This window comes from Leucoraja erinacea, chromosome 3 (genome assembly GCF_028641065.1).
Source record: "Leucoraja erinacea ecotype New England chromosome 3, Leri_hhj_1, whole genome shotgun sequence".
Classification (NCBI taxonomy): domain Eukaryota; kingdom Metazoa; phylum Chordata; class Chondrichthyes; order Rajiformes; family Rajidae; genus Leucoraja; species Leucoraja erinaceus.
The window spans coordinates 60,162,684-60,306,862 of record NC_073379.1 but is presented as its reverse complement, the minus strand read 5'-3'; positions in this window follow the sequence as shown (position 1 = coordinate 60,306,862).

The window sequence follows — 144,179 nt, the reverse complement described above, 5'->3', positions numbered from 1 at the left end:
ACAAAGTGGAGAAAAGGCCCAATCTAAAACAATGCTTATCCGTTCCCTCCACAGATGTTACCTGATCCATTGAGTTACACAAACAGCACTGTGTTTAACTCAACATACATCTGCAGTTCCTTGTGACTCCAGTATACGCACTAACTCACTGCAAGCATCCTGCTTTCCACCTAACAAATAAACAATCTACAAAATTTTTGTGTCATCTAGAGCAGAGAGAATTTTTTGGTATTTTCTAATGTGGCACAGTGGTATGGTAGTAGAGTTGCAGCCTTGCTGTGCCAGAGACTCGGGTTCGATCCTGACTATGGGTGTGTACATTCTCCTTGTGACCATTTGGGTTTTCTCTGAGTGCTCTAGTTCCTTCCCACACTCTAAAGACGCACAGGTTTGTAGGTTAATTGGCATTGGTAAAATTATAAATTATCCCCAGTGTGTAGGATAGTGCTGGTGTGTGGGGATTGCTGGTCGGTGTGGACTCGTGTGGATTGAAGGGCCTGTTTCGGCGGAAATCAGGTCTAAAGCTATTAGCAGATAACTGCAGTTTTACATATTTGAAGGACGTTCATCAGAGGTTAGATTATTTGTGGTGCCTGAAATTCTAGCCTGAAGGAATGGATACCAATTGATTCAGCTAACTCCAAAGTGCGTATGTTCGTGCAAAGCTGTGAACCTCTCCGATGCCAGGCTATAAGTGATGGGTGGCCAACAGAAGGAAATACAGGGAAAGCATAGGTAGCTCAGAAGTTGGGAAATAAATGTTCTGTTTGTGGGAAAATGGGTGTAGATTGTGGATAGGCATTGATTAAGAGGACTTGGCAATCCATGGAGTGGTTGAGATGGTCCATGCAGGAGTAGATTCAGAGTCCCAGTTCAACACAGTAATACCATACAATATTTATTCTGTGGAAGGGAATATCTACCAGAAATATCAATGCAAAAGGTAATCATTGACATTTCAGCTTGATTCGAGAACAACATGTAATATTGGCCCAAATCAGGCTGGAAACAATACTTTAAAACAGGGAATTCATGTGCTATCAACGCATATGACACTATTTATTTGTCACATTTATTTGTCACATGTGCCAGTTGGCACAGTGAAATGTGTGATCACCATACAACCATATAATAAAAATAAATAACTCAACATAAAAAATCCCCACCCAGCAGAATCAAAAGTTTCCCTCTGTGAGGGAAGGCACCAAAGTCAGTCATCTTCCTCTAATGTTCCTGATGTTCACCTATGGTCAGGGCCTCCCGAGCCCTCCGCTGTCGCCGCTCCGGGCGGCCCGATGTTCAGGCCCGCTCGCTGGAGTGATGGAAGTCCGACGTCGGGACTGGAGGACCTCCTCAGTGGATTGGACATCCGAGTCGGGCACCTCCTACCAGAGTCCGCGGCTCCCAAAGTCCGCAGGCCGAGCTGGGTGGAGATGCAAGGCTAGCGGCCCTCGGCAAAGGGATCCCAGGACTCCGTGATGTTGGTCAGTGCTGCCCACGCTGGAAGCTCCCCCAAACCACAGCTCAGCGATGTTGGAGCAGCGCCCAATGCTCCGGAGCTCAAAACGGCGAACCAGATAGGCATAGCCCGCTCCGCGGTGAATCCAGCGCTGCGCCGCCGCTGTTGAAGCTCCCCAGCAGGAAAGGCCACACCAATCCAGGTGGTAGGCCACGAGGAGAGGGGCGAGGACGCGGCTCAGAGAATAGTTGCGTCCCCGAAAGGAAGTCACTGGGAAACAGTTTCCCTCTTGCCCTACCCCCTTCCCCCACATAGAAAAGTTAAAGATTCCCCAAAACAAACTTTAAAACTGACTAAAAATAATAAAAGATTGAAAAACAAACGGACTGTAGGCAGAGGCTGCCTTCAATGTGGCGCCCCAAGTGGACACTACACTAGTCAACTGGGAGATTCCCAGATATGATGATTCCTCAGGATTCCTAGTGATATGATGTACGTTCCATTGCAGTAGATAGAGTAGTGCAGTCCAACAGGTGGTATACAGAAGAGAAACTCATATCAGGATCTGGAGGTAACCAAACAATCACAACAGGCACACGTGCTTCAGTGGTTCCAGCATCTGACAATCATGGATGCAGAGAGGAGGAAGATCACATGTGATTAGTACCAGAAGCCAGATGTGGCTCAACACAGACCAGAATTCAGAGGAGCATCCAGGATTGTGGGTAGAACCGGATACTCCACTAATCCAAGCTTCTAGACAACTTTTTGCTAAAAGAAAGCTCTATGACTAGATTTTGCATGTTTTCTCTATTTTATTCTTTTTTTCATTACTGTAGAAGCGATGTAACATATATTCAAGAGGCCAGGCAGCACGTGACCGCTTTAATGGAGATACAAAATTAATGTTTCACATCAAGGACTTTGTCCTTGGAAAGAGTAAAAATGTGTTGTTTGTGAGGTGCAGAGAAGGGGAGCGAGGGATAGATTCAGCAAAGGGAATATCGGTCAAAGGATTAAACCATAGTAGCCTGGAGATAAACTGTATGGGAGGTTATCCAATTAGTGGGTTAATGGGACAGTTAGAGAGAGAGAGAGAGAATCTGAACAATATAAAATGTATGAAATATGCATGGTTGGTGGATGAGAACACAATGAAAGGAATGTAAAAGTTGCAAAATACAAATCTGTGGAACACAATAGCAGGTCAGGTTATGACATATGATGAAAGAATGGGTGACTGACATATGATGAAAGAATGGGTCAACTGGGTTTGTGTTCACTGGAATTTAGAAGGGTGAGAGGGGGTTGAAATATATCAAACTTTTAAAGGATTGGACAGGCTAGCTGCAGGAAAAATGTTCCCGATGTTGAAGGAGTCCAGAACTAGGGGTCACAGTTTAAGAATAAGGAGTAGGCCATTTAGGACTTTGATGAAGAAAAACATTTTCACCCAGATAGTTGTGAATCTGTGGAATTCTCTGGCACAGAATGCAGTGGAGGCCAATTCACTGGATGTTTTCAAGAGAGAGTTAGATCTAGCTCTTAGGGCTAAAGGAATCAAGGGATTTGGGGGAAAAGCGACAAAGAGGTACTGATTTTAGATAATCAGCCATGATCATATTAAATGGCCATGCTGGCTCAAAGGGCCAAATGGCCTACTCCTGCACCTATCTTTCTTTGTTTTCTATGTCTTCTGTGCTCATAGAGAGAAGCCAAATCTATATTATAGGTGAACTGGCCAGTTGATGCAGGAATAACACTCTACCTGTTGTAGAATTTAAGTCCAAAAGGCTGCAAGGTGCCCAGATGGAAGACAAGGTGCTGTTTCAGAAGCTCACAACAGTGCAAAAGGCCTTTGGTCAGAGTGGGAGTGAAATGGAGAACTAAAGTGACAGGAAATCTGGGATTACTCCTGCATAATGATAGTAGTGCTCCCAATCTGTAATTGGTGTCTTCATTGCAGAGGAGACTATATTTTGAACACCAAATACAGTACCCTAAATTGGAAGAAGTGCAAGTGATTCCTTAGATGGTGGGAAGGGAAGAGGCAAAAAGACATGATCTTTAAGGTGAGGGGAAAGATTTAATAGGAACCTGAGAGATAACATTTTTACACAAATGGTGGTGGGTGTATGGTGGCAGCTGCCGGAGGAGGTAACAACATTTTAGAAACATTTATACTGGTACATGCATAGGACAGGTTTAGAGGAATATGGGCAAAACGCAGACAGTCACGGTGGCACAGCGACAGAGTTACTGCTTTACAGCAAATGCAGCACCGGAGACCTGGGTTCGATCCCGACTACGGGTGCTGTCTGTATGGAGTTTGTAGGTTCTCACCGTGATCTGCGTTGGTTTTCTCCAAGATCTTTGGTTTCCTCCCACACTCCAAAGACGTACAGGTTTGTAGGTTAATTGGCTTGATTAATTGGCTTGATAAAAATGTAAAATTGTCCAAGTTGGCGATATGCAGAGTACTGCCCTGTCGACTACAAAATTCAGAAGACTCAGAAGGTAATGTAGATGGGACATGTTGGGCAGTGTGGGCAAGTTGGGCCAATGGGCCTGATTCTACACTGTATGACTATAAATGAGCCACATTTTGTTTAGTTGCATGAGGAGGTGGTGTGAGAAGGGGAGTCATTGGTGGAGACAGACTTGCAGAGTAGGGAATTGGGAAGGGTCCCATTCCATTGAAATGCTGAAAGGGGAGGGGAGGTAAAGATGTGTCTGGTGATGGAATCTTCTGGAAGCTGGCCGTGACTATCAATGCAAAGGCTACTAGGATGGAGAGTGACCACCAGGAACTCTCTGTCCTTCCCCACCCATTCCCCACCCCATCTTTGCTGCTTAACCTATTGAGTGTCCAAAGGTGAATTGTGCAATATCATCCCTCTTTTAAGAATTGACCAGCTGCCCCTATATACCGACTAAACAATTTGGGAAAAGCTTCCAGTAAGTCTGTCACTGTAGAGGAACTGCCAGCTTGCCACTGTGCAGTAAGTGCATGGTGCTCTATGTACTTAATAAAATAATATTTGTTAATAAAGCACTCTGCTGGTTTAACTTACCAGCTATCTTCCAATATCCTAGAAACTGATAACAAAATTGGGATTGTGTTTTATCACAGAGATTAACTGATGCAATGACCATTGGATATTTAAAAATGGAAATCAGACTACAGATTGGAAGCAGGTATATATGGACAGGGCAATAGGATTTTGAATTACTAAAGCTACATAGCCAAATTAGTGAATGGCATTCCACACTACATTGCTTCTACAGCTTGTATTGGGACTTGTTAGTAAAAAATATATCTGATCTTATGAACAAATATAGAAAGCAAAGTTAGATTCAGAAATAATTGCATTAATCTGTAAGGCTGTGTCAGGACAAGACAAAACGGACATCAAATTTACATTTGAGGCTAAAACATTATTTTCTCCACAGCATCGGACACAAACAATTAGCGTGAGTAGTGAACGTGAACACCTGAGGGAAGTATGAGGAAAAATTTTAAATGGAAAAAAATCTAGCAGTCTTTCTGATAGATGAGCTCGGCTGAATCAAATGGCTTTCCTCATCCTCATTTGTCTCGTGATGATGTGATTGTCGATGTAAGAAAAGATGAGGAGAAGAAATCATTAAATTATTGTGCAACAATGGTAAGAAAGTTCTGTTTGAATTATTCAATATAATTTGTTTTATGGCTGTGCGGAATCAACTTTCAACAATCAATTAATTGAAATTTGATTCCCGTCGCGTCACGTTTCTTGTCATGTGCATAAGTATGGTGAAATACAGGTGCAATTACAAACAAGAGAAAATAAAGAGTAAAGAATTCTGTCCTTCGCAAGCCCATGCTAAATCTCAGGTTCAATACAAAACTTAAACAAGTGACTAATTAACAACTATTGCATGTACCAGATTCATTGTTAAGAGTTGAATCTCACCCCTCCTGGTTCTGCATTGATCATATTGGACTGGCAATCTGATCATGAGTTGAAATCTCATTGGAGAAAACTGTGCAGTTCAATCCAATAAAACATGATAATATCTGGCTTAGTACAAGGTTAAAAAAATCAGTATTTCGTGGAATTGAACCTGTTGTGTCTACATTACAGCCTCAAATTAGATGCTGTGTGCTTGGCATACCGTGCAAGTGAGCTAACGATCATCTCGTAATTAAAATCATTGTTTGGGGGAAGGTCAAGCAAGAATGGGCAATACATAAGGCCTTGTCAACCTCTCCCATGTTGTGAGAGCAAATTAAAAGAATCATGCTTCCATAATATAATGCTCTCTGAACCAATGACGTATCTCACTAAATCATATCTAATAATAATTTCAATGAAAAAAAGACTAGAAAAACGATGATGCATTTTCTTAAAAGTACCTTTATGTTAAGGATTTTTTTCAGGTGTAAAGGCAGGATTATCCTATACTGGGGTTCAAGTGACATGCTCTGTGAGTTGAATAGGGACAATTTATGAATTCTGAAGCCCTTAACTCAGTATTTGTTTTCCAAAATAGTTAAATACTCCAATGCTTACCGGCACAACAGGTCAACAGAGGATGCAATCTTACTGGCTCTCCACTCTTCACTGGACCACGTGGGCAATAAAAATACACATGTCAGACTGTTGCTTATAGATTACAACAGAGTTCAATACTATCATCCCTCCAAGCTAATTATCAAGCTTATGGATCTGTGTCTCTGTGCATCCCTCTGCAACTGGTTCCTCGATTTCCTCATCAAACACCGTCTGTATGAATTGGCAGCGATATTTCTTCCCCGATAACCATCAACACGGGAGCACCTCAATGCTGCATGCTCAGCCCCCTGCTCTACTTACTCTATACTCATGACAGTGCAGCTGGACACAATGCAAACTCAATTTAAAATTTTGCCAATGACACCACCGTTGTTGGATGAATTCCAGATGATGATGAGGTAGAGTATAGAAGGGAGATTGATTGACTGACTGACCAAATAGTGCCAGCACAACAACCTGACTTAGTGTCAGTAAAAGCAAGGAACTGATTGTGGACTTTGGAAGAGGAAGGACGTGGACCCACAAACCTGTCTGTATTAACAGGATGATGGTGAAAAGAGTTAAAAGCTTCAAATTCCTGGGTGTGCATATCTCATACGATCTCATACGATCTTCCCTGGACCCAGCACACCGATGCAATTATAAAGAGAAGCCCATCAATGCCTCCACTTCCTGAGAAGATTGCAGAGATTTGGTATGTCAGAGAGGACTCTCTTGAATTTCTACAGATTAGAAGGATGAGGGGGAATCTTATTTCTTGAGCCTGAAGAAGGGTCTTGACCAGAAACGTCACCCATTCCTTCTCTCCAGAGATGCTGTCTGTCCAACTGAGTTATTCCAGCATTTTGTGTCTATCTCCACTAGAGAGCATATTGATTTGTTGCATCACGTACTGGTTCAGCAACTTGAATACCCAGGAATGAAGAAGACTGCCGAAAGTGGTGACCATTACATCACGGTTATTGACCTCCCCACCATCTAAAGGATGTACAAGTGTTGCTTCCTCAAAGAGGCAGCCAGCATCATCAGAGTCCCACGCCATCCTGGCCACACAATCATTTCATTCCTGCCATCGGGAAGAAGATATAGGAGCCTGAAAACTCTAACGTTCAGGTTCAGGAACAACTTCTTCCCTACAGCTATCTTGCAATTTAACACTACAACCTCCAAATAAGCTCTGAACTACATAGACTTGGCAAAGGATTGGTTTATTATTTTTGCACTATTATTGTTTGTGTGCGTGTCTATATATACTGTACTTTTTTTTCTTTTTTTATGTTTACATGTTCTGTTGTGCTGCTGCAAATAAGAATTTCATTGTTATGTCTGGAACAGATGACATTAAAACCCTCTTGACTCTTCATCGTATCCGTAGAATTGATTTCTGGATGTTGTTGGCTATAGAGACAGTATGCCTTCCAAAATGTATTCTTTATTGATGTCAGTGAACAAAAATCTACAGTTTTGAATTGAATTGAATATTGAATTGAATTGAATTGAATATTTATTACGTCATTTGAACCTCAGTGAGGCTCAAACAAAACTCTGTTTCCACAGCCATACAAACAAAGACAATTCCTACAAGACACACACACAATTCAATTTACACTCCATCATAGTGAATCTCCTCCTCACTGTGATGGAAGGCAACATCTTTTCACTCCCCTGCACCATTTTTCTCCCAATGTTGAAGTCCCAGGCGGGCAATGGTAAGTTCCACGGCCATTTTAGGCCGCGCCGGGCGATGTATGGCCCCGCTCCCGGCCCAAAAGTCACGAAGTTGGAGCCCCCGGCAGGCTTTTGAATGTCCGCGGCCATTAAAGCCACGCCGGGAGATGTACGGCCCCACTCCAGGTCGTTTCAAACCCGCGACACGGGCTGGAGAAGTCGCGTTGCGGAAGTTCCGGAAAGCGATCTCTCACCCGGACCCGTGAGCTCCTGATGTCCCAGTCCACCGGACCTGCGGTTGCAGCTGGAGCTTCCGACCTCCGGAGTCGGGCCGCAGGAGCGAGCCACCACCGCTCCCCACGCTCTGAGGCCGGCCAGCCCCACGATGGTGAGTAGTCGCAGCTCCGCAGGCTCCGCGACTGGAGCCCCCAGGTCGTTCCGGCTGGAGGCCGCTCCACTGTGCTAAGCCCCAACGACAACGGAGACCTGGCAGGAAAAAAGTCGGGTCTCCCGTGCAGGAAAGAGATTTTTTAAAGTCCCCCCCCCGCCCCCCACATGTACACAGTTAAAAACTGTATTAAAAAACACAAACAACTACATTTAATTAGACAAAAAATTAAAAAAAGACAGACAGGCTGAAGGGGCCGCTGCAACAGTGAGTCGCACTGCCACGTATTTGCGTAATTAATTGAAGTTAAAATATCAATTGGTGATCACCAAATATTGGAACTCAAACCTATGAGAATGTCACCTTCATGTGCATTACATTAGAGCCCATACAAATCTCCGAGTCACATTACAACCTAAGTTCAAATTTCTTCCACTTGATGTCACTATTTGAATTTATTGATTCCAATAAATAAATTAGAAACTGCAAGATTTTTATATTTCAACTTTTGTTTTGAACTTAAATCATTAAAATGCATGGAAACTAAGTGGGTTCAGTTTTAATACTTCTAACCTCCTCACCAATTTCCCTCCATTGGATCTGACAACCACTAAATTAATGTTAGCTATTTATCAATGAACAAGTGAAGGATGAGCAATGGACAAAAGGTACAAGTGAAGGATGAGTAATAGGTACCTTGGACAAAACACAAATACGTTTTACTAACTATGGCATAGTGGGGGCACATCTTGGATTATAGCTCATAATAATCAGAGTCATACATCACAGAAACAGGCCCTCTGGCCTAACTCATTCATGTTGAGCAAAAGGCCCATTTATGCTAATCACTTTTTTCTGAAATCCTTTAATGTAGCAAATATAACTTTACCAGCTAATTTGGAGGTATTTGAACTCGTATTTCTGGATTATTAATGCAGGCCATAAGATTACTAGACCATTAACATAATTTTCACCACCATTGGCAATGGTAGAGTTGCTACCTTACAGCGCTTGCAGCGCCGGAGACTTGGGCTCGATCCTGACTATGGATGCTGTTTGCATGTAGTTTGTACATTCTCCCCGCGACCACATGGATTTTCTCCAAGATCTTCGGTTTCCTCCCACACTCCAAAGACATATAGGTTTATAGATTATTGGCTTGGTGTATGTGTAAATTGTCCCTAGAGTGTGCAGTACAGTGTTAATGTGTGGGGATTGCTGGTTGGTGTGGACTTGGTGGGCCAAAAAGCCTGTTTCCGCGTTGTATCTCTAATCTAAACTGAACTAAAATTACCTCCCTCTAACCATCTCACCATATCCTGACAGTTTGTCTGTTCTGTGGTCCCTCTGCTCATTCTCCAAGTCATTCGGTACAAATGTAAGCAAATGCTTACTGATGGCCAGACTGCAGGGGTGCATATTGAGAGATGCACTGAAGCTTGGTGCAGCCAAAGCTAAGGCTTTGTGGGCAAGGACCGCTGTCTCGGGTCCTTCCGCTGCTGGACATTGGGGGCAGGGTGAGGTGGAGACGCCCCTCAAATAAGGGAAGGGATATCACCCAAGGGGGCCACATGAGGTGCAAGGGTGTCTGGTAAAACATGTAAACACCACGTTACTACACAATTCCATCCAATTCATGTTATTATAATTTGTTTTCTGATTTGCCTTTTTCTCAACTGGAAGAATTTGTACCTTGAGTTTAATTGCACTGATCAGATTAATAACTAAAAACCAACCTCCAAGCTGAGATAGCTCCAACTCTACACGACAGAAGACCTGCTTATACTCATATGATCATAAGACATAGAAGCAGATTTAGGCCATTTGGCCTATCGGGTCTGGTCCGCCATTTGATCATGGCTGAACTATTTTTCCCTCCCATTCCCCTGCCTCCTTCCCATAATCTTTGATGCCCTTACGGATCAAGTACCTGTCAATCCCTGCTTTAAAAATACCCAATAATTAGTCCTCCATCACCATCTGTGGCAATTAATTCCACAGATTCACCATGCTCTGGCTAAAGAAATTCCTCCTCTTCTCCATTTTACAGGTATGTCCTTTTATTCTGAGGCTGTGTTCTCTGATCTTACGTCCCATTCGTAGCTTGCACATGTCCAATACTTTTCTGTTAAACGGTGAACATTCGTATGAAATGTCACACGTCACACTTCAAAGTGTTATTACTCATAGACATTGAAGGCTCTAAGAGGGACGAGAGCAGCAGCAGAGGGAACCCCCACTAGACACAAGCATCTCTCCATGTCACAGACTATTTTACTTCAAAATATTTAGCTGTTCCTTCTCGGCTGAATCAAAATCTTAAATCACTGCCAAAGGTCAATGTAGAACTGCTTTGATTATGTTTCAATGCAGCAGCTCAATGGCATCTTCCGATGTGGAATTACAAATGGGAAATTAGGCCTGGTCTTTTCAGCAATGTCAACATGAATGAATAAATTATAAATTGATTAGTATGCACTTATAAATGCCAGTGAGGTTGATGGATGCAAGTCTAATTGGCAGTTACGTATTACAACAAACTGAATACCTGAGTATCTGTTAACAATGTCCTAGGAGATGGTAATATTTTAACTGTTAAACAAATTAACATGTAAGACTAAACTTCAAAAGTGGCTACTTCATTGATTAACAACTGATCAGTTACGTATATTCTAAATAAGGATCCTATCTTTTCGCATTTGAAGTGGTTGAACATTTTACACTTTCAGCAATCTTGAAACTTTTCAAACTTTTCAAACATTTTTCAGCAAATAATGTGCACATGAATCTTGATCCCAGCCAGTGTTTATTATATTCAGATGGCAAAATTGCACAAGCACCTTGAAAATGGCTTGCATCTGTTATTATGTGTCCCAGTTTGGACATTGCATGTAAGAAGTTTTTTTTTATTTTTTTTTTATTTATTAGGAGTACAATAAGTTACAGTAATACACACCACATACATCTTATTTGTTGTACCCCTTCATTTTTTGAGCTTTAAGAAAGATAGAAATAAAGGAAGTAAGGAAATTGAGAAAGAGTCGTGATAGTGCGAGAAAGTGTTGGGGAAAAAAAAGCCCATTAGAAAGAGAGTTAGAGAAGAAAGTTAAGAAAGTTAAGACCCTAGAAAAGAGAGAAAGAAATAGAAACAGTTGCTCTATTATAAAAAACTATGCAAAAAGGGATATACCAACCGTGTTTTTCATCCCCCGTTACCAGATCCTGGCACCATTTATTTTTTAAATTACTGTTGCACCTTATACTTGTAGTAAGTCCATAAATGCAGACCACGTCTTTTGGAAACATGTAAGAAGTTAAACATCAAACGACACTCTCTGTGGAATCACAATGCTTAGCTAATATGAAACTATTTGAACTACATATTTACATGGATGTCCAATTTCCATCCAATTCATGTTGATTCAATACTAAATTCAGCCCCATGCAATCCTGAATTACTACAGTTCATACTCACTAGTACAAATGTGAATGTTAGAAATATCTCAATCTGTTAATCACTATTGTATTTGCCTATGCCTAATGTTTGCAAATCTAAGTACAAAGAATAGAGGTGGAACCAATTATTTGCTCTGATCAATAGGTAATTACAATTAGAGTAGGTTATGTTTACAGTCAATAAGTAGTCAATAAGCAGAATAATAGTTCTATCTCAAATGTTTCCGCCTAGAAAAATAAATAAGAATAATTAAAATGAAATAAATATGTGAATAAAGATGCCGTGTAAAATTTAGTCTTCATTTCATTTGAGTGGATGACAAAGTCACTGGCAAAGACAGGGCATTGAATCCTTACTCAGGATCTGTAGCGAAATCCCTGGGTTGTTAATGGGTTATCTGTAAGTATTTTAGGGAGAACAGTCACGACAAGATGGTAATCTCAAAAACACTTCTCATCCAGTGCAACTGGCACTGTCAATTACAAATTACACTGTCACTAAGTGTAACTAATGCTCACCACGGCTCTTAGCTCTCAAGTGCTAGATGCATCCTTACTCATTGTCATGTCAGAAAAAAATTACCGTTGAACAGCGGCTAGACAGGAACTAATGGGAGTTAAAATGCTGGTATCTACACAGTATTAGCTTTCAATGGTGGCTCACATCAAAGGCTGAAAAACACAGCTTTAAGTGTTTCATGAATCATTTGGTTTTACCGGCTTGCACGGGTTCACCATGGTGATCTTTCCATTATTTAAAGGTTAAAGACTGCTCTTTTCAAATCATAAGAGCATACAATTAGAGAAAATATGGATTCATAAAAAGCCTGTACATTCTTTGTGAAACATGAAAGCTTCGAAAAAAATAGGAACAAAGCAATTTTCGAAAAAATTTTATGGGGTGAAATTTAACCTTGAAATTAGGTTTGGAATTAAGAGCCTTGGATTTATGCTTATGGGGTGAAAGTAGTAAGTAGATAAGTTGGTAAAGAAGTTACAGTAAATAGGCATTGAGTATAAAGAGTCATGAGGTTTAAGGATCTTAATAGGATTGATTAGAGAGGTAACATGCAGTTCTGTTACATAATTTTGAAGGATGCTACCTGATAATTGCCAAGGGTTTAATAATAATAATAATAACTTTATTTGTTAAGCAGTTAAAGTAAGCTGACCAAAGTAGATACAGTTGGAAAAAGAACAGGCATACAACAGAACATACAACTAACACGAGGCGCCATAAATTACATACAAAAATCCAAACAATAAATTGTGTATAAGTACAAACAACGCAGCAAAACCAAGCATGAGGTTATAACAATTCGACACCTCACTGGTCTACAAGGACTTTGGATTAGAGATGTCCGGAGTGATTAAAAAACAGCTAGAGAAGAGTATTGCAATTCATTCCACAATCTGCAGCCGACACAGCAAAGGCACGGTCCCCTCTGTTTCCGCTTAGTCTTTTATCAGGAGCATGATCTCTGACCTGATATGGAGGTTTGAAGAGGGTGAAGAAGCTCAGATAGGTAGGACGGGGCAAGAGAGGGATTTGTTTACTAGTGGAATGATCATGCCCAGATGTCAAGAGAAACAGCTTATTAGCTACGATGGGGAGCGGTTTGACAGGCTTGGATTGTTTTATTTGGAGCAAATAAGGTCAAATAAGGAGACCTGATAGAAGTACTGTATATAAAATTATGAGACATAGATAAGGTAGACAGTCCAAGGATGGAAAATAAAATTCTAGCGAACATAACTAAGGCGAGAGTAATAAAGTTAAAAGGAGACATGCAGACAAAGAGCCTAGATCACACAGGGGGGGGAGCAAGTTTTTCCACTCACTGATCATGTTTACTAGAATGATGAGTGGATTAAATCACGCTTGACAGGCTTGGATTTGGAAGAGCAAATAAGGAAGCAGATACCTGATAATAGTGGCTATCAGAGATAGATTTGATAGTCCCAAGGTATCTAGCGACGAATAATGTAAGGAGAAGAGAATAAAAAATGGATCATGTGCAGGCAAACTCGGAAGAATTGATCTTGACAGTGGAATCATGTTTGGCAGGTATATGAATATGTAGAACCGTTGGATCATGTTTCTATGATCTTTTCAGTATACACCAACTGCCAATCCAACTGTGAATGTGAATGTCTTGTGGACACACAAAGAAGTACAGGTTTATAGGTTCATTGGCTTGGTAAATGTAAAAATTGTCCCTAGTGGGTGTAGGATGTGTTAATATGTGGGGATTGCTGGTCGGCATGGACCCGATGGGCTGAAGGGCCTGGTTCCACGCTGTATTTCTAAACTAAATTAAACTAAACGCCAAGGTACCAATATGCAGCTACTTCCAATTATTTAAAGTTAGTCTGCATCTTCTATAGGTAGCAATGTTACAAAATTTTGAGATTTTAAAAATCAAGTCTGCAATTTATCCCATCAGATCAAACATAAAAAGAAGTTTAATTTGACACCTAATTCACTTTCATATCTCAAGTATTTAAAAAGTTATGGCCATTTTCATACTCGGAAATTAGCATCGTATTCCCTATTGATTTTCTATGGACATAACAAAAAAGCTGTGATCGTGGACTGTCAAATAGCCCATAACTTTCTTAAAAATTAAGAGAACTGAATGAAATTTTCAGTTATCATAGATTGAAGCATTCTGAAACAAATATAAAACAATCTTACTTGGATGACCTGAAATTAAAGCATATAATTAGTTAGTTACCCAATTGTAGCTAATTTCAGACTTCAATTACTAGATCTAAACATCTATCCATTTCTTAATAAATGATTAACATTTTTAAATAGCCTAAGTGTCCAAATAATATTCACAAATAATTCACAATAAAACATGATTTTTAAATCTCATTTACATTAATTTATAGGCCAAATGGAAGGAATTTAGTGTTCAATTGCTGTAAATTAAAGTCAATTTAAATCGGCTTTCTAGTGGGATCCTGTGAACGCGCTGTTTTAGAACGTTCACATTGCGCTAGATTTGTGCCCTCAAATGCCCAGAAAAATACTGCGGGATATAATGGGGGCCCAAATTAGCTACTCGCAATAGTAAACTTTGTATAAAGGGATCTTAAGAAGCCCTTTTTAACGCAAAAAATAAACAGCCTACCTTCCGTTTTCCACTGTATGAGATCCGACCTGTTGTCGGCGGTCGGAGGTTTAGAGGTTGATTTTTAACCTACTATAACAAGTAAAGAAAGCCCTTAAAACTAAAAATAGCTCCAGCTACGGAATCTTCCAGCGATTTTTCGTTAATAATTAACTAGGCTGAAAAACCTCGATTTGAACAGCCTAGGGAAAATCACGTTTTAAACCCGCCCCCCTCTCAACGGCACCAAAATCGCGCCCATGGGCTGGGACAGATTTTCAGCGACGCTACAGGTAGGCTTTGCAACATACCTACTATAGGTGGGATATACTGTGTTTACAACTGGTATTGGCAATAATCCTAAAAAAAACTGACCTATGAAACAGATGTTCTGAGGATTTTGGGCATTGCAGTGAGCGATAGGGGTGGCATGGTGGCACATCTGTAGAGTTGGTGGCTGACATTGCCTTAAAATTATTCAAACGTATTGTGGTTCCACCACCCATTGAAGAGAAGAATGCTTAAGATTCATTATCCACTCAGAAAATATATTAGTATTCTCCTCTCATGTCGATGAGCCTTTGCTTTTAAACATAGATCCCTTACCCTAGATTTTCCATAAGATGGGACATCTTCTCTGTATCCATCTATTAAAAATCCCTCAGGATCTTAATGTTTCAATCAAATTACCTTTGACTCTACTAAACTCCACCAGGTACCGTCAGTCTGTCTGATCTGTCCAATCCCTCTTCATTTATTCCAGATGGGAAATGGCACTTAATGTGTTCAATGACCTACGTCACTTGTGTGAGGTTATTGGACTTCTCGTAGCACCATACCCAAGTTTTTTTAAAATTCTGATGTGTTTCGAATATAAAGAAGCCCTGTGGAATCCTACCAGTAACAAGCTCAAGTAACAAATATAACTTTCAATCAATATCTTTTGCTTTCTCCCGCTGAGCTAATTTTAGATCTAACCTGCCACTCTCTCTTGGGTCCCATTGGCTCTTAATATTTTGACCAACCTGCCATTTCGGATTTTGTTAGGTTCCATGTAGCAAATAAGGTCAAATAAGGTTGTTGCAGTAGGGGATTTCAACTTTCCCAATAAAGACTGGGAAAATCACATCGTGAAGGGTTTAGATAGGGTGCAATTCCTCAAAAGTGTTCAGTAGACTTTTCTTAAACAGTATGACAATGAAACCTTTCTTAAACAGACTTTTCTTAAACATAAAGACAGCTTTTTTCCATGAGTAGTAGCTCTACTCAATAACCAAAAATCTGCAGCCTCCTTTTGCTCTGATATTTTATTTAATTTGCATGTTTAATCAATAATGTTTTATTATTAATGTTTAATGTTTTATGTGTTATTCCTAACAGTCACTGTATGTCATGTTGTCATTTGCGGGTGGAGCACCAAGGCAAATTCCTTGCATGTGAATACTTGGCCAATAAACTTATTCATTCATTCATTCATGTAGAGGCCCCCACACATGAGAGGGCAACGCCGGATCTAGTATTGGGAAATTGGGAAGAGCAAGTTAATGAAGTGTGTGTGGAGGAGCCTTTTGGGACAAATGACCACAGTTCGATTAGGTTTAAGATAGTTATGGATCGGGACGGAGAGGGTCCACGTGTTAAAATGATTAACTGGGGTAAGACCAACTTTGAGGGTATGAGAGAAGGTCTCGCTCAAGTTGACTGGAGCAAGTTATTTGAGGGGAAAGGAACATCGGCCAAGTGGGATGTTTTTAAAGGTGTACTGAAGAAAGTTCAGGATGTGTACGTCCCCATTAGGGTGAAAGGCAAAGCAGCCAAACGTAAGGAAGCTTGGCTGACGAGGGAAATTGAGACATTAGTCAAAAACAAGAAGGATGCATGGGACAGGTATAGATAGCTGGGATCAATTGCATCCCAGGAGGAATTTCAGGAACTAAGGAGCAAATTAAAAAAGGAGATCAGAAGGGCAATAACAGGCCAGGAGATAACTCTGGTGGATAACATAAAAGACAATCCCAAAAGATTTTATAAATACATTAGGAGGAAAGGGGTCATGAGAGGGAGAGAGTGGAAACCTCTCGGGAATAAAAGCGGTCACCTCTGTGTGGAGCCACAGGAGGTGGGCAAGGTCCTAAATGAGTATTTCTCCTCTGTATTTACCGCACTTTATCAGTTTATTTGTTTATGTGTGTATATTTATTTTGTCGTATATGGACACACTGACCTGTTTTGTAGTAAATAACTACTATGTTCTGTGTGCTAAGCAAAGCAAGAATTTCATTGTCCTATCAGGGACACATGACAATAAACTCACTTGAACCTGAAAGAGTAGGACAGAGAAAATTGGAGCAGTCACTGGAAGTGGCATGAGAGCAGTCAGGGTTACTGTCGAGGAAGTACTGAAGGTACTGTCGTGGTTGAAGGTAGACAAATCTCCGGGGCCTGATCAGATATATCCGAGGAAATTGCAGGAAACTAGAGAAGAAATTGCGGGAGCCCTGGTTGAAATTTTTGAGTCGTCCTTAAATACAGCAGAGGTGCCTGAGGATTGGAGGGTGGCAAATATTGTGCCTCTTTTCAAGTAGGGCTGTAGGGAAAATGCTGGGAACTATAGGCCGGTAAACTTAACATCCATTGTTGGTAAGTTACTGGAGAGTATTCTGAGGGATAGGATATACAGGCATTTGGCTGGGCAAGGGCTGAGTAGGCAGTCAGCATGGTTTTGTATGTGGGAGGTCGTATCTCACAAACCTGATAGATTTTTTTGAAGACGTGAGCAAAAAGGTTGATGAAGGCAGAGCTGTAGATGTTGTGCACATGTACATGTAAGGCGTTCGACAAGTTGCCGCATGGTAGGCTGCTCTGGAAGGTTAAATCTCATGGGATCCAATGAGAGATAGCTGAAGATTCAAGAGATTCAAGATTCAAGAGAGTTTATTGTCATGTGTCCCTGATAGGACAATGAAATTATTGCTTTGCTTCAGCACAACAGAACATAGTAGGCATGACTATAGAACAGATCAGTGTGTCCATATACCATTATATAAATATATACACACATGAATAAATAAACTGATAAAGTGCAAATAACAGATAATGGGCTATTAATAGGTATGTTACAAAACCTACCTGAAGCGTGTCTGAGAATCTGCCCCACCCCTTGTACGCGATTTTGGCGCTGTTTAGAGGGGGCGGGTTTAAAACGCGATTTTTACTAAGCTGTTGCAATCGAAAATGTTCAGCCTAGTAAATCATTAACGGAAAATCGCTGAAAGACCCCGTCGCAAAAGGTATTATTAATTTTTATGGCCTTGTATAATATTTATAGTAGTTTAAAAACCACTCTCTAAACCCACGACCTCTCGCAGCCCCAAGGTTTTATAAAGGAAACAATTAAAGGTATGTACCTTATTTTTACATTAAAAGGGGCTTCTTAAGAACCCTGCAAATAAAGTTTTCTATAGCGAATAGTTCATTTTGGGCTCTTTATATCCCGCAGTATTTTTCTGGTCATTTGAGGGCACAAATCCACTGCAATGTGAACGTTCTAAACCAGCGCGTTCAGAGGATCCCACTAGAAAGCCGATTTAAATTGACTTTAATTTACAGCAATTCTGTGTGTGCAAGTATATTGTCCTATTGACAATAAACTCACTTGAACCTGAAAGAGTAGGACAGAGTGGGAGGCAGTCACTGGAAGTGGCATGAGAGCAGTCAGGGGTTATCCGAGGAAGAGCTGAACTAAATTCCTTCCATTTGGCCTATAAATTAATGTAAATGAGATTTAAAAATCATGTTTCATTGTGAATTATTTGTGAATATTATTTGGACTCTTAGGCTATTTAAAAATGTTAATCATTTATTAAGAAATGGATAGATGTTTAGATCTAGTAATTGAAGTTTGAAATTAGCTACAATTGGGTAACTAACTAATTATATGCTTTAATTTCAGGTCATCCAAGCAAGATTATTTTATATTTGTTTCAGAATGGTTCAATCTATGATAACTGAAAATTTCATTCAGTTCTCTTAATTTTTAAGAAAGTTATGGGCTTTTTACTGTCCATCACAGCTTTTTTGTTATGTCCATAGAAAATCAATAGGGAACAAGATGCTAATTTCATGTAAGGAGTATGAAAATGGCCATAACCTTTTTATTACTTGAGATATGAAAGTGAATTAGGTGTCAAATTAAACTTATTGTTATGCTTTATCTGATGGGATAAATTGCAGACTTGATTTTTTAAATCTCAAAATTTTGTAACATTGCTACTATTAATGTTCAAAGTTTTGTCCGATCCAAGTTTAATAGCCTGATGGCTGTGGGGAAGTAGCTATTCCTGATCCTGATCGTTGCAGTCTTCAGGCTCCTGTACCTTCTACCTGAAGGTAGCGGGGAGATGAGTGTGTGGCCAGGATGGTGAGGGTCCTTGATGCAAATTGCAAGCATAGGGTGATGGTGGAAGGTTGCGTCTCAGAATGGAGGTCTGTGACTAGTGGTGTTCCAAGGGTTCGGTGCTGGGCCCATTACGGTTGGTCATCTACATCAAAGAATTGGATGGGAATATACAGGGCAAGATTAGCAAGTTTGCTGATGATACAAAAATTAGTCATTTTTCAGACAGTGAAGATGGTTGTGAACGATTGCACCAGCTTCCGGATCGATTGGCCAGGTGGGTGGAGAACTGGTTGATGGAATTTAATCCAGAGAAGTGTGAGGTATTGCATTTTGGGACGTCAAACAAGGGCAGGACCTGCACAGTAAATGAAAGGTCTCTGGGTGGCATTGTAGAGCAGAGGGATCTATGAGTACAAATGCATGGTTCCATGAAGGTCGAGTCACAGGTAGATAAGGTGGTCAAAAAGGCTTTTGGAACTTTGGCCTTCATCAGTCAGAGTATTGAGTTTTGAAGTTGGGAAGTCATGTTGCAGGTGTATAAGACATTGGTGAGACTGCATTTAGAATATTGTGTTCAGTTCTGGGTACCATGTTAGAGAAAAGATATTATCAAGCTTGAAAGGGTTCAGAAAAGATTTACGAGTGTGTTGCCAGGACTAGAGGGTGTGAGCTGAAGTGAGAGGTTGGGTAGGCTGGGTCTCTATTCCATGGAGTGTTGGAGGATGAGTGGAGATCTTATAGAGGTGTACAAAATCATGAGAGGAATCGGGTAGGGGAATACCCACAGTATGGGGAATTGAGGACCAGAGGACGTAGGTTCAAGGTGAAGGGGAAAGATGTAATAGGGAATCCGAGGGGTAACTGTTTCATGCAGATGGTGGTGGGTGTATGGAACAAGCTGGCAGTGGAGGTAGTTGAAGCTGGGATTATCCCATCGTTTAAGAAACAGTTGGACAGATACATGGATAGGATAGGTTTGGAGGGATGTGGACCTAGCGCAGGCAAGTGGGACTAGGATAGCTGGGACATTGTTTGCCGATGTGGTCAAGTTGGGCCGAACAGCCTGTTTCTGCACTGTATTACTCTATGACTCAATTTCTCCCTGATTAATCTGTGCCTTTTTATTTGAAGATTTATACAGTTCCTCAGAATGGATATGCCCACCATTCAAGTGGACCAAACTATAATTTCCTAATTTATCCTTTCCTTTCATTTTAAATAATGGAGTTAACAGTACAACAATCCTCTCACATCACTCCTGGTCACAGAAGATTGAAAAATTCTTGACACAACCTTTTCTATTTCCTACTTTATTTCTATTAAGTAGTAAGGCTGGTAAGTAACCTATTTTCAACGATGCTAAATCTTTAAGTACTTCATCTTTCACTGTACTTATCCAATTTGTTGTTTCACTTCCTGTTGAACCATAATGCGGACATCACCACTCTCATTTGTGAGAACACCTACAACATATGCAAGGCATTCATCTAGCCAGCATCCTCCACCTCCTTGCTTATACACCATTTTTCTCATTTTGTATTTATAAGACTCTTTTCTATTTTCTTTACTTGACATGCTTGAATTTTCTTCCAAGTTCATCACCAAACTCGCAGGACATGGAGTCATCACTCATCTCTCCAGCATTTTTGTGTACCTTCGATCTTCCAGCATCTGCAGTTCCTTCTTGAACACTCATCTCTGCAACTGGATCCATATAACCATATAACAATTACAGCACGGAAACAGGCCATCTCAACCCTTCTAGTCCGTGCCGAACACATAATCTCCCCTAGTCCCATATACCTGCACTCAGACCATAACCCTCCATTCCCTTCCCATCCATATAAATATCCAATTTACTTGACTTCCTGGTCAACAGACCCCAATCACAGGGGACAAACCATCCTCTACAATAATCCTCAACACTGGGGTTCCACAATGATGTGTTCTCAGCACTCTTCTTTACTCCTTGCACACCCATGTACAAATCCAACTCAATTTACAAATTTGCAGACTACACCACCATTATGGATCGGATATCAAATAAAGATGAGATGGAGTACAGGAAGGAGATTGAGAACGTTGTGTCCTGGTGTCAAGACAATGACCTTTCTCTCAATGTCAGCAAGACAGAGATGGTGGTCGACTTCAGGAAGCGAAGTGGTACACATACCCCAGTTTGCATTGATGGCGCCAATTAGAGATGATTGAAAACTTCAAATTCCTAGTAGTAAACATCACCAACAACTTCTCCTGGACTGCCTTATTGAAGCAACAACCAAGAAAGCAGATCAACTTCTCTACTTCCTTTGAAGTCTTAGGAAGTTTGGCATTTCCCCAACAACCTTCACATAGATGCACCGTTGAAAGCATTTTATCAGGATGCATCACAGCTTGGTTTGGCCATGGCAACAGCTCCATCCAAGATCGCAAGAAATGTCAGCAAATAGTGGACGCTGCCCAGACCATTGCACAAACCAACCTCCCTTCCATTAACTCCATTAACACCTCACAGTCTCAGCAAGGCCAGCCGCATAATCAAGGATGAGTCCCACCCTTGTCACCCCCTTCTCCACTCTCCCATTGGCAAAAGGCTCAGAAGTGTGAAAACGCACACTTCTAGATTCATGGACAGTTTCTTCCCTGCTGTTATCAAGCAACAGAACCATCCTACCGCAACTAGAGAGCAATCATGAACTACTATCTACCTCGTAGGTGACCCTTGGACTATCTTTGATTGGACTTCACTGGCACTTTATCTTGCACTAAACATTATTCCCTTATCATATATCTGTACGCTGTGAATGGCTAGATTATAATCATGTATGATCTTTCCGCTGGCAGGTTAGAACGTAACAAAAGCCTTACACTGTGCCTCGATACACGTGACAATAAACTAAATTAAATTTTATCTGCAAATTTTACCTTTTCATTCCCTCTCTTTGTGCTTCTTATTTCCCTTCTAATTGCAACTCTATTTTCTATCCTGTTCTTGGCTCTAAGCTCTTAGTGTTTCACATCAACTTTTTATTTTGGGCTCTCTGGATATGTTTATCTCTCTCTCTTTAATACGGGACTCTCAGTGACATTTGGCAGGGGATTGTAAACTAGTGGAGAGTGGATTGCACTCTGTAAGACCGATACAATGGTTCATTGACAAAATAAATTATTAACAGAATTTATGGACTGATCAAATATTGTCATGTGTCAAAACCATAGTTCCTCCATCCATGCCACAAATGAACTTGTAAAGCTGTTTCCCCTTTATTGCTGTTCCATGCCTTGACCCAGTAGTAATGACATTTCTGTATCACATTCAAGCTACATTTCTGGACTTGAGCACATTATTCATGGTTGACTAAGAAACTGCTATTGTATCATATGCCTCACAATTCATTAACTGGAACATACCATCATGAAACATTCCTTTCACCCTGCTGATCTGCAAAGATTCTGCATCAAGCTGTGTGACCTTCTTTGATTCACTAAAGAACAGCTCAGTGAAATTTCAGTGAAATCTCACGATGGATGATTCATTAAGCTTGAGTCCAAGTGACTGGAGCTGAATTAAATATTGGAAATTTGTTAAAAGAAAATTATGCAATCAATAATATAACTACCTCATCTAATTTTGATACAAGGTCACATTTTATGCAAGAAAAAAAGTACTAATTCCCATAATCCAAAGCTGACTCAGGGTTTATTTCTATGATAAGTAGTTCTCTAAACCACCACCTCACCTCCCCCACACCCCCCCCCCCCCCTCCCCCCCCCCTCCCCCCCCCCCCCCCCACTAATTCCAGTCAGTGCATTCTGTAAATTTTTAAATACTTAATATGAACATTAGCAAGGCATGTAGGAAGGGATAAGGAAAAAGAAGAAATGAAACTTCAAATTCACTTGCATTCTGACCTTGAATTGATAAACTGTGGCAGCAACCAGGGTGACATGGTGGCGCAGCGGTAGAGTTCCTGCCTTGTATGCCAGAGACCCGGGTTCGATCCTGACTACATCTGTACAGAGGGTGGCACAGTGGCGCAGCAGTAGAGGCGTGTAGGATAGTGTTAGTGTGGGAGGAAAGCTGGTCGGCACAGACTAGGTCGGCCACTTGGGTTGTTGCACGCTGTATCTTAAACTAAACTAAACTGGCAGCAACTGGCATTTGGGTTCTGTGGTGGCATTGCATTGGAAAGATTTCCTGCAATGTATGCCGTTGGAGATGACAGGTTCGATTTTGGACATGTAATCTGTACTAGAGGGTGGCACATTCATTATATAGAATCGCAAATTAGACTGTCCAGTTGTAGGACATTAAACCCATTCGAGCCATAGTCATGGAGTGACAGCATTGTGCCCTTGGGCTGTACAGAGTCTTATATGTTCTACATTTGATCCTACCCTATTTTGGTTTCCCACCAAACTTCCGGGAATTTTCCACCCACCTACAGTATGGTGAAATTCCACACTCCAAAAGTCAAGGAACCAACTTAGTGCCATAGGTCAGATTAAGTACAGGTTTGCCAAGGCTAACCTGCATATATTTTTGAGATTGAGGAATAAATTTAAGCTATCCATAGGTTGAGGTGTAGGATAGGTGGTAGTGTGGGAGCAGCTCTCTAATTATGGTCTGAAGAAGGGCCTCGACCCGCAACGTCACCCATTCCTTCTCTCCAGAGATGCTGCCTGTCCCGCTGAGTTACTCCAGCATTTTGTGTCTATCTTCAGCACTATTAACTAATTATTTAGTCCCACTAATTAACCTTATGCTTTCCCCGAAGCCTTGAAATTGTTCCCCCACCCAACATTAAATATTTATCTATTTCCTTATTTTGGCAACGGCCCCCAACTGCGACAAGAACTCGAGTAATCCGGAGTGGTGGCGCTGTTGATGGCTGTGGCAGCCTGCAGTCCTAATGTCCAACTTTTTTTTTGTTTTTTTTTGTCTTGAGGCTGGTCGAATTCGGAGCTTTGGCGGAGTTTGGGCGCTCCGGTGAGGTCGGCCCGGCGCGGGGCTGAGACGGTGCTCCGGTGGCAGCGGCATGACTCAGGGCTGAGACGGTGCTCCGGTCAGGTCAGCCCGGCGCGGGGCTGAGATGGTGCTCCGGTGAGGGTGGCCCGGCGCAGGGCTGAGACGGTGCTCCGGTCAGGTCGGCCCGGCGCGGGGCTGAGACGGTGCTCCGGTCAGGTCGGCCCGGCGCGGGGCTGAGACGGTGCTCCGGTGAGGGTGGCCCGGCGCGGGGCTGAGACGGTGCTCCGCTGGCTGAGGCGGCGTTCCGGCGGCGGCGACCTGAATCCGGGGCTCGGCCACGGGCCAGGGGACAACATCGTCGGGTGCTCGCAGGTCACAGACTGGTGCCTGTTTTCCGGAGCTCCCACAGCAACAGCTGCGTCCGCTGGACTGGAGGGCGGCAGCTTCGACCACCCCGGGCCGTGGAGCTTGAACCGGCCCGTTTGCGGAGCTCGGTTGAGCCGCGGGACTGACTACCATCGCCCGGTGGGGTAACAACATATCGCCTCAACGCAGAGGGAGAATGAGGAGGGAAGAGACAGTAACTTTAAGACTTTTGCCTCCATCACAGTGAGGAGGTGCCTGGTGAACTAACTGTGGTGGATGTTAATTTGTGTTTATTGTGTGTTTTGTTGTTTATTATTATATGTATGGCTGCAGGCAACGACATCTCGACTGAAAGGTCTGAATGACAAATAAAGGATCTAATCTAATCTAATCTAAAAAGTCCCTTCTTCATGCAAGGATTTGAGTGAATTTCTACTTCGTCTTCACTCTTATCATCACTTTTATACTTGCAAGTGAGCAACTGCAAGGAGGAGCAGTGCAGGAGATTTAAAAACCAGCTTGCGGAGTGACTGTTCCTAGTGAAGAATAAAAAGACAGCAGGTAGCAGTGGAACTGCCATTTATGTGCAACTGTTTGGTGAAAGGCTGCGTTCTGAAGTGCAAGTGCTGTGCTTTAAGGCTGAATGCTGATTTGGCTCAAAAGGCCAACTGCTGCGTTTGAGTTTGAATTTAGTTTATCGAGTTTACCAAGGTACAGTGAAATGCTTTTGTTTGCGTGCTAACCAGTCGGCGGAAAGACAATGCATGATTACAATCAAGCCATCCAATTGAGGGGAAATGTTTGAGGCTTTGGCTTGAAAAGCTTCAGCAAGGAAGCCGAGCGGAGGTAAAAGGTAAGATAAGGTCCATAGACAGGTTCTGACTGACCTGTGTGTTACCTACCTGGTGTGTTACCTGCCTGGTGCCAGGGTCCAGGACATCTCTGAGCAGCTGCAGAAATTTCAAGTGGGAGGGTGAGCAGCCACAAGTGGCATAACTGACAGGCAGGAAAAGGGTTCAGGTCCTTCATAGTGAATACAGGGAGTCAGGTAAAGAGTTAACTGGCAAGACCTTAGATTTACCACCCTCATAAATTTCCTCCTCATCTATTTAAAGGTACATCCTTTTACTCTTGAGGACTCTCCCACTAGTGGAATAAAGTTACAATAAGAATGCTTCCAAGAGAGTGGAAATTTCTATTTCCTTAACCAATCTCAACACACATGAAATAGTTACAATTGCTACCATTGATGTGTTTAGGGGAAGTTTGAAAATAAATTGAGGCGCAATTATTCGAAGGAAATGCTGACGAAGAAAGAGATAGTGCAAGAAGTGTGTGGAGAGAAAGATTGAGAAAAATTAGAAAAAAGAGCAAAAGAGAATTATAAAGAGAAAAAATTAAGAAAAAGTGAAAAGTGATGACTTTCAGAGTACCTTAAAATCAATTAAGATTTTTTGAAATATAGTCAATGTTATAACACAGAAAATGTGGCAGCTCATTTTTTCACAAACAGAAAGGTGAAATTGATTGGGGTGGATGAGGTAATGGGAATTTGCTCATGTACAGCCTGTTGACATTTATCAATTGGGTTAAATGACCTGCTCCTACAGTGCAAAATCTGAGCAAGTCCATATAGTGGGCATCGTTTTCATTGTATTCTTGAACCAACAGCACCACCTCAGACAAAGAAAACTCAAGAAGTCTCAATGCTTGACTAGATTGAATAGGCAGGATGCAGGAGACATGTCAAGTTTTTGATACTTTATTTTCTTTGCCATTTTCTTCTTTGGAAGTGAGCTTTGAAAACACACTATGTGCATACATGTGCATGTTTTGAAGAAAACCATTGTATCATCCCTATTCTACTAGAATTATCACATACAAATGCTGGCACAAAAAAAAAAACGTAAGACATAGATGAGTGTACAACACAAAATTCATTCAGATTCAATTCATTTGCTAGGAGGTAGTGATGGTAAAATGTAATTTGAGCGTGCAAAGATGAAATCAGATACGTCAATGCTACTGTTGAATAAAGATAACTACAGATGCATGGGGGAGGAGCTGGCTACAGTTGATTGGAAAGGGACACCAGCAGGAATGACGGTGGAGCAGTAATGGCAGGAGTTTCTGGGAATAATTTAGAAGATGCGGGATCTTTTCATCCCAAAGATGAAAAAAGATTTTAAGGTGCGAATGAGGTGACTGTGGCTGACAATAGAAGTTAAAGACAGCATAAAACTAAAAGAGAAGGCATATAATATTGGAAAGATTAGTGGGAAGATCTGAAAGCTCTTAAAAACCAACAGTAGGTAATAATGGGGAAGAAAGAAATGACAAATGAATTGAGTATGTTTTTTACGTCAGTCTTCAGAGCGGAAAACACCAGCAATGTGTCTGATATTCTAAAAGTCAGGTGGCATAAGTTAGTGTAGTTGCTACTACTGAGGAGAAGGTGCTTGGAAAGCTGAAAGATCTGAAGGTGGATGTCACCTGGACCAGATGGACTAAACCCCAGGATTCTGAAAGAGGCGGCTTTAGAGATTGTGGATGCATTTGTGATGGTCTTTCAAGAATCACTAAGTCAGGGGTGTTCCCAGAGGACTGGAAAAATGCAAATGTTACTCCGCTGTTCAAGAAGGGAGCAAAGCAAAAGAAGGGAAAATATAGGCCGGTTAGTCTGACATCAGTGGTTGGTAAGATTTTAGAGTCCATTGTAAAGGATGAGATTTCTGAGTGCTTTGAAGCACATGCGAAAATAGGTCGAAGTCAACATGGTTTTGTGAAGAGGAGATCTTGCCTGACAAATCTGTTGGAATTCTTTGTGGAAGGAAATAGCAGGATGGACAAAGGGGCTTCAGTTGATATTGTTTACCTGGATTTTCAGAAGGCCTTTGATAAGATATTGCACATGAAGCTGCTAAAAAAAAAGATGAGAGCCCATGGTATTAGAGGGAAGACACCAGCATGGATAGCAGGTTGCTGAATGACAGAAGGCAAAGAGTGGCGATAAAGGGTTTTTTTTCTGTTTGGCTGCCAGTGACGTGATGTACCGCAGGGGTCAGTGTGAATCAATTGTGAGTCCGTTCACGGTGAGAATCAATGATTTAGATGAGGGGATTGAAGGATTTGTGGCAACGTTTTCGGATGATATGTAGATAGGTGGATGGGGTAGGTATTGCAGAGGAAGCAAGGATTCTGTTGAAGACTTGGACAGGTTGGGAGAGTGGGGTGAGAAGTAGCAGATAAAGTGGTAAAGTGTGCAGTCATGCACTTTGGTGGTAGGAATGAAGGTGTGGACTATTTTCTAAATGGGGAGAGGATTCAGAAATCGGAGGTCCAAAGGGAATAGGGAGGTCTGGTGCAGAATTCCCAAAAGGCCGAATGGCCTAATTCTGCTCCTACAACTAACAAACTCCAATGAACTAACAAACGTATGATTTCAATGAAAATAGTACCCTTTGGAAAGGGAACCAACCTTAAATTAGCAAATAATTTTAATATCAATTTTTATAGCCTAGTTAGCAATTGAGCAGCTTTTAACATAGAAACATAGAAAATAGCTGCAGGAGTAGGCCATTCGGCCCTTCGAGCCTGCACCGCCATTCAATATGATCATGGTTGATCATCCAACTCAGTATCGTGTATCTGCCTTCCCTCCATACCCCCTGATCCCTTTAGCCACAAGGGCCACATCTAACTCCCTGGTAAATATAGCCAATGAACTGGCCTCAACTACCTTCTGTGGTAGAGAGTTCCAGAGATTCACCACTCTCTGTGTGAAAAATGTTTTTCTCATCTTGGTCCTAAAGGGCTTCCCTTTATCCTTAAACTGTGACCCCTTGTACTGGACTTCCTCAACATCGAGAACAATCTTCCTGCATCTAGCCTGTCCAACCCCTTAAGAATTTTGTACGTTGCTATAAGATCCCCCCCTCAATCTTCTAAATTCTAGCGAGTACAAGCCGAGTCTATCCAGTCTCTCTTCATATGAAAGTCCTGACATCCCAGGAATCAGTCTGGTGAACCATCTCTGTACTCCCTCTATGGCAAGAATGTCTTTCCTCAGATTTGGAAACCAAATCTGTACGCAATACTCCAGGTGTGGTCTCACCAAGACCCTGTACAACTGCAGTAGAACCTACTTGCTCCTATACTCAAATCCTTTTGCTACAAACTTCAGATAATTTGTTGGTTCTGCTGAGTGCATTTTTGTTCAGGCTGGATTGCAAAGCTAACTATTTATCATGTGAAATTTCTGCAACAGAAAATGCATAGATAAGGGGAATAGGAGGAAGAAAAGATAATGCTGACGGTAATATTGAAGGGAAATATGACTGGTTGATTTCAAGGGGTGTCTGATGTGCCTTAGAGATGTCAAAGGAGAATAATGGTGGCAGATTGCTTAAATGAACAGAGGGACCATGCCTAACCGTCTCATATCCACAGCTGGAAAATCACCTACTTATTAAACCCTATGAGTCTCATTTGTTGCTGTTGAAAATGGATGCAAACAGTCTTATTTACTGTAGATAGAACAATATTTGCTGTGATACTCTAGAACAGATTGATGGGTCACTTCTAGCCTGTCTATGTTAAACTGGGATATGCTCAGTTCCCTTTTGTAAAAAATCAATCTCGCCTACTTGCACATGATCCATATCATCCATTCCTGCATATCCACATGCTTATCCAAAAGTCTCTTAAATGCCACTATCATATCTGCCTCCACCACTATCTCTGGCAGTATATTCCAAGCAACCACTACTCTCCGTGTTAAAAACCTGCCCCGCACATCTCCTTTACACTTTGCCATTTTCACCTGAAAGTTATACACTCTAGTCTTTGACATTTTCACTGTGGAAGGAAGGTTCTGATTGTTTATCCTAACAATGCCTCTCATAATTTTATATACATCTATCACACCTTCCCACAGCCTCCAATACTCCATAGAAAACAATCTAGGTTTGTCCAACTTGTCCAACCTCCTATTTTAACATTTGAAATTACTGAAATAAGATTACCAATAAGTGTAGAAGTATCTCAATGGAGATTTCTATATCCTCCTTCCACCCACCCAGTACATTAATATATATGAATGATTTGGTTGTAAATGTAAATGGATTGCTTCATAAATTTGCAGGCGACACCAAGATTTCTGGGGCTGTGAACTGTGGGGAATGTTGTCAATGAATACAGTGGGATTTAGATGAGCTACAGTAATGGGTGGAGAAATGACATATGCAATTTAATCCGAGCAAGTGTGAGGTGTTGCACTTTTGGAAGTCGAATGCAAGTGGAAAATATACAAATAATCATAGACCTTTAGCAACATTGATATACAGAGGGATCTTGAGATCCAAGCTCATAAGTACATGAAAGTGTCAATACAAGTAGATAGGAATGGTAATATATGGTATGCTTGCCTTCGTTGCTTGGACCGTGGAATATAAGAGTCAGAATGTCATGATGCAGCTTTTCAAGTTCAAGTTCAAGTGAGTTTATTGTTCAGGACTTGTTAAGCAGCACTTTGAGTATCACATGCACTTCTGGTGCCCCCCACCCCCTTCTATTTAAGGAAGGATGTGGAAGCTTTGGAAAGGGTGCATAGGAAGGTTAATCAGAATGATGCTTGGATTATGGGGAATTGGCTACAGGGAGAGGTTAGACGGACTTGGATTGTTTTTTCTGGAATTGCAGAAGTTGAGAGCTAGACAGTCAGCAGCTTTTTGGCCGGATATAAATATCATATATTGGAGGGAAGAGCTTTAATGTGAGATGGACAAAGTTTAAAGGAGATGTACATGGTAAGTGTATTTACACAGAGGATGGTGAATGCCTGGAATGAGCTACCAGAGTGGTAATGGCAGATACTATTATGGCTTTTAAGATACTTTTGGATAGGCACATGGATATACATAGAATGGAAGGATATAATTATGTGCAGGCAAGTAAGTGTTGGGCTTGGCATCTTGTTCGCCATGAACATTATATGAATTGTGCCTGTACATGTGCTGTACTGCTCTATACTGTTATACAGTCCCTACCACCAAACCCAACCCAAAATGAATAAAATCCTTCATAAACATGAACGCAAGATTAAGGACTTATAATGGGCAATTTCAAGTGGTGTTAACATCTTGATCTTGGCACTATACATCTTGGCACTATACATCTATACACAAAGGTTTAGGGGCAACATGAGGGGGAATTTCTTTATAGTTATTGATCACACCATATAAGCATATAATAATTACTAGGTATGTTACAAAACCTACCTGAATCGTGGCTGAGAATCTGTCCCAGCCCCGTGTGTGCGATTTTGGCGCTGTTTAGAGGGGGCGGGTTTAAAACGCGATTTTTACTAGGCTGTTGCAATCGAAAATGTTCAGCCTAGTAAATCATTAACGGAAAATCGCTGAAAGACCCCGTCGCAAAAGGTATTATTAGTTTTTCTGGCCTTGTATAATAGTTATAGTAGTTTAAAAACCACTCTCTAAACCTGCGACCTCTCGCAGCCCCAGGGTTTTATAAAGCAAACAATTAAAGGTATGTACCTTATTTTTACATTAAAAGGGGCTTTTTAAGAACCCTGTTTATAAAGTTTTTTATAGTGAGTAGCTCATTTTGGGCTCTTTATAGCCCGCAGTATTTTTCTGGGCATTTGGGGGCACAAACCCAGCACAATGTGAACGTTCTAAACCAGCGCATTCACAGGAACCCACTAGAAAGCTGATTTAAATTGACTTTAATTTACAGCAATTGAACACTAAATTCCTTCCATTTGGCCTATAAATTGATGTAAATGAGATTTAAAAATCATGTTTTATTGTGAATTATTTGTGAATATTATTTGGACACTTAGGGTATTTAAAAATGTTAATCATTTATTAAGAAATGGATAGATGTTTAGATCTAGTAATTGGTTTGAAATTAGCTACAATTGGGTAACTAACTAATTATATGCTTTAATTTCAGGTCCTCCAAGTAAGATTATTTTATATTTGTTTCAGAATGGTTCAATCTATGATAACTGAACATTTCATTCAGTTCTCTTAATTTTTAAGAAGGTTATGGGCTTTTGACTGTCCTCGATCACAACTTTTTTGTTATGTCCATAGAAAATCAATAGGGAACAAGATGCTAATTTCCGAGTATGAAAACGGCCGTAACTTTTTATTACTTGAGATATGAAAGTGAATTAGGTGTCAAATTAAACTTATTGTTATGCTTTATCTGATGGGATAAATTGCAGACTTGATTTTTTAAATCTCAAAATTTTGTAACATTGCTACAATTACGGCACGGAAACAGGCCATCTTGGCCCTTCTAGTCCGTGCCGAACACTTACTCCCACCTAGTCCTGTCTACCTGCACTCAGACCATAACCCTCCATTCCTTTCCCGTCCATATACCTATCCAATTTATTTTTAAATGATAAAAACGAACATGTCTTCACCACTTCCGCTGGAAGCTCGTTCCACACAGCTACTACTCTCTGAGTAAAGAAGTTCCCCCTCATGTTGCCCCTAACCTTTTGTCCCTTAATTCTCAAATCAAATTCTTAATTCACAAAGCTTGAAGTGCAAAAAAATCGAAGATGCAAGCTGTCATCACCATGGAGAAAGACTCACGGTTTACAAATATTAGGAGCAAAGTATTATCCATGTTTTATGTATGTAGCTTTGTTATAGAAAGGAATACATGAAAAGAGGGAGTGAAAGTTTCATTACAATAAGGGATTATCATTTTTCTTCTGAGACACAGTTTGGGATAAACTCGCAAAATTACTTTGAAATAGTCACTGTTTCTACAAATTTGATGATGTTTTAAATAGATACAAGAATATTTATGCCTGACTGTAAACTGCAAACATGTAATACCATAAAATGATTTATTATTTTCAGTTGTACTTAATGTGTGAACTACAGCAGTAAAATCAATTTCCTCAAAATTCATGCTAATCGTGGTTTAATCACAAAATGCAAGATAATCTCTGAACAACCAGAGTAGATGGCTCACATAGCTTGCTTATTAGACAAAAGCAAAATACTATAGATTCTAGAAATCTGAAAAGGAACTGAAAATACTGGAATTACTCAGCAGGTCACACAGTATCCACGGAGAGAGAAACCGTTAATGTTTCAGATCAATAACTTCAGACACAAATTTATTTTGATACATATATTTGTTCATTGAGATTGCTTTGTGCCTTTACCCTAGTTATGCTCTTATTTTCCAAGTCATTTGCAAGCTTTGCCACCATTTAGAATGGAGATGAGGAAACACTTTTTCACACAGAAAGTTGTGAGTCTGTGGAATTCTCTGTTGCAGAGGGTGGTGGAGGCTGGTTCTCTGGATACTTTCAAGAGAGAGCTTGATAGGGCTCTTAAAGATAGCGGAGTCAGGGGATAGGGGGAGATGGCAGGAACGGGGTACTGATTGTGGATGATCAGCCATGATCACAATGAATGACGGTGCTGGCTCGAAGGGCCAAATGGACTACTCCTGCACCTATTGTCTATTGTCATTGGTGACTTTGGATTTTCCTTGATCGGACTTTGCTCCCTACCTCAATTGTATTCATGTATTGTCTTACCGCTGACTGGATAGCACGCAACAAAAGCTTTTCACTGTACCTCGGTACACATGACAATAAACTAAACTGTAAATGTAAACTGTAACCGCTTCACATTTTCTGCCCAAATGTAATATCCCATGCATCTATCTTGAAATGTGCTCACCAATTATAAGCCTTGCTTGTTTATTAATATGATTTGTTGCTGTGACTCAGGGGTGTTGCTTATTCCCATTGATCGGGAATTGTCCAGAAGTTAAGATACTGTGAATATGATTTAAAGTTTAAATTGTGAAGATTAATTATTAATAGCAGCTCTCCGCACACTGATGCCAATATGATCTTGCTTTTAACTCAGCGCCATCTTGACGTCACACTCTCAGGGCCATCTTGATGTCACCCTGTCACTTCTTGCCACGAACTGGAAATTACGCACTCAGCGCCAGCATGCCACTAACCGGAAATGACGTCATCGGCGCCATCTTGCAACTAAGCGAAAATCACAGAATGAGCGCCAATTTTGAAATTAAACACAGTCCTGATCTAATAAAATATTTATTCACGCTTTATCCATCCGAAAACGGTTGCAAGCAAGCCCTTTAAAAGCCAAGCCAATTGAACAAAAACACTTTGCAAGCCAACAAAACACATTTGCTGAAAGCCGTTTAAAAAGCCAACCTAATTGGGCAAACACTTTGCAAACAACCAACACATTTGCTGAAAACCACATCCCGGGGAGTCATCGTGGAGTAGACGTGCGTTCAGTGTTATTCGCAGCTCAGAGAGCCGTGACCCTCTTGCTTCCTCCGTCTGGCAAAGACTGAGTGAGCCACGGACCTTCCGGGTTTTATAGTCCCTCCCCCCTGCCGCCAGTGGGGGCAGCAGAGAGAATGGTGAACATTTCTAAAACATTAATATCTCTCTGATTTTTCATTGATTGGAAAAATCCTCTGGTCCAGTCCGGCGGAGGGGGGGCTCTGAGCGAGGTGGCCACAAATGATGGCCTTAAGTGGTGGCGTTATCTCGGAAATCACATCGCAGTGAGTCAAAAGTGGTCAAGATCTTACTTTTAGTAATATAGAGATGATGAAACTGCATAGATCTGTTGCCAAAAGAGTGTCACACTAATAAATGAGGAGAGGTAAAGCCAAGTTTTTCAGCAGTGTAGGTGGTGGTTAAAGTTACAGCAGCAAAGGTTATGAGTTAACAGATGGTTTGAAATTGATAAAATACCTTAAAAAAGGCATGCTATAAAATACCTTTCTAAGTATGAGGAGCTTAATCTGGTCCCATCTGCAACCTGCATATTCCCTTGCCCCAAGTCCTAACCCCAGGCCACATCATGATATCCACATGAGCCCACCCCCAACTCTCCCCCAATCCCAGACCCTATTTTGTTTCTAGGCCTGTGCCTCAATGTTGTCTGATAGTGTTGTGACCTGAGAGGCACTAGGAGCACTCCTTGGACGCCTGCATCTCTTTACGTTGCATTTCAATGAAAACTTGGCTCAAAATTGAACCACCCTCAACCCCCCTGCACTCATGTTCTTCTAGCTATCTTCATGTATAGTCCTTATGCTGACTGGACAGCACACAACAAAAAGCATTTCACTACAGCTTGATACACATGACAATAAATTAAACTAAACTAAACTAAACAAAACCTTAACAGCATAAAGCATGTAATTGTCAGGATAAACGTCAAAATGACAACTAACTAGAAGTCACATGTTTACCACCCCCTCAGACAGCACCTTTTCCACTTGTGTTAACCAATTTCTTCTATTCGCCATCTTATCACAGACCCTCCTCCACTGTATGTTCTCAATGCCCAGTCCCGCAACTTCTCTGCACCTTTAAATTATTTCATTTTAACTTTTCCTAATTCCAATGAAAGATCACCAAACTGAAATGTCAAAACTGTTCCATTCTCCTCTACATTGGCAGAAGCACACATTGTCCAGGCACCTACTTAGCAGATTATCTTCACACTGTCTACAATAACCATCTTGAGCTTCTGGTTGTGTATCATTTCAACCCCCCTCACAATTCTTTATTCAACCTGTCTCTCCTTGGCCTTCTCCATTGCCACATTTATCAGCCCCCTACTATACTCCTCATACACACATGACTGTGCAGCCAAATACCAATCCAATGCAATTTACAAGTCCGCAGAAGGCACCACTGTAGTGGGCAGGATATCAAATAACGACGATATGCAGTGCAGGTGATTGAGAATCTCATAACCCAGTGCCAAGACAACAACCTCTCCCTCAATGTCAGCAAAACAAAGGGGATTGTGTTTTACTTCAGGAAGCGAAGCAGTGCACACCTCCCAGTATACATTGATGGAACCTAAGTATATTTGGTCAAAAGCTTTAAGTTCTTATGAATAAATATTGCCAGCAATTTATTCTGGACCAGCAACATCGAAGCAATGGCCAAGAAAGCACACCAACTTTTCTACATTCTTAGAAGGCTCAGGAAGTTTGGCATGATCCTGTCAACCCTCACCAACTTCTACAGATGTGCTGGAGAAAGCATTTTTATCAGGAAGCATCACAGTATGGTTTGGGAACAGCTCCATAGAAGACTGCAAGAAATTGCAGAGAGCTCTAGACGCATCCCAAACCATCAAGCAAACCAACCTCCCTTCCATTGACTCCATCTACATGCTGCCTCGGCAAGGCCAGCAGCATAATCAAGGACCAATCTTGCTTCTCCCCTCTACCATCGGGGAAGAAACACATGAATTTGAAAATGCATGCCTCCAGATTCAGGGACATTTTCTTTCCAGCTGTTATCAGGCAACTCTATATTTAAGAGTGAGTTAGATGTGGCCCTTGTGGTTAAAGGGATCAGGGGGTTTGGAGAGAAGGCAGGTACAGGATACTGTTGGATGATCAGCCATGATCATATTGAATGGCGGTGCAGGCCCGAAGGGCCGAATGGCCTACTCCTGCACCTATTTTATATGTTTCTATGTTACTGAACTGTCCTTTCATCAGATAACGTGCGGTCCTGACCTCCCATGCATCTTATTGGATAACTTTTGAACTATCTCCAATTGGACTTTAACAGCCCTTGTCCGACATCCTTTTTCCTGTATCTGTGCACCATGGACGGCTTGCTTGTAATTATGTATAGTCCTTCCACTGACTGGATAGAGGCAACAAAGAGTGTTTTACAGTACCTCGGTACACATGACAATAATTAACTAAACTAAAGAGTATCAATCTGAAACTTTGACCACTACGGATTCTGCTCAACCCGATGGATTTCTCCAGCAATTTGGTTTGTGCTTCAGATTCCAGTAACTGTATTCATATGTGTCTCTGTTTCAATTGTTGCAAATGCTGCCTCATCAAGTATTCCTGTATGTCACAGAGTCAAAAGGGTGAAGAAACAGGCCATTTGGCCCAAGATGTTCATGCCAAACAATATACCTCATCAAGGCTAGTTCCATTTGCCCGCAATTGCCCCAGATCATTCTGAATCTTTCCTGTCAATATTCTCTATTTCTATTTGTAAATGGATACCTTACTGTCTTTAGTAGTTCCAATTCTGATGAGTGTCCAGAAATGTATCACCCTTTAAAGATCCAAAAGGCCTCCACATCCCTTTGCGAATGTGTCATTTATCTAAGTATTACGTGTCAGAAAGACGAAATATATAATTTTCTGAAATAATAAAAAATATTTGAGCGCAGATATTCAGTCACAGGGCACAATTGTGTGTTGCACTACGCTACTGGTTTGTGGTGTAATATCTATCAATGGATATGTCCTGGAATTCCAAGCAGCAAAAGTTCCATACATTTGTCATGCAAGAGGATCAGGCTGCATTACAGCAATGTCAAACCTTAGATACTCAGATTGGATTAGAATAGATGGCTACTTGATGGTGGACATGATGGGCTGAAGGGCCTGTTTTGTGCTGCATGACTTTATGATTATGGCAATGAAGAAATAGCTTAGGCATGGATGGAAAAGCAGATCAAAGCAGAAGGAAGCACTCCTTAAAGGGACAGACATCAGCTGCACCTTTGTTGGGAAGGCACTTACAGAGGAGAAAGATTAATTCTCTTTAGCGGGAACGATGGACAAGATTGCTGAGCATAATTGTAATGAGGTCTCCCACATCCCTGAAGGGTAACTTTACTGTTTTAATTGTTTCCCTGGGTTTAAGATGAGAGAAGAAAATTTTAAAGGAGATGTGTATGGCAGATTTTTGTTTACTTAGAGAGTGGTGGGTGACTGGAACATGTTACCAGGGCTGCTGGTGGAGGCTGATAAAATAGTGGTGTTTAAGAGGCTCTTAGATAGGTACCTGGATATGCAGGGAATGGAAGGATATGGATCACGTGCAGCCAGAGGAGATTAGTTTAACTTATCATGTTCGGCAGAGGGCCAGAGGACATCTTCCTATGCTGTATTACTCTATCTTCTATCTTGTTCTGTGTTGGGTGCCCACTTCTGCTACCATGATCCCTAATTGGCCTTCAGTAAAGAAGAGTGCTCAAAACCCATACTTTCTCAAGTGCTTTTTACCTTGGGTCATTCCAAGGTATCTCATTGTTGACCGTCCCGGTTCCATATGACAATGGTCACTTAGGTGATCCAACAGTAACACAACATTTTCATGTGCAAAGCCTGAAATTTAATGTCAATCAAGGACATGATGACACCTATGCTATATTTAAGAGGGAGTTAGATGTGACCCTTGTGGCTAAGGGGATCAGGGGGTATGGAGAGAAGGCAGGTACGGGATACTGAGTTGGATGATCAGCCATGATCATATTGAATGGCGGTGCAGGCTCGAAGGGCCGAATGGCCTACTCCTGCACCTAATTTCTATGTTTCTATGCATGATACTACTTGTGCAAATGGCACTTTGCATCTCATTGATATATAAAGATCGCTTCCCTGAGGCTGCAGCGAAAAAAGGCATGGATCTCCCATGTATTTTTTAGTTTAGTTTAGTTCTGTTTAGTTTAGTTTAGTTTAGTTGAGAGATACAGCAACAACACTTGTACATCACACATGAGGAGCAATTTAACAGAAGCAAATTAACCTAGAAACCTGCACGTCTATAGAATGTGGAAGGAAATCAGAGCACCTGAAGAATGGCCACGCAGTCACAGGGAGAACGTACAAACTCCGTGCAAACAGCACTCGTAGTCAGGATTGAACACAGGTCTCTGGCAGCAACTCTACCACTGTGCCGCATTAAGCTAATTGTTTAAACAAGTGAATTTACAAACTGAAATTGTAAGAGCATATTATTTGTAAATATGTTGACCTAATTACCTGTTCAAAAATTCTTGGAGCTATGCAGAGCATAAGAGACTTAAAAACTGATTTAGATATTATTTAAATGCAGGCGTTGCAATTAAGCTGCCACCATTCGGCTGTGCAAACTGTGCAGTAAGGTTCATGTTGCCTGCTCATTGTAATGAATTATGAGCACAGCCAGCAGTAACTGATTGCTTTAGTTCATCAGCACAGGGCCCAGTTCTGAGCACGGCTGGAGCCAGTTCTCCTAGATTGGATTTTGTACAGGGGCAGGCAACTGTGGTCAGAGCAGGTGGCTAAAATCATTATGCAGTTGATTACAGGTTGTTACAAAAGATGACGAAGTGGAGATAGCGGGCACCTTGATTTACTGGAGCTGTACTTAAGTCCTTGGTTGGAGAGGAGGAAAGATGTTCTCTATCCATGAGAGACCATGGACTCCCCAGATACCGAATGGAAGGAGACAGTTATGCAGAGGAATGCAAGTACAGCCTTGGTCTACTGACAATAAAAATGTATTGACCTTCCTACGTCAGTTAATCTATCTTCTAATGCAGTATCTCAGCAGAACACTACCGGCATGCACTACCCCATCACTCACCTGCTATCAATATTGATTAAAAAAGACACAAAGCGCTGGAGGAACCTAACAGGTCAAAAAGCCCCCCTGGAGACGATGGATTGATGACATTTCGGGTTGGGATCCTTGTTCAGACTGATTCAATCAGGGATACTGCCTGGCCCATTGAGTTACTCCAGCATTATGTGTCTTTTGTTTCTGAACCAGCATCCACAGGTTCCTTGTTTCATCAATATTGATTAGGTGGAGCTCCTTAGTTTTGATATTCTCCATTTCTCCCTCAAAATCCTACCATTTTTCTCAGCCCTGCACCAATCTATTGCAGCTATTTGACCACGATACCCAAATTACTATAAGGTAGACAGAAAAGCTGGAGAAACTCAGCTGGTCAGGCAGCATCTATAGAGCGAAGGAATAGACGACATTTTGGCTCGAGACCCTTCTTCAGATGTTGGTGGGGCAGAGAGAAAGGAAGAGGCAGAGACCTTCCTACGCTGTGGGAGAGCTGGGAAGGGGAGGGGGAAAAGGGAGAAAGCAAGGACTACCTGAAATTGGAGAAGTCAATGTTCATACCGCTGGGGTGTAAATTACCTAAGCGAAATATGAGGTGCTGGTCCATCAATTTGCGGTGGGCCTCACTCTGGCCATGGAGGAGGCCCAGGACAGAAAGGTCGGATTTGGAATGGGAGGGGGAGTTGAAGTGCTAAGAGATCAGGTTGGTTATTGCAAACTGAGCCGAGGTGTTGGGCGAAGCAATCGCCAAGCCTACACTTGGTCTCACCGATGTAGAGCAGTTGACACCTGGAAAAGCAGATGCAGTAGATGAGTTTGGAGGAGGTGCAGATGAACCTCTGCCTCACCAGAAAGACTGATTGGGTCCTTGGATGGAGTTGAGGGGGGAGGTAAAGTGACAAGTGTAGCATTTCTTGCGGTTGCAAGGGAAAGTACTAGGGGAGAGGGTGGTTTGGGTGGGAAGGGACAAATTGACTGCCCCCCAATCAATTTAGACACTGCACTGCTCCCAGGGCCATGTCACCCTCTCTCTTGTGCAGAGCCAGCAGCACCATGCCAACAAGCATTAGACAGCTTGAATTGCCTTATCTCAGTAGAGCAGGTGGAGCACAGTGTACTTGGAGGGATGCTGAGAGATTCCATGGGCAGTGGCAGGGCCAAGAGCAATATATGCTGCATCAGGTCCTTAGCTTAGTTTAGTTTAGAGATACAGAGGGAAATCAAAGGAGGACTGGGCGTGGGGAGACTGCCAAGACTCAAGGAGACCACCAATGAAATCCTTTGTGTTAAAATGGAATGCTTTGTAACTTTGACAGCATCCTTTATGTGGCGACTCTTTGCATATCTTGGGTGTGAAAAACAAAGAATCTCACTGTGACATGTCACATGGGATCTTCTTCTTATTGAGTCCACACACAAGATTAGAAGTTGTTCAGCCAGAGCTGAACACACTTCTCGGCATCTGCCTGCAATGGTGTCTGTCCCAAGCTTTTTGTGCTTCTTGTGCGTGGTGGTGGAAAGATTGGTGGAAACAGGGCCGCGACATGAATGCTCTTTTCTTGACCCAGTCACATGTAATAATAAAGTATCATTAATTCATTCATTCCTTCTTCATTTCTTTTACTTTCATCCTGCAATCTCTTCCACTCAACATGAGGTGGTGGCACAGCAGTAGAACAACTGCCTCATGGTGCCAGAGGCCCAGGTTCAATCCTGACTACAGGTGCTGTGTGTACAGAGTTTCTATGTTCTCCCTTTGTCAGTATGAGTCTTCTCCGGGTGCTCTGGTTTTCCCTCATATTCCAAAGATTAGGTTAGTGTCTTCTGTAAGTCGTCCCTAGTGTGTAGGGATGTGAAAGTGGGGTAACATAGAATTGCGATATAGGTGTGGACTTGCCCGGCTAAAGGGTTTGTTTCCACGCTGTATCTCTAAACTAAGATGTGGGTGGCATATGTAGGCATCTCATATGCCAGCATCCACCATACCTGATAGCCCTGCACGTGGAGACGTTTGCCTTTTGCTTCTCCTTTCATATAGTTAAGAAAGACCATGGTCTAGCAGCAAGAGGATGAAAGTGAAAGCAGACAGTCACTCTACAAGTTTGTAGTTTCACACAAAACTATCGGCTCACCAGCAGGTGCCATGTATTATAGCGGCTGGTTTCCTGGCAAGATCTTCACCTGCTGCATCACCCCTCATGACTGGGCTGCTGCCAAAGCAGAGTGAAAGAGTAGTCCAAGAGCAAGCTCCCCGGAGCCAAGGTCATTCATAAATTCTGCTGCAAATAACTTTGTTATGGCAGCCTAAATAAGAAAGCTGACACACAATGCAAAGTTTGGCCTGTGGACAGATCTGCACACAATGTCAACTATTCTCGAGCTTGATACTTTGAGACAGTCTTCTACAACTTTAAAGTGGTAGGCAACTCCATTACAACACCTGCAAACCAAAACATCTAACATTGTCTTATGTTTAGTATCTTGTGGCTGATTGAATGGCTTCTGCTTGTGCTGCAGGGTTTGGGTACTGCAATGGGAACTCCACTTGCTGTTGTGTAAACTCAGCTGTTAAGTAAACTCCTCGGGAACACACAATAACATTGAACAAAGCATGACCTTCCAGCAATCTGCCATACAACATTTCCTCTTTCCCTCTATCCCTCCCCTCTTCTAAAAGATTTATCTCTTTCAGCCCTCTTAGGTTCTATCTTTCTTCCCCTCTCCCCTCTTTGCTCTTGTTTTTCCCTTCTCTCTCCCTATGTTGCTCATACTCACCAATCTTCAGCCTTTAATGAGTCGAAAATTATGTGAATCTCTGGCTATGTGTGATGACGAAGAAAAGTTAAATCCAGAAGAGCCCTGCTGCCAAAATTCTTGCTTAATAAAGTCTTTGATTTGTTGGAGACACAAATGGATGGTCTCATGATAACACATTTGATCCAGGCACTGTCTCATGTTAGACTACTTCATCATCTAAGCAAGAGATCATAAGGTTATTCACATCACTTGTGCCCTAATACAAGCTGATGAGTGCTGGACCGACTGCCATTTAATCCATTCTGAGTGAAGGACGGCAAGGTTATCCACATCACCTCTGTTATTACACAAGCTGATGACTACCCGGACTGACTCCCATCTAATCCATTTTGTCATCTCCATCAATCTAGCCCCTAAATTGCGTTGGCAATTGTAACACTACCGCAAGAAAAATCAATATCAAAGAACTCAAACTCTGTGCACTCAAAGCCTCATATCTAACCTGACGACTCTCGACTAACAGGAGCTGAAAGGCATCTGCAGAGCCTGGTCACCCCAAGGTCCATCGTAATTAGCACCTGAGAAGAGATTCTTGGCTTTGTTACCAGAGAACCCCAGGAGCAGTTGATGACAATTACCAGGGGATCCAGGAGCTAATTAATCATAAGGACAAGGCAGTTTTAGATTGGAAACATCATTGCACCTGAGGGATAAGAAACCAGATCTACACATTATGAAGGCTATGGTCCAACTCATAGAACAGATGGCTACAGATGACTCCTCTGGTCCTAGACTCTCCCACTAGTGGAAACATCTTCTCTACATCTACTCCTCTCACTATTCGGTAAGTTTCAATGAGGTCCGCCCCCATGTTACTGGAGTTTAGTACAGGCCCAGTGCCGTCAAAGCTCATCATATGTTAACCAATTGCAGTAACCACAGAGGAATGTCCTTGCCGTCTTCCACAGGGAATGGCAGTGCAGGGACCCCCTTCAACTACTTCCTCCCAGTAGCACAATGAGCATAATTCATTCAGTAGCACAATGAGGCCAGTTCATTGGCTATATTTAAGAGGGAGTTAGATGTGGTCCTTGTGGCTAAGGGGATCAGGGGGTATGGAGAGAAGGCAGGTACGGGATACTGAGTTGGATGATCAGCCATGATCATATTGAATGGCGGTGCAGACTCGAAGGGCCGAATGGCCTACTCCTGCACCTAATTTCTATGTTTCTATAATCAAGGAAAACGTGGGGAATGGTGATAACCACAGTACGTGGTCTTCCTTTGACCCCACAAGTCCTCAGCTCCATTATGAGGGATTATGGAGGACATTCCTTAAAGCTGATGTTCTGAAAAACTCCCCAATATCTTCCATTTACTCAATGATGACAAGAGCACCATGTATCATTTTTGCCAAACTTTTACTTATATCGCATATGATAAGCTAGTTAATATGATAAAAAGTCCACGGGACCCAAGAGAGAGTGGATATAACAAATGGCTCAGTCATATGAAGCAATGATGACTGGTTGAGTGATACTGTTTGACTGGACTGCTCATAGCGGTGGGCTTGTTCAATACACCAGCACTTGTTATTCTAAACTAATGCAAAGCTAGTTTAGTTTAGTTTAGTTTAGTTTAGGGATACAGCATGGAAACAGGTCCTTCGGCCCACTGTGTCCGCGCCGACCAGTGATCCCCCGCACATTGACACTATCCTGTACACACTGGGGACAATTTTGTTTTGCACAAACTCCGAGCCTATTAACCTACAAACCTGTACATCTTTGGAGTGTGGGATGAAACTGAAGATCTCAGAGAAAACCTACGTGGTGATGGGAAGAAAATACAAACTCCATACCGACTGCACCTATAGTCGAGATCAAACCCGAGTCTCTGATGCTGCAAGCGCTGTAAGGCAGCAACTCTACCGCTTAGCCACTGCCGCAAATGTAGGGGCCTTTTCAAAGGTGTCTGCAGGTGATTAGAAAGAAATTACACACAAAGTGCTGGAGTAACTCAGCGGGTCAGGCAGCTGCTGAGGAGAAAAAGGATGGTTGACATTTTGGGTCGGGATCCTTCTTCAGACTTAGTCATGGAGTCATACAGTGTGAAAACAGGCCCTTTGGCCCAACTTGCCCACATCAACCAACATTTCCCATCTACACTCGTCCTATCTGCTTGCGTTTGACCTACATCCCTCTAAACCTGTCCTATATACGCACCTATCTAATTATTTCTTAAACTTTGAGATAGTCCCTGCCTCTACTACCCTCTCTGGCAGCTTGTTCCTTACACCAAATACCCTTTGTGTGAAATGTTACCCCTCAGATTCCTATTAAATCTTTTCCCCTTCACACTTGATCTCTTGATTTGTATCCCTTGATACAACATTTTATTTTCAGTTGAGAGTGAGGGGCAAAACTTTAGACTCCAGGAAGATGGTCTCATTATTTGGGCAGTGAAAAATTGAATTTAATCTAGCCCAGGGCAATCAAAAGAGTGGAAAAAACATCCAGGAAGGCACTGCACATTTTATTTATCTCCAACAAGAGATATAGAGCCTGAGCACAAACAACAAAAGGTATGCATGGCACCCCAAACAACCTGCTTAGTTAAGCCTTACTTATTGCCAAATCTATGGATCCCACAGAAAACACAATAATCATCCTAGATTACCCAGCATTGCAGTGGTAGCAACTCATTCTCAATATTTAAGATGTTACTGCTGTGAAACTGGTTGTGCTGTTGCCTCACAACCCCAGTAACCCGAGTTTGACTCTGACCTCTATCATCTTCTGTATGAAGTTTGCACATTCCTCCTGTGACAGTGTGAGTTTCCCTTGAGATTTCCTAGGCGTCTCTAAGATGTGCTGGGTTGGTACATTTCAACTGACTGTCATTAACCCCCTGCCCACCCCTGTGTAGGCATATGAAAGAGAAGTAAATGTGACAGGCAAATAACTGCTTTCAAAGCCCATAAAGACTTTGCCCAGATAATCTCTATAACATATTAAATATATGAAATTTAAAATATAATTAAAAAATAACCCTGACAATCTGTCTAAAAAGAGGAGGGGACATGAAGCCCCTCTCCAAATCTGAGGAAGGACATTATTGCCATAGAGGGAGTACAGAGAAGGTTCACCAGACTGATTCCTGGGATGTCCGGACTGTCTTATGAAGAAAGACTGGATAGAATTGGTTTATACTCTCTAGAATTTAGGAGATTGAAAGGGGATCTTATAGAAACTTACAAAATTCTTAAGGGGTTGGACAGGCTAGATGCAAGAAGATTGTTCCCGATGTTTGGGAAGTCCAGGACAAGGGGTCACAGCTTAAGGATAAGGGGGAAATCCTTTAAAACCGAGATGAGAAGAACTTTTTTCACACAGAGAGTGGTGAATCTCTGGAACTCTCTGCCACAGAGGGTAGTCGAGGCTATATTTAAGAGGGAGTTAGATGTGGCCCTTGTGGCTAAGGGGATCAGAGGGTATGGAGAGAAGGCAGGTACGGGATACTGAGTTGGAAGATCAGCCATGATCATATTGAATGGCGGTGCAGGCTCGAAGGGCCGAATGGCCTACTCCTGCACCTAATTTCTATGTTTCTATGTTTCTAAGCAGATATTGTCTGCTTTTGCTTGGAGTGTTCCAGTGAGGCTATTTTTAAATGAATGGGATTGCCTCATGTATTGTCAGTAATTGCTCCTGGAAAATCAACGATTATCCTTTAACTATCACAGCCAGATTTCCTTCCTAATGTTCTACATGTGATAAATCTGTATGATTAGCTGACTTGTTGAACACAATTTGGAAGTGCAGCTGTTGAATCAGTGTCATACGCGAATTGACATCGCACTTCGCATGCACAAACATTGCACATGGCAACACCCTTCCTTGTGTGGCCACTGACATAATTCATGCTTCAAATGGACTGGCACTAAATTAAACATAATGAACATCCATAGGGCACATGCAACATGAAATATGCAGTCTCACAGACATGTGGAGACTAAGAATATTATCTGCGTCTTGACTTGCTTGACTGAAAGATATAGCTTGGAAACAGGCCCATCAACCAGCAAATCCAGATCAACTATCGATCATCCATTCACACTAGTTCTATGTTATTTGAATTTTGTATCTACTCCCAGCACTTGAGGGACAGTTCACAGAGGCAAATTATTTTGCACATCGGTGGGTTTTATGATGAAACAGGAGCACCCAGAAAAAATCAATGTAGTCACAAAGAGAACATGCAAACTCCATATAAATAACACCCAAGGTCAGGATCGAACCAGGATCTCTGTGCTGCGAGGCAGCAGTTCTACAGGATGCACCACTGTGCCACCCTCTGTCTGGAATTTGTGTCATTTAAGCCAGACTTTAAAATTCTACTTGAGGAGGTCTTGGGTAGATCTCCCTGCAGCATTTAAAGTCAAGACATTGTTAATGCTTCAACCTCCTTGAGATACTGAATGGTAATGAAATTCAATGTTGGTGGCACGTTAATTGTATCTGTGATAAAGCTGCACCGAGTTTCAGCCAAAAAAATGTCACCTTGATAAACGAGAAGAGGAAATCCCAAGGTTTTCAAACATTGCAGCTGCAAAGTTACAATGCAGAGCCAGAAAAAAAGATTTGAAGATCATTCCATTCTAAGTCTAAATATGAATTTTAAATTATTTTTGTGTTCCGAGGCAGTAACAGTTAGGGAGGAGCAAATCTTGACCTGAGAAAATAGACCAGACATCTATACAGGGCTGCCAACTCACACGCATTGAGCGTGAGAATCACGCATTTGGCCAAATTCTCAAGCTATCACGCTGATCACAAATTTCTCACGCTCTGTCTTGAGATATTCTGTGATCAATGAAAATTTCGAAAAGCATATCAATTGCATGGGCTGCAGGTGTTGGAGAGCCGGGGCTGAGGGAGGGATAGAAGCAGAAGCAACGGCGGGGAGCCAGGGTCGGCAAGTGTTTGCCGGGCTGGCGAGTCGCTCGCTGCAGCTTCGGCCATGGAACAGCCTCAGTGCAAGAGGCTGTCGGAGGTGTCGGAATTGTTGCGTCGCTGCCTCGAAAGTCTCAAATTCGTCCAGGTGGCTGTCATGGATCAGGCTGTGGCTTGGTGCATTCTGGAGGACCGGGCAGTGAATGAGTGCACCCTGCGCAGCAAGTAAGGCCATGTCCTGCTCCCAGTGGCAGTCGGAATTTAAGGATTTGCCGGAAGCGGCTGACATGAGTGAGGCGGGTGAGCGGCTGACATGAGCGAAATGGGCGAGCGACAGGAGAGAGGTACATGGGCCGCGGAACCGGGGATGCTGGAGGAGGCACTTTTTTGGCTAGACATGTTCCAATATCGCTGGCTTTGGACGAGGCGCTGCTGTGCTATGAGCAACCTGGTCGTGGGTGTTGGAGAGCAGGGACGGAGGGAGGGATGGAAGCAGAGGTGGGGGCAGATGCGTACGGGGAACCGGGGCTGCCGAGTGTTTGTCGGGCTGGCGAGTCAATCGCTGCAGCTCCGGCCATGGAGCAGCCTCAGTGCAAGAGTCTCGGGCTGTCAGAGGCATTGGAAGCGTTGCACCGCTGCCGTGAGAGTCTCTGCGCCGAATTCACTCTGGTGACCGGCATGGACCAGGCTGCGGCTTGATGCATCCAGGAGGACAACCAGTGGCTGCTGGATGTAGGTACCAAGCACTGGGCAGAAGCGGTGGAAGATAGTGTCCTTCAAATGGGGGTGGTTGGAGAAAGCATCCTGCTTGCCTGCTAGATTTTCACTTACTGTAACTGCAGGAGAAATGTTCCTGATGTTGGGGGACTCCAGAACCAGGGTCCACACACAGTTTAAAAATACATGATCGGCCATTTTGGACTGAGATGAGGACAAACTTTCTTCACTCAGAGAGTTGTGAATTGTGGAATTCTCTGCCACAGAAGGCAGTGGAGGCCAATTTGTTGGATATTTTCAAGAGAGAGTTACATTTAACTCTTGGGGCTAGCTAAATCAAGGGATGTGGGGAAAAAACAGGAAAGAGGTACTGATTTTAGACGAACAGCCATGATCATATTGAATGGCAGTCTGGCTCGAAGGGCCGAATGGCCTAATCCTGTACCTATTTTATATGCTTCTATGCTTGAGTTTATGGCAATAAAACTCAACCGCTTCATTTTGAAGCATTCATACATGGTGGAGGTATAATGTGGTCAAAGAGTGATACCGAGTGAAAACAGGCCCTTCGGCACAACTTGCCCACCACTGCCAACATGTCTCAGCTACACTACCTGCTTTTGGCCCATATCCCTCCAAACCTGTCCTATCCATGTATCAGTCTAACTGTTTCTTAAATGTTGGGATAGTCCCTGCCTCAACTACCTCCTCTAGCAGCTTGTTCCATACACCCATCATTCTTTAGGGCCTGTCCCACAATGTGAGTTTACTCAAGAGCTCTGCTGAGTTAAAACAAATAAAAAGCTTGTGGTAAGTACGTAGAATGTACGTAGCGGGTACGTCGGAGCTCGTAGTTTTGTAGCGGCTCGTAATGCTAACGGCAAGTACTCGGGAAACATGGTAAGTTCGTGAAACTTGTGAAGATTTTTCAACAGTGTGAAAAATTTCCAAGAGTAAAAAAATACTCGTGGTGAAGTACTCGGGAGAGCTCTTGCGTAAACATGCATCGTGGGACAGGCCCTTTTGTGAGGAAAAAGTTACCCCTTAAAAAGTTACCTCTTAAAAATAAATGAAACAAAAAAATTGAAATCTACAATGCACTAAAACATGATTTTAATACATCACATTTCAAAAAGCACCCCTCTCCCGCATGCTCCCCCCACTCAGTCGCTCCACTGCCTCGGCCAGTGATCAGAGATCGCTCAGCCCCCCCCCACTTTCAAAAATGCTCCGCGGCCCCTGGTTCAGATGGAGAGCACTGCCAGATGTGAGCGGGGAACCTAGGTCAGTTGTCTGTGATGTCTGGATCCCAATGCTCAGTGTTTCGTGTTTCAGAGTTGGCTAATGTTATTGATTTATAATTAGCTTGATTTGTAATTAGTTGACAAAATCTTAATTTATTAATTTATTAATCCGGAATATCTAGTGGGATGGGATAAGTGTAATATTAAAATAATATGCAAGGTGTCAGGCTGTCTGTCACACCATTCAGCCCATATAACCCATTATTTCCTTCAGTTAAATATTGGGAATGTAGCACTATTGTCGTTTGCCGCTCAACTATTATGTTTGCTTACCTCATTGACTATTTCTAAACCCCCGCTCCCCATCCCCCAAATTCCTTTGACAGGTTGAATAGAAATGTCGTTGTTTTATTAATTGAACATGTAGATGAACATCCTCAAGGAGTGTAATTAGATGGATGATTAAGAGCTTGTTCAAAGAAGGGACATTGTTTAAAGGAGTGACAGAGATACAGGTACTTGCAGGGGAATGTGTGAGGAGGTTATTATTTGTCTTTAGTTTTAACTTGAACCAGGACATCTGAAGATTCAAAGTTTAATATAGTAATTGTGCTGATACTGACTACAACCAACCACATAATGAATATCATCCATTCTAGAGGTTTTATTTTTCTGATGCCATTTAAACATCACTTGGATTTCAATCACTTCAATGTAAAAGTAATTGTGAATGGGGACCATTGGAACAAAAAATTGCCCTCAATACATATTGACTGTAATATAATAATGTATGCATGTTGATAGGTGCAATCAAAACAAAAGATCTATTTATCATTGTTGTGTTATGAATAGCACAGAAAATGTTATGAATAGCACAGAAAATATTATGTACTCTCAAGATGTCACAGTCTGCCCTCTCCTCATTCTCATCCACTTCACCTCCCAGTACTTTTCCACCGGTCCCTCCTTCTCCTCACCTGCCTGCCTGCCACTCCCCTCTCATCAGCCCAACTCTCCTCACCTGTTGCACTCAGTTGCCTCTGATCACCAATTAACCCGGTATATAGACTCTCCTCATCGTTCACACAGTGCCAGATTGTTCTCAGCGTTCATGCAAGACTCTCCAGCGATTTCCCGACTGACTACACAGATTCAAACCTGCCTGCCCCTGACCATTCCGTCCTGTCGTCTTCCTGGATATCACCTCAGCCTTCTGTCCCCGACCAGGGCCTTCGTCCCGTACCTCCTAGTTTCTGTCTGCCTCTCTCCTGGGCTGTTTGGTGTATCCCTGCAACGGCTCCTTGACTTTCTGCCTGGCTTTGACTCTCCTTTCGTCTGTCCCTCGCTGGTTTGTTTGCATCGTGTGTTGGATCTCCTGATCACCGGACCTTCTGCTACCCCGACTACGTCTCCTGCCTGCTCCTCTTCGGAACCCTCGCTCAATCCTGAGCCTCTGTGTGAGTACGGTGTACCCATCTCTGTGTTACAGTATCGTAATAAAGTTCATGACCAATTATACCTGCCTGATTCTGTGCTGCAATTGGGTCCAAGCTATACCCGTTACACAAGATCACATTAAATAGAATATTATTGCTTAAATATATATTGTTATCAGACTTCGCATTTCAGAAAAGACCCAGCTGAGAGGAAGACGGCAAAATATTGGGGGTGAAATGACTTCAGGACAGTTTGTTAAGAAAATGAAGGAAATGGTATCAGAATACATACAGCTGAGTGAATATAATTTTATGGATGAGAAATTGTGTTACTTCTTTGACAAAATAACTAGCATGTTAGATAAATTTGGTCCGTGAAGTGCCCCATAAAAGATTACCGCATTAGATAAACACCTGTGGACTTGAACGTAATAGGTTAGTTCCAGGGGGTCAGATATGTGGCTTTATGTGTGGGCCAGATATATTGTCAGTGTTGAGGGGCTAGGAGCAAGACCAAGTCTGCATCCAGAGTCAAGGTATGGAATAGTACTAGGTGTCCAGTCAAAGCTGGGACAATGAGAGTGTTCAGCCCTGGGAACCTAAGCAGCTATGATCAGGGTAGAATAGGGGGCCAGGTGTAAGGCTGGACTCGGGGTCAGGAATGAGAGAAGGTATGCAACTGGAGTCGGGGTCAGGAGTAGTACCAGGTGTGCAGTGAGACCCAGGTTGGTCAACATGGCCCAAGTGCTTGATTATAATCTGATTTCCATGCATGAATACACAAAGATCATTAATGTGCTGCACCTGTTGATCACCTGTGGAATGTAATTAGGAATGTAATTTAGCCTAACCTTATTCATAGCTAATCCAATTTAAATCATAAATATTGCATTGAAGTGTAAGTTAAAAGACTCACTACAGTATGCACCAGATTGCACAATTTCAAGCTGAAAAATGTGAAAGCTCCGTACTGTGTTGGCAGCCCTGTTTTTATTAATTAAAACACAAAATGTTGGAGACCGTGAGGATGTCAGGCAGATAGACACAAAATGCTGGAGTAACTCAGCGGGACAGGCAGTATCTCTGGAGAGAAGGAATGGGTGATGTTTTGGGTCGAGACCCTTCTTCAGACTCATGTCAGGCGAGTGGGCGGGACAGAGATAGAATGCAGTCAGAGACAGTAAGACTGGTGGGAGAACTGGGAAGGGGGGGGATGAAGAGAGAGGAAAATCAAGGGCTATTTGAAGTTCAGGAGGTCGGGCAGTATCTGTGGATAGAGACCAGTCATGCTCTCACTTCTCACCAATAACTCCATGCACTCTAAAAGGAACCTTATCCTGCTAAGGCCTCACCATGATTTCATGACCTCACCACACTTCTCAGCATGACCTCCATGCATCCCAAAGGATCTGCCCCACTGCTGACATGGAAAACTTCAGTGATATTCAGTCGCATTGGAATACGACCAAGCGGTCACGGCTCAATTTCATTGAGGTCAGGCCTCAGGGTGTCTCTAAACTCTTCATCCTTTAAATGTGTGGTCCTCTAACCCATTTCATTGACATGAAAGGATCTATCAGCTGGGACTAGATTATGGCCAGAATCCATGCTCTGCCCCCGTTCTGTCTCACTTGGAGTGTCCCTTGTGTCTACTCTCAACTTGGCTTGGCTTGTAAGGTTGGGTGAATACTATACTCAAAAATATAATGTGGTCATCTTTTATGGGCTCGTCTCAAAATTTTCCTCATACCATTGTCTTTTTGGATTACATCCCCTTATGCACAATGCAAATGTTTTTATTGCACGTCAATTTACTTTCAGCACCAATCCGCCTTTTATTATGCAGTGGTCTTGATACATGGAATTCTTCACTTGAGCCAGAACAACTAGAATCAATTACAAAGCCTAGAAATACAAAGAAAAGAAACAAATAAAATAAGCAAACCAGACCAAACACTAAATTATGATGCCCAGATTGTTGTAGATGTGCACTGAACATGAGACTTTAATATTAATTTATAGATAGTTTCAAACTTTGTTGACATTGATTGGCATATTAGGGTAGATTGTAAAAATGTTCACTCCTGGAATTCAAATGTTCTGTCAGTGAGTGAAGCTGCATGCTGGGAGCATGAATTAATCAAATGTTCCCTATTGATTTTTAGACAATTGCCAATTATGATTAAAAAAATTGTTCTAATAAACTTGATAGGACCATTTTTACATCACTCTCTTGGCACTGAGCCACTCATGCTGAAACCACCTACTGAGAATGTATCTGCTTGCTCCTCTCATCATAAATGTAGTCAGTGCTCTGGATGGCTATTTTCACCTTTTATTTCCCCTGTCAATCAAAAACGTCTGGTCCTAAGATCCAAGCTAAATGATTGAAAGTGACATTTATAGTAATTTAAATCATAGTCAAAGAGTCATACGGTATGGAAACAGGTCCTTCGGCCCAACTTGCCCACAACTGCCAACATGTCCCATCTAAACGTCCCATTTGCCTGCATTTGGCCCATATGTACCTCTAAACCAGTCCTGTCCATGTACCTGTCTAATTGTTCCTTAAACGTTGCGATAATCTCTACCTCAACTACCTCCGACAGCAGCTCATTTCATACACCCAAAATTATTTCAAGTAAAACTATCAGTAATGTTTAGTTGAGGAGTAGCTTGTTATAGAACTGTGGATAGAGTTGATCATCTGCATCAGAGATAAGTAAATGTTTACCAGAATTACATGTGTAGGAAAGAACTGCAGATGCTGATTTTAAATCGAATGTAGACACAAAATGCTGGAGTAACTCAGTGGAAAATGGCAGCATCTCTGGATAGAAGGAATGAGTGACATTTTAGGTCAGACTGAAGAAGAATCTCGACCCGAAACGTCACCCATTCCTTCTCTCCAGAGATGCTTCCTGTCCAGCTGAGCTCCACCAGCATTTTGTGTCTACCAGAATTACATTTCAGGATTAAAGTTATATAAAGTGCAGAGAACAGAGGTCATACTAGTATACAAATAGGTTGTTGTATTTCACATTCATACAATGTGTTCTTTGCTGTGTTTCTTTTTATACTATCTTGTTTGTGGCATTTATTTAGTCTTAATAAACTAAATATGCTGCTCCATGTGATTTGACTGGTCTTACATTGTCTGGATAGATTCAGGTCGAGATTATAAGAGATGCCCATCTCTATTTCCTTTATTCATTTTTCCCGGGTCTGGACGTTGCTGGCAATGCCGGGATATATTCCTTGTTGCCTATTGATAAAGTGGTGATGAACTGCCTTACTGAACCATTGCAAACCTTCAGGTGAGATACTCCCACACGCGATTGGAGAAGGAGTTCAAAGATTTCACCCCAGCGTTGATGGACTAGTGTTATAGTGATGCGTGTCATGGAGGCGATCTGCAGGTGGGAGCTAATTCCTATACCTGGTGCTCCTCTTCTTGGTGGGAGAGACCAAGGCAATGGAAGAAGCTGTAGAGAAGCCTATGCGAGTAAATGCATTGCATTGTGTAACAGTTGTGGTGGGAATGCATTTTTAAGATTAAACTAGACCAAGTGGGACCCGTTAGGTCCCGTTGCCTCAACGCGTGATTGCGGGGGGAGGGGGCGGCCTGCAGCGTCACACACACACTAACCATCACCCACACACAAACTAACCACCCCGTTATATTAATATTAATCATTCACTCCACCCCATCCCCCCCTATCCACTCGCGTATAGCCCCCAACACGTAGGCGCGGCTAGACACACAGGGGGGTAACCATCACACAGAGGGGGGCACAGAACCAGGCACAGAGGGAGGCACAGAGGGGGACACAGAGGGGGACCAGAGGCACAGAGGGGGACACAGAGGCACAGAGGGAGGCACAGATCACAGAGGGGCGCACAGAGGGGGACCCCAGAGGCACGGGGACACAGAGGCTAGAAAGGCACAGAGGGGGACACAGAGGCACAGAGGGGGACACAGAGGCACAGAGGGAGGCACAGAGGGGTACAGAGGCACAGAGATGGAGGGGGTGGAGAGAGTAGGGGGCGAGAGGTAGTGTGAGGGGGGCAGACAGGGAGCGGGGGGGGGGGGGGGGGGGCAGAGGGAGGGCAGTCCCCCTCCGGACACTACCGACTGGCAGTAGTCGTCGGCTCTGCCGGCTCGCCGCGCCCTTACCTCGTTGACCATGAGGGTACCAACTATCGCCAATCCCGCCAGTGTTTGCGGCTTGTCAATGAGCCGTCTCCACCCCCTGGTGTCCCTTTTGCCCCCCCAATTTCTTCCTCTCCGCCTGCCACTCCTCACATGCCCAGAACTCTGCCCTCTCAGCTCTTTGTGCCCCGCTCCCCTGCTGCCAGTCCGCCATCGCCCATTCGTTTGCCCACCTCTGTGCCGGTTTCCCCTCCCCGGGCTCCGCTCCTTTCCTCTCCTGCCCGATCTCTGGCTCGTTCGCCCACTCCCGCTCCTGCTCCTGTTGTTCTGCGGAGGAGGGGGAGGGCGAGTTGCGCACTCGCTCCGGGCGGTTGGTCAAGCCGCCTGTACGTTACGTGTAATTTGTTTAACTGTTGCCTGACTGTGTGTGCGGTTAACTGCTTGTAGCGTATGAGTCGTGGTCGCCCTGTCACTGCCGTCTTGCTTTGTTTCCAAGGGAAAGGATGTAGACTAGTGCATGTTCCTTTAACATAGTGACCTCACCACTACTAACCACTCCCCATATCACCAGTATAATTGTAACCTCTGCACCTCTAGATCGCTCTCTAGCTCCGGTGACACACCATGGACAGCTAGGGCAGTAATGTGTATGAGTAGTGTGATTAATAATAAAACAGTAGTGAAGACATAGAGCGTTTTGACTCGTCTTCACAACTGGAGCTCTCTTTTGTATTCTCCATGATGACACATACTCACTAAGGACTGCTTCGAACCAAAGGTACTGGTTCCTATAGTATCTTTGCTTCGAACCCCGTCACCAACGGATGGGCTGGGAGAACCTGAAGACCAGCACCATGGACACCGCCACCTGCTGGAGAACGCCCGCATCCATGGACGGCGCCCCGGACTGTGCTGAGGCCACAGCCAGTGGAGCAGCAACTGTATCTGATAAATTGTTGATAGACACAAAAAGCTGGAGTAACAGGCAGCATTTCTGGAGTGACGGAATAGGTGACGTTACGGGTCGAGATCCTTCTTCAGACTAGAAGTTACGGGAAAAAGAACTGAGAGATATAGACGATGATGGAGAGAGATAAAGAACAATGAATGAAAGATATGCAAAAATGTGACAATGATAAAGGAAACAAGCCCTAGTTAGCTGTTTGTTGGGTGCGAAAGAGAAGATGGTGCAACTTGGGTGGGGGAGGGATAGAGAGAGAGGGAATGCCAGGGTTACTTGAAGTTAGAGAAATCAATATTCATACAACTGGGCTGTAAGGTGCCCAAGCAAAATATGAGATGCCGTTCCTCCAATTTGCGTTTCGCCTCACTGTGACAAATGAGGAGGCCTAGGACAGAAAGGTCAGTGTGGGAATGGGAAGGTGAATTAAAGTGTTTACCAACCGGGAGATCAGGTAGGTCCAGGCGGGCTGAGCGAAGGTGTTCAAGGAAAACCTAAGACTGCCAGTGCCTCCTCATCTGTCCACAGATGATAAGGGACTGAGCCCCCACATGGACTCAGAAATGTTCCTCACCATCCTCTTTTCCCTGTAAATCAACTTTTTCTCCTGGCCTTACCTACAATGAGTGTGTTGATGTAGTTATTGTTGACCTGGTGTCTTCCCTGATTCCACATCTCCATACTTGAGATGCAGAGAGTTGTGCTGTATACAGATCTCATCCTCTCTAGAGAACGCATGCTAAATAAAATAAATAATTTTCTGATTCTGATTTGATAATATGACTGATTCTGTTGAATCTCTTTTCACATTTTTGCTCTGGAGGTAAAGATTGCTGGCAAATCTTAAATGTATTGCCCATTTCTAATTGTCGCTGAGAAGATGCTGGTGAACCTTCTTGAGTTGCTGCTGTCCATATAGTAAGGCAAGTTATTTAAAGCATAACTTTAAGATAGCTGAGGAGGCCACCATTCAACTGATGTGGTTGAATTTTTTGGACAGTTTCAAAGGGCCTTTGAAAAACACACACTGTATTCAATGGCAATGCAGATACTCACAGTGGAAAGCCTATCTCGTATTTATGTGAGGCATCCATTATTTTGTATCTCAGGTACTTGGCATCTGTCAGATTGCATAGGTAATTCATATGGTTTAACATTTTTTCTAGTCATTATCTCATATGAAATGATAACAGCATTTGTTTTTATTCACATGTGTACAAATTGAAAGGAATCATACCAACAGCTCTCTATGCTAGAGCTAAATGGATCCTGACAATGGATGCCTGAACAATCATTACGAAGAAATGAGTAGTGAATAGCTACAATCGTCTCCTCAGGTAGATAGAACATTGCTTTTGTATTTTATGCAGCGGACAATAATTAGATCAATTTTCTGGAGAATTTCATTATCTGTGACCAATCGAGTGGTAAAATAACGGTGGGTAGCCAAGGAGCTAGAAAGGTTGCCAGAAACTATTATTGCATCAAGTTATGAGTGAAGTGTGCCATTTTTAAACACACTTTCAATATCTTGGAAGCGGTGTGGAACAAAAAACTCCCCAGATATCACTGTGATAATGACATTATCACTCCTGCAGAAATGTCAAAGGTAACTCTTTTCTACATGTGAAATTTATGATCTGAAGGAACAAGGCAGATTGTACTCCCAGTTGAAGCAGTTAATGCTGTGCTGATTTACAGTACATCTTTAAAAGCAGCTGGGTGTCTATCTGGCCAGACACAGTAGTGAAGGTTATATGGATAACTACAGATAGAAATGACTGATTGCCATATGTAACACAACACTATTTGAGCTGCGGTAATGGTGGAAAATGTCGAGAACCATGAATAATGCAGAACAATATTTTTTTGGGGGGAAATGGTAATGAAAATGAATCATTTTATACTTCATCATCTTTTGAATGTATGGATCCACCTATGAAGAAGGCAGTTTATACAAGTCATGGACAAAAAAGTGTTAACAGGTTGAAAGTATTTATGGCAGCGATTTCAATAATGTAAAATCAATCAGATGAGTCATGTTATTCTCTGGCCAGGGAGAACTAGGGAGAACAAATAAGAGCAAGATTTGAAAGAAAAATATTTCAGTGAATGTTTGTCGTCTGCATATTAATACTGGAAAACACCAAACTATTTTGCTTTAGTTATCCATTACTAAAATGACCCATATTAAAAGGAGGAATGTTAAATTAAGTTTTTGTCTACCTTCGATTTTTCCAGCATCTGCAGTTCTTTCTTAAACAATGTTAAATTAATGATCAGGTTGTTTCCATTTGATTCTAGCAATGTGCCTGCAACTCTGTACAGCTGTACAGTTTGATGATGTTATGCTAAGTCACATCAATTTGGTTCAATTTGTGATCTCCTTGTGTAATAAGAACCTGGCTAAGACATCCCATCTACCTTTCACATAGCAGTAAGCATTCTTTTATTCTGTAGTGTTGGATGGATTTAAGTTAGGGTCTTACAGTTAAAAACCCAGCAACTACCAATAAATCAAAATATATGAACCTTCGCATTATTCTTGCCAAATGAAAGCTTTGAGACATTTCTGAAAATATTTAAAACATTTATAAAATAAAACAACTTTGAGATAGGTTACCAGTTTTTCTTAGAAATGTGCATCTGATTAGATTTGAAACATTTTCAATTGTCCGAAACATTTTTTGACAATTTTGGTACATTATTGTATCTTTCCACCATTAAGTGTTTCCTGGAGAGCACAGTTGGAAAATGTATTGCAAAATATATAGTAAGCTTCAAGATAAATACAGTGGAATAGATGAGTCACAAGCAATATTGGATTGCGCTAGTAATGTTCAGCAGAACTGAAAAGATCTGGGTAATTTAAGAGCTTGGCCTGTACTCAAGCCCTTCAGAAAGACACGCCTATCAATCCACAAATAGTCTTGCTCTATTACTGAGCAACTATATACACAATGGTTGCATTGTGTTAAAGAACCAATATTTTTAATGCTTAATACTAACAATATAATATACACTTAGAGCCCTGTTAAAGCAACTTCTAATACTGAAACAAATGTTGATGCTCATTCTAGAACACACAAGGAAGTGCGCGTTTTGCCACAGTCGTTCTTGATAGTGGATGCATGGCAGTCTCGATGGCACATTTGAAAAATAAAGCAGAGTGTTTGTGACCACATAAATTATGAGGGAATTAAATTGTAAGGTCCGACTCCTGTGTAATAGAGCTGGGTTATACACCAGGGAAACAGACCCTTCGAACCAACTCATCTATGTGACTCAATATGTCCATCTTAGCTCGTCCCATTACCCATATCCTTCAAAACTTGTCTACCCATAATGGATATGTTGGTCAGCATGGATTAGTTCAGCTGAAGGGCCTGTTTATGTGCTGTATGACTCAATTACTCTATGTACCTGTCCAAATGCCTTTTCAATGTTGTTTAACCTCAACCACTTGCCTCAACCACTTTTTCTGGCAGCTCATTCCATCTTCATGCACCCTCTGTGTAAAGAAGTTGTCCCTCAGGTTTTTTATTAAAAATTTCCTCTCTCACCTTGAATCTATGCACTCTAGTTTGATTCCAGAACTCTGGATAAAAGGCCATGTGAATTCACCCTATTTGTGCCCCTCCTGATTTTATGCACTTCAGTAAGATTACCTTTCAGACTCTGATACGCCAAGCAATAAAGTCCAAGCCTGCCCAATCTCTCCCCACATATGGAGTCCCTTGAATCTTGGCAACATCCTTGAAAATCATTTCTCCACTCTTTACAGTTTAATGGTATCTTTCCTAGCGCAGAGAGGCCAAAACTGAACACCATCCACCAAGTGCAACCTCCCCAACATCTTATACAATTGCAACATGACATCCCAACTTCTATATTGAATGCTCTGACCAATGAAAGCCAGCATACCAAGTGTCTTCTTCATCACTCAATCTATCTGTGATCCCATTTGCAAGGGACAATGCACTTCTAGCTCCTTCTGTTCTACTGCAGGTAGGAGCAAACAGTCAATTTTACAACTCTTCTGATTTTTACCTCCATTGAAGTTGATAAAAGCTAAATTGTGGAGCACTTTGAACCAGACTATAGAATTGCTAACTCTCATATCACACAGAGGTAATATACAATCCTCTGCATCCAGCAGCTTAAATATCTGATCCAAAAGTTAATTAAAAAAGAGTTCTGCAAGGCCGCACATTAAGCCATTTTGTCACAAGAAACAGATATAATTTGAAAGGCCATTTCAATGTAAAAGTTTGTAGTTCTGGGGTGTTTTCACATGTCTAGATGGTGTGGCTTAATTCCTTATTTGAATTAGTTATGAAGATATGGGGGAATGATTATATAGCAACATTAAAAATACATTTAATTTATACCCTCTGTTTTATTTTCTTATAGCTTCAATTTTGATGGACAGCTAAAACATTGGAAGCAAGCAGCCAGCACAAATCAACTCCATTTGAAATTGAAATTCAGTGAGGCTCCTGTGAAGCAATTGATGGTCATTCTTGGTATGTTGTTCCTTGTGAATAATCGGTTGAATACGCTTTCTCTTTCCCTGATGCCGAGGAAGGGTTACCATGGTCTATCCCATCTATGCCCCTAATAGTTTTATATACTCCCTGAGCTTTCTCTACTGCAGAAAATAAGGCAAGTAGTGAACTGACATTTCTGTAAGAAACTCAGTCACATTTTATCATAAGCAAAGAATTGTGGAGGGATTCAGTAGGTCAGACAGCATCTGAGGAGGGAATGAAACGCGTCTGTCCATTTCCCTCCTTAGATGCTGCCTGATCTACTGAGCTTCTTCAGCACTTTGAAGATTTCAGCATCAGCAGTTCCTTGTGGCTCCACATTATATGATAAATTCTATAAACAAAAATAAGGCACTTCAAATGGAAGCATAATTTGTATTGCAAAATTACGATCACAACTATAACCTGAAATGAATAGTAAACAAAGTAAAAGCACCTGGAGGTGGCAATCCAAAGTGGAAAATGTTGACTATATAAACTGAACCTGAACTTGGGCCAGAAGGAGCAGATGTGACTTGACTGACCTTTGGCTTTAACATTGATGTTGGCCACATTGTCTGTTCCTCCTTCCCCTGTTGGCAGTCCAGTTATCTTCAGTCTTGTCCTCTTTACTCAAGTAGCAATATTTGTCAACTGTACTAATGTCATATTTCAATGACTACTAATTTTATTCACATGCTGTATTTCATTTGAGGACACCTTCATTCACTTATAAGGGAGCACTGTCAGAAACAGAGCCAAGCTTATGGAGGATGCGCTTAGCATTGATTACGGGCCTCTAAGAATAAAACCTTATGAATGACGGAAGGATTAATAATCTGCAAAATAAATCACGTGTCATAACAAAACCCAGCAGACTACCCATTCGTTCTTTTTTCAAATAGCTGTGGAAATCACCACAAAAGGGTGCAGATTAATTAAAGTTTAGGTTGAAGTTTGAGAGCAAGTTGATCATATCTACGTAGGAAATGTTAGTTCAGATCAAGAGCTTGCTTAGTGACTGCATCTATCTGATTATGCAAATTTGACAATTCCTTCAAACCCCAATAGTTCCATAATTAGGCACACATTACTCATCACTTTGTGTTTATGTTGAAGATGGAAACCTGCAGCGTGATGGCTGGCTCATCAATCAAATTTTGTTTGATCCTTGTTAAATTTTGCAGCAATGACTCTCACGAGAGGTAAAAAAGCATGTGGCCAGTATGGATTATATGACTTAAACTAATGCCTTGATGGGTGTGTGTTATCATCATGCAGTGGGAGTCCAGGGTGAGCCTTGATATTTTCATACTCCCAAAGTACAGCCAAATCCCTTTTCACTCTGCCGGAAGCAATAATCAATAGCACCAACAGGCACGGATGCAGTGTGGATTTTAGAGTAACACATGAAATCAATGGGATGAAGACAAGTGGGAAGAACAGAATGAATAATTTAAAAGAATTTCATTGGGTGTCAAGTGCTTGGGTTGTCAGGAAAGGTGATGTATAAGTGCAAATCTTTCCTGCTATCAAATTTGTCCCTTTCAAGTTCTTTTGGCACTCATTCTTCCACTAGAGATAACACAGTCAGCCGTCTGATTCCCAGGTGGCAATGCACACCACAGGATTTATCAGATGAAAGGATTTGTTTCCCAGGAGCACCTCAACAACAGGCCAAAATCAAGCTGAACAAAATATTAACTTTCCTAAATGATACACACCCAATTACAGTAACTCTACACATGTGGTTTTGAAACCTCCTGCTCGTAATGAGAATTTTAGCCATCCATGAATGTGCAGAAGGCTTATAACATAATTTGTTTAAAGCACTAAATCAGGATTGCCTGTGGGAGAATGCCTTTTACTCCACCTGGGTATGTTGTTTTTTTTTAAGCATGTGATTTTTACTATGGGTATTACGTAGTACAGGCAAGGGGCACCATCTTTCTTTCTTCAAAACCTTTCATTTAGTTTTTTAGAGATATAGTGCGGGAACAGGCCCTTCGGCCCACAGTGTTCATGCCGACCAGCGACCCCCGCACACTAACACTATCCTGCACACTAAGGACAATTTACTTGTATACCAAGCCATTTAACCTATAAACCTGTATGTCTTTGGAGTGTGGGAGTGTAGATCAGTGTCACTCATGTTATGAGTCATGCTTTTGTAGTTACGCCTACTAGCTTTACACTAACCCTCCCTGCCTGGTTCCCTTAGAATTCGAGAGACGTGCAAGTATGAAGTCAAGTTCAAGTTCAAGTGAGTTTATAGTCGTGTGTCCCTGTATAGGACAATGAAATTCTTGCTTTGCTTAAGCACACAGAAAATAGTGGGCATTTACTACAAAACAGATCAATGTGTCCATATACCATGATATAAATATATACACACATGAATAAATAAACTGGTAAATTGCAAATAACAGAAAGTGATTATTAATAATCAGAGTTTTGTCCGAGCCAGGTTTAATACCCTGATGGCTGTGGGGAAGTAGCTATTCCTGAACCTGGTTGTTGCAGTCTTCAAGCTCCTGTACCTTCTACCTGGAGGTAGCAGGGAGGTGAGTGGGTGGCCAGGATGGTGTGTGTCTTTGATGATACTGCCAGCCTTTTTGAGGCAGCGACTGTGATAAATCCCCTCGATGGAAGGATGGTCAGAGCCGATGATGGTCTGGGCAGTGTTTACTACTTTTTGTAGTCTTTTCCTCTCCAGGGTGCACTAATTGCCAAACCAAGCCATGATGCAACCGGTCAGTATGCTCTCGACTGTGCACCTGTAGAAGTTAGAGAGAGTCTTCCTTGACAATCCGACTCTCCGTAATCTTCTCAGGAAGTAGAGGCGCTGATGAGCTTTTTTGATAATTGCTATGTTTTTAATATTCAACAAACCAAATCCACGCCTCTCCAGCACACCTAAATGTGGATGTTACTGCAACTTCAAAAATATGACATCGTTCTGATCCACAAACGCGGTAAGGATATGCACCTGGCTGACACTCTCCCGCATGCACCCCAGAGGACCTGCGAGGATCCGCCCTCACCGGATGATGACTTTATTATAATGACTGTGTCTTGTATTCCCTCGTCCTGTATGGAGGACTTGGTTGCCCACATTGCTGCTGACATTACCCCATGGTCACTTACCTCCGTCATTAAGGAGTGCTGGCCGGACAAGCACTACAGGTGCACAACCTTTTATCTGAAAGCCTTGGGACCAGACACTTTTCGTAATTCAGAATTTTTCGGCTTTCGGAATGGAAGATTTTTAGCGTAGTGGTAGAGTGCTCGGCTCATATCCGCAAGGTCGCGAGTTTGCGCCACGATCCCAGCAGTTACTCAATCGCGAGTTTGAGTCTTCAATGTAGTTTTTTCTTGCAGAATAGGAGAGAATAGGGAGGGTTAGGCTGGGATCATTCTCTGCGAGATGATCTTAGTGCGGGAGACAAGTATAGGAGAGGTGTACTGACTGTGTGGGCAGAACTTTGGAAGTGATTGCCCACCATTCTCAATAGCCGCTGTGTCTCCCTGTCCCTCCAACTCCAGAGGAATCCGCTCCCCGATGGGCCGCTACGGCGACAAGTGGCAGTTCACCCACAGCCCGAGCTGCGGCCCCTCATCCGCAACCCGGGTTCCTCTGGAGTTGGAGCGGGGCTGGGCTAGAGTTGCTGCTGGCTGTGAGTCTCTGGGATCTCCGTGCTTGCAGTCAGTGTCCCGTTGGTCCTGACGTCTCCGGCCACCCCCCTGGAATGGAGCTGAGACTGAATTGTACTGCCCTTGCCCCCTCCCTCTGCAACTGCAAACAACCCCACTCTCCTGCTCGCCTGCAAGGGCGGTACAGTTCCCAGTCTCAGCTCCTGTACAGGGGGGTGGCCGGAGACTTCAGCCCGAGCTGCGCCCCCTCATCCGCAACCCGGGTTCCTCTGGAGTTGGAGCGGGGCTGGGCTAGAGTTGCTGCTGGCTGTGAGTCTCTGGGATCTCCGTGCTTGCAGTCGGTGTCCCGTTGGTCCTGACGTCTCCGGTCACCCCCTAGAATGGAGCTGAGACTGGGAACTGTACCGCCCTTACCCCCTCCCTCTGCAACTGCAAACAACCCAACAGTTCCCAGTCTCAGCTCCTGTACAGGGGGGTGGCCGGAGACGTCACAGCCCGAGCTGCGCCCCCTCATCCGCAACCCCAAGACCAAGACGTACCTTGCACACCATCAGCTTCTGTCCCTACGGGGAGCGTGTTCCTCTGGAGTTGGAGCGGGGCTGGGCTGCTGCTGGCTGTGGGTCTCTGGGATCTCCGTGCTTGCAGTGGGCCTGGGGGTCGGTGTCCCGTTGGTCCTGACATCTCCGGTGACTGGCACTGGCTCCGACGTGAAGACAGTGCAAAGCCCCCGCGCCGGTGCAATGGGCGGGGAGCTGGAGAGGGGAGGGAAGGGGTCACACACATGGCTGGGAAGCAGAGGGGCGTAGGTGGGGTGAAACTGAAGGGAGCGACAATCTGCTGCTACCTGCCCGCTGAGTTAAAACGTTACCACGCAAGACTCACGATACACTGTGTATCGTGAGTCTACCGTGGGAACTTTTTTTAACTCAACGGGCAGGCAGCAGCAGATTGTCAATTATTAACCCTCCCGCACAATATACCCTCACCTTCTCTTTTATGAATGGGGATTTAGTTCCCCTTTCTTCGAGGACCAACCGGAGGTTCCGCTGTCACCTCTACGGGCCACCCTCGGTGAACGTCTTCAAGGACCTTTTTTCAAGGACCGAAAAAATGTCGCTATTCGGAGCTTTTCGTTGTTTGGATCGTTGGATAAAAGGTTGTGCACCTGTACAACGTTCCGCTGCCAGTCCAGCCTTTTTTTGCTGTCCGTGATGAGCTAGTGCTGCAAGATGGCATTATTCTAAATGAACACAAGGCGGTGGTTCCTGCTTTGCTGCACAACCAGTATTTTAATGCTGTCCATGCAGGGCGCCCAGGTGCTGAAGCTACGGGCAAGAAGCATGTTTTACTTGTCTGGCATGGCCGAATACATCACCGAGAATGCGGCATCCTGTGCAGTGTGCAACAGTTTGGCACCTCACCAACAATAAACAACCACTTCTTTCACATCCTGTACCTGCGCTCCCGTGGTCTACAGTCGCAGCTGACATATTTGATTGGCATGCCAAGCAGTACCGAGGAGGAGGAGCCATATTGGGGAACAGCTGCTAACCAGCAGCCGTCCGTTTTATTCACTTTTTTTTTGTAGTTCTAGTGAGTCCTGTGTTTTGCTTGTGGGAGAAATAGACTTCTTAATGTGGGGGAAGGGGGTAACTATATTTCTAGGTCCCTACCTGGTCGGTGAGGCAGCTTTTTCTCCGGGCTGCCCCGTCCTCGTGGCCTACCCGCGGGCGTGGAGCGCCGTTTCCTGGCGGGGACCGCCCAGCACCTCGGCTTCGGTGGCGGCACAGCGCTATCGTGGAGCGGAGAGGGCGATGCCTTGCCTGGGTCGCCGCGCTGGATCGACGCGCTGGAGCTCCGGTGAGCTGTGACCGCCGAGTTCAACACCTTTGGGCTGCGGGTCTGCGGAGCGGGCAGCGCCAGCTTCAACATCGGGAGCCTGGGAGCTCCAAACCGGCGCGGCCTTGTCGGCTTCGGAAGCCGCGGTCTCCGGTAAGGAAGTGGCCGTTCCAGGATGCCCAGCCGCTTAGAGGACTCTCCCGACGCCGGGGCAACAGCCCCCAGTGAGAACGGCCAGGAACATCGGGCCTCCATAGAGGCAATAGCGGAGGCCTCAATAGGCCTGACTTTGGGAGAACTGGGGTTGGGGACTGGACCTTGTGCCTTCCCCCACAGTGGTAACCATTGTGGGTGGATGATTTTTGTGTGTAAGTGATTATTTTAGTTTGTGTCCAAGATGGCTGTCGGAAGGGAGAGTGTACGCTGGCGCGGTTTAGCTGCCGCTGCTCTCTCTTCGCATTGTGTTTTTGATCTTTTTTGTCTTTGGATCGAATTCTGTCTTTAATTTGTGTATTGATGATGTCTTTATTATTTATTTTATTCCGATTATATGTTTTTTACTCTTGTTAAATTCTGTAAGGTGTCCTTGAGACTTTTGAAAGGCGCCCACAAATAAAATGTATTATTATTATTATTACCTGGTGCTCGTTGATTCTTATTCAGGATGGTTTGACAGTGATTTTCTTAGCAGCCCCACTTCCAGCGGAGTGATTTCGAAGTTATCTCACCACTTTTCAGTCCACGGATCTGTTCAGATAGCACCCGTAGTCAGGATCGAACTCGGGTCTCTGGCACTGTAAGGTTAATGCTCTACCGCTGTGACACTGTGCTGTTGTCTCAAATTGTTTTTAATGGTCTGCTTCTCCATTGTTGCACTGATGTCAGTGACCACTATTTTCCCCACAAGAAATTGCAAACCTGCTCATTTAGGTGTTTTTGGTGCTCTGAGACTAACACAAGACAACTCCTGAAGAAAGCAACACACAGTCATCACAATTTCTTTGCTGAGCTGTGTGCATGGCAAATTGGAAGATACCACAGTAAAGCTATATGAAAGGCTACTGTGGTGAGGAAAAACACAGTTGAGTGTTAACTGATTATAGAGTCAAAGGGAGAATGTCATCTTAGAACATCATCATGTAAATAAGCATCTGCAATTCCTTGTTTCTACATTTCATCATCTTCATTATTGGCAATCACTCAAAGACAGGTATGAATGTGTTTCTGGTGGGATCCGTCTGTGGGTCTTGAGATGGCTGAAGAGGCCAAAGACTTCATTGAACAGGGATGTGCAGGTGACATGTCCAGGTGGACGCCTGTGATGTTTTTTTTTCACATTGGGTGAATGGTGCATCGTCAAGAAATCCAACGTGGAAATAGACCCTACGTTCCACCGAGTCCATACCAACCATCAACTACCATTTAGGCTAATCATGCATTAAGCCCTTTCTTTAATATTTCCTACTTTCCTGTTAACTCTTCTCAGATTCTGCTACTTACCTACATATTAGGAACAATGCCAATTAACCTACCAACCAGCACATCTCAGGGATGTGGGAAGAGATTGCAGCAGTGAAATGCATAAAATTAAAAGGATACACATAAGGATGATCATGGAAAATGATTAGGAACATAATTGGACCAGTGGAATATGAGTCGAGCAAATTTTTAATCAATATATTGACATCAAAGAGACTGTAATTTGCATCTCTTTGGGGTATTCAGTGTGATGAGTTATTTGACTTTTCATGACAGTTCAGCAAAGGGCAACATTTGTACCTTTATGTCAATTTATGTCAATAATGGTAGGAATGGAGATTATACGAATTGTGCCATCATTAGATATAGTGGGGAAGATGCCAGGTGTGCTAATGTGATCTGTGCACGGAAGTACCCAGTCTAATTTCCCAATGTGCATGATTTCATACAGAAAAGATCAGTAGTGTGACATAATCTAGAATTGATCACTTTTGAGCAAAACCTGCACATACAATGGGTGGTAATCAATCCAATTACAAGGATACTATGTGTTATGTCACTGCCTCTTTGATGGATTTGCTGCACATCTTTGCTAAAGTGCAAAATTGCATTTCTGAGAGATATTTTGCTGAATATAACTGCAATTTCATAAATATATTCTGTTGTGAGCCTAAATGAAAATTTGATTTCATATTTCACGAACCAAACAATAACATTTAACTCCGCATGAAAAAAAAATGTTTTATTACATTGCCAATGCTAGCAATGCAGAGCAAGTTTCAGAGCAGGGTGTTGGTGAGCAGGGTGTTGGTGTTAATAGATATCATAGTGGTGTTTAAGAGGCTTTTAGACATGTGCATATGGATCATGTGCAGGCAGGTGAGATTAGTTTACTTTGACATAGTGTTCGGCACAGGCATTGTGCACCATAGGTCCTGTTCCTGTGCTGTGCTTTTCTATGTTTTATGTTCACATTATAGAGTCATGCAATATGGAATCAGGCCACCTGACTCATAATGTCAACATGGCCATCAAGTACTCTTGTGTACTCTCATCCCATTTACCAACACTTCATCCTTTGCTTTCTATGACTTGGCATTTCAAGTGCTCATCTAAATACTTCTTCAACGTTGCAAATGTACCTACCTCCTTGGCTTCCCACTTCCTTGAGTTGTGCATTCCAAATTCAAGCAACTTTTTGGGTTGCAAGACCATGGTTGGAGGACCATGGGGGAGTCCAGAACCAGGGGCCACAGTTTAAGAATAAGGGGTAAGCCATTTAGAATGGAGATGAGGAAACACTTCTTCACACAGAGAGTTGCGAGTCTGTGGAATTCTCTGCCTCAGAGGGTGTTGGAGGCCAGTTCTCTGTACACTTTCAAGAGAGAGCTAGATAGGGCTCTTAAAGATAGCGGAGTCAGGGGATATGGGGAGAAGGCAAGAATGGGGTACTGATTAAGGATAATCAGCCATGATCACAGTGAATGGCGGTGCTGGCTCGAAGGGCCAAATGGCCTACTCCTGCACCTATTGTCTATTGTCTATCATCTATTGTCTATAACAATTTTTTCAGATACACAACTGGTGTTTCTTAATGTTTATTTAGTCATGTGTGTTTCCAATTCATTGTCACCTCATGAAGAGTATTGAAAGCAATGTAGGAGCAGTTGCCCAAGGTGAAAATAAGTTAACTGAGGCTTGAAACAGGAGCTGATCGTGGACTAGGAGGGCACATCATCGGAGGACGTACACACCATTGAGGATAAATGGGAATACTGTGGATAGGGTGAACTGTTTCAAATATCTGGGAGTCCACATCTCTGAGGATATGACATGGACATCACACGCTGCAGCCCTCGTGAGTAAGGCAAGGCAGCGCCTTTACCACCTCAGGCAATTGAGGACATTCAGAGTGTCTCCGAGGATCCTCCAGTGCGTCTACTCAGCGGTTGTGGAAAGCATCTTGTCCGGAAATATTACCATCTGGTTTGGGAATTGCTCTGCCCAGGACAAGAAGGCTCTGCAGAGAGTAGTGCATTCGGCCGAAATCACTATGGGAACTTCACTCGCCCCCCTGCAGGAACTATACATCAGGAGGTGCAACTCCAGAGCCAATAAAATCATGAGAGACCCCTTCCACCCCTGCAACGGACTGTTCCAGCTGCTACGGTCAAGCAAACGCCTCCATTGCCATGCTGTGAGAACGGAGAGGTTGAGAAGGAGTTTCTTCCCAGAGGCCATTCGGACTGTAAACTCCTATCTCACCAGGGACTAACTTTACTGAACGTTTTTTCCTTCCGCCCACAATATTTAATATGTAAAAGAATATGTGATTATGTTTATAGTTTGGTTGGTTGTTTGTTTGTTTGTCTTTTTGCACAAAGTCCGCGAGCATTGCCACTTTTCATTTCACTGCACATCTCGTATGTGTATGTGACGAATAAGCTTCTTGTCTTGTCTTGTCTTGCCTAAATTGGGAACATTTTGAAAAGGCAGCATTTGTTAATTGTGTCTCAGACATTGGTGGCAGAGAACTTCTACATCTCCATCCCCTACCAGAATAGTTTAATGGACTCACTGCTTCCTCAAACTGAGGTCTGAGGTTTGAACCCTTCCACGACTATGCTCCTCTGCTTGCCTGAACTTATTATCAAATAAAAATAGTGTTGCTATGGAAACCTATATGCTTCTATTATTTTGGGACATATGGAACATCCCCTCATTCAGCTCTTCTTTGGTCTCCTCCCTCGTTTTGGTTTCTGGCCATTTCTTCATGTAGAATTTAAGAATTGCAATAATCTTGGCTTGTCACTTTCCGCTCTGCTCCCCCTTCATATGGTCCTTCCAAATATTCTTTCTGCAATTCAAAATGGACTCACAGTGTTACTGTAACCATACCTTTGGTCATCCTGTTTCATGCAGGCCCCCCTATAATTGCCCTAATTTCTCCTTCTCCATTTGCTTAGGTTTAGGTTTGTTATTGTCACATGTTCTATGGTATAGTGAAAAGATTTGTTTTGCATGCTATCCAAATAGATCAGATATACTATGCATACATGAAATCAAGTCAAAGTCAAGTACAATAGATAGCAAACAGGGGAAGACACAGAGTGTGAAATATGGTTCTTAGCATTGTAGCGCATCAGGCCCAATATCCACCATGGGATAGAGTTGAATCAGACAGTACCCTAGCTTCCGAAAGGACCTTTGAGAAGCCCGATAATGGAGGGGAGGAAGCTGCTCCTGTGCCTTGTGGCTCTCAAGCCTTTGTACCTTCTGCTGAATGGGAGCACAAAGTCCGATGAATGACCAGGATGGAATAAGTCTTTGATTTTGATGGCTGCTTTTCCGAGGCAGCATGGTGAAGATGGAGTCAATTGTGCAGTTGCTTGATAGCAGCTGGGAAGAAACTGCCTGAGTCGCTGAATCTGAAGGTGTGCGTTTTCACACTTCTATACCTCTTGCCTGATTGGAGATGAGGGAGTGGCTGGGGTGTGACTCGTCCTTGATTATGCTGGTGCCCTTGCCAAGCCAGCGTGAGGTGTAAATGGAGTCAATGGGTTAATTGGCCAGGATAAATTACCTTTAATATAGAGATGAACTGGGCATAGTTAATGGGAATGTGGGAAATAATATTATTGCACCGGGCACTAGCTGGTTGACTGGGACTCAGTGAACCAAAAAGCCTTCTTTTACATATTAAATATTGTGGGCGGAAAAAAAAAAGTGCTTTGAGGCTTGTGACCAACGATGCCCAGGCTAATTTGTCCAATTCCATTAGGGTGTATCCACTGATGAGGACGGAGAGCATATAGAAACACACGTAGCAATCTCTGATGCTTCTATTATCCTAGGTTTGATTTTAAGTGGATTAGCACTGCTACTAACATTGTTCATAGAGTATACAAACACGGACATTTTGATTTGCAAGTCAACAAGGCTTTGTTATTGGTTGTCAAAAGAAAAAGGAAGCAACAAAGGACAATACATTTTTATGATGATTTCCTCAATGTTAGTTTAATAGGAACATTAACCTCATTTATTTGAAAAGAGTTCACACTAAGAAGCATTATGTACAGGTTGGCTCATGTTGCAAATGGCAATTTCTAGTTCTATTTATTTCAAGGGTGTGCACATTAAAATGGACAGAACTCTTAAGATATATTGATTCTGTTACAGCAAAATAATACATTTTTAAATATTCTGATCTATAATGTTACAGACTGATAGCACATCGATTGTGGTACTTTGATTGAAGGCCATTTGAGGCCATCGGCATCTGTCAACCAAGCACTGCATTGTAGCCACTTAATCATTCTCTGTGGTCATAGCCACTCATTTTCATCTTATCAAAAAATAGTCATGACAATTGATGTTATGCACTTTTGAATTCTAATTTGTTAGCACACTGGAAGCAAATGTGTCACATTCTGAATTTTTGTCTGATGGTTCAGCATGTTGCTCCAAGAACTGTTATGTGAATTTATCTTACAATGTAGAAAGTGATAGATGGTGAGATATTTTGACCTAACTTTGTAAAAGTGCTAGACTCCAATCAGGATCAGGACAATTAGCTTGTTAAATAGATAATGGCTGAGATATCACTGGAATAATTGGATACAATTGGAAAATAATCTAAGAATCTTTCCTCTCCAATTTTTGAAAGCTACTGATTCCTTGTAAATATAGAAAGAAAGGCAATTGACCCTCTGTAGTGGAGGCCAATATTAATGTAAAATTTGAAACTAAGCCTCAGTGGCCAGATGATGTGTTCCAGACAGACTGCATTTAAGAAACTTTGTGCAACATAAGTTAAATAATGACAACTATTTATATACTGTACGCATGTATTCTTTTTATTATTCCATCTGTCAGGATGCAGGCTTCAGCCGCAAAAACAGCATTAATTGCCCATCCCTAACAGCCCTGGAATGGGGCCCAACACAAAATGGCACCTGTTCATGTCTTCCAAAGATACCGCTGAACTCATTGAATTACTCCAGCACTTTATGTCTTTTTTTGTAAACCAGCATCTGCAGTTCCTTGTGCCTACAGCCCTGGAATGTTGATGGTGAGGCACTATCTTTGAACCACTGCAAGTAAACACTGAGTGGCATCGTGGAATAGCGGTTGGAACAGAGTTGCTGCCTTACGCAGAGACCGGGTTCAATCCTGACCACGGGTGCTGTCTGTACGGAGTTTATATGTTCTCCCCGTGACCTGCGTGGGTTTTCTCTGGGTGCTCCGGTTTCCTCCCACACTCCAAAGACGTACAAGTTTATAACTTAATTGTCTTGGTAAAATTGCAAATTGTCCCTATTGTGTGTTAGATAGTGTTAGTGTGTGGGGTTCGCTGGTCGGCATGGACTCCGTGGGCCGAAGGGCCTGTTTTTGCATTGTATCTCCAAACTAAACTGAAATAAAGTACTAATTAATGCGGAATTTGTGTGAAAACAAGTAAGTAAATAAAAACTATTTTTTCAGCTTGCATTTCTTGGTACATTTGCAGATGACATGGGATCACATTACAGAACCCATATTTTTTAGGAATGCAAGGTGCTGCATCCGTTATGCAGGGATTTCCTGATATTCAGAGAAGAAAATGTGACATTAAAGGAGAATGTGAAGTATGCTTTTGAATAACCATCACAATGTGCAGCACACCATAGAAACATAGAAACATAGAAACGTAGAAAATAGGTGCAGGAATAGGCCATTTGGTCCCTCGAGCCTGCACCACCATTCAATACGATCATGGCTGCTCATCCAACTTAGTATCCTGTACCTGCCTTCTCTCCATACCCCCTGATCCCTTTCGCCACAAGGGCCACATCTAACTCCCTCTTAAATATAGCCAATGAACTGGCCTCAACTACATTCAATGGCAGAGAATTCCAGAGATTCACCACTCTCTGTGTAAAAAATGTTTTTCTCATCTCAGTCCTAAAAAAAATCCCCTTTATACTTAAACTGTGATCCCTTGTTCTGGACTTCCCCAACATCGGGAACAATCCTCCAGCATCTAGCCTGTCCAACCCCTTAAGAATTTTATAAGTTTCTATAAGATCCCCTCTCAATCTTCCAGTCTATCCAGTCTTTCTTCATATAAAAGTCCTGCCATCCCAGGAATCAGTCTGGTGAACCTTCTCTGCACGCCCTCTATGGCAAGAATGTCCTTCCTCAGATTTGGAGACCAAAACTGTACGCAATACTCCAGGTGTTGTCTCACCAAGACCCTGTACAACTGCAGTAGAACCTCCCTGCTCCTATACTCATATCCTTTTGCTATGAATACTAACATACCATTCGCTTTCTTCACTGCCTGCTGCACCTGCATGCCTACTTTCGCCACATCTTCCCATCTCCCCCCATATCTGCCTTCAGCAAAGACCGCTCCCTCCATAACTCCCTTGTCAATTCTTCCCTTCCCTCTCGTACCACCCCCTCCCCGGGCACTTTCCCTTGCAACCGCAAGAGATGCAACACTTGTCCCTTTACCTCCCCCCTAGACTCCGTTCAAGGACCCAAGCAGTCGTTCCAGGTGCGACAGAGGTTTACCTGCATCTCCTCCAACCTCATCTATTGCATCCGCTGCTCTAGATGTCAGCAGATCTATATCGGTGAGACCAAGCGGAGGTTGGGCGATCATTTCGCCGAACACCTCCGCTCGGTCCGCAATAACCAAGCTGACCTCCCGGTGGCTCAGCACTTCAACTCCCCCTCCCACTCCGTCTCCGACCTCTCTGTCCTGGGTCTCCTCCATGGCCACAGCAAGCAGCAGCACCGGAAATTTGAGGAACAGCACCTCATATTCTGCTTGGGGAGTCTGCATCCTGGGGGCATGAACATCGAATTCTCCCAATTTTGTTAGTCCTTGCTATCTCCTCCCCTTCCTCAGTCCCCCTGCTGCCTCCTCCCATCCTCCAGCCTCCGGGCTCCTCCTCCTTTTTCCTTTCTTGTCCCTGCCCCCCCCACCCCCAATCAGTCTGAAGAAGGGTTTTGGCCCGAAACGTTACCTATTTCCTTCGCTCCATAGATGCTGCTGCACCCGCTGAGTTTCTCCAGCTTTTTTGTGTGCCTACTTTCAATGACTGGTATACCATGACACCCAGGTCTCGTTGCATCTCCCCTTTTCCTAATCGGCCACCATTCAGATAATAGTCTACTTTCCTGTTTTTGCCACCAAAGTGGATAACCTCACATTTATCCACATTATACTGCATCTGCCATGCATTTGCCCACTCACCCAGCCTATCCAAGTCACCTTGCAGACTCCTAGCATCCTCCTCACAGCTAACACTGCCCCCCAGCTTCATGTCATCCGCAAACTTGGAGATGTTGCATTCAATTCCCTCGTCAAAATCATTAATATATAGTATATAGCTGGGGTCCCAGCACTGAACCTTGTGGTACCCCACTAGTCACTGCCTGCCATTCTGAAAAGGACCCATTTACTCCTACTCTTTGCTTCCTGTCTGCCAGCCAGTTCTCTATCCACATCAATACTGAACCCCCAATACCGTGTGCTTAAGTGTATACTAATCTCTTATGTGGGACCTTGTTGAAAGCCTTCTGAAAGTCCAGATATAACACATCAACTGGTTCTCCCTTAACCACTCTACTAGTTACATCCTCGAAAAATTCTATAAGATTCGGCAGACATGATTTACTTTTCATAAATGAGCCTGTGCCTCATAGCTGAAGTTAGACTCGGTATGTATCCCCGGATTCAATCCTGACCTTGGGGGCTGTCTATGTGGAGTGTGCACATTCTCCCTGTGAATGCTTGAATTTCCCTCCCACATCCTAAAAACTAAGTCCATACATTACATGGCCACTCTAAATTGTCCTTAGTTTGCGAGTGAGATGCAGAATCTAAGGTAGTTGATTGGAATGTAAAGAGATCAAAAAATATTTGTTGGATTGATATAAATGGGTGCTTGATGGTCAGCACAGATTCGGTGGATGGAGGTTCTGTTTCTGTGCACTATAATGTTATGGCGTGTTTTTTTCAATAAACTGTATTTATCAAAAATTTAATATGAAGCAGTACAGAGCTTTCTTTGCATTCATTGTGCTGACTAGTCGTTACATTCATAATGTGACAATCTCTATTTCTTCATAGTGTCATACAGTCATACAGCAGGCCCAGGCTGAAACAACCCCTTTGGCCCAGCTTGCCGATGCCGACCAAGGTGCCCCATCTACACTAGTCCCATATAGTAAAAAAAAGAGGGTGTTGCAGAACTCTCGTCGGAGAGAGGAGGAGAACTTCTTCAAAGTAGACATACCTTGAGGAGATTTTGCTGTGGAGCTGACAAAATGTGTAGGAAGGAACTCTGAAGAATGGTCTCGACCCGAAACATCACTCATTCCTTCTCTCCAGGGACGCTGAGTTACTCCAGCATTTTGTGTCTAATAGCCTTTGGAATCAGTGGCGTGTTTGGTCAATGTGTTCTTGCTGTTGGCTTGGAACCACAGTCAGACCATGTCGAGTAAGAACAAAAAATTTAATTCCTGAAAGAATATCCATAAACAAGATGGCTTTTACATACAATCAATGCGTTCCATTGTCATTGCCGATCTAATCTTTTCTATTTCATATTATTTAATTAGCTGAATTTAAATTTTTCACCTGTAACGTTGAGATTAGATCTCGTATCTCTAAATCTCAATTTCAGTAATTTAACAACAAAGCTACCAAACTAGATAACAGGAAAATGAAATGATTTACATATAAATGTTGGCTATAGTTTTTCTTTGTCTACTAAAAATGTGGTAAAAAACTGTGAGGTCTATATCCAATGGGATATGGCAAGGAGAACATCCTGGCCCCTTCCCCCCCCTCCATACCAGTGCAATTCTAGCTGTAATTAACTCACTCATCAGCGGATGGGCTGTTCAATTGGAGCCCATCTGCTCACTGAATAAACCCAACCAGGCTTTGGAGGAAAGTGCTTTTGGCCATATTGACAAATTCACTCTTCAGTTCTGAATGAATTGTTCTGCTATTCATGTCCAATAACAGCATCAGTTGAAAAGAGATGAGGGAATTTTTGTGATTAAAAAAATACAAAATATAGCTTCGCGATTTCAAAGTCGTGAATGCTGGGAGCAGTTGATTATTTGCATTTTAAAAGTATGCTGTTAGCTAATGAATTCATGCCAAGTAACAATCTGGCATGGCATTAAAAGCATCACAAATCACTCGATGGTACATTACGGGTACATACGAGTTAATATTCTCAAATGGTGCTTCATACTTGACTTAATATGAGTTACCTTGATTCACTGTTGCATAATATAAGTCTCTTAAGTTGTCTCTTGTATTCATACGTGAAGGAAAAGGATTGATCTTTATACTTCATTTTAAATAGGCTAATGCTTCCATGAAAATAGAAAACAAAGAAATGTTCCAGGCTTGGAATTCATAAATTAACATCTACGACCGTGTTGCCCAGTTGGCACTGCGGAAGAATCTGAATTTAATGGTTGGCCAATCTTAGTCACCATTGAATTCATCATGGACTTCAGATAATTTAGACAATTGCACCAAAGTTAGTGAAGCTGGCCCTATTTCAAACGGCACCGTCCTTCTTTGTTTAGAAGGTAAAGTGAAAAGCTTTTGGTTCCGCGGTATCCAGTCAAAGAAAAAACTATACATGAATACAATCAAGCCGTCCACAATGCACAGATCACGGATAAAGGGTACAACATTTAAGTGCAAAGATATAACATTGATGTCTGATCAAGTCCAATTAAGATTGCTCAAAGGTCCCAATGAGGTCGATGGGAGCAGGACCAGACTCGTGCTGATGAGAGGACCATTCAGTTGCGTGAAAACAGATTGGAAGAAACTGTTCCTGAATCTGGAGGATTGAGTTTTCAAACTTCTGTACCTCCTGCGCAATGGAAGAGGGGAGAAGAGTCACTCTTCCTATCTGTTTTCAGGGAAAGGTGAGTGGTCTATGATTATTCGTATTCATTTGGAACTGAAAAGTGAATTTGTTAATATGGCAAAAAAAGCACTCTCCTCCAAAGCCTGGCTGAGTGCTTGATTATATTGGCATCCTTGTGAGGCAGAGTAGAATCACATTGAGCTGGAGTGGGGTTGCCAGCCAGAACAGGCATCGCAAAGAGATGGGGGTTTTGGAAGCCTTTCCCAGCCTTCATATATTAATTTCCCTTTAATTCCACCCCCACCCTGCTTTCCCCTCCCCCCATTTTCCATCCACCTACACCCTCCCTCTGGCTTTACATTTCAATCCTCTTCTCTCCTTATCTGATATCCATTTGTCTCCTTTGTCATATCTACCCTTTGTCGTTGACCACCCATTTGCCATTCAAAATACCCAACACCTATATCCACCTATCATTTGCCAGGCTTTGTCCTGCCCCACCTCTCTTTTCCAGCTTTGTCCACCCCTACTACTATCAGTCTAGGGTAGGGTCCCAAAATGTCACCTGCCCATTATCTCTATGGCCTATATGGAACCTATATGCAATCTCATGTAGATAGGGTGGTAAAGAAAGCTTTTGGTGTGCTGGCCTTTATAAATCAGAGCATTGAGTATAGAAGTTGGGATGTAATGTTAAATTTGTACAAGGCTGAGGCCAACTGGAGTATGGTGTCATTTTGGTCGCCTAATTATAGGAAGCACTCAGAGGAGATTTACTGTTTTGTTGCCTGGGTTTCAGCAACTAAGTTACAGAGAAAGGTTGAACAAGTTAGGGCTTTATTCTTTGGAGCGCAGAAGGTTAAGGGGGGACTTGATAGAGGGTTTTTAAAATGATGAGAGGGATAGACAGAGTTGACGTGGAAAAGCTTTTCCCACTGAGAGTAGGGAAGATTCAAACAAGGGGACATGACATGAGAATTAAGGGACTGAAATTTAGGGGTAACATGAGGGGGAAACTTCTTTACTCAGAGAGTGGTAGCTGTGTGGAATGAGCTTCCAGTGAAGGTGGTGGGGGGAGGTTCGTTTTTTATCATTTAAAAATAAAGTGGATAGTGGTAAGGAAGGAGAAGTGAATGCGAGGGTTATGGCCTGTGCGCATGTGTATGGGACTAGGGGAGATTATGTTTTCGGCACGGACTAGAAGGTTCGAGATGGCATGTTTCCATGCTGTAATAGTTATATGGTTATATGGTTATATGGTATCTCCGCAGATGTTGCCTGAACTACTGAGTTCTTCCAGCACTGATTGTTTTGTTCGTCATATATCCGGACTAAGAATTGTCAAAGGTCAAATAGCGTAGAAATTCATCGTCGACCAGTTGCATTAAACAGGCTATTTGTTAATTGTTAATTGCTTTGCCTCCAAAGTTCATTGCTTTTATTTCACTGAAACTCACTTTTGGAGGAGGATTACAAAGTGTTGCCAGTTACATATACTGTAGTAATATTGACCCGTGATTAATTTCTATACAAACATTTGTGAATGCTTAAAACATCTGAAACCTATCAGAAGCTTTTAAATACAGTGGAGGTTTTGGCGATTTTATGGGTTTTTTGGTGATTTTATGGTTTTCTTATGCTCTATGGCAGAGTGCAAATCTCTCACAAATATTTGATGAATGGGAAATTATTGCATATCTTTGCAATTTGTGGTCTTGTATTTTTTTAGATTCTAGATATAGAGGGCTTTGTGTATTCAACATAATATCTCCAGATATTCCCTCTTTGACCACACATCAGCCTCAGATATCTATGAATCTCAACCTCACACTCTTCTCCCCCACCATATTCTACTCGTTCTCTTCCAATGACCAATGCAAGACCAGCTTACAAAAAAGATCTGCAGTGATTGCAACTTCCATTTCTAAATGTATGTTTCGACACCTAGGTTTAAACGCAGCCATCAGAAAATGCATCAATAATAAAAAAAACTATTTCACATGGTATTTTTATGAGCAGCAATATAAACACTAAGTCTCAGATACCCAATCCTGCCTCTTTCTCCAGCAATATTGATCTCATTCAAATTATTTTTGAAATCAATAAAATTTACAAACATCAATAATTTAAAAAGCTCATTTATTTTGAGAGTGATATGGAAGGCAGTAGAATAAACATGCCCAATTATGGGGCAGAGTATTTTTCTTTTCCCCTATTGCTCTTTAATGAAAAAATTACAAATGTTGCATTCTGTGGCTCGAACAGATACAATCACATGTTTTCTATTTGCTTTCAGTTTAAAAGAAAAAAAATCATCTCATTTGCTGAAATAACAATGAAAATGAAATGGACAATCCCCACTGAATATCAATATCTAGTTTACTGTGATCATTTAAAGAAACTCTTTGCAGCTCATATTGCTGGACCCACCTTTCCCTCTCTGAGCACTTTCTCAAGTTACCGCATCTCCAACCACTAACTGGATTCAGCTCCAGTTTCATGCAATATTTTTTTTTTCTCATCTGTCGTATTAACTAGGTTTCTTTTCCATCTGTCCATTCAATATGTCCAACATGACAGGCGAGGCGAAGAACCAGTTGTGTACATTAAGCTATCTTGCAATTCACATCTGCAGATGAGGTGACCTTAGAAAAATGGGCATGATGGAATGCACAACCATTGTAGGCAGCAAAGCAAAGGTCTTCTCATTCCGAGCATGCATTGGCCACTCATCTGGACTTTATGTCACATCAAGTGAAAAGTGACCACATACATTTTAATGGTACAGGTGATTTTGCTATAATGCCTGTTTCCATAAAGTTAACTTTCTATAACAAGTCTAATGAAATAGGAAACACTATTTGTATTACATTGGCCTGATTGGTTATAATGATCATTTGATCAGGAACTAGAGAAACATTACAAGTTACTTTGGGAATTGGCAAACAACAAATAAAGCTGTAAAGTAGTCCCAAAAAAGAAGGTTTAGGGGAACATTTTCATGTAACTTCCTCACAGTAATCAGACATGATTGTCCTTTAAGAACAGAAGCTGATAGTTTCACAAAAATGCTGGAGAAACTCAGAAGGTGCAGCAGCATCTATGGAGCGAAGGAAATAGGCAGCGTTTCGGGCCAAAACCCTTCTTCAGACTGATGGGGGGGTGGGGCAGGGGACGGGGCGGGGCGGGGGACGGGGACGGGACGGGGGACGGGGGGGGGGGGGGGGGGGAGACGGAGGCGGGGAGAAGAAAGGAAAAAGGAAAAAGGAGGAGGAGGAGCCCGAGGGCTGAGGGAGAGATAGGAGGGGAGCTAGGCCGTATTTCTTTTCCCTGGTGTCATTGGAGTCAAGGTTGATGTCACTAGCACATGCATTGAATTAGATATCTGCACAACCATAGAATGGTTTCAGTAAAGAGAACCGAGGGGATGAGAGCATAGAGGGCAGGGGCAGTCAATTGGCAGTCAGGTCCAATTGTCTGTTGTCCTATTCCAAAGATCTACCACTTGAAATGAAATTATGAGCTTCTTCAGTCATCATTGCTCAATTTTGTCAACAAACCTTAGCCTCCACCTGTATTTGCAGCAAGATCTCCAGTGAGTTTCCTCTCTCACATGCAGCTGTGGATAGGAGAGGACCATCTACTGTGGTTAACTATGCTCTTTCTCTGGGTCCAACACTGTTGCAGAGTTTGCTGCACCCGTGGCATTGTGGCAGTGGAGATCCACAGTGCACAATGATCAAGTTCCTTCCAAAGGTTTAAAAAGGAAGAGCAAGGTTCAAATCAATGAGGGAATGCCGCAAAAAGTTCTTGAACAAATTCTCAATGAAGAAAACTTTTCACAGAGTAACTTGAGAAAGCAACTGTTGACTGCAGTATTTATTGTCAGATTTTGTTGCCAGATTTGTTTGTCAGCTCTGCAGTTCTAGTCTTATGCCATTTCACTTTTCAATGTAATTTTCACTGCCATTTTCAAGTAAGATCAGTAAAATTCACACTGATTGAGCTAAAACCCTAAACTCCTGTTAATATCGCACTTAATGAGCAACTAACACATTTAAGTTGCCAATTTAGCTACCCTGCAGCAGATTTTCCATGCACAGCCTGACTCACTTGCAGTCAATGAGGTGGTTGGTGGGCTTTCAATATACTGTTGCTTGTAGCACATTTCAACCCAGCATTATACACCCACACATGCATAGAGCAAAGTTTTCAGTTAAAGTTTAGGAGCTCAAAGAATAAATGAGTTATGCAACCATGGCTGTGAAATGGTCCTAATATGGATCGAGAAATTTCAGTCAGATCCTTCAATCCAATACTATTGTGTAGCAAGCAGTAAAGCCATATAAACTAACTATACTGCAGAAGATAATTTGGCCCTATGGTGCTTGCTAATCCCTCTGCCCACAACCCTTTCCTCGCAATGAATCGTCCTCATTTTCAAATAGTTTGTGCCATTTTGTATTAAACTAGGCACTGTTTTGTCTTGTAGGCATTTCCCCACACACACCTAGACCATCACCGGCCAATTGCATCTCATGATAGCTGATGATAACAATAAAAATTTGTATCTTACAAGGCCCAGAGATGGAATTGAAACCATTGTGCTGGAGCTAAAAATAGTTCATAAGGTCACAGGGTCATAAGTGATAGAAGTAGAATTAGGCCATTCGGCCCATCAAGTCAACCCTGCAATTCAATCATGGCTGATCTATCTCTCCCTCCTAACCCTATTCTCCTGCCTTCTCCTCATAATCTCTGACACATGTACTAAACCAAAATCGATCTATCTCTGCCTTAATAATTCTGCAGATATAAAGAAAACAAAGCATGGAGGGAATGAACAGATTTTGGGTCGGATCCATCTCTGACTGATTGGAATAGGGGGAAGAATGCTGGAAAAGAGAGGTGGAGGTGGGATAAAGCTTGGCAAGTGATGGGTAGATGCAGGTGAGGGGTTGGGGCGGTGATTGGTAGATAGTGGAATAAAGGGCCTGTCCCACTTGGGCGACCTAAAGAGCCTGTTCTGGCGAGTTTGCCCTCGATCCATATTCACAGCATGGTCGACACGAGGTTGTAGGAGGTCTTCGTAACTCTCCTTCATGCTCGAGAGTGGTCTTTGAACAACTTCTATTGGAGCCTACCAGGGAAAAGGCAATTCGGGATTTAGTGTTATGTAATGAACCGGATTTGATAAAGGACCTCGAGGTTAATGAGCCATTAGGAGGCAGTGACCATAACATGGTCAGGTTTAATCTACAATTAGAGAGGGAAAAGAGTAGATCGGAGGTGTCAGTGTTGCAGTTGAAAAAGGGGGCTACGGGGGCATGAGGGAGGATCTGGCCAAAGTTGACTGGAAAGATACACTAGCAGGGGTGACTGGAACAAAAATGGCAGGTGTTTCTAGGAATAATACAGAAAGTGCAGGATCAGTTCATTGCTAGGAGGAAGAAAGATTCCAAGGGGAGAAAGGGACGACCATGGCTGACAAGGGACGTCAGGGACAGTAGACAAATTAAAACGAAGAAGCACAACGTAGCAAAGATGAGCGGGAAGCAAGAGGATTGGGTAATGTTTAAAGAACAACAGAAAATAGCCAAAAAGACAATGCGGGGAGAAAAGATGAGGTACAAAGGTAAGCTAGCTAATAATATAAAGCAGGATAGTAAAAGCTTCATTAGGTATGTGAAGAGGAAAAAATGAGTTAAGACCAAAGTAGAACCCTTGAAGGAGGACACAAACAATCTTCCTGATATAGTAGTGGCCCGATGATCTGGGGTGACAGAGAAACTGAAGGAAATCCACATTAGGCAGGAAATGGTGTTGGATAGATTGATGGGACTGAAGGCTGATAAACCTCCAGGGCCTGATGGTTTGCAGGGTACTTAAGGAAGTGGCTCTAGAAATCGTGGATGCAATGGTGATAATTTTCCAATATTCTATAGACTGAGGATCAGTTCCTGTGGATTGGAGGCTAGCTAATGTTATCCCACTTTTTAAGAAAGGCGGGAGAGAGAAAACAGGGAATTATAGACCAGTTAGCCTGACATTGGTGGTGGGGAAGATGCTGGAGTCAATTATAAAAGATGAGATAACCACACATTTGGATAGCAGTAACAGGATCGGTCCGAGTCGGCATGGATTTACGAAGGGGAAAGCATGCTTGACTAATCTTCTCGAATTTTTTGAAGATGTAACTCGAAAAATGAACAAGGGAGAGCCAGTGAATGTAGTGTACCTGGACTTTCAGAAAGCATTTGATAAGGTCCCACATGGGAGATTAGGGGAAGTACAATGGGACCTGGGGATCCTTGTACATCAGTCTATGAATGTAAGCATGCAGGTACAGCAGGCAGTGAAGAAAGCGAATGGCATGTTGGCTTTTATAACAATAGGAATCGAATATAGGAGCAAAGAGGTTATTCTGCAGCTGTACAGTGAGACCACACCTGGAGTATTGTGTGCAGTTTGATCCCCTAATTTTTGGAAGGACATTCTTGCTATTGAGGGAGTGCAGCATAGGTTTACAATTTTAATTCCCGGGATGGCGGGACTGTCATACGCTGAGAGAATGGAGCAGCTGGGTTTGTACACTCTGGAGTTTAGTAGGATGAGAGGGCATCTCAATGAAACATATAAGATTGTTAAGTGCTTGGGCACACTAGAGGCAGGAAACATGTTACCGATGTTGGGGGAGTCCAGAACCAGGGGCCACAGTTTAAGAATAAGGAGTAAGTCATTTAGAACAGAGACGAGTAAACACTTTTTCTCACAGAGAGTGGTGAGTCTGTGGAATTCTCTGCCTCAGAGGTCGGTGGAGGCAGTTTCTCTGGATGCTTTCAAGAGAGAGCTAGATGGGGCTCTTAAAAATAGCGGAGTCAGGGGATATGGAGCGAAGGCAGGAACGGGGTACAGATTGGGGATGATCAGCCATGATCACATTGAATGGCGGTGCTGGCTCGAAGGGCCAAATGGCCTACTCCTGCACCTATTGTCTCCGCGTACTCGAGGCCTCAGCTAGGTCACGGCATTTTTTTCCATGTTAAAAAATACCTGCGAGTAAAAATAGGTCGTCATGGAAAAAATGTATACTTTTTTACTTGTAGGTTTAGTCGTAGTAGGTCATAGTAGTCGTAGTAGGTCGGCATGTTAGTCATAGGTAATCGAGGGTAGTCGAAGGTAGTCGTAGATAGTCTTCATCATAGTCGAAAGGTGGTCGAAGGAGATCGAAGGAGGCCGTCTTCACTCTCCACTCTTCCGTGTCCAATTTTCCCGAAGTTAGTCGTAGCTAATCATAGGTAGTCGAAGCTGGTCTTCAACATAGTTGAAGGAGGTTGAAGGAGGTCTTCTACATAGTCGAAGGAGGTCTTCAACATGTCATTTTTTCAAACTCTTCTAAACTCGCCAATTATGTTGCCCAAGTGGGAAAGGCCCTTAAGTGACAAAGAGGTGAAAAGGAAGCAAAAGGGTGTCAGATAAGGAGAGAAGAGGAGTGAAATGTAAATGGAGGGAGGGAGGGAGGGATATAGGTGGAAGGCAACATAAGGAGGGAAAAGATGAGGCGTAAAAGGGAAATATGGGATGGAAAGTGAACATACGAAGGAGGGGAAAGGACCAGGGTGGCTAAGGTGGTGGGAGATGGTGGGAGAAATGGGTGCACACTAGGGTGTGGGGGCAGAAACAGGAAGGCAAAGGCAGTAGGGGAGTATTACTTGAGATTTCAATGTCATGGTGAGCTGAAAGATAAGAACCAGGGGAACTCTATCCTTGTTCCGTCTGGAGGTAGGGGAAGCAAGAACAGAACTTTGGTGCACGGAGGAGACATGGGTGTGGGATCCATATACAGGAAACAACATTTACTGAAAAAAGGTTACATAAAGAGACAAGAAGTGGAGCCTATTGATGCAACATGCTACCTAATTTGTTTATCTTCTGGCATCTTCAGTACATTCCAGATAACATGTATGCAAAGTATTGACACAAGAATATGGTGAGTTTGGAACATTAGAACAAAAATACCTATTCTATGCCTCCTTTCTTTATATATTTTTCAAATGTTGGACATATTAACAGCATCTACTCTATCAACAGAAAAAAATACATTTCTCTTAATTATCAGTTCCTCTGGCCCAGTGAGCAAGCATTTCAACTAATTAAAGAAGATTTTCAACAAGACACAGGTGAATTCTAATGCTTAGAATACTGTCAGTTTTTAGTTAGTGTGGTAGATGTCTGGATTGCTGAACTGGGCTTCGAGAGAACAATGAATCGTGCGCTGATTAACAGCAAACATACTGTCAATGGGAAGTTCAGAACTCGGCACACTCTAAATATGCTGCCTATGAAACACAGCTTTCCTCCCACGTGTTGGCTGAGTAACAGTGTGTCTCACAGACCCCTACAAAAGAGTTTGCATGATTCAGTTTTGTACCTGGAATGTGAAGGTTAGAATCTGACTTGGCCCTTTAAAGATTAGGCATGATGATGGATTTGGGATTTATGTTCTGTAAAAGAGATTCATTTTAATAAGGGGAGCTAATGTGAAACATCAAAAGATGACAGTCAAGAATTCATCACAATCTTTGTGTAATTATGTCTTTAGGGAGTTTAAAAAGGAAGTACCACCTTAATATGATAAAAAATGCATGCTGATTTTAATCCAAAACATTATTACAGTAATAGATTGCTGAATGATTCTACTCTCATTTCTAAAGTCATAGATGTCAGATAGTGATAATTTATTTGATTTCATGCGAGCAACAGCTGCAATTTTTTTCAACATTGTATGTCTAATCTCCACAATAAGTTCTGAGGAAGGATCTTGACCTGAAACGTAACACATCCTTCTCTCCAGAGATGCTGAGTTACTCCGGCTTTTTGTATCTATCTCCACAATGGGCCAGTCTGACCATATGTCCCTGCTCTTAATTCCTGCATATGCCCCCCTCAGGAAAACCGCTCCTACCATTACAAAGACCATCACAACCTGGCCTGATGGTGCTTCTCAGCAGCTGCAGGACTGTTTCGACAGGACCAACTGGGAGGTGTTTGAACACCGGGACCTGGAGGTGTTCACAGACAGTGTACTGTGTTACATAAAAAACTGCATGGACACGGTCACAGTGGACAAACGCATCCGGGTCTACCCCAACCAGAAGCCCTGGATGACCCGGGAGGTCCAGCGGCTGTTGAAAGAGAGGAACACCGCTTTTAGGTCTGGCGATAGGGCTTTATACAGCACGGCCCGAGCTAACCTGAAGAGAGGCATCAGAGAGGCCAAATCAAATTACAGGAGGAAGATAGAGGACCACCTGGACAGTAATAACAGCAGGCAGGTGTGGCAGGGGATCCAGTATCTCACCAACTATAAGACCAACCTTGGAGCTGTTGAAGGTGACGCCTCGCTGGCAGAGGAGCTGAACCACTTCTTTGCTCGCTTTGAAGTGGAGCCACCCGAGACAGCCACATCACAGCACATGGTCCACAGCAGCCTAACCCTCAAGATAGAGGAGCATGAGGTGAGGCGCACTCTGCGGGCCATCAATCCAAGGAAGGCTACTGGACCTGACGGCGTATCTGGACGCGTGTTGAAGGACTGCGCAGACCAGCTGGCTGGAGTCTTTACAAGGATTTTTAACCAGTCTCTGGCCCAGTCCACTGTCCCACCCTGTCTGAAGTCCTCCACCATAGTCCCCTTGCCCAAAAAAACCAACATCTCCAGCCTCAACGACTACCGGCCAGTTGCACTCACACCAGTGGTGATGAAGTGTTTTGAAAAACTGGTCCGGGGTCATATCACATCACTCCTGCCCCGAAGCTTTGACCCCCACCAGTTTGCGTACAGAGCGAATAGATCCACAGAGGACGCTGTAGCCACAGCTCTCCATGCTGCACTGTCTCACCTGGAGCAGCGGGGGAGCTACGTGCGGATGCTCTTTGTGGACTACAGCTCTGCTTTTAATACCATCCTTCCCCACAAACTGGTGGACAAACTGGGGGACTTGGGACTTCCACACTCCACCTGTACGTGGATCAATAGCTTCCTGTTGGGTCGCAGCCAGAGAGTCAGAGTGGGCCATCATACATCCACGGCCCTCAGCCTCAGTACCGGCTCTCCACAGGGCTGCGTACTGAGCCCCCTGCTCTACACCATCTACACACATGACTGCACCCCCGCCCACCACAGCAACACCATTGTCAAATTTGCGGATGACACTACAGTGGTGGGACTCATCTCCGGGGGGGACGAGTCGCCTACCGGGATGAGGTGGAGCAGCTGACAGTGTGGTGCGAAGAAAATAACCTGCTCCTCAACACCTTAAAGACAAAGGAGGTAATAATAGACTTCAGGAAGAACAAAACGGACATGGTACCACTGACCATCAGAGGGGACTGTGTAGAGAGGGTGGCGGATTTCCGCTTCCTGGGAATCCACATTGAGGAGGACCTGACGTGGAGCGTGAACACCACTGCGCTGCTGAAAAAGGTCCAGCAGAGACTGCACTTCCTGCGGGTGCTCAGGAAGAACAACATCACTCAGAGGCTGCTGCAGTCCTTTTATCGGTGCTCCATTGAGAGCATACTAACATACTGTGTATGCGTGTGGTACACCAGCTGCACAGCGGCTCAGAGGAAAGCGCTCCAGAGGGCCATTGACAACGCCCAGAGGATTGTCGGCTGCCCTCTCCTTACCTTGGAGGACTTACACAGTTCCCGCTGGACCAAAAAATCCCAGAATATCATAAAGGACATTTCCCACCCCGGACACTCCCTGTTTGAACTGTTGCCGTCAGGCAGACGGTACAGATCCACAAGGACAAGGACAAATAGACTAAAAAACAGTTTTTACCCCACTGCTATAAAAGCACTAAATGTAGCCGCCAAGGAACGCAGGGGCGATACAGACTAAGGGACTGTGGTAACGGTGAAATCGACAGAAGGATGGAGGGTTGGGTGTGTATGCGTGCTTTGTCTGTGATATTTATTTATTTGCTTATCTTTATTATTTTACCGTGGATGTTTCGTTAGCTTTAGAAATGTTTGAATGCTGCACTGACTGGCTGACATTTTAAATTTTGTTGTACATGGCCCATGTTACAATGACAATAAAGAAACTATTCTATTCTACAATAAGGACTTGATACCAATGTGACATCTGTACACATTACTACGCTGTTGACAATATTACAGCACATGCCATTAACCTCAGCCAAGAGTACAGAGCTGAGGTAAGTCAATCATCTTATTGCAGACAGTTTGTCAGATGTTCTCTGCATGAGGAATGAGAAAAAGTAATGAGGCCAGGCAAGTAGCACAAGCTGCAACAAGTGGCATGAAGAAGAGGGCTACAAGGGCAAGGTGGTGTTCCATCTTGATAGAGCACTGGACGCATTTGCTGTAGTTTAGAAATACTGCATGGAAACAGGCCCTTTGGCCCACCAAGTTCATGCTGGCCATCGATCACCTGTTCCCATAGTTCTATGTTATCCCATTTTCACATTCATTCCTCGCATACTAGGGGCAAATTACAGAGGCCAATTGAGCTTCAACGGCACACGTCGTTCGGGATATGGGTGAAAACTGGAGTACCCGGAGGAAACCCACGTGGTCACTGGGGGAACGTGCAAACTGCACCCAGACAGCACCTGAGGTCAGAATGGAACCTGGGTCTCTGGTGCTGTGAGGCAGCAACTCTACCAGCTACGTGCTGAAGCTGTTCATAAATCCCTCACTCTCAACCCCTGCAATAGGACCTCCAGTACTCTTAGAATAAGTGTATCCTCTCTCTTTATCTCTGTGATCTTGAAACTAGTTGTATGCTTACCAGTCCACTCTATGGTTGTGAACAGATTCAGGAAGCTTGTATATATTAATCATTTTCATCAAATCAGCATTTGGTTGGTTGAACCCTCCTATTTCTGGTTCAGGACCTCTAAGCAATGTCAAATTATAATAACCTGTAATTAGAACCAACACCATTTACCAACTCCACATTTACCAATTGGCATGCGTCAAAGCATTGAATCCATTTAATCCTTACCTTAGAAACAAAGAACTGCAGATGCTTTTTATACCAAAAATAGACCCAGGTGCAGGAGTAACCTATTGGGTCAGGCAACATCTCTGGAGGAAAAGGATGGGTGACTGCTCAGGTCGGGATCCTTCTTCGGACTCCTTATTTTAAACCTTTACCAAAAAGAATCCCCAGAATTTGGTATCGGTGTTAGAATTTGAATTAAAGTCAAGGGCGATGTATAAAGGATGGATAATTGAATTCCATCAATTCTCCAAGGTTAACATCAGATCAGTCATAATTTTATTGATTGGTGGAACAGGCCGACGGGGTTGTATAACCAAGTTATTTTCCTATTTCTAACCCTTTGCAGGTTTTATTACAAGCTAGTGCATTTTACAGCAGTGGGAAGTAAAGCTGCTTTTGAGGTTAGTTTTATAACAGTGTTTGAAGAAAAAACAAGACATCTTACTGTCACCTGCCCTTACACTTCCCCATGTGGACTATCATCTATTCTAGTGCTTGCGCTAGGTGAATCAAAGTCTACATCACAACAAGATAATGTTCTGCGACTAAACTGGCTCTTCTTTCAAAGCAGTTGGCAAAAGTTGCATTGTTTTCTCTGGAATGCCAGAGACTGAGGGAAGATCTGATAGAAGTATATACAATGATGAGAGACATAGATAGGGTTGGCAATGAAAACCTCCCTCCCAGGGTGGAAATGGTAGAGACTAGAGGGCATAGCTTTAAGGTGAACATAAAGAAGATGTGCAGGACAAATGTTTATATGGTATGTGCCCGAATCATGCTGCGAGGGTTGATGGTGGAAGCAGATTTGATAGTTGCATTTAAGCTTTTAGCTGGGCACATGGATATGTGGTGAATGGAGTGATATGGATCATGTGCAGGCAGAAGAGATTAGTTTAATCTGGCATCATGTTCGGAATGGGCATTGTGAGCTGATGGACAAAACCTTGCACTGTACTGTTCTATGTTCAATCAAATTGAATCTACGGTGATCTGCTCTCTCCAGATTTCCATCACCATGCACTCCTCTTACTCCTTGTTCCTGCCACCCCAACCCCCACTCCAGCAAGTCCAGGATCTGTGATTTCCCAGATCACCAGGGAAGCTAGTCTAAAATATTTATCGCAATCTGAAAGTAGCAGGAGATGCAACATGGCAGCCAGGGTGATGTCTACACTCTCCACCACTCACACGAGAATCACTGTCTATGCTTTGATGCTGGTGGGTCCACTAATGGATTCCCAAGGTAGACAGAAGTGCTGGAGAAACTCAGCGGGTGCAGCAGCATCTATGGAGCGAAGGAAATAGACAACGTTTCGGGCCAAATTCCTTCTTCAGACTGATGGAAGGTGGGGGGGTGGGGTGGGGGGTGAGAGAAGAAAGGAAAAAGGAAGAGGAGGAGCCCGAGGGCTGAGGGAGAGCTGAGAAGGGGAGGAGACAGCAAGGGCTACCGGAAATTGGAGAATTCAATGTTTATGCCGCTAGGGTGCACACTGCCCAAGCGGAATATGAGGTGCTGCTCCTCCAATTTCCGGTGGTGCTCACTCTGGCCACGGAGGAGGCCCAGGACAGAGAGGTCGGATTCGGAATGGGAGGGGGAGTTGAAGTGCTGAGCCACCGGGAGGTCAGGTTGGTTAATGCGGACCGAGTGGAGGTGTTCGCCAAAACGATCGCCAAGCTGTAGATCAGCTGACATCTAGAGCTGTCTCTAGATCTCTCTAGAGGAGATGCAGGTTTCTGTCGCACCTGGAACGACTGCTTGGGTCCTTGAATGGTGTCAAGGAGGGAGGTAAAGCGACAATTGTAGCATCTCTTGCGGTTGCAAGGGAAAGTACCCGGGATGGGTGGTGCGGGTGCGAAGGGAAGAATTGACAAGGGAGTTATGGAGGGAGCGGTCTTTGCAGAAGCAGACGGGGGGAGATGGGAAGATGTAGCGAATGGTAGGGTCTCGTTGGAAGTGGCAAAAATGACAGAGGACTATTTGTTGTATGTGACGGCTAGTGGGGTGAAAGGTGAGGACTAGGGGGACTCTGCCCTTGTTATGAGTGGGGGGGATGGGGAGAGAGAGCAGTGTTACGGGGTATGGAAGAGACCCTGGTGATAGCCTCATCTATAGTAGGGGAGGGGAACCCCCGCTCCCTGAAGAATTAGGACATTTCCGATGCCCTGGTGTGGAAGCCTGGGAGATGACGCAGCTTAGATGGAGGAATTGGGAGTAGGGGATGGAGTCCTTACAGGAAGCAGGGTGGGAAGAAGAGTAGTCTAGATAGCCATGGGAGTCAGTGGGTTTATAGTGGATGTCAGTCGGAAATCTATCACCTGCAATGGAGATAGTGAGGTCAAGAAATGGTAGGGAAGTGTCGGAAACAGAATCCTGCGGATAGGGTGAACTGTTTTAAATATCTGGGAGTCCACATCTCCGAGGATATGACATGGGCATCACACGCCTCAGCACTCGTGAGTAAGGCAAGGCAGCGCCTTTACCACCTCAGGCAATTGAGGAAATTCAGAGTGTCTCCGAGGATCCTCCAGTGCTTCTACGCAGCGGCGGTGGAAAGCATCTTGTCCGGGAACATTACCATCTGGTTTGGGAATTGCTCTGCCAAGGACAAGAAGGCTCTGCAGAGAGTAGTGCGTTCGGCCGAATGCACTATGGGAACTTCACTTGCCCCTCTCCAGGAACTATACATCAGGAGGTGCAACTCCAGAGACAACAATATCATGAGAGACCCCTTCCACCCCTGCAACGGACTGTTCCAGCTGCTACGGTCAGGCAAACGCCTCCGTTGCCATGTGGTGAGACCAGAGAGGTTGAGTAGGAGTTTCTTCCGAGAGGCCATTCGGACTGCAAACGCCTATCTCACCAGGGACTAACTCTACTGAATGTTTTTCCTTCCATTATTTATTATGTAAAGGTATATGTGTGTTATGATTGTGTTTATAGTTTGTTTGGTTGTTTGGTTGTTATCTTTTTGCACAAAAGTCCGCAAGCATTGCCACTTTCATTTCACTGCACATCTTGTATGTGACAAATAAACTTGACTTGACTTGACTTGACTTGAAATGATCCAGGTGTATTTGAGTGCCGGATGGAAGTTAGTGTTGAAGCGGATGAAGTCAGTCAGTTGTGTGTGGGTGCAGGAGGTATCACCAAAGCAATCGTTGACGTTGCGGAGCTAGAGGTCAGGGATGGGGCACTGGTGTGCCTCGAACAAAGATTGTTCGAGGTACCCGACAAAGAGGTAGGCATAGCTGGGGCCCATGTGCGTGCCCATAGCTACGCCTTGTATTTGGAGGAAATGGGAGGAGTCAAATGAGAAGTTATTGAGGTTAAGGACCAACTCAGCTAGGCGGAGGAGAGTGTCAGTGGATGGGTATAGGTTGATTCTCTAGTCAAGGAAGAACCGGAGGGCTTTGAGACCATCCTGGTGGGGGATGGAGGTGTTGAGTGACTGGACGTCCATGGTGAAGATGAGGGGATGGGGGCCTAGAGAATGAAATGCCCGGAGACGACGGAGAGTGTCTGAGGTGTCTTGAACATAGGTAGGGAGGGATTTAACCAGGGGGGATATGATGGAGTCGAGGTATGTGGAAATTAGGTTGGTAGGGCACAAACAGGCAGAGACAATGGGTCTACCAGGACAGTCAGGTTTGTGGTTTTGGGGAGAAGGTAAAATCGGGCCGTGTGGGGCTGGGGAATGATGAGGTTGGAGGCTCGGGGGGCAGGGAGCTGGAGTGGATGAAGTCGGTGATGGTGCTAGAGATAGTGGCCTGGTGCTCGTCAGTGGGGTCATGGTCCAGGGGTTAGTAGGAGGAGGTGTCCGAAAGATGGCGCGTGGCCTCAGCTTTGTAGAGATCGATGCGCCAGACAACCACGGCACCTCCCTTGTCAGCGGGTTTGATAACCCAGTCTGGGTTATTGCGGAGTGAGTCGATGGCTGTACGTTCAGGGGGGGAAAGATTGGACTGAGACAGGGGAGTGGAGAAGTTGAGGCGGTTGATGTCCCGACGGCAGTTTTGGATAAAAAGTTCTAAAGCCAAAAGGCCATGAGGGGGGTCCACGAAGAGGGGGTTAGTTGGAGATGGGAAAAGGGATCATGAATAGGGGGCGAGGACTCCTACCCATGGAAGAAAGCTCTGAGGCGGAGGCGACGGTAGAAGAGCTTGGCGGAGGCAACGGTAGATTCCTAAAATGGTTCTTAAATGAGCTCCATTTTTGATTATAATGAAGGCAACAAATGTTGCATTGATGTCAACAGCAAAAATCTTCTCTGACACTCTCACAAATGAAAGGGTAAAACTCCCATCTGTCAGTTGCAACACACACTCGGGGTGTTATGTGGGTAATTATGGGAATGCACTGTTATCACCTCTTCACTAGCCTAATTCGCTCCTTCACCCTACTGAAGATTTGAGTTGGTACAAAATCACAGGAGGTGACATTCATCGTGATATGCATCAAGAATGCAGCCCGAGGGACATTAAGAGTGACTTGGCCCGTGTCCTTCTTCATAATCAACAGTTAATGAGGCAGAAATGCAGTTCCTGCTCTATAGTTAACGTCTCCCTGTGCTTTCTTCAATGTCAGGTGTGCAACAATGGAGACCACTTTATCCTTGAGTCAAATGTTTTTTTAAATTCACATCTCACTCTGGACTAACACTACGTTCACACCACGGTAGTGTTCTGCACTAATGGAGAAATCTCAGGTGGATGGAAAAGGTTCAATACAACTATTTATAAAAATGCAGTGTTATTTGTTCTGCTGTCCTGACCAATATTTACAATGATACAATACATACAATTTATTTGTTGTCATTTGAACCTCATTGAGGTTCAAACAAAATTTGGTTTCTGCAGTCATACACACAAGAAAGAGAACCAAGACACAACACAATTTACACAAACATCCATCACAGTGCATCTCCTCCTCACTGTGATGGAAGGCAAAGTCTTATAAAATTCATTTATTCAATATTTCCAAGGAAGATTAAGTGGTCATTATGAAATTACTAAATGTGGGAGCTTGACAAAAATGCTGGAGAAACTCAGCGGGTGAGGGAGCATCTATGGAGCAAAGGAATAGGTGATGTTTCGGGTCGAGACCCTTCTTCAGACTGATGTGGGGGTTGTGGGGGGGGGGGGGGGGGGGGAAGAAGAAAGGGAGAGGCGGAGACAGTGGGCTGTGGGATAGCTGGGAAGGGGAGGGGAAGGAGGGAGCTTGTGCAGTTACACAAGAAGCAAGTCTGATTCAATCTACCCGAGCAGAGCACCCAGCTCCACAGTAAAGGTAAGTTGAAACTCACATATCCAGAAATCAACTAAAATATTATTTCAACATGTCACACGAGAACCAAGAAACTTCTGTAAGTATACAAGCTCTAAGAGGAATCCGATGGAACTTCATGTGTACTTTCTCAAATTTAAACATTGCTACTTTTATAAGGACCTGAGATTTCTGACTTTGAAATGAATAAGACAGTAACAAACTTGGGCAGCAAAATGTTAGGATTCATACTCAAAGTCTTTGGAAATGCTAATGATTGTTGAGATGGAGTATATTAAATAAAATCAAGAGTTCAAGAGTTCAAGAGAGTTTATTGTCATGTGGCCCAGATAGGACAATTAAATTCTTGCTTTGCTTCAGCACAACAGAATATTGTCGGCATCAATAAATACAGAACAGATCAGTGTGTCCATAAACAATTGAATTTATATTCACATACATAAATAAGCATATAAAGTGCAATAGGCTATTAAAGTTCAGATTTTTGTTTGAGTTGAGTTTAGTAGTCTGATGGCTGAGGGGAAGTAGCTGTTCCTGAACCTGGATGTTGCAGATTTCAGGCTCCTGTACCTTCCACCTGAAGGCAGCGGAGAGATGAGTGTGTGGCCAGGATGGAGTTGGCCCTTGAGGATGCTGCCAGCCTTTTTGAGGCAGCGACTGTAGTAGATCCCCTTGATGGTCAGGAGGTCAGAACCGATGATGGACTGGGCAGTGTTTGCAACTTTTTGCAGTCTTTTCCGCTCCTGGGCACACAAGTTGCCGAACCAAGCCACGATGCAACCGGTCAGCATGCTCTCTACTGTGCACCTGTAGAAGTTCGAGAGAGTCCTCCTCGACATACCGACACTCCGTAATCTTCTCAGGAAGTAGAGGCGCTGAAGAGGTCCCCATCCTACCCCCTCCAAAGTCCATAATCAGTTCCTTGGTTTTGCTGGTGTTGAGAGCCAGGTTATTGTGCTGACAACATTTGGTCAGTCGGTCAATCTCACTTCTATACTCTGACTCATCTCCATCAGTGATACATCCCACAACAGTGGTGTCGTCGGTGAACTTGATGATGGAGTTTGCACTATGACCGGCTACGCAGTCATGAGTATAGAATGAGTACAGCAGGGGGCTGAGCACGCAGCCTTGAGGTGCTCCCATGCTAAGTTTTATCGAGGATAACACATTGCCACCAATACGAACAGACTGTGGGCTGTGAATGAGGAAATCGAGGATCCATTTGCAGAGGGATGCGCAGAGACCCAGTTCTGAAAGCTTGGTAACTAGCTTGGAGGGGATAATTGTATTAAATACCGAGCTGTAGTCAATGAATAACAGCCTGACATATGAGTTTTTGTTGTCCAAGTGGTCCAGAGCGGAGTGGAGAGCCAGCGAGAACGCATACAGCGTTGATCTGTTGTTGCGGTAAGTGAACTGCAGTGGGTCCAGATTTTTGTCAAGGTATGAATTGATTTGCGCCATGATCAGCCTCTCAAAGCATTTCATCACCACAGACGTTAATGCCACTGCTCGATAATCATTGAGGCATGTCACCTTGCTCTTCTTGGGCACCGGTATTATTGTTGCCCTTTTAAAGCAGGTGGGAACCTCAGACCTCAGAAGTGAGAGGTTGAAAATGTCCGTAAAGACTCCAGCCAGTTGGTCCGCTCAGGTTTTCAGAACACGACCATCAGGTCCAGGTGCTTTCCGAGGGTTCACCCACTGAAGGATTTTCTGATGTCGGCCTCTGTGACTGTGACCGAAATACCATCACAGCGAATGGGGGCTCAGGAAGGCACATCAGTATTCTCCCAATCAAAGCGTGCGTAGAACGCATTGAGCTCGTCAGGGAGTGATGCTTTGCTGACATTTGAGCTCCCTCCTGATTTTTCCCTGTAGGAAGTGATGGCATTCAAGCCCCGCCACAGTTGCCGAACATCCGTCTCATCCTCCAGCTTTGAGCAGAATTCCCTTTTGGCCTTTTTGATGGCCTTACCAAGGTCGTATCTGGACTTCATGTAGACCTCTGTATCTTCGGACATGAATGCCTGGTTTCTGGTCTTCAGAAGAGTGCGGATCTCATTGTTCATCCAAGGCTTCTGGTTGGGAAACACTCGGAAGGTTTTTGTAGGGATGTAGTCCTCCACACATTTTTTTATGAAGCCTGTAACGACTGTGGCATATTCGTTCAGGTCCGTTGCCGAGTCCTTGAACATAGCCCAGTCTACAGACTCCAAACCGTCCTGGAGTTGTTTCTCAGTGTCCCCACCCAGCTCGTTCCATTCACCCACCATCCTTTGTGTAAAAAAAATGCCCCTCAGATTCCTATTAAATCTTTCCCCCTTCACCTTAAACCCATGTCCTCTAATTCTTGATTCACCTAATCGGGGCAAAATACTCTTTGCATTTACCTAATTCATTCCACTCATGAATTTGTACACCTCTATAAGATCACCCCTCATCCTCCTGCACTGCAATGAATAGAGTCCTAGGCTGCTCAATCTCTCCCTATAGCTTAGGCCCTTGAGTCCTGTCAACATCCTTGTAAATCTTCTCTGCACCCTTTCCAGCTTGATAACATCTTTTCTATAACATGATACCCAAAACTGAAGTCTAATACTCTAACTGCGGCCTCACCAACACCTTATATAACTGCAACATGTCCCAACTTCTCTACTCAATAATGTTACTGATGAAGGACAATGTACCAAAAGCCTTTTTGTCCACCTGTGACGCCACTTTCAAGGAACTATAACCCTGCACTCTTAGATCCCTCTGCTCTACAACACTCCCCAGAGCCCTACCATTCACTGTGTAGGTTCTGCCCATGTTACACCACAACATTTCATCAACCACTCCACAGCCCATCTGCCCAACCAATCAAGATCCTGCTGCAATTTTTGACAATCATCTTCACTGTCGAAAATACCACCCATTTTTGCGTCATCTGCAATTTTTTCATTAGTTTTCAGGAACTGTTAACTCAAGATATCACAACAGACAAAATAAACAGTGATCAAACAAATCATATAAGGATGAAGAGGAGAATATGAAATTTGTATCTTCCCACTCAAATTACAACTTCATTTTAAATTGCATTTTACTGATCCATTGCAAACGTGTGACAAAATGAAATTGTATTTTCCTAATTAAAATGTAACTCAGTTTTAATTATGTTCTTTCACAAATGACATCAAAGGGTTGTTGCATAATGTACCAACAAAGGGAGAGGATATAGTTTGGGCTGATTTCAGTTTGTTTAATCAAGGAAGAATAGGAGCATGAAACTTTTAACAAAAGATCAAAGGGGAAGCTGCAATTGTAGTTGATAGTAGCTAGTGGAATGCAATATGTGAAGACTGCCATGAAGAAGAGTGACATGGTTAAATCATCTGTAGTTCTGTCTTTTTGGATCATCAACATAATAATCCCTGTGGGGGTTAATGGACCTGTCCTACTTAGGCGATTTTTCAGCCGACTGCCAGCGACTGGCAAGTTGCCGGCAGTCGTCTGAAAAACCGATAACTGGAATGGTGACTGTCAGAGTGGAACACACGCTCACACAAACACATCGCTTCTTTCACCAGCCCATGTGATTTTTTTAGACATGTTGAAAAATTCACGGCGATCATAATGAGGCCGCGACTAGTTCCCAGAATGTGGGAACTCCTCGCGACCATGAAGGCAACTCCCCGGCAATTTCCCACGAACATGTGGCGACCATGTGATGACTGCATAGTCTCCTGCAGTCGCCTAAGTGGGACAGGCCCATTAGGGTTCCTGATTCAGCTTGTAACAAAGTGGCGAAGAGAGAGTTACTAACACCTATGAGAGAGAAGCGAGTGTCACCAAACTTCTGAATTCTCTGGGGTGGATCCCTCTCCAAGACAGACGTGAAGCTCACCTTTTGACCTGTTTTTACAAAATGTTAAATGGTCAGATCGACATAGACTACAAGACCTACACCGAACCCAAATCAATTAGGAGCAGACGAGGGCATTCGATCCAATTTGTGATCCCAGCTACAAAGACAGATGTATACAGCAATTCGTTCTTCCCCCGCACAATTAAAGCATGGAATAATCTCTACCCAACTATGGTTACCCGACCAGATGCAACTAAATTTAAAGTAGCTCTTTCTTCCCAATAACCCTTTCTGGCTTAAGCCCTCCCTTCACCACCTCCAGTTTAAATTCCATTTGGAATATTTTGGAGGACCAAGAAACCAAGAACCAAGAGAGGTTAAAATGGTTCCAGTCATTACATTAAATTACTGCAATCCCTCGACCTCAAATAAAGCTACATCAAGTATATAAATGTATAGAAGTATATAAATGTATAACCACTGGGACGCCGCACGATTGGCAGCCCCGCCAACAGTCTGTGTTTTTTCGTCTTTTAAATTTTTTTAGTGTGTGTTACAATTCTGTGTAAATGTTCTCCGGTTTGTTTTATGTGGGGGGAGGGGGAGGGAGCGGGGAAGTGAAAGGGGGAGAAGGAAACTTTTTTTCAGTTACTTAACTTGCCGGAGATGCAATTAATTTTCAGATTGCATTCACCGGTCACTCTGCAGCCTACCATTGATGGAGCTGGAGGCCTCCTCAGACTGACTTTGGGCCTCACCGCAGGGCGTGGACTTACATTGGAGCCAATCCCTTGCCTGACTTTGGGCCTCACCGTGTCCTGCGGACTTTACCATCAAGAGCTCGCAGTCTCGGGAGAGATTAGTCGGGAAGCTCCAACAATGCAGAGGCTTGACCAGCCCCGTTGTGCTGTCCGATCATCCGGAATGGGGGAGCTGATATCCCCCCCGATGCAGGAGCTGATCGCCTCGATGCGGAGGACCAAAATGCATCCGGCTACGGGTGTCAATATCATCCCGTCAACAGAGGGCTTGAGATCTCTGACCACGGGAGAGCTAAGGGAAGAGATTTTAACTTTTTGTCGCCTTCCATCACAGTGAGGAATGCGGAGGAGGCACTGTGGTGGATGTTTTTGTTAAAATATGTTTTGTGTGTTCCGTTGCTTTTTATTTGTATGACTGACATGCCAAATAAAATTCCTCATATGTTGCAAAACATACTTGGCTAATAAAGTATTATTGTGATTGATTGTGATTGTGATTGTGAGAATATGGAAGCTAGACACAAAAAACTCGAGTTACTCTGCGGGTCAGGCAGCATCTCTGGAGAAAAGGAATAGGTGATGTTTTAGGTCGAGACTGTTTGAAGAAGGGTCTCAAAAGGAAACATCATCTATTCCTTTTCTCCAGATATGCTGTCTGAGCTGCTGAGTTAATCCAGCTTTTTGTGTCTATCTTTGGTATAAACCAACATCTGCAGTTCCTTCCTACACATCTAGAATAAGGAATTTGAGTATAGGTTCAATTAATAAATGTCTGGATTTGTCCGTCTCACAAAACAAATGCAAAATGCCTTTACATGGGCCGGATGTATTCTCGAAGAGTATTATCTTCAAAAAATGTTGTTGGAGAAATTGGTTTTGGTCTCTTGTGCCCCATGCACTGCACCGCATTTTCTCCCCTGCATCAAGATTGAGTCAAGTAATAAAACATAGGCTCAGTGTGTGCTCAGTGGCAGAGACCAAATAAGGGAACTGATGGTGTTAGCAGTTTTAAGTTGTGCACTCAAATTACCACTGTTCTGTAAGATATGTAACATACTGTCATATTATTGTGAAGAGTTGGGTATACTCCTGAATGTACTGCTAACCCAACAGTTTAAGGGAAAAAATATATACAGGTGCACAACCTTTTATCCGAAGATCCAAATAACGAAAACCTCCGAATAGCGACATTTTTTCTGTCCTTGAAGAAAGGTCCTTGAAAACGTTCACCGAGGGCGGCCCGCAGAGGTGACAGCGGAACCTCCGGTCGGTCCTCGAAGAAAGGGGAATTAAATCCCCATTCATAAAAGAGAAGGTGAGGGTATATTGCGCGGGAGGGTTAATAATTGACAATATGCTGCTACCTGCCAGCTGAGTTAAAAAGTTCCCACAGTAGACTCACGATACACAGTGTATCGTGAGTCTTGCGTGGGAACTTTTTAACTCAGCGTGCAGGCAGCAGTAGATTGTCGCTCCCTTCAGTTCCACCCCACCTACACCCCTCTGCTTCCCGGCCATGTGTGTGACCTCTTTCCTCCCCTCTCCAGCTCCCCGCTCATTGCACCGGCGCGGGGGCTTTGTACTGTCTTCACGTCGCGATGCTAGCAGCACAGTGCAGTCACCGGAGACGTCGGGACCAACGGGACACCGACCCCCAGGCCCACTGCATGCACGGAGATCCCAGATCAACAACTCCAGCCCAGCCCCGTTCCAACTCCAGAGGAACACGCTCCCCGTATGGGCAGAAGCTGATGGTGTGCAAGGGGTACGTCTTGTTCTTGGGGTTGCGCAGCTCGGGCTGTGGGCGAACTGCCACTTGTCGCCATAGCGGCCCATCGGGGAGCGGATTGCTCTGGAGTTGGAGGGGGAGGGGGGTATTGTGCTGTTTGATCGCCCTCTGCTATCCCAGGGACAGGGAGACAGGACGTTCACCGAGGGCGGCCCGCAGAGGTGACAGCGGAACCTCCGGTCGGTCCTCGAAGAAAGGGGAACTAAATCCCCATTCATAAAAGAGAAGGTGAGGGTATATTGCGCGGGAGGGTTAATAATTGACAATATGCTGCTACCTGCCCGCTGAGTTAAAAAGTTCCCATGGTAGACACGATACACAGTGTATCGTGAGTCTTGCGTGGGAACTTTTTAACTCAGCGGGCAGGCAGCAGCAGATTGTCGCTCCCTTCAGTTTCACCCCACCTACACCCCTCTGCTCCCCGGCCACATGCAATTGTGTTTACCCTGGTCCTGTCATTGAGCTTTTTTTGTGGTATTGGGCTGCAAAGATAGAGATAAGATAGTCAGCAATTAATAGCAGATAACGGGCAACTTTTTTGACAAATATATTACAATGGAAAACTAACAATGTCTCTCCTGTCCTTAGTTTAATCCAGGAGGGATTTGCAGGATTATTTATTTGAGGCACCTCTGGTTTATCTTATTTATCTTCTGCCACCATCTACCCTGGGTAGAGACATCTTCTGCCCTGCTTTTATGCTGTGGCCTCGAATCTTGACTTTCTGCATGTGGCACACCTGGCATTGAAGAAAGCATGTGGCACATGTTCTTATTCAAAAAGAGCATTTATCGGGCCTCCCAGTCAAGTTATCTGAAAATTAATCGATTGAGAAGTGCGCATTGGATCTTTTAAAAAATTTCCACTGACATGTCCTGATATATCCGAGGACATTGCGGGAAACTAGAGAGGAAATTGCGGGAGCCCTGGTTGAAAGTTCCGAGTCGACAAGGTGCCAGAAGACTGGAGGGTGGCAAATGTTGTGCTTCTTTTCAAGAAGGGCTGCAGGGAAAATGCTGGGAACTATAGGCCGGTGATCTTAACATCTGTAGTTGGAAAGTTACTGGGGAGTATTCTGAGGGATAGGATGTACAAGCATTTGGATGGACAAGGGCTGATTAGGGATAGTCAGCATGGTTTTGTATGTGGGAGGTCGTGTCTCACAAATCTGATTGATTTTTTTGAAGACATGACCAAAAAGGTCTATGAGGGCAGAGCTGTAGATGTTGTGTACCTGGATTTCAGTAAGGCATTCGATAAGGAAGTATGGAAGGCTGCTCTGGATGGTTAGATTGCATGGGATCCAAGGAGATAGCTGAATGGATCACAAATTGGCTCCATGGAAGGAAGCAAAGTTTGATGGTGGAAGGTTGCTAATCGGACTGGAGGCCTGTGACTAGTGGTGTGTCTCAGGGTTCGATGCTAGGCCCATTACTGTTTGTCATCTACATTAATGATTTGGATTAGAACACACAGGGCAAGATTAGCAAGTTTGCTGATGATACAAAACTGAGTGGTTTTGTCAGATAGTGATAATGGTTGTGAAATATTGCAGCAGGATCTGGATCGATTGGCCAGGTTCGCTGAGGAATGGTTGATGGAATTTAATACAGAGAAGTGTGAGGTGTTGCATTTTGGGACGTCGAACAAGGGCAGGACATACACAGTAAATCGTAGGCCTCTGGGTAGTGTTGTAGAGCAGAGGGACCTAGGAATACAGGCGCATGGTTCCTTGAAAGTTGAGTCACAGGTGGATAATGTGGTAAAAAAGGCTTTTGGCACTTTGGCCTTCATCAGTCAGAGTATTAAACGTTGCCTATCTCCTTCGCTCCATAGATGCTGCTGCATCCGCTGAGTTTCTCCAGCATTTTTGTGTACCTATTGAGTATAGAAGTTGGGAGGTCATGTTGTAGTTGTATAAGACGTTGGTGAGACTGCATTTAGAAAAATGGGGTTCATTTCTGTGCACCTTGTTATAGGAAAGATATCGTCAAGCTTGAAAGCATTCAGATTGGGAATGGGAGGGGGAGGCAGAGGGTCACTAGCACCTCCTCCAACCTCATCTACTGCATCCGCTGTTCCAGTTGTCAACTTCTGTACATGGGCGAGACCAAGCACAGGCTCGGCAATTGTTTCGCTGTACACCTCCGTTCAGTCCACCGTAACCTACCTGGTCTCCCAGCTGCTCAGCACTTTTACTCCCATTCACTCCCTCTCCCATTTACAATCTGACCTTTCTGGCCTGGGCCTCCTCCATTGTCAGAGTGAGGGACAGCGCAAATTGGATGAACAGCACTTCATATTTCACTTGGGTAGCTTACATCCCAGCGGTATGAACATTGACTTTCTCTAACTTCAAATAGCCCTTGCTTTCCCTGTCTCTCCATCCCCTCCCCATTCACAGTTCTCCCTCCAGTCTTACTGTCTCCGACTACATTCTATCTCTGTCCCACCCACTCCCTTGACATCAGTCTGAAGAAGGGTCTCGACCCGAAACGTCACCCATTCCTTCTCTCCAAAGATGCTACCTCTCCCGCTGAGTTACTCCAGCATTTTGTGTGTCTACCTTCGATTTAAACCAGCATCTGCAGTTCTTTCCTACACATTGTTGGCTGGTGTGGGCAAGTTGTCCTGAAGGGCCTGTTTCCACACTGTATCACTCTATGACTCTATAACTGCATTATGTTCTCTACACATCGGCGGATTATTGCTATATTTATGCAGGCTGAAGGCAATCACTGCAATAGGTAATCAAATGAGTTAAATCAAATATTTTTGCTTGAATCTTCTCATATCCACCAGTGGGCTCATACAACATGGTGCAGTACCGCACAGGCACAATCCCTTCAGCAGCATCCTGGTAAACCTCTTACCCACCAATACAACTCACTTGACTCTTGGCAGCCTTCTTCACTTTCTATAACTCAACCAGTTTTTGTGTTGCTTGCAAGCTTACTACCCACCCACGTCATTTATATATATCACAGACAAAAGAGGTCCGAGCACTAATCCCTGCGGAACTTCTCTCGCCACAGACTTTCAGGCAGAGTAACACTCTTCCACAAATACCTTCTGTCTTCTATGGGTAAGCTAGTTCTAAATCTAAACTACCAAGTCATTAACTGGGGAAGATGCAACTGGAGCAAATAAAAATAGAAATGAGAGCAATGTTAACAAGCTATTAAGACATGATCGCTTATTTTACAATACCATTTCAAGGTCACAGATTTTAAACTATTAACATTATGATATCAAAACTTGCAAAGGTTACACAGAAAAGCTGGAGAAACTCAGCGGGTGCAGCAGCATCTGATATGACAGCTAACTTGCAAAGTTAGGTTGTCATATTTTTATTTAATGGTGTATGAGCAAATTAGCTACTTTACAAATTACATGTCTACACACTCAACATATTTACATTCCTTTAATCTGTCTTTCTGTGACACTGAAACCATCTGTGTTCTTGTTCCATTTTTAAATATGCTGAATATTCCCTCATTTTCAAACTGGAAGTACTGGGGTGTATTCTCAGTTCAATCATTCAATTAAAGCTAAAATGGTTAGCAAGGGAGAGAGAAAGTAGGTCTCCTTAAGGCTCGGTACTGTTATGTATGTGTGGTCTTGAGAGAAAGGGAAAGCCTTCAATGAATACTTCGCAACCGTATTTTCATGGAGAAGGAGATGGAAATCCAGACGGTAGAACACTGACAACCTTGATCATCTCAATGTTATGATGGACTAGGTTTGAGAGATCTTGAAATACATAAAGGTGGATGACCAGATGTGGCCTGACCAGATGTACCCCAAGACATTATGGTAAGCAGGGGAGGAGTTTGCTGGGACCTTGGCAGAGATTTTTGTATTTTGTTCGCTGCAGGAGCGGTACTGGAAGACTGGGGGGTGGTGAATGTCTCACACGGGTAGCAGGGAAAAGCCAGGGAACTCCAAGCTGGTGTTTCAATGGTGGTGTGAAAATTATTGAAAGGGATTCTGAGAGATAGTGATATTTTGCATTCGGATTAGGGATAGTCAGCATGGGTTGCGCATGGGAAATCATGGCTCACAAATTTGATTAAAGTTATTGTAGAGGAGTGCAAGATGACTGAAAGGGCAGGGCAGTAAACTTTATCTACATGAACATTAGCAAGGTCTTTGATAAGGTGTTTAATAGGAGTCTTGTCTGCAATGTTAAACCATGTGGTATGCAGGGTGAACTAACATTGTCATGGTAGTAAGAGGCAGGGGACAGTGGTGGAGAGTTGGTTTCTCAGATTGAATACCTGTGACCTGTGGTTTCCACAGGTTTCAGTGCAAACAGTTTGTTATATATATCGATGATTTAGATGAAAATGTAGATGGCATGATTGGTAAGTTTGAAGATGATACCAAATTGATGGCATACTGAACAGTAAAGAAGGTTGGCTAAGGTTACTAAGAATTTAATCAACTAGGAAAGTGGGCAAGGGAATGGCTGATGGAATTTGGTATCCTGGCATCATACAGCATGGAAATAGGCCCATTTACCCCCACACCGACCAACATGTCCCATCTACACTAGTCCCACTGGCCTGCATTCACCCCATATACCTATGAACCTATCCTATCCATGTACCTGTCTAAATTGTGTATTAATAGTACCTGCCTCAACCATCCCCTCTGGCCACCCATTCCATACACCCACAACCTTTGTGTAAAAAAGTAATCCTTCAGGTTCCTATTAATTTTTTCCTCCCTCAATTTAACTGCGATAAGAATCGAGTAATGCATTTTGGGAAGCTGGACATACACAGTGAATAGCAGGGCCCTGGGGTGTGTTGTTGAACATAGATACTTAGGGATGCAGGTACATGGTTCCCTGAAAATGGCACACAGCGAGACAAGGTGATGAGGAAATCATATTCTACGCTTGTCTTCATCAGCTAAGGTATTAAGTACAGGCCACCATTTTCCAGTTGTATAAAACGTGATGAGGCAGTACTAAGAATATTATATGTAATCTGGTCATCATGCTATAGAAAGGATGTGATTAAACTAAAGAGGGTGCAGAGAGATTCACAAAAATGTTGCCAGACTGAAGGACATGAGTTATAAAGAGAGATTGGAGAGACTGGGTCTGTTTACCCTGGAGCTAAGGATGCTGAAAGGTTACATGATAAAAGTATACAACATTATGAGTGATAGGGAAGGTAGACAGATAGTGTCTGTTTCTTTAAAACTAGAGGGCATAGGATTATGGTGAGAGGGAGGAGGTTCAAAGAGGATGTGAGGGATAATGTTTTCTTGCAAAGGGTGGTTGGTATTTGGAATAAGCTGCCAGAAGAGATAGTGGAGGCAGGAACAGTTTAAAAAAAAGAGTCACCTGGACAGGTACTTGAATGACCATGGCACAGAGGGATATGGAATTAATTAGCAAAGTGGGACTAGTATAATTAGGCCTGATGGTCGGCATTGATACAGTCCTCCATCGGCCCTTTATCTGTGCTGCACATGACTATCTTCTTCTTCTTGTGTTTGTGGCAGCAGAGGTTATGTAACGCCCTCCAGGCGCAGTAGCCAGTTCAATGTGCTGTTGTTGAGGGCCGTGAGGTCTACCCCTCCACTAGGGGGGCGGAGGACAGCACATTCGAAAATGATGTGTTGCGCTGTTTGCTGGACTGCTCCACACACGCAGGCTGCTGATGGACGCAGCCCCCAGCGATGCATGCTGCCGTTGTACCGGCCGACCCCTGTATGGAGCCTGTTCAGGGCGACCCACTCTTTGCGGGGCAGGTCCGAGCTGAGTTGGGCTGTGATGTTCTGTGCAACCGTGAATTGCAGAGGTCGTGAAGTCTGACCCCAGCTGGTTCTCCATGCTTCTAGTGTGTTGAAACTGGAGCCACAGAGGGTCACTGCGTGATGGGAGAAGGCGAAGAGATGACAGGCATTGAGGTCCCAGTTGCTATGAGTCCTGTGTGAGGTGGTGCAAAGGATGTTTGGCATCCGATGGGGCCTTGCACATCAGCCTGTGAGTGAAGTACTCTCTGCGAAGCTTGGCGGATGCGATAACTGCAAGCACCGGCAGAAGATCCATCGGAGTGGGGCGTAGGCAGCCGGTGATGATCTGCATGGTGTCGTTGAGGATAGCGTCTAGCTTGCTAGTATGAGCACTGTGGCACCATGCTTGGGCGGCGTACTTGGCGCCGCTGTACACGAGTGCCAGAGCACTGGTTCGGAGAGTAGATGTCCTGGCGCCCCATGACGATCCAGCTAAGCAACGCAGGAGGTTGTTCCACATTGAACATGAACTGGAAGGAGGAAGTAATTGAAAAGGAGACTTAAAAATTACAAACTGCATTTCAAAAAATGTAGTTGTAAATCAGACGTATTTATTAGTTGTTACAATAGCACATCCAACGTGTTAAATGTTTTTATATTTTTAATGTAGCAATATGTTTCACCTACTGTTTCTTGTGTCAACAACAGCTGTTATTTGGGCTCTGAGATGGTGCTGCACTCATATTATTTGGTAGATATAAATCCACATTGGCAAGCTTGCATATGGTAAGCAGGAGTAAGTAACAACATTCAACGTAATATACCATCAGATCGTATTTTCAGTAGCCACGCATTTCACATACTGTAATATCTACAAATCCAAGTTGTGCTCCACAAAAATTTGAACTCAAAAATAAGATTACACGGGTTTTAGAATGGACATTTATCTTTGACTTGCTGATGAAAGGGAATAAAAATATATATTTATTTCTCCTGGAGCTCAATGCTTATTCAATGCTGAATTTTTCATTAATAGTTTAGCTGTGATTCACTCTCGTGTCTTTAGCATTATTTTCCATAAATGGACCATATTCTGAGGGCCTTACAAAACAAGCTGCAATTTTACTTTTATTGGAGCTAAATACTTGATAAATCTAAGTGATCCAGTGGCTAAAATAAACCAGTACGTGCAAGATATTGTAAGATATCTGCATTAAAATATCATATTACTCTATGTTTATATTTAAAGAAAATGCTCAATCAAAATTACAGCAATCTTCATTAAAAAAAACATTGATTTTCTGTTTTATTCTAAAATCTGTACACAAGTTCACATGTCCTCCTTTGATTAGAACTGACCATCCAACAGTTCAAACGTCAATATTCTTTTTTACTTCCAATGATCTGTTTGCTAATTTCACATTGATGCCCTCAATTTAAAATCAATCCCAGCCGTGATCTTTGGAGGTTAATTTGAGGCTGTCTTTATCTAATACCACTCGGATATCTTGCAGCAACATTAAAAAAAAATAGAATGAGTTGTTCTTTAAATGTGGAAATTGAAAGCAAGGCTCAAATGATTTTGCCTTTTGAATTTTAAAGTATACATCAAACAGACCCATAAAAGAATTGCAAATTAGGCTTCTTAAATGTACACAATTTGAATAAAACAAAACATAGAGTAACATGGCTCTAAAAATATTCATTGTCTTTATAATTTAAAAATAACCCTAACAATTCTCAGAAGAGATAGGCAAGCATTTAAATGGGAAAAAAAATCTCATGTCTACATTTGTATTTCATTATGCCTGAAGAAAAGAAAATGCCTTATTTAACATTCTGGAGGAACTCCGTTGAGGTTCAAAGTCCATCCTTTCCCTGTCATTTCCATCAAAATTCCCTTGAATTTACCAGTTAGTTCTTGCATTCTAATTTTTTAACCTTGACTCCCAAGGTACTCCGTATATTTAATGAAATCCACTAATAAATCTTAAATTCTTCCAGAGTAAGCACTCCTAGCTGCAGACTCAGCTATCTTAGCTGACTACGCAGGGCAGCAAATAAGATTTGTGTTTTGATGGAGAAAGCATTTACTTTATCAGAAAGCATATTACTGGAGCTATGGCTCTGTACAATATACAATAAAATCAAAGATATAATTCATCTGTCCCGCTCTTAAGCAGTCTGAAAATGATTTAGTCACATAGAAATGCAATGCAAGGAACAATTAGAATTAGGCACAAATGTAAGTTACCTTAAACAGAGTGAACCCTGAAAGCTTTTCTGCATCAGTTAACATTTACTAGCCTAGATGTTCAGTTAAATGAAACATAGATAAATAAGATGTGTAAGGAAATGTGGGTATATTCTACTGGTATGCCTTATCAAAAACATTTAAGTATTCATTAGCTTAAAACATAATCGATGTTACTGTATACAAGTATGATTTATATTGCTATAATTGTTGATTCCGGATTTATTACTATCTCCCTAGTCTGGTTCAGTAAAACTACTGAGTCAAACACTGGAGTGCAAACCCTTTCTTTATTTGTATATAGCACTGTGCGGCTGGCTTCGGATCTACTCACTCGAGCCCTCAGCATCCTCGCTTAAACAGAATAGAAGGAAAGACAACCAACATGTCCTAACGAAATACCCACCCTTTTATAGCACTATACAATGGTGGGAAAACTAATGGCGTGAAAGTACAGAGGGGGGGACAACCCCTACAAACCAATCACGGCACCTATTCAGTACACAGAATACAAAATATATGCACATTAGGTGAGGTAACCCCTCTTAGACCAATCACATATACCGGGAAGGTACCGAAACAAAGTAGAAACATAAAGCTTCCCCAACCAATCACAGACATGCATTAAACAGAAACCACTTTAGGAACCCAGACTTGGTGGCGACAGGTGGGTCACATGGGCAGAAACTTCCCAGGGCTTCTTCAGAGGTCCAGACTTACTGGAGCCAACTAGGTCACATGGGTCTCCAGCACCTTGCAATGTATTGTCACTATCAGTGAAGCCCAGTCTTTCACAGATACCTGCCATTTCCAAAGTACCCAACTCCCTGCATATTTACTGAATGATCTAAAAAATAACCTCATTGACATTAGTAAACCATCCATCAAATTGGTAGCAAGAATAATTGGCAAAATAGTGGCTGCCTTTCCAGCCACACAATTCGGACCTTTACATTATCAAAATTTACAGAGGGCAAAAATACGAGCACTCAAAATTAATGGTGGTCATTTTGACAAACCGATGAAGCTACCAACCAAGGCCATAATGGAACTAAATTGGTGGAAAGATAACATTCGGCATTGTTCCAACCCAATCATTATCAGCAGGCCGTCTATGGTACTACAAACTGATGCCAGTGCACTTGGTTGGGGTGCTACCAATTCCATCTCCAGCTGTGGAGATAGATGGAATGCACAGGAGGCATCATTATTACAAACACTGGGCATAAACTACCTGGAAATGTTGGGTGCATTCCATGGCCTTAAGTTATATTGTTCTGGGTTATATCACCAGCATGTTAGACTACAAGTTGACAATACCACCGTGGTAGCATATATCAACCACATGGGTGGAAACAAATCAACATCATGTGACAATCTGGCCAACACAATTTGGCAATGGTGTATCCAGAAAAATATTTGGATATCAGCCAACTACCTACCAGGTAAACTAAATTTAGTGGCAGATACCAGGTCACGCAAATATAATGAAAACACCGAATGGATGTTGGATAAAAAAGTATTTGCTGATATTGCAGCACGGTATGGAACACCAGATATCGATCTATTCGCATCCAGGCTTAATCACCAGTTATCAAACTATGTTTCATGGGAACCAGACCCTGGGACAGCGGCAACAGATGCATTTTCGCTGCATTGGGGGAGATTGTTTATTTATGCATTCCCTACTTTCTGCCTCATCAGTCGGGTATTGAGGAAAATACAGCAAGACTCTGCGTCTGGTATTTTGGTAGTACCCGATTGGCCTACTCAACCATGGTTCCCTGTGATACTCAACATGGTATTAGAACCATGCATCACCATCCGGCATAGACCAAATTTACTGGTTCATCCCGTAGCAAGGGAAAGCCACCCATGTCATAACCATATGAACTTATTAATTTGTAGAGTTTAAAAGCCCCTCTACTGCATCTGGGACTGACAGACCGAACAGTGGACATGATGTCAGCGGCCCACAGACAGTCCACTAAATAACAGTACCTGGTGTACATCAGGAAATGGGAAATGTACTGTCACAACAACAACATCAACCACAGATCAATGAACATCCCGTCTGTTCTGGAATTCCTGGCAGGCCTCCATTACGATGAGGGGCTCAGTTATAGTGCCATCAACTGCGCCAGAAGTGCTCTGTCAACATACCTATGTCAAGGAACAGAACAGCATTCTGTTGGGACACACCCCCTGGTAACTAAACTTAGGAGGGGAATTTTTAATGTCAATCCCCCGAGAACCAGGTACTACCAAATATGGGATGTGAGCATTGTACTGACCATGCTAAGGAACTGGTCTCCAGCTACAGCTCTGTCCCTACAGAAACTGACACTGAAAACAGTCATGCTGATGGCCTTGGTCACGGCACAAAGGGTACAGTCACTACATAAATTAAGACTGGACAACATGACTTCTTCATCTAGAAACTTAACTTTTCACATCAATGAATTAGTCAAGCAGAACAGACAGGGGTCAGCAGGCCTAAAAATAGAATTTAGGGCCTACCCGACAGATGATCGTCTCTGTATAAAAAGACACATTATTATATATGGAGTATACAAAAATCATCAGATGCAAAGAAATGGCACTTTTAATCAGCCACAAACAACCACACAAAAAAGTAACAGTCCAGACCATCTCGAGATGGCTGAAACAGGTTCTAATAAAGGCTGGAGTGGATACTAACATTTTTAAATCTCACTCCACCAGGGCTGCAGCTACATCGGCAGCTATGTAGTTGGATGTTCCAATGGACCAAATCCTCAAGACAGCAGGATGGTCAACGAAGAAAACTTTCCAACGATTTTATCACAAACCAGTAATTAAACCTGGAACGTTTGCAGAAACAATTTTAAGTTATGTAATATAATTTTACCCCATGAATAGGGGCTATAATTTGGTGTTAATAATTTTTTTGTTGATTTCAACGTCGAATTCATGTCTAATAATATTAACGCTATTCTTCCCATAATCATCAAGGCAGATGTGATGCATGGACTCGTTTCCACGGCATTAAATCACAGAGCTTTAAAATCTTCACGTAGTCACTCACGTGACTCCGAAGTAAAATAGTAAGATTAAACGAGAACTTACCAGTTCGAAGTTTGATCGTTATTTTATGAGGAGTAACGTTGAGGGAATACGTGCCCTCCGCTCCCACCCTTGATCATATACTCAACTGGTATGTTCTTCTCTAATCTTACTATGTTTAGTCATTACAGTTATCTGTGATTTCACACCGCTGCTCTGAAGAATGACACGCATGCGTCCTGGCGGGGTTCTTCACGTATTCCCTCAACGTTACTCCTCATAAAATAACGATCAAACTTCGAACTGGTAAGTTCTCGTTTAATCTTACTATTCTTCTTTCTTGAAATTTTATTCTAACTTAGTGGTCAATGCTCCGCTATTGTAAATATTGGCAATCACTACATTTTGCTAAGACGTAAGAGCGAAGCAAATTTGCATGCCACCAAATATCGGAAGGGGGGATATGCACTTGATGAATATTGCGCTTGATAAATAGTGGCCAACAAGCTCATTGTAATTGTGGACATATTTCCACTGGATGAAGGACTTTCATTTGTCCTTTGGCATATCTTTCATTCATTTGTACTGTGTACTATTTCATATCTCTCCTTTCCCCCTCTCCTCTGACTCTCAGTCTGAAGAAGGGTCTCGTAGATACAGAGATACATGGAGAATAGATGCAGGGCATTCGGCCCTTCGTGCTAGCACCGCCATTCAATGTGATCATAGCTGATCATCCGCAATCAATTCCCCATTCCTGCCTTCTCCACATACCCCTTGATTCCATGAGCCCTAAGAGCTCTATCTAACTCTCTCTTGAAAGCATCCAATAGATCAGGCTCCACTGCCTTCTGAAGCAGAGAAATTCACAAAAATCACAACTTTCTGGGTGAAAAAGGTTTATCCTCATCTCAGTTCTAAATGGTCTCTGTAGATTAACCTTTATTAATCCGTGCCAGTTATAATCTCCACTACACATATAATGCATGCCGCCCTTTACATGGTATTACGGTACTACACTAACGCTGACGGCAAGCTGGCAGAACGTATGCTGAGCTTCATGAGCAAGGCTGTGCAACTTAAATGCTCGGTATTTCTGAATGGAATAAAGACCGATCTTTTACCATGTATGTCGTAGTGGAGATACGACATATGTTCTCTCCATTACGATGTATGTGGTAGTGAAGATAACAGTCTCCCCCTTATTCTTAAAATGTGGCCCCTGGTTCTGGACTCCCCCAACATCGGGAACATGTTTCCTACATCTAGCATGTCCAATCCCTTAATAATTTTATATGTTTCTATAAGATTTCCTCTCCTCCTTCTAAATTCCAGTGAATACAACCCCAGTCACTCCATTATTTCATCATATGACAATTGCGCCATCCTGGAAATTAACCTCGTGAACCAACGCTGCACTGTCAATAGCAAGAATGTCATTCCTCAAACTAGGAGAACAAATCTGCACAGTACTCCAGGTGTGCTCTCACCGTGGCCCTGCTCAACTGCAGAAGGATCTCTTTGCTCCTGTACTCAACTCCTCTTGTTATGAAGGCCAACAGGCCTTTAGCATTCCTCTCAGCCTGTTATACCTTCATGTTTTCCTGCAGTTACTGATGTCCAAGGACACCCAAGTCTTGTTGTACTTCATCTTTTCCTAACCTGACGCCATTCAGATAATAATCTGCCTTCCAGTTGTGTCATCTGCAAATTTGCTAATGTTACTATTAATTCCTTCACCTAAATCATGAATGTATATTGTAAATAGCTGCGGTCCCAGCACCGATTCTTGCGGCACCCCACTAATCATTGCCTGCAATTATGAAAGGGACCCGTTAATCCCTACTCATTGTTTACTGTCTGACAACTAATTTTCTATCCATGTCAATACACTATCCCCAATACCATGTGCTCTAATTTTCTCCACTAATCTCCTGTGTGGGACCTTATCCAAGGTTTTCTGACAGTCCAGGTATACTACATCCACTGGCTCTCCATTGTCCATTTTACTTGTTACATCCTCAAAAAATTCCAGATTTGTCAAGCATGATTTCCCCTTCGTAAATCCATGCTGACATGGACTGATCCTGTTACTGCTCTCCAAATGCGCCGCTATTACATCTTTGATAATCAACTCCAGCATCTTGCCCACCACTGATGTCAAGCTAACTGTTCTATAATTCCCTGCTTTCTCTCTCCCTCCTTTCTTGAAAACAATATAGGGATAACATTAGCTACCCTCCAATCCACAGGAACTGATCCAGAATCTATAGAACATTGGAAAATGATCACCAATGCAACCACAATTTCTGGAGCCATCTCCTTGAGTACCCTGGGATGCAGACCATCAGGCCCTGGGGATTGATCAGCCTTCAGTTCCATCAGTCTACCCAACACCATTTCCTGCCTAATGTGAATTTTCTTCAGTTCCTCCATCACCTTAGGTCCTCTGTCCCCTAGTACATCTGGGAGATTGTTTGTGTCTTCCTTAGTGACCTGAAGCTGCACCTATTCCTTTTTTCCACAGTTACTCCAGCTTGTTGTGTCTTTCTTTGTTGTTAAGATGTCCCTGATCAAGTTGGCTGTGTCGTTATAATTGGTTTTGGCTTGCAGCCATTGGTATAAAATACATTTTGGCTCTCTTGTAAAATGAACTGGACTTGTGCAGGGACAACCAAGATGTCAGCCTGGCAATCATTTGGACAGACATCCAGATTTAACACGAGGAACATATCCTCAATAATTTCTACTTTAGCCAACCACTGTTTGAGAACATAAATCACTACTTTAGATTGGTAGGATATCTGCTCTACCACATACTAAAGAGCTCATTTCAACATCAAAATAAAATGATGGTTTGATTCAAGTTGTATTTTGGATGGAAATTTAAGAGAAAGTGAAAATTTAAAGTGTTAAAAATGTGTCTTGGGAAGAAGCAAGATAGACATAGCATGTTCACTGGTTGCAGAAAGAGCACGTTGGTTGAGTAACATGCGAAGGTCTAGAAAAGTATGAATCCAACCGCAGCTCCAACCGTTCAATGCGGTCTGCCAGGAGCTGCAGCTGGACACACTTCCTGCAAACGTAGTCACCAGGGACACCGAGCAGGATGAGCAAACCATGGGGCTGATCTCAACTGACATGGCTTACCCCCAAATTAAATCAACTCACTCACACTATAAAAATCTTAATCCTTTAAACTGTACCTTTACTAAAAAGCACTGTACCCTTAACTCACTGAACCCTTAACTCACTGTACCCTTAACTCACTGAACCCTGTATGTGTGTGTGTGTGTGTGTGTGTGTGTGTGTGTGTGTGTGTGTGTGTGTGTGTGTGTGTGTGTGTGTGTGTGTGTGTGTGTGTGTGTGTGTGTGTGTGTGTGTGTGTGTGTGTGTGTGTGTGTGAGAGAGAGAGATGGAGGGTGTGTGTGTGTGAGAGAGAGAGAGATATGGAGGGTGTGTGTGTGTGATGGAGGGTGTGTGTGTGTGAGATGGAGGGTGTGTTTGCGAGAGAGAGATGGAGGGTGAGTGTGAGTGTGTAAGATGGAATGTGTGTGTGTGTGATGGAGGGTGTATGTGTGTGAGATGGGGGGTGTATGTGTGTGAGATGGGGGGTGTATGTGTGTGTGATGGAGGGTGTGTGTGTGTATGATGGATGAGTCCACCAGCCATGAGTGACTGAACTGTGTCCACCCGTGAGTGACTTAACTGTGAGTCCATCAGCCATGAGTGAATGAACTGTGATTCTACCAGTCCTGAGTGACTGAACTGTGAGTCCACCAGCCGTGAGTGACTTAACTGTGAGTCCACCAGCCGTGAGTGACTGAACTGTGAGTCCACCCGCCTTGAGTGACTGAACTGTGCGTCCACCAGCCGTGAGTGAGTGAACTGTGAGTCCACCCGCCTTGAGTGACTGAACTGTGAGTCCACCAGCCGTGAGTGACTGAACTGTGCGTCCACCAGCCGTGAGTGAGTGAACTGTGAGTCTATCAGCCATGAGTGACTGTGAGCCCAAGAATCCATTCAGCCCATAATGTCCATACTAGCCCTTGGTAACCAGTCCCTTTGGCCCACAACACCCATACTAGTGTTCCAGAAAGCCCCCCCCCCCCCCCACTGGCCGCCAATATTGGAAATGGTGGGGAGGTGGAATATTGCGTTGGGGGACGAGCCCTCCCATGTGACCCAACGAGTCCCACTTCGTCTAGTATTAATTATAAATAATCAAGTAACTGTTCGTTACTCTATTACTTACTTTGCCATAGTCTAACGTCACATTTATTATAACACAAAGCATTCAGTGATTTTGTCATGAATCACACAGTGTGGATATGAGAGATATATTCTCCCAAGCAACATGGCCTGTCTGTTCATCTGAAAACTATTTTTTTCTGAATTGGCAATCTCAGTTTTTGATAAGCATAGCAGGTGTAAGGATTCTGTGAATGCATTTTAAATTCTTCAGGCTGCTGCTCGCAGGTATTGTAGGGGCAGAGATATTTTTGATTTGCGTTATGAGAGATCAGTCTTCTTTCAGTAAGTTAAATCCTGTTTGGCCATTAAATACAATGAAAGGCAAAGTATTAGCAATTCAGTCAATCAAACAGTTGAACATCTCTGGCAATTCTCAATTGAGAAGAATTGTGCAAATAAAGAGAGCTTTGCAATTTGATTGGTAGATCTAGTTTGGCTGTCCAAAACTGTGATGGTACAATTTGTATTTCAGCAATACATGAATTAATGGTTGTTTTAATGGGAAACTGATAATTAGTTTAGTTTAGTTTATTGTCATTTTTACTGAGGTACAGTGAAAAGCTTTTTTGTTGCAAGCTATCCAGTCATCAGAAAGACTATACATGATTACAATTTTAATATAATGCAAGACAGAGGAATTGAACTAATAACATTTCTTATGCAGTATCCACTGTGCTTTCTCCATTCCCATGTCATTTTATAGGCAGTGATTTTGGAGTCTTTGGTTGCTGCATCAATGTTCAGAGTTACACCTGCTGCACTAATCCCCATTGTTCTGTGCCAGTGGTAATTATCCACGTTGTATAGCAAAATGTAATCCACTGCAATGGATATAATGATAATTTACTGATGTGTAACAAAAATCACATTGCTGTCAGCACAGATTTGCTTAACACGCACAAAAAAAAATCCTTCTGAAAGGACAGGATTTTTTTTTTTCCTTTTAATGATTTGTTTTGAGGAAAACAAAAAGTGTGATTATGGACACTATTGAGTTGTTCAGGGTGGAAGCTTCATGTTTTTAGTAGATACATGTTATGAGTAAAAATATATTTCACCACAGTCCCCAATTCACTAGAATCAGAACTTTCAATGATACATAATTCTAACTCAATATTGGATATATTTGGATTTCGTTTAGCTGTTCTTGGGTTATATGTGTCATTGGTCATTCCCTCCAGATTATGAGAAATGGATATTCTGTCCTCATAATTTCTTACATAAAGAGAAGCATTGGGTATGTATTCAGGGTCAAGTTTTACTTCCTATTGGCATTCTATTGGCACTGAAGATAATTTTATTAATATTATTAGAAAACTCCTCAGCATTCCTGATGACCATTTCAATAAATTTTAGGTTAACCAATTATTAAAGGGCCTGTCCCACCTAAGCTATTTTTTAGGTGACTGCCGGTGACTGTTAAAGTCATAGCAGGTCGCTGAAAAACCAGCGACTGGACCCCCACTACGACAATGTCCAGCACAATGTCTGCGACAAGATATAACAACCTACCACCTAGTCGACGTCAAGCTACGACAAGCTACCGACAAGCAGCGAACAATTAGGATGTCCATCAACGACCACACCTACGACAACCTATGACCACACAGGCGAAAACCTACAACAACCGAAGTCAACCTACATCCACCCATGACAAGCTACGACAAGCTACGACCCTGTCGGCGACAACTGAAGACAACTAAAGACAATTCAGTTACCTGTCCGGTCGCCAGTTGACGTAGGTTGACGTAGGTAGTCGCCAATGGAATTCACTGATGTCAGCACCGGCAACAACCTACGTCACCTGGTGACAACCTACGTCACCTGGTGCCAACCTACGTTATCCTGGCGACAATCTACGGCAGCAGAAAAATGCTACGACTCTTTGGGTGACTGAGGAGACTACTCATGATCATACAGGCGACATCCTGGCGACCATGTGGCGACTGCCTACTTGCCGGTAGTCGCCTAAAAAATCTCCTGTGGGACAGGCCCTTAACTGTCTCTGACAATGAAGAAAGAATTGCAACTACAAATTATAATTTTGTTTCTCCATTATCCTATATACCTCACATAAAACAAATGAAAAATTAGCCAAGCAATTTAAGAATGACAGTAACAACAACTATAAATTTGTTCGACCTATATTCCTTCTTCTGGCTTCACGATTCACACAGAAAAATGGAAACATAGAAAATAGTTGTAGGAATAGGCCATTTGGTCCTTCAAGCCAGCACCGCTATTCAATATGATCATGGCTAATCACCCAGAATCAGTACCCTGTTCCAGCTTTCTCCCCATATCCCTTGGTCTCATTAGCCCTAAGAGCTATATCTAATTCTCTCTTCAATACATCCAGTAAATTGGCCTCCACTACATCTGTGGCAGAGAATTCCACAGATTCACAACTCTCTGGCTGAAAAAGTCCAAAATGGCCTGCCCCTTATTCTTAAACTGTGACCCCTGGTTCTGGACTCCCCCAACATGGGGACCATTTTTCCTGCATCTAGCCTGTCCAATCCTTTAAGAATTGTATATGTTTCTGAAAGATACCCTCTCATCCTAAATTCCAGTGACTTCAAGCCCAGTCGACGCCTTCTTTCATCATATGTCAGTCCCGCCATTCTGGGAACTAACCTGGTTAGCCTACGCTGCACTCCCTCAATAGCAAGAATGTCCTTCCTCAAATGAGGAGACGAAAACTGCACACAATGCTCCAGGTGTGGTGTCACCAGACCCTGTACAACTGCAGCAGGGCATCCTTGCTCCTATACTCAAATCATCTCGCAATGAAGGCCAATATGCCATTAGTGTTCCATGCCACACTCCTTCCTTATCTCACATCTTTTGTCATCTATCCACCCCCCCCCCCCCCCCCCACCCTCCCCCGTCACGGGCAGAGATTACCAGGAGGTCAGGAGAAAAGATTTAAGAATATTCTGAAAAATCTACCTTGCAAAAGGCCAACAGGATCCACAACTAGTAAAGAATAAGTATTTGAGATGGTACTGGGAATATCAAGTGCATGCATTGGAAACATAGAGAGGACCTGTCTAAATAGTAAAAGGGAGCACCAGCTTACAAAGTAATTACCGACCTGCCCTATTAGCCACCCTAGGCCCCAATATCGTTACCACATTGGCATCATCAGCTACTTCAGAACTCAAAATACAGGAGTGAAGCAAAGCATCCCCAATGCCAATGGAGAAGAAGGAGGAGGAGGAGGGGAGGAGGGGAGAGGGGGGAGAGAGGGAGAGGAACAGGAGGGGGAGAAGGGAAGGAGGAGGAGGAGGAGGAGGAGGAGGAGGAGGAGGAGGAGGAGGAGGAGGATGAGGAGAGGAGGAGGAGGAGGAGGAGGAGGAGGAGGAGGAGGAGGAGGAGGAGGAGGAGGAGGAGGAGGAGGAGGAGGAGGAGGAGGAGGAAGAGGAGGAGGAGGAGGAGGAGGAGGAGGAGGAGGAGGAGGGGAGGAGGAGGAGGAGGAGGAGGAGGAGGAGGAGGGAGGAGGAGGAGGAGGAGGAGGAGGAGGAGGAGGGAGGGGAGAGGGGGGAGAGGAGGAAGAAGAGGGAAGAGGGGGAGAGGGGAAGAAGGGAAAAGAGGGGAAGAAGAAGAAGAAGCTAGGTTCACAGCAGCGCAGCATCTAGGAGAGAGAGAGAGGGGAGAGATACAAGTAAAAATCAAAGGAGAACTGGCGACTACTGCAGAACCATCAGCAATTCGGGTTCATAAGTTTTAGGAGAAGCATTAGGCCAGTCGGCCCATCAAGCCTACTCTGCAATTCAATCATGGCTGATCTATCTTTCCCTCACAACTCAATTGCCCCACCTTCTCCCCTGACACCTTTACTAATCAAGAAGCTATCGAACTCCACCTTAAATATGTCCTTCGACTTGGCCTCCACAGCCAACTATGGCAATGAATTCCACAGATTCACCATCCTCTGACTGAAGACATTTCTTCTCATCTACTTTCTAAAGGTACATCCTTTCATTCTGAGGCAATGAACTCTGGTCCTAGACTCTCCCATTAGTGGAAATATCCTTTCCACGTTCACTCTACCCAAGCCTTTCACTACTGAGCAAATTTCAATGAGGTCTCCCCTCAGTGTAGCAAGGGTAATTGGAGTTTTGAAAGATGGCAGCAATGTAGATCTCAGAGTTGTAGCATTGGAATATATTGTGGGGATAGAGTGGGTCTATGCCATAGAACGGTCTAAATATTTGGTGTGAATTTTTAATTTGACCTGAGGCATTGTCAGATCTGATCCAAATATCCAATTAGGAGCATTTGACAATGAATGCGTGGAGCAGTACATAAGCAGGAGAAATTTTAATACACTTAAATAAGAAATAATGCAAATTAGAAGCCAGCCAAAAGAGAATTTAAAAAAGAGTTAAAATTAACTCTGCCGTACTTTAAGACTAAGTGTCTTGATTTATTTGAAACATGGATTAATGATCAATTGTTGTCTAGGACAGTTACATTTATTATGTCCTTAATATAACAATGCTCATTTGATGCTTTTATGTTTATTTGGCAAGTTGCTGAAGAATACAGAGTTGGATTAAATCCCAACCTCCATGCTCTATAATGTATGCATTATTAGGATACAGCTTCACTGGCAAGGCCAACATTTATTATTGATCAATAATTGCCCTTAGATGGTGTGGTGAGCTATTGTCTGAACAATTGCAGTCCTGGGTATTCAGCACCCTCGTCATTGGTCGGCACTGTCACGTGACCGGGGAATTGGGGTAGTGAACACATCTCTGTCCTTATCAATGGAGCTGCTATGGAGATCAGCAACATCTTCAGGTTTATTGGCATCCAAATCACTAGTATGACCTGTTGAACAATGTTGGGATGAAGCCACTGCCATGAGAAACACATGCAATAATATGTCCTAAGGCTGGGATGATCTCTCCCTCCCTCTCCTCCTCTCTCTCCCCTCTCCCTCTCCCTCTCCCTCTCCCCTCTCCCTCTCCCTCTCCCTCTCCCTCTCTCTCTCCCTCCCTCCCCCTCTCCTCTCCCCTTCTCTCCTCACCCCTCACTCTCCTTCCCCTTCTCTCTCTCTCTCTCCCTCTCTCCTTCTCTCTCTCTCCCCTCTCTCTCCCCCCCTCCCTCCTCTCTCTCTCTACCCCTCTCTCTCTCTCTCTCTCTCTCCCTCCCTCCCTTTCAGTCACTTGTCCTCTTCCGGTTTGCTTTGTTTTTAGATTTGCACAAAAACGGTAACCGATAGCGCTATGAATTTTTGCCACCTTACTCACTGTTCTCGTGTGCTCCAAGCCCATCTAGTTTTGTTCAGATCAGTGAAAGATTACAAAAGTTATCAAGGTCTTCGCTCCTGTCAGTCGCCAGGACAGCAATGGCCCTTCCAGCCCCCGCTGTCAATCACGGGGCGAGGAAAATAAAACCCAGGGGGTCGAGCTGAGTCCAGAAGAGGTGAGTGAGTCCAGAAGCCATGAATGCATCCAGAAGCCGTGGGTGAGTCCAGAAGCCGTCAGTGAGTCTAGACGCCGTGAGTCAGAGTGAGTCCAGAAGCCGTGAGTCAGTCCAGAAGCCGTCCACCTGGAAGCCGGAGCCGATGTGCGACACCGACTGTTGCAACCTCGAGATGCTGGGGAACTGAGGAGTGTGAGTGGGGGGATTGAGGGGGCCGGGCTCTGGTGGGGCCGGGCGCTGGTGGGGCACAGGCAGTGCTAGGCAACGGCAGCGCCCCGCCCCCAATGGCCCCTGCCTGAAGCCGTCCCCCTCGCCTGACTACAGAACGCTTTCCTCCGGCCCCCACCTGCAGCCTCCCCATCCCCAGCTGCAGGACTAGCCCAATAAAAGTCCATTCGGCCCACAATGTAGGTACTAGCCCTCCAGAAACCAGTCCCATTGGCCCACAACACCTATACTAGCCTTCCATAAAGCACCCCCTCCAACTGGCCCCCTCCTGAAGCCGGTGGGGAGTGCCAGCGGAAAGCCATGGCAGCAGAAGGCCATGGCAGCGGCAGGCCACCGCAGCAGTAGGCCATGCCAGCAGCAGGCAGTGGTAGGCCAGTGGTAGGATGTTCCCTCCCCCCCCCTTCTAGCCCCCGATTACCCCCACCTGTATCCGTGCCCCTCCCCCGGCTGCAGCATGCTCCCCCCCATGACAGCCCACGCCTGAGGCTGTCCCTCTCCCTCAGCTGCAGGATGCTCTCCTCCCCCCCCCCCCCCCCCCCCCCCCCCCCCCCCCCCCCACCTCCACCACCCTCCCCCCCCCTCCACCTGCTCCCTCCTACACCGTCCCCTCCCTTTGCTAATAACCTGATTGGTGAAGCATCATGATCAGGCTCTGTTGTATATTCAAGACAAGCTTGAGAATTGCAACAAAACAATGGAATGCTTTCATTTGCCATGACCAATAAATGGAAGGATACACCTTGATGATGACAATCCAGGATTGCTGCAGGAATTGCAATACGATAGAACTGAACAACAGAAATTTGTTGAGGAGAATGACCCTCTCCTGAAGGCGGAGCAGAGAGCAGTGTATGACCAGGCGTGCAACTGCTTGAAAAGCAAGCTTCCTTCAATGTTTTTCAATGATTCACCAGGAGGAACGGGAAAAAATGTTTTTTCACAAATTGGATCCTCTCCAAAGTTAGAGGTCAATGTGATGTAGCTATTGCTGTAGCATCCTCCGGGATAGCAGCTACATTAATGCCTGGTGGAAGAACTGCACATTCTCGATTCAAGATACCCATCCAAGTGACCGAGGATACATTCTGCAACATTGACACGAAACACTGCACGTTTGATGAGGCAAGTGAAACTCATTGTTTCGGATGAATGCCCATTGATTAGGAGAGAGAGCTTTGAAGCGGTGGACAGAACTCTTCAAGATGTACGCAGAAACACTAAGCCTTTTCGCCACATTCTTACCATTTGTTGTGGCGATTTTCGACAACTTCGTCCTGTAGTGAAATGAGGAAATGATGCTGATGTTGAAAATTCCGGCATCAAGAAATCCTACTTGTGGACACTTTTCACCAAGTTTCAATTGCACAAAAATATGTGATTAAGAGAGGGAGAAGGCAACTATTTTCAATTTTTGTTGAAAGTTGAAGACGACATTTTAAAGAATGAAGATGTTGAAATTAAAATGCCACAAGACATGGTTCTATCAGCAGAAACACTGGAGGATCGTATTCATTTAATCTATCCTGCATTTGACAATCCTGCAGAATTATTCTCCGACAATAGTATCTTAGTTCCACACAACTATACGATGAGAAGGATCAATACTACGCATCACACGCTTCCCTGGAATCATTAAAGAGTACTTTTATATCAATGCTGTCACTGAGGGAACTAATGTTACTCGCCCCCCAACAGAATTCCTCGATTCACTCGAGATCTCTGGATTACCACCACACAAGTTGGAGTTGAAAAAGGATCTCCAATGTTGGTGAGAAACTTGGAACCCCCAAAGCTATGCAATAGAACAAGGATGATCATGGAAGAGCTACACAATCATTTGATCATTGCAAGAATCAACATGGGAGCCTTCAAAGATGACATTGTTCTCATTCCTAGGATAATGCTCAATTTGACAGAAGGCATTCCCCTTGACATTCCCCTTCAGCAGACCCAATTCCCTATTCAGTCAAGTTTTGCAATAACGATCCATCAAGCGCAAGGACAAACCATGGAGAACGTGTTGATATACCTCGAGAAACCGGTATTTCAGCATGGACATCTACAGTATATGTGGCTCTCAGCCGAGGAAAGATGAAGGAAAATCCCCCTCATGCCGTCCCCCTCCCCTAGCTGCAGTCCATTCCGCCCACAACACCTTTATATGCACATTAATAGTCCATTCGGCCCACAATATCCTACTAGCCCTCCGGAAACATCCCTTCGGCCCATATTATCTGTACTAGCCCTCTGGAAACCAGTTCCTTCAGACCACAACACCTGTACTAGCCAGAGGAGGAGGAGGAGCCATCTTAGGGAGCGGCTGCTAACCAGCAGCCGTCCGTTTACTTCGCTTTTTTAAAAAAAGTTTTTAGTAAGTCCTGTGTTTCGTCCGTTGGAGAAATGGATTTTTTAATGTGTGGGGTAGGGGTCAATTTTACTTCTAGGTCCCTACCTGGTCGATGAGGCAGCTTTTTCTCCGGGCTGCCCGTCGACCCGTTCTCGTGGCCTACCAGCGGGCGTGGAGCGCCGTTTCCTGGCGGGGACCGCCCAGCACCTTGGCCTCGGTAGCGGCGCAGCGCTGGGGCGCTGTCGCGGAGCGGAGCGGGCGATGCCTTGCCTGGGTCGCCGCGCTGGATCGACGCGCCAGAGCTCCGGTGAGCTGTGACCGCCGTGTTCGACACCTCCGGGCTGCTGGTCTGCGGAGCAGAGCGGGCGGCACCGATTTCAACATCGGAAGCCTGGGAGCTCCAGGCCAGCATGGCCTTGCCGGCTTCGGAAGCCGCGGTCTCCAGCTAGGAAGCGGCCATTCCAGGTGGCCAAGCCGCTGAGAGGACTCTCCCGACGCCGGGGCAAGATCACCTGGTGAGAACGGCCAGGAACATCGGGCCTCCGTAGAGGCAATTGCGGTGGACTCATAACCTGACTTTGGGTGAACTTGGGGTTGGGGACTGGACATTGTGCCTTCCCCCACAGTGGTATCCATTGTTGGGGGGATGATTTTCTGTCTCTACATAATCCTGTTAGTCTTTGTCCAAGATGCCTGTCGGAAGGGAGAGTGGACGCTGGCGCGCTTTAGCTGCCGCTGCTCTCTTTTCACATTGTGTTTTTGATTTTTTGTTTTTGGACTGAATTCTGTTTTTAATTTGTGTTTCTGTGATGTCTTTATTATTTATTTTATATGTTTTTTATTCCTGTTAATCTCTGTAAGGTGTCCTTGAGATTTCTGAAAGGCGCCCAAAAATAAAATGTATTATTATTATTATTATTATTATTATTATTATGATTATTATTATTATTATTATTATTATTACTAGCCTCCACCTGAAGCCACCCCCTCCCCAGTTCTAGGACGCTTCCGCCCCCCCCCCGGATACCGACAGCCCTCAGCCCTCTCCTGATGCCGTCCCCCTCCCCTGCTGTAATACGCTCCCTCCACCAATCATTCCGCATCTGAAGCCGTCCCCCTCCCCCAGCTGCCGGACGCTCCCGCCCCACCGGCCCCGACAACCCCAGCCTTAAGGTTTAAAAATCTTAAAAAACGCGCAGTTAGGTCTCCTCTCGCTGTCACTCACGGGAGGTGCCCGGCGAGGAGATTGTAAAGCTGAAGGAGCGGAGTGAGCATCACTAACGCTCCGCTGGCTGGAGCTGCGTCTGCGGGCGCCTCTGTGGTGTCGAGAGTGCGAGCGGCCGAGCCCAATTCACGGCCTTCTTGGTGCCCTGCCGACGGCTGCTTCGTCCAACCCGGGCTTTTATCCGCGAGGCCCCGGCTGGGGTTCTATGCGGCGACCCAGGAGGCATCGAGACCACGGTGGTGAAGTCTCGTGAGTGAGGGGCTGCGGCTGTGGTGGCACCTCGTGGCGACGGTGCAGCCTCGCATCGGCGGTGGTGCCTTGCGGTTGCGATGGGGCCTTGCGGCGGCGATGGGGCCTCGCCGAATTTCAAAATCTGCGGAGAAATCTATCTCTTCCTCTTATTTCAGTTTTTTCCTGTCTCATGTCTGGTGGGGAGGAGGGGGAATAGGAGACATGGAGGGACAGGGGGGGAAAGTGGGGGAGGTGAGGGGAGAGGAGGGGAGGAATAGGGGAGAGAGAGGAGAGAGGAAGGGGGATTGGGGGAGGTATGGAGTGGGGAATAGAGGGAGAGGAGGAATAGTGGGGATAGGGCGAGGTGAAGAGTGGATGCGGTGGGGGATAGAGGGATAGCAGGGGGGATATGAAGGGGAGAGGAGTTATGGAGGGTGGGAGGGAATGAATGACGTTTGGGGAAAGGAAAGGGAGGGAGAAGTGAGGGAGTGATTGGGGGAGGGGATGAGGAGGGGAAAGAAGAGGGAGGTTGAAGAGGAGGGGGAGGGGGAGGGAGTGCTGGAGATGAGGGGAAATGAGTTGCGCCTGAGCAGTTGGGGGCTATGTGTGAGTGGTGGATTATTGCATTGGGGGAATGAATGAGTGGTGGAATATTGCTTTGGGGAGAAGACACAACGGGTCTGCACTTATCTAGTACTTTAGAAAATCCCCCAAAGAAAAATAGATGTAGGAGTAGGTCATTCGGCCCTTCGAGCCAGCACTGCCATTCAATATGATCATAGCTGATCATCTAAAGTCAGTACCCCATTAATGCTTTCGCTCCAGATCCCTTGATTCCTTTAGGCGTAAGAGCTAAATCGAACTCTAGGTTCGATTTAGCGCCTGTTCCACTTGGGCGACCTAATCCGCGAGTCCAGAAGAGTGCCTTCGACCTTCAAGCTCGAGGGCACTCTCCTGGAAAGCCTCGAGCTGGATCGACCAGCCGCGTTCGCGTCGAAACCGCGAGCTGCATCTACCGACCACACACACACACACACACATACACACACACACACAAATGCATCGCGAAGGTGGGGTCAAGGGAAGCGGAGAGAGGAGCGATGTCTGCGAGATGAAGATGAAGGTAAACAGCTGCCACAATAATGGTAAGTCCTTTAGAGAGCACGGAGTGAGGGGGGGGGGGGGGGGGTGGGGGAGGGGGGGGGGGGTGTAGAGAGAAGGGGAGAGATGAGTGAGAGAAGAAGGAGAGAAGGAGGAGAGAAGGGGGAGAGAAGCAGAGGGAGACACCTTTAAGATGTTTAATAAAGTTTAGCGGCCATTTTGCCTACCGGTAGATCTTCCTAGGTCCTGAAAACTCCAATGAGCCAATTAAAATGCTCGGTCAGTGAAGGAGATTGCCTACGACTGCCCTCAACTGCCTGTAATTAAATAGCGACCCCACTCCACTGCACTACGAGTGAAAAAGACCCATTCCGACCAAATTTTACTCACAGAAAATATTTCAATATCCTGAAATTGTTTCCAATACCTAGCTAAGGCGGGAACTTCCCTCAAGCATGCAGGAGAGTTCCAGCGACCTCATTGGACCTCCTAGGACCTCGTGTCAACCATGCTGCGAATTTGAATCCAGGGCAAACTCTTCTAAACTCGCACATTAAGTCACCCAAGTGGGACAGGCCCTTCTCGCTTGCAAACATCCAGTGAGTTGGCCTCCACTGCCTTCTGCGGCAGAGAATTCCACAGATTCACAACTTTCTGGGTTTAAAATAAATGTCCTCATCTCAGTCCTAAATGGCCTACCCGTTATTCTGAAACTGTGACCCCTGGTTCTGGGCTCCCCCATCATTGGGCACGTTTTACCTGCATCTTTCCTGTCCAATCCTTTAAGAATTTTATATGTTTCTATTAGATCTCTTCTCATCCTTCTAAATTCCTGTGACCCATTCTTTCATCATATGTCCGTCCCGCCATCCCGGGAATTAACCTGGTGAACCTACGCTGCACTCCATCAATAGCAGTAATGTCCTTCCTCAAATTAGGAGATCAAAATTGCACAAAATGCTCCAATACTATAACCAAAGTATTTATTGGCATGAAGGAGTTTTCTGAGGACCCATGTTAAGTGATTTGGACAGATGCACTGAGCATGTAGTTTGAAGCAGTTTGGAGTTGGGAAACAAAGGAAAAATAAATTAAGCTAATGGGGTTCATGGACTTCTCCTCGACCCATCATTGCTTCTATGGATATGCTGATAGAGAGCATTCCTTGCACTGGGAGGAAAACCTTGGCTGAAGATAAAAGCAAAATAAAACTTGACATAAGGGAAGGCACCTGGTGTAAGAACATGGTCAGGCCGGATAACTCCAAACAAGAGAAGAGAGGAGCATAGAGGCTGAGAACATTGAGAACTACATAGCTCATAGCTGGAAAATACAGAGGAGGAGATGCAGGGAATCAGTGGTGTCTAAATTATATTACCATCAGATATGTCAGAAAGCTGTCACCTTGCTCTCTACCTGGTGGATGAATTAACCATCAAGCAATCCACTTGGCATTCAATACCCATTCATTTTACTTCGGAGTCACGTGAGTGATTCCGTTAAGAACCCGTTCAGCACGCATGCGCGGCATTACGTCCAGCAGAGCAACAGCGGCACAGCGGGAGTCAGGCTCTCCCGCTATGGAGGTGAAAGAATGGACCGTCAGGTAAGCTGACGTTGGTTTCCTTCACAGGGAGCCTTCTGCTGTCCGGCAGAGAAGAAAGGCTCTGCAACAAACCTGTCCCCCGCTCGACTCCACGGAGGAGCGTCCATCTGGGGGGGCAGCAACAGAACAGACCTGTCCCCCGCTCGACTCCACGGAGGAGCGTTTCAGCGTTTCCATCGCGGGGGCAGCAACAAGGCGGTAGGACCGCTTACCGGGCAGTCCGCTACCCCGACACCGCGACCGAGCCCAGCCCCGCTAGCGCCTGAGCAGCGGGCTGGATGTAAAAGCCAAGGAAGAGGCTTTCCGGCCGGTGGCTCCGACTTATCGGACGGGGACGTCTCTCCACCCAGGCGGGGGAGAGACAGCCGCCTGAGCCGCATGGAGCGGCTCTTGGAGCAGGAGCTACAGCGAGGTGCACCCCAGGAGGGGCGCACTCGCAGAGGGGGTCAGGCTCTCCCTCCAAAGTGCCTTGTGCACTGTCCATTGCTTCCTCCTTTCCAGAGGATATCTTTGGTGACCAGGACTGGGCTTGTCAAGAACAGGGGCAATGGCTGAAGATCTCGGGAATATGCAAGGGGTGCAGGAACAGGAAGAGCTGCTAGGTGTGGTGTGTGGTGGGCAGCTACGTGGAAACCCCACGTGCAGGAGGCGTTAAAAGCCTGACGACAGCCATCACATCGTTTTTTCCTCATTCCATGGACAAATACGGAGATGACCACAACCTTCGTAAACAAGTCATAAGACCCCAGCCACTGAGCCAGACCCACTGCTCTGTGGCAAAAACCTCACAAAGCATATGAAGGACATGCAGGAGGTTTTACAAAACTTTTGGCTCATGTGGGCAGGGCCGGGATGAGTAACCAAAAACAGTAATTCCTACGCAGCAGCACCCCATCGCATCCATCAGTCAACGTCTACCATATCGGACTGATGAAAGCTCGGGGTCCGCATCTATCACCGAAAGTCTTATTTAGACCAGGGCCCAGAGTGGACCCCATGGAAAATGTGCCACCCCCCAACGTCACCGCCACGTCAGACGACGTGCAACACTCGTTGGACCGGCAGGAAACAGAAGAATACCCATAACCATGGAGGTAGGTGGGTCTGGTTCCTACCAGTATATAGAGCATACCAACACATGGGAGTCTATCACGAGTGATCAGTATATACTCAATGGCATTAGTGAATACAATTCATACTAGAAAAATTGCCACCAGGTCAACATTCACCCCAGAGGGTATTTTTCCTCTCTCCGTTAAAGAAACAAGAGGGACAAGCTGAACTGGTGAGACTAATTACAAAGGGTGTCATGGGGAAACCTGAACCCTTGCAATTCGTATCAAATATATTCACTAAACCCTAAAAAGATGGCGGATGTCCCATCATCATTGGCTTAACTTCACTAAATATGTTTGTTAAGTATATACATTTCAAAATGGAACCGGTTGTTACTGCCAAACAACTAAATTCCAAAGGATACTTCATGGCAAGCATTAATCTTAAAGATGTTTACCATTTAGTACCATTCACAAGGATCATCGCAGATACCTGAAATTTAACTGGATGGGGCAGCTATAGCAGTTTAAAGCGTTACCCAATGGGCTCACATCAGCCCAAGAGTGTCACCCAGACACTAAAACCAGCTCTGGCAATATTCAGAAGACAAAAACATATTGTCATGGCATATCTTGATGATATCCTAAATGGTAGGCAAGACCATGAATTTGACTATGTTAGCTGTTCAGCTACCAAACAGTTATTCGAAACCCTGGGGTTGTCTTACATCCAGATAAATCTAAGTATCATGGACTACTTGGGCTTCACAATTAATTCAGTCTACGTGACTGTAACATTGCCAAGAGACAACATAGTTGAATTGGTACAATCGTACAATTTAATGGTCAACAAACTACCAACTACTCGACAAGTAACAGAGTAATTGGGATAATGGTAGCAGCATTTCCAGCTACATAATTCGGACCTTTGTACCAAAAATGACATACAGGTCATTATGATCGTTTCATGAAGTTACCCACTGAAGTAATATCAGAACTACAGTGGTGGGCAAAAACGTTTGACATAGTTTTCAGCCTATTATCATCACTAACCCTACGTCAGTTATCCAAACAGATGCCAGTGCTCAAGACTGGGGAGCACCTAACTCTATCCAGCACAAGTAGCAGATGGACTAACCCAGAATCATCGTTACCACTTACACTGGGCATTTAATAATCTAGAGATGTTTGGGTGACTTTTTATGGTTTAAAAGCATATGCATAAATATGCATCACTTGCATGTACGGTTATAAATAGATAATACTACGGTGGTGGCCTACATTAACCATATGGGCGGCATAAAATCGGTATCATGCGACAAGTTGGTCAATACAATTTGGCAATGGTGTGTCCAAAGACATATTTGGCTATCAGTAACTTACCTACCGGGTAAGCTAAATACAGTGGCAGACACCAGATCACGTAAATTTAATGACAACATCGAATGGATGTTAAAATCCCCAAAATATATATTTTTCACAAAAGTTATCAAGCAATATGGCACGCTAGATATCGATTTATTTGTATCTAGACTAAATCACCAGGTACCTATGTATGTCGCTTGGGAACCAGACCCTGAGGCAGCAGCGGTAGATGCGTTCGCGCTGGATTGGGTAAATTTTTCTTCTATTCATTTCCTCCCTTCTGCCTCATCAGTCGGGGGCTACGCACAGTACAAATGGACTCTGCTTCAGGTATTTTGATAGTACCCAGCTGGCTTACACAGCCAGGTTCCAAATACTCCATGACATGGTTGTTGGAACTCCGATGGTATTCCCCAGTGACCCAGAGTTATTAACACCCAGTGTTGGGCACAAGCCACCCGTGCCATGAAAAAATAAAACTCCTGTGTTGCAGATGCTGCACAAACCACTTCTGGGACTGGGATTATCATAACAAACCATCAACACCATGTCAGCATCCCTCTGAACATCCACTAAAAAACAGCACTTGTCCAGCATCAAAAAATGGGAGAAGTACTGCTTGGATACAGGGACCACCTACTCAACCACTACAGTTACCAACGTACTGGAATTCCTGGCGAACCTTCACCATGATGAAGGACTTCAGCTACAGAGCCATCAACACAGCTAGAATTGCCCTGCCTGTCTATTTAAAACCAGCTCCAGGACAACAGGCCATGGGGTCCCACCAGCTGGTGGTCAAACTAATGAAGGGCATTTACAACTCTAACCCCTAGACCAAGGTACACCCATGTATGGGATGTCAGTGTGGTCCTGACATACCTCAGGGGATGGCCACCAGCCAGATCCCTCAACCTGAAACCATCTATGCTCAAAACACTCATGTTGATGGCACTTGTAGCTGCACAGAGGGTCCAGTCACTACACCTATTGCGACTGGACACCATCCTCACAGCTCCAGACCAGATCTCTGTCGTTATCCAGGGAATGATCAAACAGAGCAGACAAGGAACACCTAATCCAGTCGTGGAATTCCGGGCTTACCCGACAGAAACACGGTTATGTGCCATGACCCTATTATCCTACATAGACACAACCAAAATATTCGAGGGAGATGAAAAGCCTTGTGGGTCAGTCATAAAAAACCTTATGGTCGGGTGACGAGCCATTTCGAGATGGCTCAAACAGGTGCTAAATGCTGCTGGGATAAAAACTAACCAGTACAAACTTCATTCCACCAGGGCAGCATCCACGTCGACGGCTAAAAGAATGGACGTGCCTACAAACCACATCCTGGCTACAGCAGGATTGTGGGGGGAAAGACCGTTCAGAAATTTTATAATAAGCCGTTGGCAAAACCTGTTTTATTTGCAGGAAAGATTTTACTGACTGCAAATATTTAATTTAAGCCCAGGGGAGTAATTTTAATTTCTTTGTTGTTATTGTTAAAAAATACCATTGTGTTTTTCTACAAACAGATTCATTGGTTGATTACGACCTCAACGACTTTGGCAGTGATGTAGTAATAACTGTTACACGGTTTGAAATCACAGAGCTTTGAAATCTTCACGGAATCACTCACGTGACTCCGAAATAAAATAGTAAGATTAAACGAGAACTTACCAGTTTGAAGTTTGAGCTGTATTTTATGAGGAGTTATGATGAGGGATTACGTGCCCTCCGCTCCCACCCTCAATAATATGGGTCAAGTTCATAAGCTGATGTCTCCTTATCTTTACTATGTTTACTTCAATAACTGTGTCTATCTGTGATTCCACACCGCTGCTTTGAAGTATGCCGCGCATGCGTGCTGAACGGGTTCTTCACGTAATCCCTCATCGTAACTCCTCATAAAATACAGGTCAAACTTCAAACTGGTAAGTTCTCGTTTAATCTTACTATTTTATGCCAATGTTAGTAGTAAATTAAATATGATCCTGTGCATAATGATGACTTAAAAGGTCCCTGCCTGGATGGTTCTATTTCATGCTTTTAATCTCCCATAGAGTCTTCATTTTCCCATGGTAGGTTGTGGAGGGGACGGACATGTCCTCTTTGGATTACAGTTGTCTCAGGTTCATGTGCACTGCAGCTCAAATACCCACATTTCAGTGAGACCAGCAAGACAAAACTTGTGAAAGAGGGAACTGCAGATGCTGACAATTGACACAAAATGCTGGAGTAACTCAGCGGGTCAGGAAGTATCTCTGGAGCAATGGTATAGGTGACATTTTGGGTTTAGACCATTTGGTTTTCATGCTTCCAAAATGAACATGAATGGAGATCAAAAAACAAACAGCTGGAAGAACAAGCAGCATCTGTAGAGGTAAACAGATAGGCAACATCTCAGGTCAAGACCTTCCATTAGGACAGAATAGAGGTTGGATGAGGGAGAGCAGTGTAAAGTCTGCATCTGAGCGTGCAGGATGTGCAGGCTTCTTCCAAGCTGTTCACAGACACTTTAACCCTGGCGATGTCAACAACCAGGTCCCTTCTGAAGCAGTGTTAAAGAATGTTTGACATAGTGGCACTCATTCTACCTGCATTATTAATGCTTGCATGGAGTTGAGAAGGATACTCTCTCAAGCGTACGTGACAAAGCAGGGGTTTACTGATGTCCTTGTATATGACAAGGGTGGCCATCTGTACAAAATGGCAATTACACAAGTGTATCCAAGTGTTTAGATATGACTGGTAAACTATGAAGGTCACTTCAATAAGATGACTGATGCCTTGGCCTTGGCTATTCTGTGCCCCACTGAGCAGCAACTTTAACAGTCCGTGAACTGCTATATGTGAAAGGAGGGGAATGATTGTGGAAAGGGACAAGGATGTGGAGCCTCTTCTCCATGTGTTTTATCTTCTCACCTATTGACTGCTGCTGCTGCTACACATCCCTCGATGTCCTCTTCACGTCCTCAGCATCAAACAATCAGATTTGCATCTCAATGACTAAGACTGGCCCTTTGCAGGTTCAGGTGGAGCATCATTAGTGCACTCTTCAAGATGCCATATTACAAAAAATCACCAAACACATATCAGTTTCTAGGTTAGACAAAAATGCTGGAGAAACTCAAATTGGTGACCCCGACGAGTCCATCAGAAGATTGGACGTCTATTGCCTTACCTTCGGGAACTACCCGCAACTGCCAAGTACGACAGCCTCAAGGCCCTCCTGTTGCACACCTTCAGACTCAGCCGACAGGACCATGCCGCCCGCATCCTTTTCACATGGACGGCTTGGGAGATCGATGGCCGTCCGCCCTGATGGCCAGGATGCTCGCGTTCATGGATGGCCACCGCCCCTGCCTGTTGTTCGAGCAGGCATTTCTGGAACAGATACCCGATGATGTCCGTCTAATGCTCGCCGGCGCGGAGTTTCAACGATCCCCAGCAGCTCGCGGAGCGGGCTGATGAGCTCTTGGTGACCAGGCATCAGGATATGCCCGCAGCAGCGCGCCTTTTGCCTCGGCCGCACCGCGAGGAAGGCACGGCCTCAGCTTTAACTGAAGAGCCGCAGCAGCGTCCCGAGACTCACGGTAGGCACTGTTGGTGCTACTACCACCTCCGCTTTGGAGCGGAGGCTTGACACAGCCGCCATCCCTGCACGTTTCAGGGAAATGCCTTGGTCGATCGTCTGTAGTGGCGATAGCGACCGGCCAGAACGAACGCCTCAACATCCGCGACCGCCATTCTGGCCGCCTTTTCCTGATGGACTGTGGTGCAATCGCCAGCATACTGCCCTTGACCGGCTGGTAAGAAGAGCCCCGTCCTCTCGGCCATTAATGAGAGCGACAAAACGAATGTACGGTACAAGGACCCTTACCCTCAATTTCGATTCCCGCCCATACAAATGGAAATTTATCATCGCAAATGTTGCACAGACACTCTTGGGAGCCGATTTCCTACTCGCTTTCTCCCTCTTCATCGATTTACAAAGCAGTCGTATGATTCTGCGGTCGGACATCGGCTCCGCTGCACAGCGCAGACTGCCCCCACCTGTACCGCAGCTTGACGCCATCGCCGGGGTCGAGGTCCCGTACGCTGCCCTGCTCTCTGATTTTCCCGAGCTCCTTACACCCGTTTCAGCAGGGCTGCTCCCCGGCACGGGGTCATGCATCACATCCCCAACAAGGGCCTCCCGGTGCATGCCCGGGCGCGCCGCATCCCGCCCAACAAGCTGCGCATCACCCTGGATGAATTCCAACTGATGGTGGACATGGGCATTGTCCGGCAGTCTGACAGCCCATGGGCCTCCCCGCTACATATGATTCCGAAAGCATCTGGGGGGTGGAGACAGTGTGGTGATTACAAGCGCCTTAACGCAGTAATCATGGCGGGCCATTACCCGGTGCCTCATATCCAGGATTTCTCCGCATACCTCGAGGGTGTTGCGTTTTTCTCTAAGGTGGACCTAGTCCGGGGTTATAACCAAATCCCCATCCATCCCAATGACATTTGTTTTCATTTATCTGGATGACATGCTGGTTGCCAGCACTTCCCAAGCGGAGCACGTCGCCCATCTCCGTCTTTTGTTTCAGCGCCTCAACGATCATGGCCTGGTAATTAACCCTGCGAAGTGTCAGTTTGGCCTGAGTTCCATTTTGTTCCAGGGGCACCAGTGTACCCCGCAAGGTGCTTCCCCTGCTCCCTGCGAAAGTGGAGGCCATCGGGCAGTTCCCCCGACCGCTCACCATCAAGGGGCTACAGAAGTTTGTTGGTATGGTGATTTTTATCACTGTTTCGTGCCGGCGGCTGCTGCCATCATGCACCCCATGTTCCGGTGCCTGGTGGGCAAACCGTGAGACCTCACGTGGTCCGCAGAGGCGGACACGGCGTTTGAAGGTGCCAAGGCAGCGTTGGCTGATGCCACCATGCTGGTGCACCCGCCTGCGTCCGCTCCCACAGTGCTCACCGTCAACACCTCGGATGCTGCTGTTGGTGCAGTTCTGGAGCAGTTCGTTGACAGCTGTTGCCATTTTTCAGCCAGCAACTGCGGGATCCGGAGTGCAAATACAGTGCTTTCGACCTAGAGCTCCTGCCGCTTTACCTGGCCGTCAGGCATTTCAGGTATTTCCACGAGGGCCGCGCGTTCATCACATTCACGGACCACAAACCCCTTACTTTCGCCCTCAGTAAGATCGCGGATCCGTGGTCCACCCGACAGCAGCAGCACCTTGCCTACGTCTCTGAATTCACATCAGATATCCGTCACGTAGCCGGGAAGCTTAACGTCATGGCCGACACCTTGTCCTGTCCCGCCATTCCCTCCGTTTAGGCTCGAGACCACGGCGTCGACTACGGCAAGCTGGCAGCAGCGCAGCAGGCTGATGCCAGTAAGGCGGACTACTGTACTGCCAGCACTGGTCTATGGCTAGCCGAAGTTCCTTATGGCGCTGCAGATGTCATGGTCCTGTACGACGTCTCCACAGGACGCGCCCGCCCGGTCATCCCCGTCACCTGGAGATGGCAGGTTTTCAACGCGGTTCATGGTTTGGCCCACCCCTCCATACACGCGACATCCGCCCTGTTGGCTGCCATGTTCATCTGGCATGGACTCCGTAAGCAGGTGGCTGCTTGGGCCCGCGCCTGCATCCCGTGTCAGACCTCCAAGGTCCAGCGACACGTATGGCCTCCGGTGCAGGATTTCGCTGTCACTGAGGGCAAGTTCCTGCGTGTGCATGTGGACCTCGTCGGTCCCTTGCCACATTCCCGAGGCGCCACGCACCTGCTCACCATCGTGGACCATTTCACGAGGTGGCCGGAGGCGATTCCACTCTCGGATACCTCCTCCGAGGATTGCGCCCAGGCTGTGGTGGCCCACTGGATCACCCGGTACGGGGTGCCATCCGAAATCACCATGGACCGAGGGGCCCAGTTCATCTCTTCCTTGTAGTCGGCCCTGGCACAGCTCTACAGCGCCCCGCTGCGCCAGACGACCGCCTATCACCCGCAGGCTAACATGTTGGTCGAAAGGTTCAATCGGCCCCTTAAGTCGGCGCTGAAGGCCCGGCTTACGGGTCCTGACTGGGTGGACCAGCTGCCCTGGGTCTTCCTAGGTAACCGTACCACGCCTAAGGAGGATTTGGCTGCTTCCTCGGCTGAGCTTGTGTATGGCTCAGCCTTGCGCGTGCCTGGGGATTTCCTGCCTGACGCCCGGGGTCAGGAGCTTTCGGCCCCGGTGTTGCTGGCCGGCCTTCGTGAATGGGTGCACACATTGGCTCCCGTTTGCACATCCAGGCATGGGTCCTCCGTGGTGCATGTGACTGTGGTGTTTCAACAGTGTGCCTATGTTTTCATCCGCAGGGCCGCTCGCCACTCGCCACTGCAGTGGGTCAATGAAGGGCGTTTTCTGGTGCTGCGGGCTAGAGTCGCCACATTCACGTTGGATGTGGGTGGCTGGCAGGAATTTGTCTCCGTCGACCGTCTGAAGCCGCCCACGTGGATGGGGACAGCCTGGTGGTCGTTGCTCCACCGCGTCGTAGGGGTCATCTGCCGGCCGTTCCGCCCATCTGTTTCCGGCTTTGTTCTGCCGGCCACCATTGTTACGACCGTCCCACTTTCACGGCATTCACGTCCTACCAGCCCTGTTTTGCCGGCCCCTACTCTTACGCCTGCCCTGCTTGTGAGAACCACACAATCCGGACCTATCACCCGGGTTCCTTCTCGGTTCTGTACCTTGGGTTCTAGAGGGGGGCCATGTAGAGGCACCTGCTGGTGTTCGCAGGTAGTCGAACCCTGCGGTCGGGTGCCTCGCACATGTGACACTGGGGAGGGGTTGCGTTTCGCGCACTTTCTGGGCGGTGCCCTTTCAGTCGCTCTAGGCCACCGTTATGGCTGGATCTGTTTTGTTGGTTGTGTGAGATGCATCATCAGTTTAACCGTTTTGCAATTAAAACTTAATTTAAACGATTGACTCTCTATCCGCCAAAATAGTATGATTTTACTGGATTGCATGCAAAGCAAAGTATTTCACTGTATCAGGTTAATTTGATTTAAAAAAAATGTATTATTGAACTATTGAACTCTCTGAAAGGTAGTAAGAAAAATCAAAATTGAGAATTATGTTTGCATATGTAAGCAGCATGCTGTTAGATTGAGATAGACATTGTTAGACTAATACATTTCTATTTTAGAAGTGTGCCACATTGATGGGATTACTGGTATCACTTGCTTGCCTCGCCTATTCTTTATTGATGGCCAGCAAGTGACCTTTCCAGGCATGTGATGGAGAATGGCACCAAACCTTGGGGTCCTGAAAGTGGAGATTTGATTATGTGTCTAAAATTGGTGTGTTAGGACATCTTGGGCACAGGGTGAGGAGTGAAAAGAATGAGTTTCCAATGTGTGAAGCTGTTGGGGACATCGGAAGAACCCAAGTGAATCCTGGAATAATCTGGTGTACCAGACATTGATGGGCATCACACTTTATGCAAATTTGGAGGAACAGCACCTCATCTTTTGCTTGGGCAGCTTACAACCCAATGGTATGAATATTGATTTCTCTAATTTCAAGTAACTCTTGAATCCCCTCTCTCTGTCCCCCTCTCACACAAGTCATCCTACTAGTTTCACTGTCATCCTGCTAAGTTTCACTGTTTGTATCCCCTCGTTATCACTTTTTCCACAGCGAACAATGGACCATTGTGGGCTCCACCTGTCCTTGATTATCTGTGCTGGCTTTCGTTTTTTCTTTTCATACTTTCCATTCATTTGTTCTTTGTGCCTTTTGATACCTATATTTTCCCTCTCACCTGATTCTGGAGAAGGGTTTTGACCTGAAACATCCCCTATTGAGAACTGCTGTAGATTTGGGAGGAACAACAGCAGCAACAGATTAGCAAGAGATACGACTGATTGGCTGTAGCCCAAGTGGGAGGAGAGGGGTGAAAACAGTTGAAAACTGAGGTATTTGCTTTGTAAATTGGTAAATCAGGCAATTTATCAGTCAATTTAAGCAGGACAGCTCTTTGCGAGCGGCAGTGAGGGAAGTGCCCTGTGAGTAAAGTGTGAGTCTTTGGCTCGAGAGTCTTCGGAGAGGAGGCTGAGGAGAGGAGACCATGCAATACGCTTGAGAGGGAGGGACCAAAGAAGGAGATGTCAGGCAAGCTGATTCAGTGCGATGCTTGCAGTATGTGGGAGGTCAAGGACACCGCTGGTGCCTCTGGCTGCTACAAATGCGAAAAATGCATCCAGGTAGAGCTCCTGAAGGGCCGTGTTGGGGGTCTGGAGAAGCAAGTGGATGACCTCCGGTTCGTACGAGAAACGGAGTCGTTCCTTGACAAGTCCTACAGTACCATTGTTACACCTAAGGTACTGGAAGAGAGAAGGTGGGAGACAGTGAGAAAGGGAGGGAAGCATGGAATGCCAATGTCCCCGGGTGGTGTACCTCTTGTAAACAGGTTCATCCGCTTAGAAGCTGTTGGGACAGAAGACGTGAGCGGCGGACTGGCCTGTGATGCGAATAGGGCTGTTGAGCCAAAACCAAAAAAGCCTAAGGCAGGCAAGGCCATTGTAGTGGGAGACTCCATCGTGAGAGGTACGGACAGGGGTTTCTGCGGCAACAGACGGGATGCGAGGATGGTGTGCTGCCTTCCCGGTGCCAGGATCCAGGATGTCACGGACATCCACGAAAATCCTCAAGGGCGAAGGTGAACATCCAGTGGTAGTGCATGTCCACAAACGATGTCGAAAAGGGGGGATGAATATTCTGCAACGTGACTTTAGAGAGCTCGGAAAAATGTTGAAAAGCCGGACCTCCAGGGTTGTTATCTCCGGTTTGCTCCCAGTTCCCCGTGCTGACGAGAGCAGGAACAGGGAGATACGGGACCTGAACGTGTGGCTGAGGAACTGGTGCACGGGGCAGGGATTTAGATTCTTAGATCACTGGGATCTGTTTTGGGGGAAGGGGGAACTGTACAAAAGGGACGGATTGCATCTTAACAGGTGTGGGACCAGCATTCTGGCAGGCAGGTTTGCCACTGCTACACGGTGGCTTTAAACTGAATAAGGGGGGTGGGGTGTCGAATGGGATAGTGGAGGATGGAGTTAAAGGGAAAGATAAGATAAGATACAAATTTATTGTCATTTTGACCCCTTGAGGTCCAAACGAAATGCCGTTTCTGCAGCCATACATACAAACACATAGACCCAAGACACAACAAAATTAACCAAAACATCCATCACATTGCTGTGATGGAAGGGCAAATAAACTTATCTCTCCCCTGCCCCCCCCCCCCCCCCCCCCCCCCCATGTCAGAGTCAAAGTCAAAGCCCCCGGCTGGCGATGGCAATTGTCCCGCGGCCATTAAAGCCACACCGGGTGGTGCAAGGTCGCACACCGGGTCTTGGTGTTAGAGCCCCCGGCGTGCGCTCGCAGAGTCCCGCAGCCATTCCCAGCCGCGCGGGGCAGTGATGTTAGGCCCCGCTCCAGGAGCTCTTCAACCCCGCAACTCGGGCGGGGGGAAGTCGCCGTTGCGAGAGCCCTGAAAAGCGGTCTCCCTCCAGGGAGCCGCGGGCTCCCGGTGCCGCCGTCCACAGACCTGTCGTTGGGGCCCTTCCGGTCCGGTCGGGCCGCAGCAGCAGCGGCAGCAGAGCAGGGCTCCTCCACCGCTCCAAACCGTTGTGGACTCGGCCAGCCCCGCGACGGCGACGGTGAGTTGTAGCACCAGAGTCCTCGGTCTCTTCCTGTTGGAGGCCGCTCCTCGGCGGCCCCAACGACAACGGAAACCCGACGAGAAAAGGTCGGGTCTCCAGTGCAGGGAGAGATTTAAAAAAGTTTCCCCCCCCCCCCCCCCCTCCCACCCCACCCCCACCCCCCACACACACACACACCCCAACAAAAAATAACAAAAACTACATTAAAACACAGACAGAAAATAATAAAACGCGGACAGACTGCAGAGGCCGCTGCTGGCCAGAGCCGCGCCGCCCACCGGAATGGGTTTCTTAAATGTGTGAGCATAGAGACCGAGGGGTGTAAAATGAGGGTAGAAGAAATAGGTAGCAAGGTGAAAAGTAAAAGTGGCAGGCAGACAAAACCAGGGCAAAAATCAAAAAGGGCCAATTTTCAACATAATTGTATAAGGGGTAAGAGTGTTGTAAAAACAAGCCTGAAGGCTTTGTGTCTCAATGCAAGGAGCATTCGTAATAAGGTGGATGAGTTGAATGTGCAGATAGCTATTAATGACTATGATATAGTTGGGATCACGGAGACATGGCTCCAGGGTGACCAAGGCTGGGAGCTGAACAGCCAGGGATATTCAATATTCAGGAGGGATAGACAAAAAGGAAAAGGAGGTGGGGTAGCGTTACTGATTAGAGAGGGGATTAATGCAATGGAAAGGAAGGACATTAGTTTGGAGGATGTGGAATCGGTATGGGTAGAGCTGCAAAACACTAAGGGGCAGAAAACGCTGGTGGGTGTTGTCTACAGGCCACCTAACAGTAGTAGTGAAGTTGGAGGTGGTATCAAACAGGAAATTAGAAATGCTTGCGACAAAGGCAAAACAGTTATAATGGGTGACTTCAATCTACATATAGATTGGGTGAATCAAATTGGCAGGGGTGCTGAGGAAGAGGATTTATTGGAATGTATGCGGGATAGTTATCTAAATCAACATGTAGAGGAACCAACGAGAGAGCAGGCTATTTTAGACTGGGTATTGAGTAATGACGAAGGGTTAGTTAGCAATCTTGTTGTACGTGCCCCCTTGGGCAAGAGTGACCATAATATGGTTGAGTTCTTCATTAGGATGGAGAGTGACATTGTTAATTCAGAAACAATGGTTCTGAACTTAAAGAAAGGTAACTTTGAGGGTATGAGACGTGAATTGGCCAAGATTGACTGGCAATTAATTCTAAAAGGGTTGACGGTGGATATGCAATGGAAGACATTTAAAGACTGCATGGATGAACTACAAAAATTGTTCATCCCAGTTTGGCAAAAGAATAAATCAGGGAAGGTAGTACATCCGTGGATAACACGGGAAATCAGGGATAGTATAAAAGCGAAGGATGATGCGTACAAAATTAGCCAGAAAAAGCAGCATACCGGAGGACTGGGAGAAATTCAAAGACCAGCAGAGGAGGACAAAGGGCTTAATTAGGAAAGGAAAAATAGATTATGAAAGAAAACTGGCAGGGAACATAAAAACTGACTGCAAAAGTTTTTATAGATATGTGAAAAGAAAGAGATTAGTTAAAATAAATGTAGGTCCCTTGCAGTCAGAAACAGGTGAGTTGATCATGGGGAACAAAGATATGGCGGACCAATTGAATAACTACTTTGGTTCCGTCTTCAATAAGGAAAACATAAATAATTTGCCGGAAATAGCAGGGGACCGCGGGTCAAAGGAGTTGGAGGAATTTAGTGAAATCCAGGTTAGCCGGGAAGTGGTGTTGGGTAAATTGAATGGATTAAAGGCCGATAAATCCCCAGGGCCAGATAGGCTGCATCCCAGAGTACTTAAGGAAGTAGCTCCAGAAATAGTGGATGCATTAGTAATAATCTTTCAAAACTCTTTAGATTCTGGAGTAGTTCCTGAAGATTGGCGGGTAGCAAACGTAACCCCACTTTTTAAGAAGGGAGTGAGAGAGAAAATGGGGAATTACAGACCAGTTAGCCTAACATCGGTAGTGGGGAAACTGCTAGAGTCAGTTATTAAAGATGGGATAGCAGCACATTTGGAAAGTGGTGAAATCATTGGACAAAGTCAGCATGGATTTATGAAAGGTAAATCATGTCTGACGAATCTTATAGAATTTTTCGAGGATGTAACTAGTAGCGTGGGTAGGGGAGAACCAGTGGATGTGGTGTATCTGGACTTCCAGAAGGCTTTCGACAAGGTCCCACATAAGAGATTAGTATACAAACTTAAAGCACAAGGCATTGGGGGTTCAGTATTGATGTGGATAGAGAACTGGCTGGCAAACAGGAAGCAAAGAGTAGGAGTAAACGGGTCCTTTTCACAATGGCAGGCAGTGACTAGTGGGGTACCGCAAGGCTCAGTGCTGGGACCCCAGCTATAATATATACTTAATGATCTGGATGAGGGAATTGAAGGCAATATCTCCAAGTTTGCGGATGACACTAAGCTGGGGGGGCAGTGTTAGCTGTGAGGAGGATGCTAGGTGACTGCAAGGTGACTTGGATAGGCTGGGTGAGTGGGCAAATGTTTGGCAGATGCAGTATAATGTGGATAAATGTGAGGTTATCCATTTTGGTGGCAAAAACGGGAAAGCAGACTATTATCTAAATGGTGGCCGATTGGGAAAGGGGGAGATGCAGCGAGACCTGGGTGTCATGGTACACCAGTCATTGAAGGTAGGCATGCATGTGCAGCAGGCAGTAAAGAAAGCGAATGGTATGTTAGCTTTCATTGCAAAAAGATTTGAGTATAGGAGCAGGGAGGTTCTACTGCAGTTGTACAGGGTCTTGGTGAGACCACACCTGGAGTATTGTGTACAGTTTTGGTCTCCAAATCTGAGGAAGGACATTATTGCCATAGAGGGAGTGCAGAGACGGTTCACCAGACTGATTCCTGGGATGTCAGGACTGTCTTATGAAGAAAGACTGGATAGACTTGGTTTATACTCTCTAGAATTTAGAAGATTGAGAGGGGTCTTATAGAAACTTACAAAATTCTTAAGGGGTTGGACAGGCTAGATGTAGGAAGATTGTTCCCGATGTTAGGGAAGTCCAGGACAAGGGGTCACAGCTTAAGGATAAGGGGGAAATCCTTTAAAACCGAGATAGAAGAACTTTTTTTCACACAGAGAGTGGCGAATCTCTGGAATTCTCTGCCACAGAGGGTAGTCGAGGCCAGTTCATTGGCTATATTTAAGAGGGAGTTAGATGTGGCCCTTGTGGCTAAGGGGATCAGGGGGTATGGAGAGAAGGCAGGTACGGGATACTGAGTTGGATGATCAGCCATGATCATATCGAATGGCGGTGCAGGCTCGAAGGGCCGAATGGCCTACTCCTGCACCTAATTTCTATGTTTCTATTCATTTTTTCCAGAGATGCGGCCTGACCAGCTGAGTTACTCCAGCTTTTTGTGTCTATCTTCGGTGTAAACCAGCATCTGTAGTTCCTTCCTACACATTGATGTGTATCAACCTTCATAAGCAGATGAGTAGGCGTTTTGTTCTGTTTCCTGTGCCTTCTGATGATGGAAAGATCATTCCTGTGGACTTCACTCCATTGTCATTCTGCATACTGTTTCCTGATGGCTGGTTCTGGATCTTATTAGGCATGAATACCAGACCGTGGAGACCTATTGTTTTTCTATCTGATTGGTGCCGTCAACCTTGTATCCCTCATCTTCAAACGGCAAGTTCGCAACTCCACATCCAGGCTCCTGCTGGCACTAGTCTTCCTACTCCTGTTGTTAGGTTATAGAGTTTTGGAATTATAGACTAGACTAAGTGGGACGTGTTGGGTCCCAGTCACATGGGAGGCCTGGTCCCCCAACGCAACCCATTCCCCAACGCAATATTTCACCACTCATCCATAGACCCTAATTGTGCAGGGGCGGCTCATCCACGAGCACTACCTCCCCCTCCATGTTTGGGAGGGGAGGGAGGGAGGAAAGTGTGTTGTGTGGCGGGGAGGTATGATGTGGGGTGGGAGGGGAGGAGAGGTGTGCTTGGACAGGGAGGTGTAAAGGGGGGGGGGGAGAAGGTGGTGTGGGGGAGGGGGGTGTGTGGCAGGGGTGTGTGGGGTGGGGGGGAGATGTATATGTGGGTGGGGGGGTGTGGGAGGGGCGGGAAGAGGGATGTAGGGGAGTGGGGGGGTGTATGTGGGAGGGGGAAGTGTGTGGGCAGGGTGGTGGGTGTGTGGCGTGGGTGTGGGCGGGGGGGGGGTTGCAGGAAAGGGGTTTGCAAGCAAAGGGGTGTGGTGTGGGGGGTGTGTGTGTGAGCGCAGGGGATGATTGTGGGAGGGTGGTTGTGGGGGGGGGGTGATTGTGGGGGCGTGTGCAGTTTTCTGGAGGTGGGGGGGGATTCTGAGGGCGGGA